The sequence below is a fragment of the Diceros bicornis genome, chromosome 8 (genome assembly GCF_020826845.1).
Source record: "Diceros bicornis minor isolate mBicDic1 chromosome 8, mDicBic1.mat.cur, whole genome shotgun sequence".
Lineage (NCBI taxonomy): Eukaryota > Metazoa > Chordata > Mammalia > Perissodactyla > Rhinocerotidae > Diceros > Diceros bicornis.
In genome coordinates, this window is record NC_080747.1 from 27,954,054 (window position 1) to 28,098,232 (window position 144,179).

At 34.7% G+C, this 144,179-nt stretch overlaps 1 long non-coding RNA gene, 1 other non-coding gene and 1 pseudogene across 2 annotated transcripts; 1 reads left to right on the forward strand and 2 right to left on the reverse strand.

Annotated features, from left to right (window-relative positions):
- Nucleotides 1–10,288: 10,288 nt before the first annotated feature.
- On the forward strand, nucleotides 10,289–34,848 carry LOC131409216 (uncharacterized; annotated as a pseudogene).
- Nucleotides 34,849–62,144: 27,296 nt separating this feature from the next.
- On the reverse strand, nucleotides 62,145–99,447 carry LOC131409530 (uncharacterized). The gene is made up of 4 exons (XR_009220955.1): nucleotides 99,381–99,447; nucleotides 77,774–77,842; nucleotides 75,609–75,708; nucleotides 62,145–64,047 (listed from the first exon to the last, which is right to left on the reverse strand). It is a non-coding gene; the product is annotated as an uncharacterized LOC131409530 (long non-coding RNA).
- Nucleotides 82,699–82,788, reverse strand: LOC131409879 (small nucleolar RNA SNORA1). The gene has a single exon (XR_009221066.1). It is a non-coding gene; the product is annotated as a small nucleolar RNA SNORA1 (small nucleolar RNA).
- Nucleotides 99,448–144,179: the final 44,732 nt, after the last annotated feature.

Below are 144,179 nucleotides of genomic sequence, written 5' to 3' on the forward strand. Positions count from 1 at the left end.
GCTGACAGCACCATTTAACTATCTTGACTTTCTTCTTCTGTTAACAGATTCTACATATTAATATCTATTAGTTCACTTTTCCTATTTGCACCAGAAAACTTGAAACCGAAAATGGGCAAAATTAATTTAGAATAATCATTTGATCTGAACGAAAAGTCATGCATAACAGAGTCATATATAAACACAGCTTAAACTTTGAGAGGTGATGTACAGCTTTTTACTTGTCAATCATATCTTAATAGTTTTTTAAAAACATACAACTTTTGAAGCTAGACTTGTTTATAATCTTTGTTTTCAAACTACTAACTTTTGAAATATTGCCTGTGTTTCTTCAACAGATACACATATTCCTATTTTTATGTTGTCAGCAATATCATTACAGTTGCTATAGTAGATGGTAAATTATTGACAAATACTTGCTTAATTGACATATTTATTACACAGTTAATTGGGAAGAGAAATTCAGTCTTAAATTTTTCATTAAATGTGCTTTGTCATTATTTTGAGCTAATTGCCCCTAAAAGTATTTATTACAAAATTTAAAAAGTGTTACCAAATGAGTGTTACCAAAGGAGTATTACCAAAACACTTGGTAATATTTCCAAATGACAATGACAATGACAATCTTGTATATTTATAACATTTCATAAATGACAAACTTCTGCAGCAGAAATAGTTAACTTCCTATAAAACACAGGACTGACTGATCTCAATTGCAACACAAATTTTCTGGATGGCTAAAATATCTCCTACCTTGTCATCTCTAGAAATTGCTTAAATTTAGATGTTATATACTTCAGTGTCTAACTCTTGATCATAATTTTTCATATTTTCTCCATTCCAACCCACTTTTCTGGATAATCTCTGACTACAGACAAAATTAAAATTTCTTTTTTCTTATTTTTCCTTGGAAAAAATGAATCATTTTATTCTCCTCCTTCTTTATCCCATCTACTCATTTCCATCATTTAAGCTATAACTATAACCTGAATGTTTACGTCCCCCCAAATTCATACATTAAATTCTAATGCCCAAAGTGATGGTATTTGAAGATGGGGTCTCTGGGATGTGTTTAAATCATGAAGGTGGAACACTTCATGGGATTGTGCACTTATAAAAAAGACCCCAGAGATCTCCCTCACCTCTTTCCCATCTGAAGACACAATAAGAAGATGGTTGTCCATGAACCAGCAGATGGGACCTCATCAGATACCATATCTGCAGATGCCTTGATCTTGGACCTCCCAGCATCCAGACTGTGAAAAGTAAATTTGTGTTGTTTATAAGTCACCCAGTTTATGGTGTTCTGTTATAACAGCCTGGACAGACTAAGACATCATACTTTCTCTGTTATTATTTCTCTGTAGAAAAACATGAACCTGAATTCAACACTACTATTGACTTCACTTTTGCACACAAAAGGCTGAGTACTACTATTAAAAAACACACAAAAATACGCTTTGAACTGCAATGAGATCTCAATGCCGCCTTGAAATTTTCAGGTATTCTTAATAAATTTCCTTTTCCCACAGCAACTATTTCTAGCTTTCATCCTCATCCTTATAATTCAACTCTAACACATCTCTCACAACATATATCCATGTTCAATTTCTCTTGGAAATTAGCATATTGAGAAACTACATGTCACTTCCCTGTACACCGTAAAATGCTAAGTCTATAGCCGTGTTTCCTTGCTTAGAGTCCAGTGAAAGCAGAAATCCTCCTCTTATTGAAGGCCTGTTAATGTACTTATTCTCTGACTCTATTGGCTTCTATTGCCTCAAAGAGTTTCTTCACCCTCTATCTTATCTTCTCAGTTGGACAAGATATAGTAATAGCTATAATAAAAGCCATAATGAATACCTATACTTCATTAACTCTGGTTTCAATATCTAGCTATTATCCGTATGAATCTTCGTTTTTGAGCTGAGCTTCCAAATCAGTGTATTTACTAACTTATCTCTCACTTACCTATTCTAGCGGTTCCCTGAAACTAAGCTGCATTGTTCAACAATGGCATATTTTTAGCCAAATCTTTCAGTCATTATTTGGCATTTGTAGCCACTCTAACTGCTGACCTTTCACGACTTGAAACGTTCTCTTTCCTTGGGTGGCTTCATTCTCTTTGATGACTCACTATTAATTGCCTCTGAAAAATCTTTTTCATTTTCATTTCCAGTGGTGAAGATTCTGAGAATTTCAAAATATCTTGGATGATAAAGTAGGATAAGAGATTTAAAATGTTCATTGGATTTGTTATAAAGATGATGTTAATGTCTTGACAGCTGCATTTTTATTAGTGGTGAGTGGAAATTACACTGAAATCATTTGAGGGGTGAATACAAGATAAGAATATATGGATATATTTCATGAAATTGACTATTAATTGGAGAAGGTAAATAGGACTGTACACAATGGATATTTAGGGTGAAAGGAAGTTTTTTTTTTTAATTTTTATTTTCATATATGTTTTTGTGTGTTGGTACTTACCGTTTTATGATTGGATCAATTTGGAATGCTTAAATACCTGAAAGGAGAAATGAGCTAGACATTCCAATTCAGAAGGACATGAACTTCCTACTTTCCTTTACTATCCACCACCTTTTGGTTTCTAATACCAATCAATGGCTAAAATCTTACTACTTGCTTATACACTTAGTACTTTATTATCTAAAACATAAAACTAACCAACTTGTAAAATCTGTCACTAAGTCCTCATTGACTTTAGAATAAAATTCAAATTCCTTATCATGAAATAAAAAATACTTCACTAATGAGCCCCTTACTAACACTTCAAAGCTTAATTTTACCATCTTGCCTTCAGGCAGCCTTCTGGACTCTATCTGTAGACGATTATAGATGATTATATGTGTAGGCTTCAGGAACATTGATATAAGCTCTTTATTCTACCTGAAACACCTTTTCTTCCCAAATCACCAGGTGAATTAATTCTTGAGAATTCAGATCATTCATTTATTCAACAAATAATTGTGAAAGTATGAAGCACCGTAATTCGTGTTGGTGACACAAAGAAGAAAGATATAGGTTATATAGATATAACTATATTTATTTATATTATATTTAATCATATTTATTTTATAATTATTGGTTTAATATGTTTATTTTACTAGATATCAGCAAGAAGAAGGGACTAGAACAAGGAGGCATATATCCCTCCTTATTGCTGATATTCTACTAACGTCAACATTTATAAACCAATAATTATAAAATAAATATAAAAATACAACAAGAATTAATAAACTGAAGGAAAATTACAGGATACCATAAAAATGTATAGCAAAGTGCCTTAGCTCTTTGGGAAGGTTCATAAAAGTCATCTAGGAATAAATAGTAGTTAATATGAAACTTGATGATTGAGAAGCAGAATCAAAGTGGGAAGCATTTAGAAAAAGCACTTCAAGAGAAGAAACTATACACTTCAAAAATGAGATTAGACCTTTGAACATTAGAGAAATGTAATGAAGGCCTGAGATCTTAGAAAGAAACTTAATAGGGAGAAAGACTAGCATGAACTTAGACTAGAGACAGAAACCAGGACAGAATTATGCAGGAGTTTATAAGTCATGATAAAAAATAAAATAAGGTTGTTATTTAAGATCAGAGGAAAATTTTCTATATACTTTTAAGCAAATGTGTGACATGATCAGATATAAATTTTTAAAATATAATTTGAGATGTTGCCTGGAGACACATAGATAGACTGCAGATATGCAAGAATGTGTAGAGGGAGACTGATTAGGAGGTTATTATGGACTTCAGATAAGAAATGATGATGAGTAGAACTAAGATATTGGGAGTGGAAATAGAAAGATGGGGCTGGCTGAATATTTTAATAGAATCTTATATTTTATTTGATAGAGGAGATAAGAGAGAGGAAATCAAATGTTATTTCCTCCAGAACATTTACTGGATCCCTCTAGTCTAGGTTGGTGATCATTTATATACGTTCTGGGTTTACCTCAGACTTAGGAGTGGCCGAATTTTATTGTCAGTATTCATTTTTCTTTTTCTGAGCATATAAGCTATTGAGAGCAAAAATGTATCCTTCTTTCATCCATGTATTTTCAATGTCAAATACAGTGTCTAAACTATTTTTTGTTAGATAAATGTAAACAATTTTGGGGGGAGAAAGGCATTTCAGAAACTCCAGGTGACCTTTGACTTTCTGGGTGCTCCTAAAACTCGCCTTCTCCCTTGTTTTTCCTGTTTGCCAGAACAAATCTGTGTGTGAGTGCACAGGAAATGAGAACCTATGATTTTATGTAGCCATATGAATAGCTGAAGTCAAATTGACTTAGGAAATCATGACTCTTGAAAGCTCATGTTTGGAGAGAGTTTGAGTCAAATAATAATAATGGTAACGGTTAACAGAAATATCTTTAGATAACAAGGTTGTGGTATATTGGAAAAAACATTATATGTATAATCAGTAAACCTTGGTCTGATACTGACTAGTTGTGAGTATTGAACAAAATGAAGAGACTGCTTGACATTTGCATAGAAAATTGCCCCTTTCCTTGTACTTCTCCATACATATGTAAGTGTTCTGCCTCTCTTGTTACCTCTCCTACGCAATTCCTACGGCTACATTCCACAGAGAGTCGCTAGCACCTCCCAGACATAAATAAGAGAATCAATTTCCATAAATGATGCAGACCAAAGAGTAAATTAGAAGATTTGGAAAGCAGCCAGTTCTCTAGGTTTACAGCAATGATTCCTGCATCGCAAATCTGCTGTGCTGGGGGCATGTGAAGAAGTGAGACAACAGGCCCCTTAGTCATTTGCAGACTGCAGGGCTGTGGTGAGCCCTCCACAGGAAGAATAGCTAGAGGACGTGCTTTAAAAGGCTCTGATCTACTTCAGACCATATGGTGTAGCTGTGGAATGCTGGGAAACAGGAGCAGCAGCACAGCTACCTGTTGCGTCCCAGTTAGAAACCCTGTGACTTCTGCGTTATCTAAAAGGCCCAGAATAAACAATATTAGGCTAAGAAAAAAAAATAGTTGCTATTTATTGTTACTAGTTACATTAACTTTCATTTCTCATTTGTTTTTATTTAAGTTAACTCTTCCTGTGTTGAAGTCTGTCAACTAAATAGTCGTCTTTTTTATATTGAATACATGGAGGAAGAAAAAACAGCTGTCAAATCTACCATAGGCAATTTATGATAGGAAATAAATGCCATTGTAAATATGGCAGAGGAACCATCTAGCATAAGTGCTATATGTTTAACAGATTAGAATTTGTCTTATTTCAGGCTGCTATAACAAAATGCCATAGATTGGGTGGCTTATACAGAACAGAAATGTATTCCTTATAGTTCTGGAGGCGGGGAAGTCCAAGATCAAGGCACTGGCAGGTTTGGTGTCTAGTGAGAGCCTGCCTTCTGGTTCATAGATAGTTGCCTTTTTTTGCTGTAAACTCACATGGCAGAAGGGACAAGGTTTTCTCTGGAGCCTCTTTTATAAGGGCACTAATTCCATTTGTGAAGGCTCTACCCTCATGACCTAATCATCTCCCAAAGGCCCCACCTCCAAATACCATCATCTTGGGGGTCATGATTTCAACACGTGAATTTTGAGGGGACACAAACAGTCACTCTGTAACAGAATTTACATACTGATGTTACCATTGTCGCTTTTAATGACTGAAAATGACAAAATAACAAAAGACTATTTACAATTATTTATTTTGAAGGATGTTTATTTTGGTCTTTTAATTTTCTTTTGTTTTATTTTTAATTTTATTTTATTTTAATTAAGTCTTCCTACAACTTAATTAGCTTGCCCATTCGCAAGAACTGAGGTTATGTCTTAGAGTAATGGAAAAGAGGAATTCAAACTTTTTTTTATACCACTTGTGTTTATACTGTCTCAAAAGCTAAGCTTAACATCTGATTTAGTTCTAGGACTCATTCAAGGACTCTGGTTGATGATACATCATAGCACTTTTTTCAGTAGGAACCCTGTAATACGGTTTCTGCAAAGAAATTATGAATTCATCAAACACTCATCCAAGAGATGTAATAAATACTTATATAGTCACATATTTTTAAAAAATATTTGATTGGATCAACATTAAGGCCAGATTTTGTACTCTTTCATACATGTAGTTCACCAATTTCTACTGTTGAAGAGTATTCTCTTTATTTATTTATTTATTTATTTTGTGAGGAAGATCAGCCCTGAGCTAACATCCATGCCAATCCTCCTCTTTTTGCTGAGGAAGACCATCCCTGAGCTAACATCTATTGCCAATCTTCCTCCTTTTTTCTCTTTTTCTCCCCAAAGCCCCAGCAGATAGTTGTATGTCATAGTTGCACATCCTTCTAGTTGCTGTATGTGGGACGCTGCCTCAGCACGGCCCGACAAATGGTGTCGTCCGTGCGTGCCCGGGGTTCCGAACCCGGGCCGCCAGCAGCAGAGCATGCACACTTAACTGCTAAGCCACTGGGCTGGCCCCAAGAGTATTCTCTTTAATGAATATACTATAATTTGCATATCCATTTTCATGTTTATGGACATTTGAGTGCTTTGTAGTATTTTTAATTTTTTTTTATTATGAAAACAACCAGGATGTCAGTAATTTTTAATTGAGGTGTAATTTATATATTATAAAATTCAACCTGTAAAGAGTACAGTTGTTACTTACATTAGATATATAAGACATATAGAACAGTTCCATCACCCCTCAAAATGCTAAAAAAATTTTACCTAATCCAAAGTCATAGATATTTTCTTCTAGAATTTTCACAGTTTCAATTTTACATTTAGGTCTGTGATCCATTTTGAGTTAACTGCTGATTATGATTTGAGATGTAGATCAAGATTCATTTTTCTTTTCTTATACATATCCAGTTGTCTCAGCATCATTTCTTCCAGCACCAATTTTTCCAGCATGACTTATTATTTCTTTATTGAATTGCTTTTTTGCCTTTATTAAAAATCAATTGAAGATACATGCATGCATCCATTTCTTGATTCTCTAATCTCTTCCACTGATTTTTGTGTCTATATTTTTTCCAGTACCACACTCTCTTGATTATTGCAGTTACACAGCAAGTCTTGAAAATAGAAGGTGTGAATCTTTAACTTTTATTCTTCTTTTTTCAAAATTAGTTTGACCATTATAGACCCTGTTTCCTTCTATATAAATTTTAGAATAAGCCTATAAATTTCTACAAAAAATTCTGCATTCAGTCTTTCAACATTAAGCACTCTTTTTCACTAGCAACCACAAGAGAAGTTATGGATTTCACGCCTGCTGTTATCTTTCCTACCTAATAAGACTCTTGAAGAAGCAGATGGAATACAAACTCATGAGAAAGAATGAGTTATGGAGAGGAGGAAAGGCAATTTGTCAGTGAGAAAGGCACAAAGGATAAAGCAATGAGTGCAGATCCCGGATTAATTTTAAGATTATCTTAAAATGTGTGCAATATTAATAATTTAATATTGTGTGGTAAGAATGAGTTTTACTTCTCGCAAGAACCCTGTATATTTGTAATGTTCACTGTACCACTGAAACAAAAGTTATTACATTAGCTTCAGCCCATGGAAAATGTTATTAATAGCAAATTTGGAATTTAAAGTAATATTAGTAAATATTACAGAACATATTTTTACTATTAAATTTTATTTTTAAGTTATTTCCCAAGTTTTTTCAACATACTTGTACATACATGACAAATAATATTTATTTATTCATTCCGGGGTCAATATTGATAAAATCTTTTGGTAGCCTTAGAGAAGCATCACTATTCAAAGAACACTGCAATGACAACCGTGGAAGTGGTTTGGCTGCTGACACGTTTGGGTGGTGACAGCCGATGTACAACTGAAGAAGCAATACAGCAAGGCCTGGTACCCTCTTATTCCTTCAGACATAATATTGTATAGAGGCCTTTGAGTTCTCCTCAGTTTCCAGTACTCCAGTCCCCAGCTTGTGGCACTCCATACAGGTGGTTGCAAAAATGAAAGCCCAGGAGCTGAGTGAGGAGACAAGGTAGAATTTGCAAGACACTGATAAGAAAGTAACTTTTATTTGACCCAGACAATGGAACTGATGCTCCTGCAATCCAATTCATGGAGTCAAGGAAATATGATTTATGTACTATAGATACCCACAGTAAATATGTACTTAGACTATTTTAACTTCAGGAAATATACATTCTATATATTTCCCATTTAGTAATAACTTAATTACAGCATTTATATATGTAACTAGTTATAATATGTGCAATTGGGATATATGCATAAAATTTACTTTGATTTTCCATTTTTATTCCTTTTTTCTATTAAAAAATGAAATATTATTTATCCTCACAACAACTTGCAAGATAAGTATTTTAATCCATTGATAACTCTATCTACTCACTAAAAAGCTAATTTAAAAGTTAATCTATACATTTTTTGTTGAGCACAACCTATGTTCATGATAATGTTATGTTCTGTACAACTAATAAAGGTAAAGAAAATATAAGATCTATTTCAAATGACTTATGGTCTAAACAAAACAAAACAAAAACAAAAACAAAATAAAGAACTCAGGGACATCAAGGGAGAAATGGAGTTGCATTTTGGTGGAAATTTGTATCTATAGACAACAAAAGACAGTATCTCATAAATTGAAAATTACTTTTGGAAATCTGTTAGAAGGGCATCACTTTGGGCATTGCAATCATAATTCTTAATTAAATCAACACAGCCACTTTTTCTATTTTTCTAGTTGAACACTAAATGAAGCAGTTGGCTTGCCTGTATTTGAGGACCAAGGGGTAAGAAGAAGATACATTACCTTCAAACACCACTCGTCAGTGTTGATAGTGGAAATTGAGTACTGAAACTGACTGAAGGAATAAGCAGGTGAACTTTTACCATATCATGTTCATTAGGAGATATCTACTCGCTGAGCAGAATGGCAAGTCGCCATTAAATTCCTGTTTCCTGCTCACTGGCTCTGTCTCTTTCTCTTCCTCTGCACTTTCTCTGTCTTTTAATCCATTCACAATTGACTTCCAACAGATGAAAAATAAATGCATGTTGCTTCTTCAGTGTTATTTAAAAAATAGATCTAAGACTTTCATGCAGAGTAAATAAACCTACATACATTGGTTTTAAGTGGTTAATACACAAATGGTATTTAGAGAGAAGGCACTTGACTTTCAACAATCTCTGCAAAATTCAAACCAGCAAGGCTTCGCATCAAATTTCACTAAACAATTTCTCTTACTCTTAGTACACATAAATCATTAATACTGATCTGATAGATGATTTCTAAGATAAGAACAACAGGAGGCTTTGGTAACAATAAATATTGAACAAAGAGATCTTAAAAGGGATTAATGTATCTTCAAAACATAATATAAAAAGATACTCTTCTTTTTACTTGACAGTTACTCTCTTCACATATTTTCTGACATGGTGCCACAGCATTTCAGGACCGATAGTGACTTGTGAAGGTCATCTCTTCAATCCCCTTCTGTTAGGAGGACTCCTAGTTCAGACAAGGATATCGCAATACAAAGATACAGTATAACAACGAAGGCAAAGTAGTAGAGAGGTGACAAAGCAAGAAGGGGAGTTGTAGGAGAGAAAAACGGACAAGAAGCAATGGAGACTCAGAGTTCATTGTCCTTTCAAAACATCGGCTGACTCCATTCATTCTACTTACAGAAGATTTTACACATCCTGTCGTCTGAAATTTGTTGGAAGAAGAGGAAAAGGAAGAGAAAGAGATAAAAGAGATAAAATATGCTTGGGATCCCTTACCCACGCATATTACGAAGTATATTACAGTGCCAGTGCCACTTGAATTCATTATTCTGCTCTCAATTCTCCACAATAGACCCTATATTGCTTCAGAAACACGAAATATTGATGAGAGAGAGAGAGAGGCTGTTGTTATAAATTAAACAGAATTTATCTGTTTGGCCCAAATAGAAAGCAGGTTAAGACTCAAGAAAGGCAATATGACCAGTCCACCCGCTCTTGGGAAAATAGTGATCTCCATAACTGCAACTGGGTTCAGCCTCAAGCAGAAAACTCACCCTTCGCCCCCCAAAAAGAGAAGAAAATTCACTGCGTTATAAACCACAAAAATGTATACAGTCGTCCGTCAGTATCCTTGGGGAATTGGTTCCAGGAACCCCTGCGGATACCAAAATCGGCGGACGCTCAAGTCTCTTAGCTCGCCCTCCGTATCCGCGGATTCGACCAACCCAGGACAGTCAACTTAGTACACGATCCACAGCTGGTTGAATCCGCAGATGCGCAACTTGCAGATACGGAGGACCGACTGTACGTATGATGGGACATTCACTACATGAGTAAAAGCTCTCAATGGTTTCCGAGCTAAGCTGCTGGGGCTAGATAACTAATAATTAAAGCCTAAGTGAAGATGATGCTGTTAAGTTTAATTCTGGTACATTCATCCAAAACTTTCCCACCTTTAGTTAATACAAGCCTATTTTATTTAAAACTTTAATCACAGAAAAATATATACCTAAATATAAGTGGTTCAAAATTTTAATCTCATATGAAAATATTTCTAGGTATAAAAACACAACTGTATTATAGTTTAAGAAACCATGGTCTTTACAATTAAATAGAACATGGTTAATCAAACAAGAATGGATTTAAAATTTTATGGCTATTAGTAGAATATTCTTTTGGTGGTATAAAAAAAATCCAAGATCAAGGATCAGAGAAGTCGTTTCATGTTTTGAATATAACACTTATAAGGAGTTGAACCTTAGGGTAGTCACTGTCAGTCTATTTTAATAGTGTTAGTTTCCTTTTCATTAAATGGGACATAGCACAGAGATGTTATCAAGACGGTGATCAAATGTGAATGTAAGTGGAGAAAGAATTAGATGTTATTGAGATGATAAGTATTGTTCATAATGTTTTTAAAATGTAATGCAAAATCCGGGTAAATATATGATGATCAGTGAAATACCAAGCTGTAATGATGTATACAATATTCTTCTGTTTCCAAAATGGGGTAGGATAGCTTTGAGTTTGCAGTCATAGTAACCTAAGAGCCTTGGGAATATTGAAGATTGTTGGTAACAAATTTGGGTAGTAATTCCTTTTGTTTGCTTAGAATCTGATGTATGTGATTCAGTAAGTTAGGCCTGACATTACAAGTACAGAAGCCTATTCTGCTGGTAAAGCATTGAGTATTCTGTACCTATTCAGTTGTTTGGTATACAGTCGTTCAGAGTTTAGTTTTCAATATTGTAATGAGATAATTAAATAAATAAATCCATTGTTTGATTATTTTTAAGCAAAATCATTTTTGCTAAATTTCAATTTTAATATTCTCAATGTATCAATTAAATAAAAAATAAGCAAACCTTTGTGGACCCAAATCATCAGATTATTCTTTGGGATATCTCTCCATCAAAAAAATCTGATTATAGCCATCTGCTCTTCAATTTATTTTGTAGCATGAAAAGCGTTTCCATTTCCAACATCTTTTTAGATAAAGTAGGGTGTTAAATTTGGGAGGTCCAGAAATTTTAAGTCCCTAGGATACAATTTAGCACATCCAAGTGGCAGCATTTATAATGTAACAAGTAGAACATTTTTGTAACTGCTTGCTGATGAAAGACACAATTGCCTTATAATTAAAAGAACATTCCAAGGCATGATTCTATTTCATAGAAATTTTAAGAAACTCCTTGCAAATGCCTAGGACTGAACATCATCTTTTTTTATCACTTTACTCTGCACTTGAACTGTATCAATAATATAGTCAAAAATGACTTGAAAGGACCTCTTCGAGTATGCAACTTATACTCAGTGTGGTGAGAAATGGTATTATGTTGTAAATTCTTCAAATTCTTCTTGGAATTAATTTAACTCCACCCTGTTTGGGAAACACCACACACACACACACACGCACACACACACACACACACACACACGATATATTATTTCTATTGGCTGAAAATAAGTAAAGCCAGAGAGAATTTAGCATCTTCTCCATAAGAGGATTAAAAACTATTTCCGTACAGCATGGATATGCATAAACGATCCCTATGTTATATTCTGAATTTAAAAATCCAGGTTATTTGTAATGTCAAATTAACATAAATACACATATATATAAATATACACACATACATATTTATATGAAATATTCTGTAAGCATACTGTCTACTGAATTTTTAATTTTATTATTTAATGATCCAAATATTTTTAGAAATTTATTAAATCTAATACGTACATGCAAGTATTTACAGCAGTAAAAAGATGAACTGTTTTTTAGAAAGCGCCTACTATGTAACAGGTATTATTTTATTATCAAAGTTCAGATCTAATATATTCCCTACACAACTAAAGTGCAATAATAAAAAAATGTATTCCATTTTGAGTTTTCAGTTTAAATGTAAGAGGAAGAGTGAAAAGATATAATTTCTTTCTTAAGACTTATCTTATCAGTGAGTTTAGTTATTTTTAAAAATATTAATATTACATAGGTTTCACTTTATTTTTACATACAAAACAAAAGACTTACTAACTACAACAAAACTTAGGTAATGTCTCTTTTGAGAAAAGTAGTAGTGTGATACTTTTGACAGTTCCTTGATTTCCTTTTGAGTGACCCTGACTTGATAATGGTATCTTATGTTTAAGAAGGATCATCAATCTTGGAGCATCTCAGTGACAATCTCAGTGTCAATTTCTTTATCACATTGGATGTATATCTGAAATGCTTGTGCCGATGCTGAATTAAAAGATCCTGGTGTGTTACATAAATAACCACTAGTATAGAAGAAAGTCATTTATTCTTTAAAGAAATAGACATAATTTATCTCAATCTATATAAAAAAGTGATTGAAACTAGTGGGAAAATCATGAAACCAAGGTGATGATACATTTCATTTTGTGTCATAAAGAGTTGGAATATTTGTTAATCTATAGCCTAATCATCTCTCAAATGACATTATAATTTCCATAACTACCAGAACCATTATTTCTACCAACATGTCAAATTTTAAATTGTGTATTGCTAAATCTTAATCACAGTATTAAAGAAAAAATCTGTAGATTATGATATTACTACATAGTTTATAAAACTACGCATTATGAATTTATCCCTAAGTATTTCCATAAGTTTGGATTCAGAAGTTTGAAGAACATAATCTCTGATAAGAATTCAGATTATTTTGTATAATATTTTTAAAGTCAACTTCAGTGATTAGTTGAAATATCTTTTTAAAAATCTTAGGAGTATTATTTTCTATTTTTCTTAGGATAGCATAGAGTATATGCTCAAACCTTATTTTAACTTTTATTCCATTTTTTAAAAGTGTGCTATCTCCCAAAATTATATCTCTGACTAGACTTCTAGACTTCATAGACTTCTATGAATCCCAAACCTTTCGTGTGACTGGGTGTTAATGTCTCTCCTCTCTCTTGCCTCAATCAAAATTTTCTTAAATCTGATTATTGTCTAGTGTTACCTCAAGTAAATGGGATGTCCATCCCTCCCATTGCAGAAGCCAAATAGTTGGGAGCCATTTCCTTTTACTCATCCTCAATATCTAAGACATCACCAACACTTTATCAGTTTTAGCTTCCAGAAATTTCCCAAATATGTAACCTATGGTCATGAATCTCCAGGATACAGCACCATCCCTTATGGTTTTACTACAACCATGGCTTTTTAAATAACCTCCTTCCATAACTTTTAATATGTATTTTACTAATTATTTACCTTGAGTTTGGCATCTTTTTCCTGCCAGGAGTCTGATTAACACAATAATAGTATTTACTTCATAAGATTTTTTTGAAGAGTAAATGCATCAAGATGTATACAGTACTGAGAATAGTGCTTATGCTTATGAGACTTGCCTAGTACAGCCACAAGACAAGTAGATCTCCGTACCTGCCCACCACAATCTTACAAGTTTATATAGAGGCCTTAACTGGGTTCAGTCACCTGTATATAGACATCCAGATGGTCTCAACACTGCCTACTCTCGCAAGACTGTGTCTCAAGACTGTTAAAAGTCCTCAATAAAGATTAGCCATTTTTACCAAATATTTTAATTGCAGGTATGTATTTATATCATAAAACTTTAGGCCTATGCTTTTCCAAAAACATCAAAATATCTTTATGTTACTTTTGCAATAAGACTGCTTTATTTACATTCATATTCATAAAAGCATATAGATATATATGCAGACATATAATGCAGACCCTCCAAGTTTCCTGAACAGTGACACTCCTGTTGGAGGAGGTCATCTAGAGGACGTCACCACTGATTGACCCTTGAGCTGGACCCAGGCGATTGGAGGCTCTTTACCCCATCCCCTGTCCTTGGAATATACGTTCTGCCCACTATTCCTACACTAGAAGCTGCTTCAAGGACACAGTCTTGAGAGAGTAGGCGTTGTTGAGACCATCTGGATGGTATAGGTGACTGAACCCAGTTAAGGCCTCTATATAAACTTGTAAGATTCTGGTGGGCAGGTACAGAGATCTACTTGTCTTGTGGCTGTACTAGGCAAGTCTCATAAGTAAGTTCTCTTGCTTATTAAACCTGCCATCTACCAATCTGGAGTGGTCTGCCATTTTCTTTGGTCTCTCTTAGCCTTCTCTGTAAGGGGCCAATTTGTGAACCCACAATTCCCTATATGTTCCCTATAAATTTGACTTAATATGTAATATGTTTCCTATAAATTTGACTTAATTGTGTAAGTTGCAACAGGCTATCATAGTAAAATTAGGAAAATTAATGAGATATATTCAATGTAGTAAACCTCATGATATAAGTGATATAGTTATAGCACTGATATTATAAATGTTAGCAACATGTTGCTATTTTGGCTATTTTGTCTCCAATATGCTTTTCTGATTTCTTTCTTATTTAGTGATTTATTTTTTAACTGAAGAGTTGAGTCATAAATAAAATCTTTGAAGAACATCTGATTTAGACCAGTGATCCTAGACCATTTTTGAACAATGGAATATTTTGATTTTTTTTTTTCAGTCAGGGAAAAAAAGATGGACCCTCTCCAACTAAAAGTACATTGCATATTGCCTTAATTCTAAGGCAATATGCGATGCAGGACCCTTAAGATACATTGACCAAGAGAGGATCAGATGGTAGGAGATCATTGTGATGTTCTGTGGTATGTTCGAGTGGTTCAGATCTCTTTAGGCTATATCATCACAGATGTTATTGGAGTTAATATGACTTGAAGCAAAACTGGAAATTAATATTCCTGTCCATTCTTATATGAATATAAACTATTTCTGATCCTCTTTTTTATTGGAATGGAGAAGAAAGTATTTCCTATTAAATTGATCCATAACACGTAAAACATCTGGCACAGTAGCTGCAATTATGGCTTCAGAAAAACTGGAGAAACAGTTTTTCTCCAGGAGTCATCTGAGTTTTTCAGGAGTCAGACTAGTAAAATAAATGAAAATATGATAGATAGAATCAACTCTGCAATTATTAGGATTTTAATGGTGGCACTAATCAATGCCATCATCCATTGAATGAAATATGATTTTTTATTGGCTAGAGGAAGGCAGCACATGTCAGAGGTTTCTGTTTGGTGTTCCCCACTATGATAGATCATTCCAAAGAGCCAATGCTCAGGTTACTTCAATATCTCAGTATATCAGTTGCATTATAAACTTTGGATGGGCTTAAAGACCAGAGATTCCACTTTTGGAACCTGACTTTAACCAGAAATCCATTTATTAATCTGGCCCTTCTTGTCACCATTCTAATAGAAGACACGATGATACTGTGAGTCTCAGGTTATCAGTGTCAGCTCTGACCCTGTATACATAGTCCTTGAAATGTCTGGGTGTTTCCCTCTCCTTTATGTTCAACTTTACTGGAGCAGATGGATGAAGTCATTTTCAGTATATAATTGTTATGGTGTTGCAGGCTCCTTCCCTCAAGAGATCCAACCACTTCTTCAATGTTTGAATTCCAGATCTGAAAAATAGCTTGAGTCCAAGTACTGAGCAAAGGATTGTGGGTTTTTCTTGGGGCAACTGATTCAGCCTCCTTTTTCTCCATTCTCAACTTTATTTGATTGCGTGTTAGGTGGCACCCTTGATGACTGCCAATCTATTTTTGTCTCTAGGGATGGCATACTCTATTAACATCTCCACAACCCCTCATGAGTTATGTCTCTTCATTATTCCTCCAATTTGACTGGTGGTTTCAGTAATTATAGCCTCTAGTCTTCTGGAGATTAAGTGTTGTCACCTGGCCTTTGTTAATTCAGGCCCAACACTCACAATGGATATTAATTAGCTTCATTTTGTGACTGTATTTCTCACCTTCATACCTGACCTGCAGATGGCAGTCACCACTGAAATTCTGTTTTTTTTTTATTTATTTATTTTTTCCCCCAAAGCCCCAGTAGATAGCTGTATGTCATAGTTGCACATCCTTCTAGTTGCTGTATGCAGGACACGGCCTCAGCATGGCCGGAGAAGCAGTATATTGGTGCGCACCTGGGATCCGAACCCGGGCCGCCAACAGCGGAGTGCACGCACTTAACCGCTAAGCCACCGGGCCGGCCCACCACTGAAATTCTTAGTGATGCTGTTACCCTTCTTTAAGTACCTTGCTGATGACTCTAGTGAAGTGCCTATCTTGTAAAACATAATCATCTGATGCCTCTTCTGGCCTTACATTATATACCATTTCAGCGTGTTCACTTCCTTTGGCCTCTTTATTCCTACTTTGCTTGTCTGCCAGAACATCTTGGACAACCCGACTTCACTCAGCCTCTCTAACTGACGCCTGGTATTGAATTTGTGCCAGCATCTGGAGTTCTTGCTTTGATAAAGTACCTCAAAATCAACTAATTCTTTTTTATTCAGTTTTACATTCTGGTCCCCTTGATCAAACACTAAAAATCCAAGCCCAGAATAATTGCCTTGGCCCCTGCCATTACTTGTTAAGTAATTCCTACATCTCATCTCCTTTTGTTTATAATCTCTTCCCTCCCTTATTAGGTTCAGCATGCCCTGAGACAGGTTATATTGAAATTAACTCTAGTTTTCGTAGGTGTAGCTTCTGAGGGAGGCAACAGTTTCCTAGTGGTAGAGAGAGCTCTTCAGCACAGTGTACTGTTAAGGCTTACTGGTGAGTGATGGGGTACTTCTGCAAGCTCTGAAGGTTCAAAGGAATTTGCAATATCCTCAGGGGCTCCGTGCAAATATCCCGATCCCCTGTATTAGGGCCCGGACTTTAACACAACAGATCTGCTTTGGATGAGCATTAAAATACTTCTGGATATCTGTGATGCTATCAGATTTTTAACCTGAAGCTAGAAGTTTCTGCTCTTAACCAAAGAGACTCTTTCGCTCTTACAATCAGCCTTTACCTGCTTGTTAACCACCATCAGTTTCTCATTATCCCTCTTCAGTGAGTTAATTCAACTTAGTAACCAACCAATATTGCTATTTTGTTAGGTCTTATCACCCCCGCAATTATTTAAAATGCCTGAGTCTTCATTTTGCCATCTGTTTTCTCAAATATCTTAGTACCATTTGTATTAGTTTAGGACCACCAAGGGGTAAATACCAAGAAAGAATTAGATATTTAAGACATTTACTGTAAGAGTGTATATCATAAACCGCAGACCATAACACTGGTCTGACCCCTGTGGCAGGAGAGAAGGAGGGAAGGAGGATTGGGGAGAAAGATTCTTGGGTGCAGCATGGTTCCAACAAAAGTTTGTCCAAACTAAAACGAAATACTTGAACCGTAGTCTCCTGTTGGGAAACTCCTATATCTCATTGTAATAAGTTTGCCTAAGTATCCATGTTGTGACCAGTCATTGTCTCAGGGAAGCCTGGGGGAAGCATAACCTCAGTGGGAATGCAGTGGTGGATCCAGAGGTGCAGCCCTTGGAAGCTTTGGTAAAGTCAAATCCCCTCAGCAGATCCCCACAGACATTTCCACAGCTGTCACATACGTGCTTTCACGTTTTGTATTTAATTTCATGGACTCCCCATGCGTCTCTGCTTGAGGCTATCCAGTGACTTGCATGGTAAGATTGAGGCAGGAGAAAGCTGTGAGGGTTATAGATCAGGAAATGAAAACATGCAGGGCTGCTGGGGAAGAGCTTAAGAAGGAGAGGCAAGAATTTCTCTCAAACAGATTTCAAGCACACCACAATATTTCCTAGAATCAACCTTGCCTATATCTGAAAGTCATATACCTAATTAAAATGTTACTCAGAGGAGCAATTTGTCACCCTGAAATATTCTATGTGAGAATTGGGAGAGAAAGACAACACACAGTATTAAAAAGTCATTGAATTCAATCTCAGTGTGAAAGAGAATATATGCATTATTCACTTAGGAGTCATGGAGCCTTCAGTCTTTTTTACTTTAACTTTGCTTGTCTTATTTCATTCTTCCAATGTCTCCCATTTATTTTAACTCTCTATTAGCTTCCTTTTTCCTCTTTTCATTTTTTCCCCCCTGAAACCTACCTTCCTATTTTCTACATCTCTTTGGAGTATTAACAAGAATAGTGCCATATATTAATGCTGGCAAATGGAAGCATAAGATTCAGGAACTTTGAAATGTGTCCTGATGTTGATAAAATGCTAAGCTATGACTGAGTAACGACCTTTGGGATTGTGTCTGTGTTCGTATATTCAGTATATATATGGTTGTGGGAATCAATCTTTTCAGACTAGGTTTTATATTCCACATGAAAAAGAAAAAAAATATCCTGGCACCAGACATTGCATAATGCAAATATTCTTCTGATTCTCACATTGAAAAGTGAAAGTTGCTTTGTCGAGGATAATTTCTGACTTTGGAGCAAAACAAATTTTCAGTCTTGTCACTGGCTGGAGTTAAGAGAAATACATTACCTAAGTCAAAATTCTTATATATATAAAATTGTATTTAATTGAGGATAAAATTGTACCTCTCTATAGAGAACACAGAGTTTTAGTGTGTGAAATTTAAAATCAACTTTTTCTTTCCAAGAAAGATGTAGTGAACTTCATTGGTAGGAGTAAAAAGCAATAGCAAAAATCCTAGTTATCATACATAGCGTGCTAGAGGCAGTAGCTCAGGTCACAGAATCATAGAATGTTAGAGTTCGCGGCTGTATTATAACTACCTTTCCCTGCAAATAAGCTTGCTCTGAGGTTGGATGTACTGGTGGACTGGACTGCTCTCTAGCTGGTATATTCAGTCCAAAGGTGCAGGTGAGAATAGAGTTATCTGAAACCTAAGGTGCAGAGAACAGTATTGAAAACACCGAGGACACTTTTGGCATCAGAAGGGAAAGGATTGTAAATGAAAACAGGCAAAATGATGGATCAGGATTGGTAATGGGAGTCTGAATCATTGAGGCCCAAAGAACATCTGAACAGAGAGTTTACCATAGTTTTCTCGTGTAGTTCCGCAAATTGGAAGCCTGAGGGGTTACTAAAAAGAGGCTAGAGATACAGGCATTCCCATCAGAGATTTGACACCGAGCTTGAAAACTTTTCCTTGTTTGCTGTGGCCACCCCGTGTTAGCTGTGCTTTTTGTCTTTCACATTCCCCTCATTAGAAGGAAGCTGTAGTGATGCTTACTAAAGGCTCCTTTCTAGGGCATCCTGAAACCAAGATAATATACCCTAAGCAACACGTGTAGTGTGGTTGTCAGAAGTGCTGGAGGGATGCAGAATTTGACTCATTTGTAACATACTGGTATTTTAGTCTAAACTTTAGTCCATTTAAAAACTCTAAATAGATTTCTTCTGGAATGTCTTCCACTTCCCATGCCAAGAAATTCTTTCAAATGCAGCAAAGACGCATCATTGATTCCTTCTACTTATTCTAGTCTGATTTTATAAAAATTAACATGACCAAAGTATAAGCCCTAATTATGTTTCTCTAATCAAATTTATTTTTTCCCTGATCTTTCCTGTTCTGGAAATGGTACCATCACATGTCCAGGTGATCAAGCCTTTATTTCTTATCACCACATATATTGTAATGAGAAAGTCCTGTGGCTCTACTGTCAAAATAAATTTTAAAATCCTCACTCCACCACTATCATCCTATTTTTAACATCATCCCTCACTTGTACTACAGAAGTAGCATCCTAGCTAATCTTTGCGCTTCTGGTCTTTCCCTCTTGCAATCCCTTCTCCAAATGGCAGCCAGCTATCTGTTTAAAATGCTGATCAGTCCTTCCTTAATTAAATACCTCTAAGTGTTTCCCATTACTCTTAGAATTCCAAAACTTTATTATGGTCAACATGATCCTGACTGATATGCTTCTCACTAAGCTTCTGCCTCTCTGATCTTTCAACTCTTCCTGTTAAATTTACAGATTATTAATTTTGGGGGAACAATTTGTCACTCTGTTTATTTGGAATACTTTGGCCCAGATCTTCTAATGGCTCATTCCTCCTCAAAAGGTAGCATTCTTCCCATATGTCACTCAGAAAGACCATCCTTGACTACCTCATCCCGAATAAATCCCACCCAATACAGTCACTGCTTATCCCTTTTGTTATGCCTTATTCTCTTCTTGATACGTAATACTATTTGAAATGCTACCAAGTTCGTTTGCTCCTGAGTTTATCATTCATCCGGCCATGCTGAAACTAATCCACTGAGGCTATTATTTTGTTTTAATTGTCTTAAATCAGTCAGGGTCCTGGGAGATAGATGGCACATTCTAAATGAACAATTTAAAAAAAAAATTGTGTTTCAGGAAACCAACAAAGGATAGTGAAGTGTACCAGGACTAGTCCTAGCTGGAGCACTGATCACCTCTGAGTCTGAAGGTGCAAAGAATAGAGTAGAAATGATCATCATAACAGAAGTGGTAGGTGTTCAGAATGACCATATGAGAGCACTTTTGGCTTTGGGTCAATAGACTCAACAACCAAGGTGGATTCGCAGTGAGAAAGTGATAAACATTGCAACTTTACTTCTTTCTGTATTTCCTTTCATTTTCAGAGTAGAATTTAAACTCATAATTGTTTATTTAAAAAAAATTAAAGCATTTTCTACTACCAAGCTAACTGAGATTTTCTACATTGACCAATCAATTCCCCTGGAATAACTTTTGCCAGAATATCAAACACTTCTGTGTTGCCAAATCTAATGGTTGTTTCTCTGTTGCCATCCTCAACCTCTCAGCAGCATTTGTTGTAGGACAAGAGAGGAAGAACAGAGATCTGGTAGAAATGCATTGTAAAAGTCTGGTCAAGCATTGATAGTCTCTTCGACAAATGGTCTTGGGAAAACTGGACAGCCACATGCACAAGAATAAAAGTGGACCACTCTCTTACACCATACACAAAAATCAACTCAAAATGGATTAAAGATTTGAATGTAAGACTGGAAACCGTAAAACTCCCTGAAGAAAACATAGGTGGTAACCTCCTTGATGTCAGTCTTGGTGATGATTTTTTAGATTTGACACCAAAAACAAAGTCAACAAAAGCAAAAATGAACAAACTAAAAAGCTTTTGCTTAGCAAAGGAAACCATCAACAAAATGAAAAGGCTACTTACCAAATGGAAGAAAATATTTGAAAACCATAAATCTGATAAGGGTTTAACATCCAAAATATATGAAGAACTCATACAAATCAATAGCAAAAAACCAAACAATCCAATTTAAAAAGGGGCGGAGGATCCGAATAACCATTTTTCCAAAGAAAACTTACAGATGGCCAAGGGGTAATGAAAAGGTGCTCTACGTCACTAATCATCAGGGAAATGCGAATCAAGGCCACGATGAGATGTCAACTCACACCTGTTAGAATGGCTATTATCAAAATACAGGAAATAACTAGTATCGGTGAGAATGTGGAGAAAGAAAACGCTTGTGCACTGTTTGTGGGAATGTAAATTGATACAGTCACCATGGAAAACAGTATGGAGGTTCTACAAATAATTAAAAATAGAACTACCATATGATCCAGCAATTCCACTTCTGGGAATTTATCTGAAGGAAATGAAAACACAAACTCAAAAAGATATCTCACCCCTATGTTCATTGCAACATTATTTACGATAGCCAAGACATGGAAGCAACCTGAATGTATGTAGGAGATTCAACCACAAATGGAATATTCAGCCATAAAAAAGAATGTAATCTTGCCATTTTCAACAACATAGATAGACTTTAAGGGCACCATGCTAAGTGAAATAAGTCAGACAGAGAAAGACAAATACCATATGATATCACTTATATGTGGAATCTAAAAAAACAAGAAAAAAAAAACCCCAAACTCATAGATACAGAGAACAAATTGGTAGTTGCCAGAGGCAGGGGGTGTGGGTTAGGCAAAGTGGGTGAAAGTGACCAAAAGGTACTAACTTCCAGTTATAAAATAAATAAGTCCTGGGGATGTAATGTACAGCATAGAGACTATAGTTATTGGCCCTGTATTGTAGATTTGAAAATTGCTAAGAGAATAGGTTTTAAAAGTTCTCATCACAAGAAAAAAATTTTGTAACTGTATGGTGATGGATATTAGCTGGACTTATTGTGGTGATCATTTCACAATGCATAAATATAAGATCATTATGTTGTATATCTGAAACCAATGTTATATGTCAGTATATCTCAATAAAAAAAGAAATACAACTAATTTTTGCATGTTGATTTTGTATCCAGAAACTTTACTGATTACTTCTAATAGTTTTTTAGTGGAGTCTTTAGGATTTTCTAGATGTAAGATCGTGTCATTTGCAAATAGAGATAACTTTATTTCTTCCTTTCTGATTTGGACCCCTTGTATTTCTTTTTCTTTCCTAACTGCTCTGGCCAGGACTTTGGATACTATGTTGAATAGAAATGGTAAGAATAGGCATCCTTGTCTTGCTCCTGATCTTAGAGAAAGGGCTTTTAACTTCTTACCATTGAGTATGATATGAGCTTGCTGTTGGCTTGATTTACATGGCCTTTATTATGTTGAGATACATTGCTTCTATACCTAATTTATTCAGAGTTTTTATCATGAGAGGATCCTGTATTTTGTCAAATGTTTTTTTCTGCTTCTATGGAGATGATCATACGATTTTTTATCCTTCATTCTATGAAATGAAGGATAATGTGGTATATCACATTGATTGATTTGCGTTATGTTGAACCATCATCAAAAAAGACTGAGGCTCAGTAACACCCAACTACCTATAACGATTTATCTCAAGAGACACATAATTTTAAAATGAGAGTTAAAATTAAGGGAACCAATTTAATTTACTGTGTTGAGAATACTTCTCATTTTTGGAAAATATCTTAGAAGATATCTCCCATTTTTGTCTCTTTAGAGTAGCATTGCATACATCTGCTCTAACCCATAATTTATTGATGTTAAAATTTAACTCAATTAGGCATTCTTATTTCCAAGCTATTTGTGGTTACCTTTACTAACCTTCGCCCTTTGGTACATACTAACCTATAGTATGTTGATGAAATGCTTGGGCTTTGAAATTAAATAAATCTAAAAATAGAAACTAGACAAACTTTTTATGTAAACAGCAGTTTACTTTTCTCATCTTCAGTTTTTTCATTTGATAAGAATAATAGTATCTTTAAATGAGTATTTTTAAATTAAGTACAATGTTAACTTTTTGAATTATTAGTTTAAATAAAAGCCTATAATCGCAACTCAAATAATGGTACTATAATTATTATTAATGAAAAATAATTGACATGTATTTTTATTGCTTAAGACTAATTAATTAGATGTTTTGAGTAAGAAACAGAGAATCTAAGGCTATTATGATAATGGATGTCAGAACTAAGTATAAATCAATTTGAGATGTTTCAGAATCAATGAGGAATGATACATCACATTAAACAATGGCTTGAAGATGTTAGCTTACCTAAACTACTTTATTAGAATTTAAATTTTCACTGTCTATTTTAATTAAATGATTATTGTTACTTCATATACTTAAGTGATTCTTGCATGTAAGTTCTTGTTTCCTATTAGTTTTAATCCATTCTTCCTTGGCCATGCCTCTTATCATTAGAGGCGAAGTGATTCGACTAGTCTCATCCTGGTTGCCTTGCAACTATTAATTTAGAAAGATTTGAATCATTCTGCTCTCTTTAAAGTCACTTCCAACGTGCTAAGTGATCACTACTTTCTCTTAATCCCCACAATACTTATAGCAAATATCTCAAAGTTTAATGTTTAATTGTTCAATAATTACTTCATATAAGATGGTTTTATCTCTCCTTATGTAGATGTACTTTCCTTCAGTTATCTCAAAGTCATATACTCCTACCAGAGTGTCTAATACATTGCTATTTGTATCATCATTATTGTATATGTGATTTGAATAAGAATACGTTAAATATACTGTAATTTTAAGCTCTTGCTTCCTAGTTATTATGGAATTAGAAAGAAAAAGTCCTTATTGTTAAAGTCACATAAATATATTATTAAATTATAATTCTTACTGAAATCAATGTGTGGAATACAATTTTGTAAAACAGTAATTCTCAGTTGGGAGATGAAGAAGCGAGATAGCATACCCCAATAGAGAGATATCTTACACTGAGTTCCTGGAGAGCAGAGTCTGAGGCAAAAGCTTGTGAGCTAATACTGTAACAAAAGTACAATTCCGGGAACTAACAGTCAAAGCAGAAAGGAAGTGAGGCATGGAGATAGGGAGAGCAAATACAAGGGAGTTACAGAGCCCATCACAAGTTTGCAACAAATATAATTGGGGGCTGTGTCAGGTGGGATGTCTCTAGTGATGTCAATAGCACACTGATCCATCTGCAGACCTTCCCTAGGGGCAGGGAGGACAAACAACTTATCTGACAGCTTTTGCTTGACTTGTGTTTTTTCTTGGTTAAAGACTACCCAATGAGGCAATAACTCACATTTCTAGATTGTGTTACCTGTTTCTCTGGGCACCACTGGGAAGCCACAGTTCCAGCAGGTACAATATTGCCGTTGTGCAGGGTTAGCAGTCTTTGTTGCAAGTTTTTTGGAGTATAGAACTTCTTAAATTTGTACAGAAGGTGGCCTGGACTTTACGAAGAGGAGACAGTTGCTGTGAGAGTGTGATCCATCACTAGGATCACCCCAGCCACTCCAGGAAGCCAGAAAGGCTCTGAGGCCTAGGGAGCTGGTAGAACTGAGCAAATCTGGGGAGGTATAAATCTTGGTTCCAATACAGTGAATATGTTTATTGTCTCTGGGAACGTCTATACTTTGAAAATGATTTTCCAATATAACTGTTTACTAAATAAAAGCTACCGAAATTAATATTCAACTAAATCTTACCTAAAAAACAATGTAGAAAATGAGAAAAAAATAAAATGGGGAAATTTATGTACAAAATTATCTGATTTAATTGGTATTAAGTATTTTATGTTTTAATCATTTCCTATATCTGGAAATTAAAAAGATATGTGATAGTCATAAAACATTTTAAATCACACATTAGATCTCTCTAACTTGTATATAGAGTTTTATGTATTCAATAATTTTTAAATCATAACAAAAAAAATTTAGAAGTACCATATAGATGAAGATTCGGTCCACTATTCTTAAAGAGAAATTTAAATACACAAATCCAAGGGCATTTAATTAGATAATCATGTCCTGTTTTATGTTTTTGCAATATTTTTGAATGTACTATTCTGATAAATATTGGTATATAATAAATAAATATTTATGTACATACCATATAAAAATGCTTAGCAAAATTCATTGTACTCTGGTTACTGGTACACTCTTATTTAGATGAACTTCATTTAGGCTGTTGTTGGCAGTCTACCAACATGAGCTATAACACAGGGCAAGCAACCTTATTGACTTAGTCTGTTGACATCAGTGACCTGTAGCTTGTATTTTTTTTTTTTTATTATGAGGAAGATCAGCCCTGAGCTAACATCCATGCCAATCCTCCTCTTTTTGCTGAGGAAGACCAGCCCTGAAGCTTGTATATTTTGACAATAGAGTTTAAACAAAATTGTATCTTTCTCTGATGCAGCTTAAATTTTCCTTCTCCAATGAAGTTTTACTGCATTAAAAAATATAATTATAAAATTTAGTCATTAATCGAGATAACTTGATTGAGAAGAAGGAAGGCACAGATAAATAATCCATCAGTTATGTAAGACTTGTTAACTTACCTTATCTTCAAAAACACAGCAATATCAACTAATGCGAGGTTTTCTTTCTTTTTTTTGCACTTTCTTCATTCTGAAGATGATGATGATTTGTAAAATAGCCCAAAGTTAAGAAGCTATGGGATAAAGCATTGAATCATAAATTATAAATATTTTGCAAGCCAAATAATGTATCATTATAGAATTTCCATTTAAATAATGAAGAAACATTGCACAAAAGTATTTGGCTTTTTTAGTGTGAAATTAATTAATCATTTAGTTTTTAATTCAATTAAACATTTAGGTATATTTTCTTAAAGGAAATCCAGAATCTCTCATTTCTTAATTTTCTCAGGTACATGATTAAGTTGGGCTGCTTCATCACGGACTTTTTCAGAGGATTCTGTGATGGTTAACTTTATGTGTCAACTTGACCAGAAGAAGAGGTGCCCAGATATTTGGCTAAACATTCTTTCTGGGAATGTTTGTGTGGATGTTTACAGATGAAATTAGCATTTGAATTGGTAGACTGAGTAAAGCAGATTGCCCTTCTCAACACGTCTAGGCATCATCCAATCTGTTGAGGTTCTGAATAGAACAAAACGTGAAGGAAGAAAGAATTTGCTCTCTTTTTGACTGGTTGAGCTGGGACATCAGTCTTCTGAACTTGGATTGGGACTTATACCTTCAGCTCCCTTGGTTCTTGGGCTTTTGGACTTTGTCTGGGACTTAAATCAGTCATCACCCCTCAATTAATTCCTAGACTTGAGCTGATTTAGAGACTCGAAACCCCTTAAATGAAAGGAAGGCTGGGTTCCCTTGAGGAAGGACCCTGATACACTTCTGAAATTTTACACTGTTAATCCTTCCCCCAGCTTTCCCCAAAGGGACCTATGACCTTTAGCCAGAGTAATTGTTCATTGAGGAAAAGGAAATAATCAGATCTTTCAGGGACTACAGAACACTGGCTCTGAACTGACACCAATTCCAGGAGACCCAAAATGCCACTGTCTCCACAGTCAGAATAGGGACTTATGGAAGTCAGGTGATGAATGGAATTTTTGCTCAAGTCTCTCTCACAGTGGGTCCAATGATTTCCTGAACCTATCCTATTGTAATTTCCCCAGTTTTAGAAAGCATAATTGGAATAGACTCACTCAGTACCTAATAAAATCCCCACATTGGTCCCCTGACCTGTGGAGTGAGGGAGATTATGGTGGAAAAGGCCAAGTGGAAACCATCAGAACTGCTTCTACCTAGGAAAATAGTAAACCAGAAGCAACACCACATTCCTGAAGGGATTACAAAAATTACTACCACCATCAAGGACTTGAAAGATGCAGGAATGTAACTCTCATCACATACTCATTGAACTTGCCTATTTGGCCTGTGTAGAAGATGGCTGATTTTGGAGGACGACAGTGGATTATCACCAGCTTAACCAGGTAGTGATTCCAATTGCAGCTGCTATAACGGATGTAGTTTTATTGATGAGTGAATTAACACATCCCCTGGTAACTGGTATGCAGCTATTGATCTTGCGATTGCCTTTTTTTCCATGCCTGTCAATAAGATCCACCAGAAGCAGTTTGCTTTCAGCTGGCAAGGCCAACAATATAATTTCACTGTGCTACCTCAGAGGTATATTCACTCTTCAGCCCTATGTCATAATTCAGTTTTCAGGGATTTTGATCATCTTTCACTTCCACAAGAAATCACATTGGTCCACTACATTCATGACATTATCATGATTAGACCAAATGAGCAAGAAGCAGTACTTACTCTAGACTTATTGGTAAGACATTTACATGCCAGAATGTAAGAAATAAATATGAGTAAATCAAGGGCCTTCTACCTCGGTGATATTTCCAGGTGTCAAATAGTATGGGTCATGTTGAGATACCCTTCTAAGATAAAGGATAATTTATTGCATCTGGCCCCTTAAACAACCGAAAAAGAGGTGTAACACCTACTGGGCCTCTTTGGATTTTAGAGGCAACATATTCTTCACTTAAGTGTGTTACTCTAGCCCATTCACAGGCTGATTTGAAAAACTGCTAAATTTGAGTGGGGTCATGAGCAAGAGAAGGCTCTGCAATAGGGTCAGTCTGCTGTGTAAGCTCCTCTGCCACTTGATCCACATTATCCAGCAGATGCAATAGTGCTTGAAGTGTCCGTGGCAGGCAAAGATTCTCTTTGGAGACTTTTGCAGGATCATATACATGAATTACAGCATGGGCAAAATTCTGCGCTCCTCCACAGATAACTACTCTCCTTTTGAGAAAAAGCTCTGGGCCTGCTTCTATGCCTTAGTAGAGACTGAATGCTTAACCATGAGCCACCAAGTGACCATGCACCCTGAGTGGCCCATCACGGGTGTTATCTGACCCATCAAGCCATAAAGTTGGGCGTACACAGCAACACTCCATCATCAAATGGAAGTGGTATATCCATGCTTGGGCCCAAACAGCTCCTGAAGGCACAAGCAAGTTATCTGAAGGAGTGGCCCAAAGGCTCATGGTCCCCAGTCCTGCTACACTGCTTTCTCTCTCCCAGCCTGTGCCTATGTCCTCAAGGGGAGTTCTCTATGATCAAGTGACAGAGGAAGAGAAGACTAAAGTCTAGTTTACAGAAGTTCTGCACAATATGTAGACATTACCTGAAAGTGGACAGATACAGCGTTACAGCTCCTCTCTAGGACATCCTTGAAGGACAATAATGAAGGAAAACCTTCCCAGAGGCAGAAGTTCTAGCAGTATTTCTGATTATTCACTTTGCTTGAAAGGTGAAATAGACAGACATAAGATTATATATTGATTAATGGGCTGTGGCTAAGAGTTTGACTGGATAGTCAGAGACTTGCAAGCAACATGATTAGAAAATTGGTGACAATGAAGTTTGGGTAAGAAGTATATGGATAGATCTCTGAATGAACAAAGAACATGAATAAATTTGTGTCCCATATAAGAGCTCATAAAAAGGTGACCTCAGCAGAGGTGTATTTTAATAATCGAATGGATAGAATGACCTGTTCTGTGGATGCTAGTCACCCTCTTTCCCCAGCCACCCCTGTCATTGTCCAATTAGCTCATAAACAAAGTGGTCACAGTGGCAGAGAAAGAGCTTATGCATGGGCTCGGCAACATGGACTTTCACTCACCAAGGCTGACCTGGCTACATCCACTGCTGAGTGTCCAATCTGCCAGGGTCAGAGCCCAACACTGAGCCCCCAATATGGCACCATTCCTAGGACGATCAGCCAGCTACCTGCTAGCAGATAGAATACATTAGATTGCTTCCATCACGGAAAGGACAGCATTTTGTTCTTACTGGAATAGACAATCTGGATACGCATTTTCCTCCCCTGCACAAAATGCTTCTCTCAAAACTTCACAGTGAAAGAAGTGCAGCAATGGGCCCATGCTCAAGGAATTCGCTGGTCTTAATCATTTTCTCCACTATTCAGAGCCAGCAGTTTGGATAGGACAATTGAATGGCTTTTTTTTTTTCCATTTATTATATTCCTATTTATTTATTTATTTTTATTTTTATTATTATTTTTTAATTTTTTGTTTATTGCAGTAACATTGGTTTATAACATTGTATAAATTTCAGGTGTACATCATTATACTTCTATTTCTGCATAGATTACATCATGTTCACCACTCAAATACTAATTACAACCCATCACCACACACATGTGCCTAATTATCCCTTTTGCCCATCTCCCTCCCTCCTTCCCCTCTGGTAACCACCAATCCAATCTCTGTCTCTATGTGTTTGTTTGTTGTTGTTATTAACTACTACTTAATGAGTGAGATCATATGGTATTTGACCTTGTCCCTCTGACTTATTTCACTTTGTATGATACCCTCAATGTCCATCCATGTTGTCACAAATGGCTGGATTTCATCGTTTCTTATGGCTGAGCAGTATTCCATTGTGTATATATACCACATCTTCCTTATCCACTCGTCCCTTGATGGGCACTTAGGTTGCTTCCGAGTCTTGGCTATTGTGAATAACGCTGCAATGAACACAAGGGTGCATGGATCTTTACGCATTGGTGTTTTCAAGTTCTTTGGATAAATACCCAGCAGTGGAATAGCTGGATCATATGGTAGTTCTATCTTTAATTTTTTGAGGAATCTCCATACCGTTTTCCATAGTGGCTGCACCAGTTTGCACTCCCACCAGCAGTGAATGAGAGTTCCCTTCTCTCCACATCCTCTCCAACACATGTTGTTTCCTATCTTGTTAATTATAGCCATTCTGACAGGCGTGAGGTGATATCTCATTGTATTTTTGCTTTGCATTTCCCTGATAGTTAATGATTTTGAACATCTTTTCATGTGCTTGTTGGCCATCTGTATATCTTCTTTGGAAAAATGTCTGTTCAGGTCTTTTGCCCATTTTTTAATTGGGTTGTTAGTTTTTTTGTTGTTGAGATGCATGAGTTCTTTATATATTTTGGAGATTAACACCTTATCAGATGTATGGTTTGCAAATATCTTCTCCCAATTGTTAGGTTGTCTTTTCTTTTGTTGATGGTTTCCTTTGCTGTGCAGAAGTTTTTAGCTTGATGTAGTCCCATTTGTTTATTTTTTCTATTGTTTCTCTTGCCCAGTCAGACATGGTGCTTGAAAATATGTTGCTAAGACCGATGTCAAAGAGCGTACTGCCTATGTTTTCTTCTAGAAGTTTCATAGTTTCAGAAATCACATTCAAGTCTTTAAGCCATTTTGAGTTAATTTTTGTGTATGGTGTAAGGTAAGGGTCTACTTTCATTTTTTGCATGTGGCTATCCAGTTTTCCCAACACAATTGGTTGAAGAGACTTTCTTTTCTCCATTGTATGTTCTTGGCTCCTTTGTTGAAGATTAGCTGTCCATAGATGTGTGGGTTTATTTCTGGGCTTTCGATTCTATTCCATTGATCTGTGTGTCTGTTTTTGTGCCAGTACCATGCTGTTTTGGTTACTATAGCCTTGTAGTATATTTTGAAGTCAGGCAGTGTGATACCTCCAGCTTTGTTCTTTTTTCTCAAGATTCCTTTAGCTATTTGGGGTCTTTTGTTGTTCCATATAAATTTTAGGATTCTTTGTTCTATTTCTGTGAAAAATGTTGTGGGACCTTTGATAGAGATTGCATTGAATCTATAGATTGCTTTAGGAAGTATGGACATCTTAACTATGTTAATTCTTCCAATCCAAGAGCACGGAATATCTTTCCATTTCTTTGTGTCTTCTTCAATTTCTTTCAGTAATGTTTTATAGTTTTCAGTGGACAGATCTTTCACCTCTTTGGTTAAGTTTATTCCTAGGTATTTTATTCTTTTTGCTGCAATTGTAAATGGGATTGTATTCTTAATTTCTCTTTCTGCTACTTTGTTGTTAGTGTATAGAAATGCAACTGATTTTTGTATGTTGATTTTGTATCCTGCAACTTTACTGTATTCGTTTATTACTTCTAAAACTTTTCTGGTGGATTCTTTAGGGTTTTCTATATATAAAATCATGTCATCTGCAAATAGTGAGAGTTTCATTTCTTCCTTTCCAATTTGGATCCCTTTTATTTCTTTTTCTTGCTTGATTGCTCTGGCTAGGACTTCCAGTACTGTGTTAAATAGGAGTGGTGAGAGTGGGCATCCTTGTCTGGTTCTTGTTCTTAGAGGGATAGCTTTCAGTTTTTCACCATTGAAGATGATATTAGCTGTGGGTTTGTCATATATGGCCTTCATTATGTTGAGGTACTTTCCTTCTATACCCATTTTATTCAGTGTTTTTATCATAAATGGATGCTGTATCTTGTCAAATGCTTTCTCTGCATCTCTTGAGATGATTATGTGATTTTTATTCTTCATTTTATTAATGTGGTGTATGACCTTGATTGATTTGCGAATGTTGAACCATCCCTGCATACCTGGAATAAATACCACTTGATCATGGTGTATAATATTTTTAATGTATTGTTGTATGCGATTTGCTAGTATTTTGTTGAGGATTTTTGCATTGAGGTTCATCAGTGATGTTGGCCTGTAATTTTCTTTTTTTTGTGTTGTCCTTGTCTGGTTTTGGTATCAGGGTAATGTCGGCTTAGTAGAATGAGTTAGGGAGCTTCTCCCCCTCCTCAATTTTTTGGAAGAGTTCGAGAAGGATAGGTATTAAGTCTTCTTTGAATGTTTGGTAGAATTCACCAGGGAAGCCATCTGTTCCTGCACTTTTATTTTTGGGGAGGTTTTTGATTACTGTTTCTATCTCCTTACTGGTGACTGGTCTATTCAAATTCTCTACTTCTTCTTGGTCCAGTTTTGGAAGCTTGTATGATTCTAAGAATTTATCCATTTCTTCCAGATTGTCGAATTTGTTGGCATATAGCTTTTCATAGTATTCTCTTATAATCTTTTGTATTTCTGAGGTATCTGTTGTAATTTCTCCTCTTTCATTTCTGATTTTACTTATTTGAGCCATCTCTCTTTTTTTCTTGGAGAGTCTAGCTAAAGGTTTGTCAATTTTGTTTATCTTTTCAAAGAACCAGCTGTTGGTTTTATTAATTTTTTCTATTTTTTTTCAGTCTCCATTTCATTTATTTCTGCTCTGATTTTTATTACTTCCCTTCTTCTACTGATTTTGGGCTTGGTTTGTTCTTTTTCCAGTTCCTTTAGGTGCATTGTTAGATTGTTTATTTGAGATTTCTCTTGTTTGTTGAGATAGGCCTCTATTGCTATAAAATTCCCTCTTAGAACCGCTTTTGCTGTATCCCATAAATTCTGGCATGTCATATTTTCATTTTCATATGTCTTCAGGTACTTTTTGATTTATCCTTTGATTTCTTCATTGACCGAATCATTGTTCAGTAGAATTTTGTTTAATCTCCATGTATTTGTGGCTTTTCTGATTTTCTTCCTATAGTTGATTTCTATTTTCATACCATTGTGGTCAGAAAAGATGCTTGGTATTATTTCAATCTTCTTAAATTTATGGAGACTTGTTTTATGGCCTAATATGTGATCAATCCTGGAGAATGTTCCATGTGCATTTGAAAAGAATGTGTATTCTTCGGTTTTTGGATGGAATGCTCTGTATATATCTACTAGGTTCATCTGTTCTAGTGCGTCATAAGACCAATGTTTCCTTATTGATCTTCTGTTTGGATGATCTATCCGTTGGTGTCAGTGGAGTGTTAAAGTCCCTTATTATTATTGTGTTACTGTCTATTTCTCTTTTTATGTCTGTTAATAATTGCTTTATATATTTAAGTACTCCTACATTGAGTGTGTAGATATTTACAAGTGTTATATCCTCTTGTTGGATTGTTCCCTTGATCGTTATGTAATGCCCTTCTTTGTCTCTTTTTACAGTTTTTGTTTTAAAGTCTATTTTGTCTGACATGAGTATTGCTACCCCAGCTTTCTTTTCACTGTCATTTGCGTGGAGTATCTTTTTCCATCCCCTCACTTTCAGTTTGTGAGTGTCTTTAGGCCTGAAGTATGTCCCTTGTATGCAGCATATATATGGGTCTTGTTGTTTTAGCCAATCAGCCACCCTTTGCCTTTTAATTGGAGCATTTAGTCCATTGATGTTTAAAGTAGCTACTGATAAATATGTACTTACTGACATTTTTTAACTTTTTTTCTCAGTGTTTTAGTAGTCCTTCCCTGTTCCTTTCTCCTTCTATACAGAATTGATAGTCTCTTTAGTTTGACCTCTGTCTGAAAGCTCTACTCTTTAACTCCCCTCCTCCCTCATTTTATGGTTTTGATATCATATCTAACCTCTTTTTTGTGCATTTGTATCCATTACCCTCTTATAATGTAAATAGATAATTTTTCCTATTTGTGCTCTTCTCTTTTCACCTTAAATCAGTCCCTTTAACATTTCTTGTATCACTGGTTTCTTGGTGACAAACTCCTTTAATTTTTGCTTGTCTGGGAAACTTTTGATCTCTCCTTCCATTTGGAATGATAACCTTTGAATGGCTTTTTGAAGACTCAGTTACAGTGTCAACGAGGTGGCAATACCTTGCAGGGCTGGGGCAAGTTTCTCCAGAAAACTGTATACGTTCTGAACAAGTGTCTAATATATGGTACTATTTCTCCAATAGCCAGGATTCACAGGTGCAGGAATCAAGAGGTGGAAGTGGGAGTGGCACCAGTCGCTATTACCCTTACAGATCCACTAGCAAAATTTTTGTTTCCTGTTCCTGCTACCTTATCATCCACTGGCCTAGATGTCTTACTTCCAGTGGGAGGAATGCTTACACCAGGAGACAGAACAATGATTCCATTGAACTGTAAGTTACGGCTGCTACCTGGTCACGTTGGAGTCTTCATGCCTCTGAATCAACAGGAAAAGAAGGGCATTGTAGTGTTGGTTGGGGTGATTGATCCTGAATACTGAGGAGAAATTGGACTACTACTTTACAATGTAGGTAAGGAAGAGTATGTCTAGAATACAGAAGATACCTTGAAGTGTCTCTTAATATTACCATGCCCTAAGATTAAGGTCAATGAAAAACTACAACAACCCAATCCAGGCACCACTACTAATGACCCAGACTCTACAGGAATGAAGGTTTGGGTAGCTCCACCAGGTAAAAATTCACGACCAACTGAGGTGTGTGTTGAAGACAAAGGTAACACAGAATGGGGAGTGGAAGAATGTACTTATAAATACTAGCTGTGACCACATGACCAGTTACAGAAACAAAGACAGTAATTGTCATGACTATTTTCTCCTTGTTTTGCTATGAATATGTTTGTGCACGCACGTGTGTGGGTATAGCAAATACTATTTTCTTTTCTCTTTTTCCCTTATCATGTAATAAAGATGTATTTACTTTATATTTAGTATTTAAGTATAGTTAATTTTACATCATAGTGTTTAAGCTACAGGATATCCAGAAGTATAAACATCTTTTGTGAAATTTACCTCCTTTACTGAGGAAACATTAGTACAATTTTGATTCTATGCAGGATAGTTGTATTGTATTTGGTAGAATTGTGACTTTGTTTTATAACAGTAATGATTTTATTACATAATTAAACACGAGTCTGATTTGAGGAAAAAGCTCTCCCTTATTTCCGTGTAAAGATACATATTGCAACTGTATAAACTGTATAAAAAAGTAAATGTTTTATTACATAACAATACACCGTGGAAAAATTATGAAACTGAGATAAGCCAAATTAAAAAAAAAAAAAAACTTCATTCATAACCCCTATGAGGGTTTTGACTTTGACTTAGGAGGTGCTCTTCTCTGAGAATTCTGCCTTATTTGAAGTTGTGCCCACCACACTTACAGTTAAGTCTTCACTCCTGCCTGTCTGTTGAAGATGAGTGCCTCCTTAAATATTGCCTAAGAGGCTCTCTGTCTCTTGCACTTCCCTAATTAACAGATAGCTTCATACATCAATGTTACCTGGCAAGAGCCACCCAATTTTATAGTCCTTTTCGTGACTATTTCCCTTTAACTCTCAAATGCTAACAACAATATACCAGACTATACATTACTTCCCTCTACTTCCCCTCTCCATTCACCACAGGGAAAAATTTTAGATGTCCCACTGCTACAACTTAGAAGTCCTAGGACTATCGATAATCCACCTACCGTCAATGATGGGGTCTTCATTGCCATGTGGTCACTGAGTGGTCCCCTTCCAGAATCCCATTGCTCAAGTCTGCTTTCTAAGACTATTCTGGTCCCAGATGTCTGAAGTTAAGTTCCCAAATGCAGAGCTTAAGACATGAGTTCTTGGAGGAAGTGATTTGATGAGGAAATTCTCTCATAAAAAGGAGATTAAGGGAAGCAGGACAGGACAAGGGACAAAAGCTAAGGTAGTAAGTGATCTTGGCTGGAGACTAGCTTCAGCCTCGTTTCATGGGAAGCTCTGCTACACAAACTGCGCTACACAGTAAGCCTCACCTTAAAGCAAGAGAGCTGAACTTTTTTACTAACCCCCAGTTTGGTCAGTCATTGGCCTGACTGTCTCAGAAAGAGGTTAATGATAATGTCCGGGTGAAGCAGCTCCTGTTTGCTGCATTCTCCAGAGAAGGTGGTCGTTATGAATCTTTAGCAGCCAATATTCTTAGCAGCTGGGGAATGTGTGCATCTGACAATCTGTTGATGAGAGTCCGTGCAGGGCACCCATAACATCACTAATGAAGCAAGGATTTAGAGAAATGACAATTTTTTTGCAATTACAGCAGGAAATGGTACAACATTTCTGGAGGGACATTTGGAAATATGCTAGAAAAGACACTAAAGCATCACGTGCTTTGATGTAGATGCAACTAACTCTGTTCACAATGGAGAACTCAATTCTCTTTGACAAAGCAAATCTACTGTGGTGAAATGTCCCTATGAAAATATGTATATGAGCGTGTGAATGTATCTATACAGGATGTTCATAAAACAATGATCAGAAGAGCAAAATTTTTGAAAAAATTAAAATTTCAAGAATGGGGGATTGGTTAAATAATTCTATACAAAGTGATATTATGATAGAAATATTAATAAATCTCTATGTTATTTATATATCTGTATGTTATTTACACGAAAGAAAAAACAAGTTGTTAAATTTTTTATAATATTTGTTGTTTTATATCCCTTAGAATCTCCCTGTATAAAAAAAGAAACATATTTGAGGGCTTTTAACATATTCTAAAACAGTGTAAGAATCAAAATAACATAAAATCTACGAGTCTCATAAGGTTTGCTCCTGAAGTTTAAAAGCAACTATGCCTGGAGAATGATATTTTGGACACAGCTGACTCTAGCCAGATCACACTGGTATGATGTTATTTATAGACTGTGTCCATTATGATTGACAGGATCCATACTCTACAAGATGTTAATCATTTAGACTATTATTCATGATTCTAGGGTTTTTTTAATTTAATTTTTAAACTTAATTTTTTAAATTTAATTTTTATCTCAGTTTCATAATTTTTCCACAATATATTATGTATTAAAAATTATATTTTTATTTACAGCTGCAATACATATCTTTACATGGAATTAAGGGGAGCTTTTTCCTCAAATCAGATTCACTTGTTTAATTACTTAAGGAAATCTTTATTATTATAAAAATATGTTAAATGTCTTCAATATGCTTAATTTTATGCATCAATTATAATTGATATAGATTCCTTGATCTCAAGAATCTTTTCAGTGTATTCTAATGAAATAACTTCCAGTGTTTGAACTCACAAGGGAAAGCAGAAAATTGAATGCTGACACAGAATTTTATTCTTCAGAAATACATAACATACTTCATTTATTTATTTTTTTGTGAGGACGATCAGCCCTGAGCTAACATCCATGCTAATCCTCCTCTTTTTGCTGAGGAAGACCGGCTCTGAGCTAACATCTATTGCCAATCCTCCTCCTTTTTTTTCCCCCAAAGCCCCAGTAGATAGTTGTATGTCACATTTGCACATCCTTCTAGTTGCCGTATGTGGGACGTGGCCTCAGCATGGCCAGAGAAGTGGTGCGTCAGTGCGCGCCCGGGATCCGAACACTGGTCGCCAGTAGCGGAGCACGCGCACTTAACCGCTAAGCCATGGGGCCGGCCCATAACATACCTTACTTAATTTGGCATAAAAATGCAGATGTGTAAAATGGATAGAAGAATATAGGCCAATATGCATATGAAGGATAGCCACTATTCACCTAGAAAAACAACCTTCTTGCCACCCATGGGTGTCGGTGGATGGATGGGTGCTCTAATGAAAAAAAAAGATTATTCTTCTGTTGGCTTTAGAGTTAACAAATTTCATTGCTCTAGCATCTGAGATGACAGCACATTATTGCTATCTGTACTTGCAGACATGTCAAATATTCAGTAGATAGATATAGGTCAAAATTTGATGTGAAATGGTTCTTCAAAAAGGTTTTTATTCTCTAAATGATTGGATCCCCATCCATTTATTCTCCTTTTCATAAAAATGGATCAGAAAACAATACTTAACTGTACATATCTCAGTAATCGTCAAAACCAAGATATGCTTGATAATATAACATGGGCTTTAAATTACAAAAATAGATATATAATCAAGATTTCACAAATGTTTGAGCAAAGAGAATGCCATGGAAAGGAAAAATTAGTAGTTGGCCTTGTTTACTTCATGGCCAAAAGCCCCCATTCCTCCCTTTAATAGCACATCACTTTTCCTTTTGAGATGACATATGCAAGTGTGTACTTTCAAATATGTTAGAAAATGGGACAGATTCTTGTTCTTGCCTCCTCAGTTCTCCTGGTAGTTCACTGTATAACTTAAACTCAACCAAAACAACACACTTTTATGGGACTCTGAATTTTGAGTGAGGCTTGCAAGAATAGAAATAATAGCATGATTAGGTTAATGCCACACTCAGAATTTTGAACAATGCTGAGAAGGTGATTCCTGTCACATCCACCTTTAACTCTCTAATTTGTCCAATGCAAATAAATGGCAGATGGAGGAGTAAATACAGTAAGAATAACTTGCTGTTATTCCAAATATGGTCTCTTTATTATAGTCAATCAATTCGGTTTATGACAATTGGAATGGGGATAGTGAATAGGAAAATAATTTTTCCTCCTATATTTAGCTAAACTGAAAATATTCTAAATAGTTGTGTTTTCGTCTGGCAGAGATAGTTATACCTTAAATATGTTGCCTTAGACATATGTGAACTCTCTAACTCTCTGCTATAATTTAGTCCAGAAGGACCATAAATATTTCTCAATTTCAAAAGATATCATACTGGTCCACTGAATTGATGACACAGTGCTTAATATTGGATATGGAAAGTATGAAATAGCAGGCACACTACTTGTCATAGTAAGACACATGGCAGCCAATTGAAAATTAATCCCACAAAAAGTTCAGGAGCTACCAGTGAAATTTCTGAGTAAATGTTTGATTGTTTTGAAATCATTTTTGCTGCTGATCCAGTTAAGAATAAGCTTGAGTGATGTAGTCATACAGTTAAGATTCTGAGAGCTTAATTAGCTAAAGTAACATCGGGAGAAAATTTGACTCTTTTTATTAAGGCAGAAGTAAAATTGTCTTTGTTTGCAGAAGATATGATCTTATATATAAAAAATCCTAAAGATTCCACCAAACAACTGTTAGAACTAATCAACAAATTCAATAAAGTTGCAGGATACAAATCAACATACAGAAATCAGTTGCATTTCTATACTCTAACAATGAAATAATCTGAAAAACAAATAAAGAAAAGGATCCCATTCACAACAGCATGAAAAACAATAAAATACTTAGGAGTGAATTTAACCAAGGAAGTGAAAGATCTGCACACTGAAAACTATAAGACTTTGATGAAAGAAAGTGAGAAGATACACAGAAGTGGAAAGATATCTTATGTTCATAGATTGGAAGAATTAATATTGTTAAAACATATTGTTATTGTTATCCCATGCTACCTAAAGCCAACTATAGATTCAATGCTATCTCTATCAAAATTCCAATGGCATTTTGCACAGAAATAGAAAAGACAATCCTAAAATTTATATGGAACACAAAAGACCCCCAAAAGCCAAAACAATCATGAATTAGAAGAACAAAGCTGGAGGCATCACACTTCTTGATTTCAAACTGTACTACAAAGCCATAGTTATCAAAATAGTATGGGATTGGCAAAAAAAATAGGCAAATAGAATAACGAAACAGAATAAAGAACCCAAAAATAAACCCCTCACATATATTGTCAACTGATATTTGATAAGGGAATCAAGCATATTCAATGGGAGAAGGATATTCCCTTCAATAAATGTTGAAACTGGATAATCACATTCAGAAGAATGAAATTGGACCCTTAACTTATACCTCTCAAACAAATTTACTTAAAATGGATTAAAGACTTAAACCTAAGTCCTGAAACCATAAAACTCATAGGAGAAAACATAGGGAAAAACTCTTTGACATTGGTATTGACAATGATTTTTTGGATATGACAAAAATCACAACCCACAAAACAAAAAATCAGTAAGTGGAACTATGTGAAATCAACAACAACAACAAAAAATCAAAAGAAACAATCAACAAAGTGAAAAGGGAACCTACAGAATGTTAGAAAATATGTGCAAACCATATACTCAATAAGGGGTTAATATCCAAAATATATAAAGAACACATACAACTCAATAATGAAAAAAAAAAACAATCTGGTTAAAAAATGGACAGAGGAACTGAATAAATATTTTTCCAAAGAAGACATACAAATGCCAACAAGTACATGAAGAGATGTTCAGCATCACTAATCATCAGGGAAATGCAAATCAAAACCACCACAGATATCACCTCACACCTGTTAGAATAGGTATTATCAAGAAGACAAGAAATAACAACCATTGGCGAGGATATGGAGAAGTGAGAACGCTTATGCACTGTCGGTGGGAATGTAAATTTGTGCAGCCATAATGGAAAACAATATGGAGTTTCCTAAAAGAATTAAAATAGAACTACCATATAATCCAACAATCCCACCTCTGGGTATATGTTTAAAGGAGATGAAAACAGGATATTGAAAAGATATGTTCATTCCCATGTTTATTGCAACATTATTCACAATAGCCAAAATATGGAAACAACCTAAGTGTCCACCAGTGGATGATTGGATAAAGAAGATATGGCATATATATACAATGGAATATTATTCAGCCATGAGAAAGAAGGAAATCCTGCCATTTGGGAAAACATGGACGGACCTTGAATGTGTCATGCTAGGTGAAATAAGTCAGAGAAAGGTGGACAAATACCATATGGTCTCACTTATATGTGGGACCTAAAAAAGCTGAACTCATAGAAACAGAGAGTAAGAATGATGGTTGCTAGGGACTTGAGGGCTGGAGGAAGTGGGGAGATGTTAGACAAAGGGTACAAGCCACCAGTTGTAAGATGAATAGGTTTTGGGCATTTAACGTACAGCGTGGTGAATATAGTTAACTGTACTGTATTATATACTTGAATTTTGCTAGGAGTGTACGTCTTAAATGTTCTCACCATGTAATTGTAATCACATAAGGTGATGGAGGTGTTTAATGCTACTGTGGTAATCATTTTGCCATACATAAATGTGTCAAATCAACACATTGTACACCTTAAATTTACACAATTGTGTATGTCAATTATAATCTCAATAAGGTTGGGAAAAAAATAAAATACATATACTCTTTGCCCCAGTGATTCTGTATTGTGATATATACTTTGGAGAAACATTATATATGTTAACAAGGAAGTTCATACAAGGACACTATGAAATACTAGTTGTACTAATAATAACAACAAAAAGTAAAAATGAAACAAAGCAAAAATATAAAGAAAGATCCTAAATGCCATCAATAATGAAATGGACAAATAACTTATATGATATCCACATTATAGCATATTATACAGCAGTTAAGGAAAATAAGTATGCTTTCAATTGACTAATATAGAAAAATTTAGAAGACATAGTTTTAATGGAAAAATCAAGTTATAAACAAAGTGTACAATTTTGGTGATGAACATGATGTAATCTATGCAGAAATAGAAGTATAATGATGTACACCTGAAATTTTTACAATGTTATAAACCAATGTTACTGCAATAAACAAAAAATTAAAAAAAAAAACTAAGTGTACAGTAACATACCCTCTGTAAAGTAAAGCATGCAATGCTATTATGCATTTGTATATATGCATACATATCTTATCTGTATCTATATCAATATCCATCTATCTATCCACTTATATTTATCTGGATGGATATAAACTAAAGTAATTACTGTGGCTAATTCTGGGAAGAAACTGAAATTGAGGGTGGTTGTCAAAGGAAAATTTAGCTTCATATACAGACTGTCTCCAACTTAACGATTGTTCGAGTTAACGATTTTTCAGCTTCAGTGTAGTGCGAAAGCAATAAGCATTCAGTAGAAACCATATTTTCCATTTCGATCTTTTCCTGGGCTAATGATATGCGGTACGATACTCTTTTTTGGTGCTGAGCAGCGGCAGCAGCTCCCAGTCAGCCATGCGATCATGAGGATAAATGACCGATGTACTTACAACCATTCTGTTTTTCACTTTCAGTACATTATTCAATAAACTTCATGAGATACCTAACACTTTATTATAATACAGGGTCTGCGTTAGATGATTTTGCCCAACTGTAGACTAATACAAGTGTTCTGAGCATATGTAAAGTAGGCAAGGCTAAGCTATGATGTTTGGTAGGTTAGGTGTATTAAATACATTTTCAACTTAATGATATTTTCAACTCATGATATTTTAACACCCAACTTTATTAGGATGTAACCTCATTGTAAGTCAAGGAAGATCTATATAATACTTGAATTTTCTCTTTTTAAGAGGATAACATGTTCTTGTACGATTCATATAATCCAAATTAATTTTTAAATAAGAGAAAATTTAAGTGAATTGCCCAAGGTGAAAAAGCTAATTAGTGCCCAAGTCAAGATTAAAACCTAGGAATTCTGACACTTATGTTGTTCACTAATTTTCTTATGCTACATTCTATCAAATGACCAATTTTCATTAAGCATTTCAATAAGAAAAAAATTAAATATTAATTACATCCAAGTTAAAATGAGGTGAAAACACAGTCTTCCATCTATGCCATATTTTGTATTAATTAAATGGTTTTGCTATCATTAAAGCTGGTTTTCAGAAGAAGGCTAATGAGGCATTCCCAGAAATTTGTAACGAGCACAGGACAGGTAATTTCAATCTTCCTCTAGACCAGAGGTTTTCAAAAGTTAATACAGTCACATGTTGCTTATGGACAAGAATAGGTTTTGAGAAATGCGTCATTAGGCGATTTTGTTGCTGTGTGAACATCATGGAGTGTATTTACACAAACCTAGAGGGTACATACAACCTACTACACACCTAGGCTATGTGGTGCTAATATTATGTGACCACTGTTGTATATGCAATCCATCGTTGACCAGAAGATCATTATGCAATGCATGACCGTAGGCATAAAATCATTGAAGCATTTGTTAAAATGAGAGATTCTCAAGTCTAGTTCAAATAAAGACTGAAGTAGTTCATCTAGGCAGTTCCAAGGAGACCACAAGATTACTAAACAGTCCAAGTGATTCTGATATGACTTATTAAGGGCCCTACTCCCAGATATGTCCAGAACTCACAATTGCTGCCTCATAATGAAAGAGAAATGATGGCTTTCCAGTAGAAACCAAACAGTATTAAAGAAGTAGAAGGCTTGAGTGCGGCACAGAGTGAGATTTCTCAGGAAGAGTTGAGTCCTACGGACTCAAAACTATTTTTCAGGGATTATTACCTCTAGCATGTTCCCTTTTTATGTGATCAGATTTATATTGGGACATTCTCACATTATCAGATAGAAAAAAATATTTTGCAGAGGCACTCAAGTGTCTTTTTTTCCTTTTTCTTTTGAATTTTTCTCCTTTTTGATGATACACATTTTAAAAGACTCTTTTATTTATCAATTTATAAACACCTTAAAGAAGAAAATTAAATAAAATGAAACAGTAAGAGCTACACATTATTAGGACTCTAACATGACCTGCCCCATCCCACTCCTTTAAAACACAAATATTCGAACCAAGAAATCTTACAAAGGGACATTTCGCTCCCCGTTCATTATGTTCAGTGATCATTTCTTCCAAAGGTAGACTCTGAAGAACTTCTGTTTACTCTCACTTTCTCCTTGTGCTTTTCTGATTGAAATTATTTTATTTCAGATAACTTTTTTTAGATAAAGATTGATTTCAACTGTTCGTCCTTTGAAAGTGTACTTAGACTGAAAGAGACAAAAAGACATAATAAGCTTTTCCTAATTTATTTGAAGATGGACCATAGAAGAAAGTGTTTCCTTGATTTTTGCATGGTAACTGTCACTTTTTCATGAGCCATCTTAATTCTATATACATCTTCTACTCGTTTTGTGCAATGGAACTTTAGCCATTTTTTGTAAATCCATTTAAAATCAATCATCTGGATGAATATGTTTTATAATAGCACAGATTACCATATTTCTCCCACAGAATTATTGATTTCCCCCTCTCAAAAAAAAAAAAAAAGTCTACTGAATTTTACAAAGCACCTGGCTATAGTAACAGCAATGCTGACTTAATTATATGCAGTAAAGTTCTATTGGCCACAACCTGTTGCTGGCTTTTTGTAAGTGCTTCATGTGTTTGTCTGGAAGGCAAATGCCAAAGATCCATTTTTTATCACTGTCTGATTATGTTGGCATTATATGTAGCTAAAGTTACCACAGTAATCTAGACCAAAACAATACAAAAACATACAATGGATTTAAATAAGATATGAAATTTATGAGACAATCGAGCAAGAGATCAAACTAATGCAGCTATGTATTTAGAAATATAAATACCAAAATATTCAAATACACTTTTCAGCATTAATGTATATATGTTAAGTATTACAGAAGTATGGCATTTATAAAGCTTTTCATATTGGTTGTTCTCTTAAAGGCTGTTAGTTCCTTGAGGTTCTGTATCTTAATGTCACGCCTAATCCTTCATCTGAAATGTATCACTGTATTTCCAATTTAAGACAGACTTTCTTCTTTTATTGTTCTTCAGCATATATAAAACACACACATATATAAATATATATGTGGAATATAGAATATATACACTGAATATTTATATGAATAGATGTAAATATATAGGTTTGTGTTGGTACATATACACGCACATGCACGTACACACACACACACATATATGCATATACATATAAATGCACATATGTAGCGAGTGGTGGGCTGGGTCTGACTGACCTCCAGTTGATAGTTTAAAACTGTCAATGTTAAGAGTATTTACATTACAGAAATTAGCAAACATTAAAAATCAGAGTTCTGTGGGGCTTTTGATTTTTTTCTTTTTTTTCTCAGAGAGCTGGTAGTTAAACATTACCAGCATGCCCCTGTACATATTGAATTATGTGTGTTTGAACTCATTTGAAATGAATATGTATATTTCTGATCATGTAATTTACATGTTGCATAAAATGATTAGGGAATTTGGTACGTTTCTGACTTCAAACATCAAGCAAGTAGTGGCTCCAGGATGTGGGCTCAAATCTTGCATGTGGCGGGTAGTAGGCAGCACAACTTCGCTTATGCTGAGTTGCCTCCTGTTGTATAGTAACATTAACCATCCCCAACCCACTTGTCAGGGGATATTGGTCTTTCGTCAGGCGTTCTTTCAGAGGAGTTCATTGTGTGTCGGCAGAGTTCAAATACCACAGAAATTATTCCAGGCATTAACTCTCTTTTTCTCATTAGGATATTTGGGTCCTCATAAGGTTATTCCTGGTACACACAATTACTTTTTTTTTCATGTTTTTGGTGTTTTTTTTTTTTTTTCAGGAAAAATTACTCTACTGAATGCACAGAGCAGTTTTAACCATGGATAGGATCTTTCCAGATCAATGGTGCAGAGAAAATCTAGAGAACTGCCACTGTTATCGTTTCTACCTATTTTTTTTCCTCAGTCTCATAAGAATGGTTCAATTTGAAATTGCTGATCACACAATTTAGTTAGAGGGATAAAAATATCAACTTTTCTGCCTGAAGAAGATCACAATCTATTGCAGATGTAGATATCAGATAGAATCAGATAGAATGTGGTATTAGATAGAATTGATCTTTTTTTTTTTTTTTTTTTTTTTGCAATATGGGGAGAAGGGCTATTGTAACGGAGAAAGCTCCAGCTTACCTGCAGATCTGCAGGAGTATCAAAGGTGAGGCAGAAAAAAGCTTTTATTTTATGAGGAGGAGTAAGCCAAGCTATAAAGAACTAGATGTGGAGTAGTGGGAGTGGAGTGGCATGATTGGACAGCTTACTGGGGAATATTTTTTTCTGCTGTCAGCAGATTCTCAGGAGGGCACCTTCGAGTAAGGGTTGTTCGCATGCCACCACAAGAATTTTGTCCAGATCACTTGGTGGAGTCAAACAGTTCAGTTAATCATTTATTAGATGCCAAATGAATATTTGGAGGGTCTGTATCTGGCCTTATCACAGGTAAACAAAGGAAGTCATTCAGGAATGTCTTATCTAAGTCATATAGAGAGGGTGATTCTTTGCAGTAAAAATTTCTGTAGTGAAAAACCATTGGGGAGGGGCAAATTTAGTGACTATATCTGTTTGACAGGAGCACGGGGCTCAGGTAAAATTCAACATTGTCAATTGCATTTTTGCTAATTTTAAGTAAAGTCAAAATTTTTGTTGTTGATTTACAGAGTTTGATACCCCAAACTTGATATAAAACGTCTCACATATCTCACATTTTTTACACGTCAACCAGGTCGGTGGTGGACTCTTCAAGAAAAGGATAAGAGATGAGCAGATTCTCGAAGAGAACGCTGAGATTTAATGCACAGATGGTGGAAGTGAAAACAACTTTTGAATTTATTTCTATGGCTTTATTTGCATATCTTGCAGAAAATTAACAACTATTATTTTCTCCTTTCAATTATTCTGGTTATCTGTTGCTGAAAAACAAACGTCCTCAATGTTTAGTGGCTTAAAACAACAGCAATTAATTATTTTGCTCACAAATCTGCAATTTGGACACAACATGGGGGAAGGGCTTGTCTATTCCTCGCAGTGTCAGCTGAGGCAATTTGACTGAGGATTGGAAGATCCACTTCCAAGATGGCTTACTCACAGGGCTAGCAACTTGCTCTTGGCTATTATCTGGGATCTCAGATGGGGCTGAAGGACTGGGGCTTTGGTTCCAATCCACGTACCTTGGTCTTCTTTGGAGTACAATGGCTGTATTCCAGAGGCAATTATCCCAAGGGAGAGAAAGACTGGGAACTCTATTGACTTTAATGACCTAGCCTTGGAAGTTATATATCTTCACTTCTGTCAGACTCTTATTGGGATAATCACAAACGTCAGCTCAGGTTCAAGGGAAGGAACATATGCTCCAGCTCTTGATTATGGAATGGCAAGTTTCCAAAAGATCATATGAAACCAAAAACATTTTTATGACTAATTTTATAAATAATAAATCAAGCATAAATAAACATAATTGGGTTCCAAAAAATTTGATAGGAGATTTTATGGTTAAAAACTTAGAGATCCCATAATAAAAATAAACTTAGATGTGAAAGACATGAGGTAGATGTGGGAACATCTTTACAAATATAGTTTCTCAGCATATAGTTTACTTTTGCTTCTGGAGAATAATATTCATAAATCCTCTGTGCTTGAGTATTCAATCTATATATTCCATACCACGTTGACTTAAATTAATTAACTTAGAGTTACACACAAGTCATAGTTTGTTGTTCCAAAATACACAAAGTTGTTAAAAAGATTATATATATATATATATATATATATATATATATATATATATATATATATATATATGAAGCTACAGGGATCCACACATCCCTGAACATCATGGTTAGAGGATAGTTATTGAAATAATTTCAATAATTTCAAGTTAGTAGTATGCATGAAGAAGATTATTGTTGAATACCTTTGTTACTGTTTCTATCTTAAGATTCCATTCCATCAGGGGTAAAACAAATTTTCTTTATCATTATCTTTAGAGAGCAGGAGAAAAATGTTTCCTATCCTTAAGTTGGAGCTTTTACTTGCTTTCTACTTATCTCATCATCTTCCCTACAATTTCATAAGCTGAAAAATGAAACCCTGCCAGAAATAAAACACAGCTGTGATGATTGCATTCAGAAAGTCCAAAATAGACATTACCACATTTATTTACTGTAAAAACTCAGTAATGTTTCCAAGAAAGCTGTGAGTAGGAGAAGAGAAAAGGGAACTAGTGTTAAAATGATGAAAAGTCTGAATTACAGAATATATTTTACAAAAATGATTAACATATATGCATTAATAAGACAAAATTCTAATAATGTGTTTCTGGCTCTATATTAAGTTAAAGATAAGAAGAATGAGATAATGAATGTTACTGAGATAATTATCGATTAAACTCCTAATTTATTGCATTAATTTATTACTGAGCACCTATTACATGTCAGTCAGGGCTGAGTTGGCTTCTCTGAATAAAAATTTAGAAGATATTTTTAAACTACTACAGATACGCTTAAAAGATAACAAAAAAGACCATTTAAAGGCACATGAGTACTTTCAAACCTTAAGGAAAAGATATTTTTCTGGGCTTTTTGAACAGAAAAACGACAGCTTTTCTACTTACCAAGTTGGTATAACTCTGATTTCAAAACTTTCTAAAAACAAAGAAAAAAAAAGGATACTATGGACCAATAAAAAGCACGAGATAAATGGTATTTTTCTCTTTCTTCTTTCACTCTTTCTGGACCGTGTAATACTTGTTGGTTTTAAATAATATAGCAGTTTTATAACCAGAAAAACAAATATAAAGTCACCTACAATTTGAGAATGAACAAATAAATCAGAACTAGCACGAGAAAATTTGGAGTCCTTCAAAATTTTAATAATAAAGGGAATAGTGACTCTTAAGTCAATTGGCAATTTTACAATGCAATATGGAGAAATTTAAAATATATTATTTTGTATATTTATTTTATTAAAACCCATATATAAAGCTTTAATTGTTATCTTCTCAGCAGTTAAACTTGGTAATTATATTATCCTAAGTTTTAGTAACATTTTCTCAAATTTGCAATTCAAAAATATTATGTTTTTAATTTAATTTGCAATAAATTTAAAAAGTGTTTTTCTTAAAGCTAGGAAATAAACAAAAAATGTAGCCTAAATCCATGTGAAAGGGCCTTTAATTTAAAATCATACATGCTATATAACAAAAAGTTTATGGGGCTAGAAATAATTGGTATACAATAGGAAACTAGAATTAATTAATTGGAATTTATTTTTCTGTGGATGATGAGTGAATATAATAAAATTAACTTGGTGTAAACTCATAAGTTTACACTATTTAAAAATATATCCCTTACATTAAAAATTAGAAATAAGGAATAAATAAATTAATACCAGTTTACATTGAATTCATTGTTCTTACATAAACAATATAAAGGGGAAAGAACTTTAAATGATAATAGGACTTTAAAGATCATATATGTATCAGTGTGTACTAACTGAACTTCAGCACTGGGATTTAGAGAATTTTAATATATTTTCCAACACTTGAACTGATAATACCTTGAAACATCTGATGATAGAATCATGAAACAATATGTTCAACTAATAGCTTACAATCTCTTTTTCAACTAATACGTTCACTTATACTGATGCCAAGAAAATAGATAAAAACAAGATACATGAACTCTTTCCTCTGGTAGGAGAGTAGGAAAATAAACCCATTAAAATATAATAAATGCTATTTCTGGCCATGATGGAATAGTTTGTATCAGACGTATCCTACATAAACACTTGTAACAATGGGCAAAATATACAAAGCAACTATTTTTAGGCATTGGACAATGGACTTGAAAAATGAGTAGAGGAAATAGTTGAATCAGAATAAATATTTGAAGAGATAATGGTCATTTAGCCATTTTTTCCAAATTAATGAAAGATATAATCCCACAGATTCAAGAGGCTCATTATAGTCCAAGAAGGATAAACATGGAGATCCAAGTAGGGCACACAGTTAAATTGCTAAAACATAAAGAAACAATCTTCTAAGAAAACTCTTCCCCTAAAATTCATATTATATTCAAGGGAAAAAGTGTTATGAACAATAACTCTCACCTCATCAAAAACAGTGGAGGCCGGAAGACAATAAATAGCATCTTTAAAGTGACAAAAGAAAAAAGTAAGTCAACTTAGAAATTCTTATTTTGTCAAAATTTCCTTCAAAATTTAAGTAGAAATAAATATATATTTTTGATCAATAAGAGTTGAGGCAGTAGTTAAATTTTTAAAAAGTATAGAAAAAATTTTAGGTTTAAGAGTTAAAGGAAAATGATCAATGTGAAAGTTGAGATCTCAAGAAAAAAAATGAAGAGAACTCCAAATAGTAAATATGTGAGTAAATATAAAATCCTATTACAATTTTTTTCTTTAAAATAGTATTAAATATTTTAAAATATAATAGCAATGCAATCTTGTGTATGTAATATACATAGAAGTAAAGTATATAAAAACAATAGCACAGGATGTGGGAAGGGGTACTGTAAAATAATCAAAGGCAGTCCTGATGTTGCAAGCTGAAACTGTACAAAGTGGTCTTAAAAATCAATGGGAAAAATTACACTTGTTCTGTGACCTTTAAATATTTTGTCAAAACATTAAAACTCTCTGTTAGCTATAAATATATTAAAGAAATGAAAAAAAATAAAGCCAATTTTTATTTAGTACACTGTGATTTAAAACAATATTTTATTATTTTGTAAAAAAATATAAATATAGTTTGGACAACTGTTCAAACTCTTGCCATGTTCTTGTCATGTGACTTAAAATATGGAGTGAGCAACTTTTTCTGTCTTGGCGAATTGTTATAATCCTTTCTAAGCATGAATCAGTTTTCTACATTTTAACTTTGTACTTCCAATGTCATGAAATATCTCCAAGAGTTCCTTTAAAGTAAAGTTTCTTGCCACAGTCATTTAACTCTGGGACAGCTTCATCCTTTTTGTCATAACACTTTACTCATTTATGTCAACAATTCATCGTTGTTAAGTTTCTCTGCATGTTGAGCATCTCTCAAATGGCAGCAGTGTCAATATTTCCATGGTCAGTTGTTTCTTCTACAACTTTATTTTTGTTTTATTCAAATTTAATTGCAACATTATAACTTTTTATTTTTTGCTGCACTTCAATATTATTAGTCAATTCCCTCCTTCAGTCATCCGTGTTGTAAAATGACACATGGGTTTATCACTGGAAGACAAGAAAGTAACACAACTAGGTGCTTTCCTGTCTGTGCGTCAACTGTAAAGCAGATGTGCAGTGGTTACTGATCATGAAACACATCTGTTATTTACATAGCGCTTTGTGGACTGAAAAGGTAGCTAACTTGATTGTTTACTGAAGTTAATATACTGTGGTATCTGAAATTTAAACTGTGAATTTGGATCTCATGTTATTTAAATCATAGTAACAGAAATTCTTTAGAAATCAGAGTAGTGCAAAGCAAAGACTGCCTGTATGCTCTTATTTCTTATATTGCCATGTCTTATAAGATTCTTATGTTGTACATAGAGTGAAATAATATGCGTTTATGATAGATTGTGATAAGTTAAGAATCTGTGCTTGTAATCCATTCAGCAACCACTAAAAATGTAATACAAAGATGTATAGCTAAAAGTCTCATATAAGAGTTAAAATGGAATATAAAAAAAATAAACACATAAATACTTGGTTAATCCATGTGAAGACTGGAAAAGATAAAAGTGTAAAGGGTACATATAGGAAATAAATTGCAAAATGATAGACTTAATACCAATCACATCACTAACTAAATTAAATTCAAGTGCAGTAAACATTACCTTTAAAAAGACAGAGATTGCCAGAATGGATATAAAGACAACATCCAACTGTATGACGTTTACAAGAGACAAAATTTAATTATAAGGACACAGAGAAATTGAAAGTTAAAGGATGAGAAATGATGTGCATACAAACAATAATGATATTGGCCTAACTCACATTAATATCCAATAAGGTAGATATTCTCAAAGATAGAGATATTTTACAACAACAAAAGGGTCAATTCATCAGGAAGACAATAGTCCTAAATGTGTATGCATCCCATAGCATAACTTTAAAATACATGTAACAAAAATTAAATGAGCTAAAAGAAAAAGAAATAACCAAATTGAATATTTTAACACTAATTTCTCAGTAATTTATTGAATAAGTAAACAAAAATTGTTAAGGATGTAGAAGATTTAAACTATGTAATTTGACCTAATTGATATTTATGGAGCACCATATTCAACAAGTGCAGAATGTGCCTTCTTTTAAAGCACATACAGAATATTCACCAAACTGAACTACAGTCTGGACCATAAAATGAGTTTCAATAAGTTTCAAATAATTAAAATCATATAGAGATTGTAATCTGAATCCAATGGACACTAATTAGAAAGCTATAACAAATAACTAGAAGTTTCACAGATACTCAAAAATAAACAACTCTCTTCTAAACACCTGTGGGGCAAAAAAGAAATCAGCGAAAATTAGAAAATATTTTATGCTGAATGTTAGTGAAAACAAAACCTAACAAAATTTTTGAATGCAATTAAAGCAGTGCTTATAAGGAATTTTTATATCTCAAAGTGTATAGATCAGGGAGAAAAAAGAGACAATTTTAAAATCAATTATCTCTGTCTCTGCCACAAGAAGCTGGAAAAAGAGAAGCAAAAGAAAAGAAATAAAGTAGAAAGATGAACATGAGAAGAGAAATCAATAAAAAAAAAAATAACAGAATAGTAGATTAAAAAACACAGAGCCAAGAGATTGCATTTGAAAAGATTATTAAACTTAATAAGGCCATAATACGATCAACCAAGAAAATGAGACAGCATATATAAATGACTAATTCCAGGAATACAAAAGAGGATATTACTCCAGATCCTACAAAATTTGATAAGACAACAAGGCAATATAGTAATAAATTTATACAAATAAGTCGACAAATTAAAGAAAACGGACACATTTTATGAAAAATGTAGCCTTCTATATTTGACACAAGAAATAAAAAATATAAATAGCCCTATGTTTGTTAAAGAAATTGAATTCATCAAAAGGTTTTTTCACAATTACAGCCCTGATTGTTTTACAGGTGAAATTTAATATATATTTAAAGAAATGTGTCAATTTTATATGAACTATTTCAAGGAATAGAAGAATATAAATTTTATGAGACCATAACTCTTTGTTATGTACTGAATTGCATCCTCCCAAATTCATAGGTTGAAGCCCTAACCCCCAATGTGGCTATTTTTGGAAATAGGGCCTTTAAGGAGGAAGTAACGTTCAATAAGGTCATAAGGGTGGGGCCCTAACCCAATACAACTAGTGTCCTTATAAGAAGAGGAAGGGGCACCAGGAGTGTGTACAGAGGGAGGAAAGATCCTGTAAAGATACAGGGAGAAGGCAGTTGTCTGCAAGCCAAGGAGAGAAGATCCATGAGAATGTTTTAACCCAGTCTCAAAAGGACAAAAGAGAAGAACATCTGCTAGGATATCAGTTAAATTCTAGGTTCCAGTCATGAAAACTTTATTAGACAAGCAGGATCAGGGATGACTAAGTCCAAGCAATATTCTAAATGAAGCTGCCCGTAGATATTCCTGCTGACGCTTTGATTTTGAATTTCCAGCCTCCAGAACTGTGAGGAAATAAATTTCTGTTGTTTAAGCTGCCCAGTCTGTAGTATTCTGTTTTGGCAGCCCTAGCAGATTACTATACTCTTATATTAAAATCTAATGAGAATATAATAATAAGAGAAAATTTTAGATCGCTTTTCATCATAACATAGACAGAAAAATCCCCAGAAGAAAAAATCAGCAAGTCATTTACAGAAATATATAAAAAGTATAGCACATCATGACCACATGAGATTTATTTCAGTAATTGTAGATTGGTCTAATAGTCAAAATATTACAATTCACCATATTAACAAAATAAATAAAATATATAATAATTTCAATTGATGAAGAAGCAGCATTAGATAAAATTTAATATTCATTTATAAGAAAAACTCTCAGAACCTAGAAATAGAAGGGCACATCCTTTATCTGTTATAGGATACCCACATAATTTCTCTTGGTAAATCATATTACATGACAAAATAATGTTTTCCCCTAATTTTCATATTAAAGCAAAATATTTCCTCTCCCCATTTCTACACAACCCTGTACTGGACATCCTAGCTAGTGCAATAAAAAAAGAAAAAAATATACAGGACATAAAAATTGGAAAAGAAGTTAAAATGTTTTATTGACTATTTAGCATGTGTAAACAGTAACATAAACAATAAAAAAAATGCCCTAATGAAATAGTAGACGAATTTAGTAGGATACAAGGTAAACTTTTAAAAACCAATTGCATTTTTACATACTGTCAAAAACAGCTAGAAAAAATAATTTTGTATAGCATAAAATACATGAAATCGCCAGAAAAAAATATAATTGAAAGAAGTATAATGCCTTTGCAAAAAATCTAAAATCATTGCTGAGCTAAATTAAAGAAGATGTAGACAAATGCTCATGGATAGGAATACTCAATACCTTCAATCTGTAAATTTTTTCTAAATTAAACTATAGAGTTAACATATTCCTGCTCAAAGTCAAAATTTGTTGTAGTAATTGACAACTTGAATCGAAAATTTATATAAAAATACCAATCATGATGAATTATCTTCAATATTTGCTACAAAACTACAGTAATTCAGACTGTGTGGCATTTAAATAAGAATAGACAAATGGATTCAATGGGACCAAATAGAGGCCAGAGTTGAACCGTATATTGATGGGCAATAAACATTTAATGAAAGTCAAGCCAATTCAATAGGAAAAGAACACCTTTGCAAAATGTTATGCTTAACTAAGTGGATACATGCATTAAAAAGAAAATAATCTTGTCCCTGCCCCATGTCACTGTGTGCAGAAATTTTAACCTGATACAGATAATAGACATAATTTTAAAAACTAAATCTACATCAGTTAACGGTAGAATATATAAAGTAAGAACTTTATTATCTTCATTTGCAAAGATTTATTAGATGGGACTCAAAAGGAAAAAAATCTTAATTTGGATTTTGACAAAATTAAAACCTTTTATTCGCTGAAAACATCAAGGCAGTGAAAAGTCACATAATAGACTGGAAAAACACATTAGTAATAGCTATTCTATCAAAGGACTCATAAAAAGAACACTTCCACATCAGTATTAAAATGACAAATATTTTCATTAAAATTTGTATAGAATGCTTGAACAGGAATGTCATAAAAGAAGAAAGCTGAATGGTGGGAAATATATGGAAATGTGGTAAACACATAGTTTTTAACAAAAAGCCAATAAAAATCTCAAGTACGGGTGCAAAACCACACATGACTAAAACTAAAAAGGCTAACGATAGTAAGGATTAGGAAGAATGTAGAGCAATCAGAACTCTTAGACATTGCTGGTGGAAGAAAGAAATGAGATAATTACTTTGGAAATCTCTTTGGCGTTTTCTAATAAAGTTATAAAAATATCAATCTTTACCCGTAGCACTTCCGCTCCTAGTTACATACTCAAGAAAAGAAAAGTTGTGTGTCCACAAAAAGGCATGAAATATGTCCATAGCAGCTTTATTCACAATAACCAGACACTGGAATAAAATACAAGTATCCATAAAAGAGTGAATGAACAGACTGTGGTACATCCATACAATGAAATACTTCTTAGCAGTAAAAACAAGAACTCCTGAGGCACACAATGACATACATGAATTTCAAAAGCATTACACTGAGAAAAAGTCAAATACAAAAGAGTATGTACTGTGTGATTCCAATTATATGAAATTAAAGAATAGACAAAATTGATCCATGGTGATAGAAATCAGATATGCAGATGCCTATGGTGGTGAAGATTTCTTAGAAGGGGCACAAGAAACTTTCTAGGGTCATGGAAATGTTATCTTGATATTTGTGATTCTTACATGTGCTTTTACATTTCTCAAAGTTAAGCAAAGCATATCCTCGAGATTTGTGCTTTTTTTTTCATAGTACATCTTGTATTTATTCACTTTTTTTTTAAGGTTTAGTCTGAGATACAATTGATATATAACATTGTGTAGGTTTAAGGTGTACAATGTGTTGATTTGATGCATTTATATACTGCAATATGATTACCACCATGATGTTAGTTAATATATCTATCATGTCTCATAATTATTTCTTTTTGTGGAGGGAATGGTTAAGATCTAATCTCTTAGCAACTTTGGAGTTTACAATACAGTATTGTCTATAATCTCTATGCTGTGCATCAGATCTCCAGGACTTATTTATCTATTAGTTTCAAGTTTGTACCCTTAAACAACTTATCCCCACATATGTAAATTACACTTCAATAAAATAATATTAGGTTTAAGATAAAAAAATAAATAAGAAAAGTTCAAATAATTATAAGTCATAGGAAGAAAACTGAATTGGAAGATATGATAAAGAGTGAATTGGAAGGGTGGAGTTAGTCAAGGGAGGTTTCTCTCAGGAGATGGCATATGATTTAAGAACTAGGGAGTGGGAAAGGAGACAGCAGGAAAAAAAATATGGAGGCGGATCATTCTAGATAATTAGAACAACAGATGCAAAAGTCTAATGGAACACACAAGAAAACCAACTGGTGAAGCAAGAAGAGGCACTCAAGGTGTGTGGGCATGCACACTTATTCTTGCATACCTGTGCTCTCTAGAACATATGGTAGAGATCTGCTGCCCCTTCAGTATGGGCCCCAGAACGGGCATGTGGAAGACCTTTCAACTAGGTCTGAAGCCTGGCACCAAGCTCAGCTGACCCATATCTTGAAACAAATTTGTACACCAATAAGCAATAAATAATGTAGTTTTGTTTTCGTAAGTCACTGAGATTGGGGGTAGTTTGTTACATGGATTACTGCAGCAATAATTCTCTAATACAAATGACGACTATGCATGGTAGTGATTTGTAACGAAGAGTAGAAATTTAATTATAGTTACATAATATCAGATGATAGTGGAATATACTATGGTATAGAGAGGGGTCTTAGACTTGAACGAACATGAGAATCTCCTTGAAAACTTACTAAAATCTACATTTAATGGACTATTCCCCTAGAGAATATGATTTATTTGATCTGGCTTGGGGATTAGTAATCTATTTATTTAAAATATTACCCTCATCAATCCCAGTAAAATTGTTTAGCTAAACACATTCATACTAAGTCAGCAAAATATAAAAATGCATTTAAAAATCATACCATTTGTCTTCATAGTCTTGAAACATTTTATTTGTTGGGCAAATATATATTTGAGGTGAATGTGCACTTGGTTTACCTTTTATTTTTGTTTGAGTAAGCATTTGGTTTCACAAAAGTGAACCTAGTATATTTTGATTAATTTGGAACATCTAAGGGCAGCTTCACTTAAAATATTGCTTGAAGGGCCAGCCCAGTGGCATAGCAGTTAAGTGTGTGTGCTCAGCTTTGGTGGCCCAGGGTTTGCAGGTTCAGATCTCAGTTGTGCGCCGATGCACTGCTTGTCGAGCCATGCTGTGGCGGCGTCCCATATAAAGTAGAGGAAGATGGGCATGGATGTTAGCCCAGGGCCAGTCTTCCTCAGCAAAAAGAGGACGATTGGCATCGGATGTTAGCTCAGGGCTGTTCTTCCTCACAAAAAAGAAAAAAAAATAAATATTGCTTGGAGTTAAGTCATCCCTGATCCTACTTGTCTAATAAAATTTTCTTGACTGGAATCTAGACTTTAACTGATATCCTGGCAGATGTTCTTCTCTTTTGTCCTTTTGAGACTGGATTAAAATAGGTGATCAACGTTATTTATCCCATGGTTTGAAAGTGTTACCATTTATTCTCATGTTATCTGTATCCTTAATTACGGAAGGAGATTTTTGCCCAAAACGAGTTCTTGAAAGTTTACAGGGTACTATATGGAAATGCAGAAATCTGCTACTTCTTTTTTCTTTTCATATAAAAAGCCTCTAATTTTTTGTGATGACTTTTTAGAAACATTCCCATTCTTCCATTTTCTAGCAGTGGAAGATTGGTTGCTAAATTTTTGAAAGAAAAACCCTTGACTTTCAAATTTGAATTTCAGAAAATTAGTTGCTGCTAGCAAGCTTTTTGCTTTCTTTGTCTTTTTATTCTTTATACTATTTCAAAATACGGGGATGCATATTTGACAAGTTATGTATTAAACAACATCCACAACTATACTGCAGCTTGGTTTCATTGACTTTCACTATTTGCAATATTTAATAATTCTGAGTCACAATAAGCCAATAGCATACCAATATTATACACCAGTAATAAGTGGAAAACCTGAGACAGGAATAACAGTTTGCTTTACAATCCTTGTGCTTTGCTTTGCTATTTGACAGTTCATTGACTAAAGCGTTAATCACACCCCTCTTTCTGTCCTCCTTGGCAGTGGTTGAGGACAATAAAGAAGTATCAAATGAGGGTTAGTCATTTGAATCCACAATGTGAAATATACCAAAGTATTCTGGGTAATAAAATGTGATTATCAAATTTTTGTGATAAGCATAGCCCTCTGACAGAAGTGTATTATGTTAGTGTATACAGACCATTGTCACAGATATAAAGAGACATGAGGATATATGCACCTGGGGAAATCAGTATCCATTTTAATGGACTATTCCTCTAAACTCAATTTTCTCCAATAATGACTGCCTAGATCTTTATACTAATATATGGTTCTGCTCATCATGGTCTTCTTGAAAAGTCTGATTGAATATACTTTCAGTTCTTTTTTCTAAACGAAGTCCCCTTTGGAGTCTGACTTCCAGAGAGCAATGCAGTTCCCACATATACATCTGTTTGTTACTTTAATAGATTCTACTTTCCCAAACATTTTGTCAGTACTAAAATTGAGGATATGCTCATCAGTAAAGGTAGGAGAAAACTCTTCTTTGTTAATATCCTTAAGGCAAAAAAGGAAGAAAGAAAGAGAGAGAGAGAGAAAGAGGGACTTTCTTTACATTATTTAGCAAGTTTAATTAATGTAACTAGCAAAATAGATTAATTCAAATAGTTTAAATCACTACACATTAGTCTAAAATAATGTGTGTTGATAATTTATACTTATTATACCAGTGTCTTACACTTATTGAAGACTTATTATGTGCTGGGAAATATTGTATGGCAGTAGTCCATGGTATTTGAACTCCTGAAATTTAGCTGGGCACAGAAGCGACCAGACAAGGATCACACTGGCTAGCTTCCTTGCAGACAAGTGTACCATGCGACCAAATTTTGGTCAATGGGATATAGTTGGGCAGAAGTCACAAGAACCTTTAGGAATCTTTCTTAAAAGACAGCAATTGTGAACCCTTTGTTCCCGTTCTTCATCTTACTTCCTCCTGTAAACTGATATGCAGACACAATTGTAGGCAGATGTGTTGGATCATGATTCGTTCTTGAGAGAAAGCCTGGGTGTACAAGTACTTTCTGAAGCAGTACTGCCACATCAACACTGGACTGCCTGATTCCAAACTTCTACATGAAAGATAAATGAGCATCATTGTGTGTTTGCTTGTTAAGTTACTGTTAATCTGGATTTCTATCACGTTCTGCTGAACACAGTCCCAGCTTATATTATACATATAGTATCTCATTTAATACTCAAAACATAGCTATGAAGTAGGAAGCATTAGAATATCTATCCTACTGTTGAAGAAACTGAAATAGAGGGGATTAATTACCTTTTCTAATATCTTACACATAGTAAATAGAACAGCCAGGTCTTTATGTCCAGGCAGTTTGACTCCAGAGACTATATTCTTAACGAGTATAAAAGATTGTCTTCCTGATTCAACCACTCACCTATCTGTACTCTGAAGTTGTAGCCTCATTCTTTGTTGTTCTTGCACATCACTATTTCAATTTTCAGAAATGTCAACACCTAATGCAGAAAGTAAAGATATTTCCACTGTGATGTATCTGAGGAATTTCCCTTCAGATGCTCCAGGTTTTTGTAGCTGTATCAATAGCTTCATGGCTGTCAACTTCAGCTTTAAAGAAAGGATGTTGTTTAAATTCCTGTTTTTCCATCTGGGCTGGGAAATGACGTTTAGTATCTGACCCTCTGTTAATAATTATTAGCCTTTTCAAAACTCTGAATCTTCAAGAACAACAACAAGCAATCAAATAAGGTGCTTGAGATTCTGAAATACAAATGCCATTTTTTAAATAATGATTTTATTGCTTAGTTTTTCTTATCACTACTCTAACATGTGGCCATATAGAATATTGTTATATGGATGAGCAATATTAACTCATATTAAGGAAAAATATATTTTATCAATGGGTTTAGACTGCATTTCCCCACCATCTCACCCTAATTATTGCTTATCCCTGGGAGATTTGTGTGTGTTTGCTTTAGTATCTTTAAGATAAAAGAACTTTTTTTACTATTGTGCTTGAATCTCACGCTGGGAGTACTGAAAAGGAAATCTGACTTGAAAGAACCATAACTATACAGAAGGAGAAATCTATAGTGCTAGAACTCTTCTCCAGCAATGATTACACTAGACTTGGCATCAATTACTATCACTGTTGAGAACCCCCGACATTAATTCAGACTGAACGCTTTAGACCCTGAATGCTTAAACAAACATCTCTGCCATGTCTATAATAGTAATGTTTCCCTTGGAGATTAGGAAGAACATACACCTAAGAACAAGGAAAGCAAGTTAAAAATTTAGTGTGACCAAGGAAGGATCTCTTGAAAGGCGACTAACTAATTAGTAACCATCCACATAGGAAGAGAGGAGGAAGCAAAAGCTCAAATTATATATACTGAAAATGTTGAACTTCTAATTTATAATTTCCTCCTGAAATTTCCCAATTCCTATATTAAAAGTATTCCTTTTACTTGCGCAATATGATGGTATAGCCACAGGATTAATTAAAAGTCAATGTGAAGAAGACGAATAGTATTTTACCACCCCCAAATTCTTGTAATTCGAATATGAAATTGCATCATCTAACAGAATAGGTTGCTATAGAGAGAAACAGTACAAAGCATAATATCCAAGAACAATCGTCATCCTTGATATTTTACCTCCCTTAACCACCGAATAGAAATCCAATAGACAACCTAAACATCATGAAAAAATGAGCAAAACCTGTATTATCTGTATTCATAACATTATAGGTGTGAATTAGGAGTTCTTCACTCCTTTCTGTACTGGTCCTTCTGCACTGGAGAAATTGTTGCCAACATATCCAGCCATATTTCCTGTGGATGCCAGGGGATAGATTTGGATTTCAATAGTTAGGTGGAGTGTATCCTGAAGTTGGTGACATTCCAAAACTCACGTCCAGTCCAATCTAAGTAAATTCTAAGAAAATTCTCATTAATTCCCAATAATCTCAAGCAATTCTGTTATTTGTTCTGAACTTAGATGAAGTACTTGTGTCCCAAGCTTCAGGCTATCAGGTTCCACAAGCAAAGAGTCTAGACATACTGACAGTAGTGATTTGCTGTCTTGAATATTCTCCAAGTAAACTGCCATGTGGGCAGGTTTATCCTTTGGATGGAATGCACACAGATCTCACACTTGGACTGGACATCTCTGCCATTCTAGGCCATAAAAACTAGGTTCAGTTTGTACTAAGATCTATTCTTTCTCCACTGACCAAAGACTTTCTTGAAAATGCCAATTATCTCTGCTCTCCTTGAACTGGGCATTGCCAGTCCTCAGTACTGCACCTCATGCATGAAACATAATTTCCTACAGATTCACAGCAAAATATGGCTCACTTAAACATAAGGAATCTTGGTTCTTCCCCTTGTCATCACAGGCTTATCGCCTGATCATTATGCTTCTATTGAGGGAAGGAAATGTACACTCCATGAGGTAAATTATTGCAGGAACTCTTCCATATATACTCTACTCTAATCCCTTAGTTACTCCTTCCAAGAAGAATAGAAGTGAATTTTCACCCTGGTGAGTTTGGGAGAATAAACAGAGCATGCTCAATTCAGTATCTCTGAGCACTCTCATTCAGAGTCCATCTACCTTTAAGACAAATACATTTTGGTATTCCATATAAATACCGCCACTGGTGAGGAACCTGTATCTTCAATCTGTTTCAAAATTCAAAGGGAATTAAAAGGATATTTTTTACTGATATCCTAAAATTCCAACATTGATATCTGGAATTTCCCTTTAAATGACTCAAACTAGTAGAAAATATTCTTCTACATGCAGGAAATTAAAGGAATTTAACAGAATCAGCAAAGGCTAAATCAAGAGTTTGCAATTAGACAATTTATCAATGCTTCAAACACTAATCACAGATTTCTCCCCAGTTATTACACACAAAAATTTTAATTCTCAAAAATAGGTGCCAATAGACAAAAGAAGTTTATTTTCATGTGCCTAAAATATAACATCACAGATTGCAAAACCTTGTCCTTCTAAACCGATGATGCTGAAGGCTTTAAGGGGTCATTGATTTGTCCTCCAGGATTCTGAAGAAAGAATTTGTAATCAAAATAGAAGTATACTTCCAAGTTCTTCATGTTTTCAGTTACTGTATTATTACAAAGAGAGTATGATCGATATACCAAATTTTGGAACTAGATTTAATAAAATTTCTCTGTTATTAAGTATCTCATTGACTTCTGTAAGTTAGACTTGGGCAAGTTTCCTCAACTGTAAAATAGTGATGATAATAATGGTTTTTTTTATCTCACTGACTTCTTGTGACTATTAAATGCATTAATATATGGAAAGCTCTAATAACTGCCTGGAACACAGTATTTGCTCAATAAATGTTAATGGTTATTATCATCCACTAAAAGATTATCTGGATCCCAATGCTGGACACGCTTTCAGATGAATGAAAACCCACAGGGCATGTGAAGGCAGTTAACACTTTTCCACATCAACCGTAGATAGGTTTTTCATAATATTCATTCTGTAACTCAATACTGAAAAAAATATTTTTCAAACAGTTCAAGGTATGTTGAACTGAGGGCACATGGTACCTATCTATTTTAATTCAGCTATTTAGAATGTGAGAATTCAAATTCATCCCTATTTTCCCAGAGTTCGTTCATGTTTCTTTGATAAGGGGAACTAAAAGTTTTATCATTTATTAGTAATTCTTCAGTAAGTTGTCCCAATATTTTAATTTGAGAAAATGCAATTTTCCTAGAATCTTCCAAGAAAAGGTAGGAACCATATGGTTAATTGTATAATGTTCAAAAAGAGTCATATCCAGTTATCATATACTGGGAGGAAAGTAATGACTCTTGGTCTTAAATTTCCCACCTCATTTCTTTTTCCACTACTTTGCTATTAAAGAATCTCCAAAATCAAAGTTCTCACATTTTAATTTGGAGGACTGCATGGTGAACTCTTTTTTTTTTTTAACAGAAGAAATCAGAGGAGATATATGGACTTCTATTCCATTTGTACCTTTTTGTAATTAATGACTCTATATTTGAGATGTCTAGTACCTGCCTGATGGAAACATTAGTACTTTGAAAAGGTGATTATTCTTTCCAACCACTGCTGACATTCCTGGTGCATTTCTAGGACGTGGATATTTCAACATCATACTTATCTACTTAATGATAGAGTATCAATTTATTGCCTCTCAGCCCTAAATCTGTCCTTTATTGCCTGATCTGCAATAATCGAGCTGAATCTGTAAAACATTATCAGGTGGCATAATGTTAAACTGTCAATAGAGGGCGCTGGAGGGACACTGTGGATGAAAGGGTCTAGTCTTCCTGGCTCTAGCGTCCTCTGGGCATGCCACTGCAGTGCAGAGCAGCCAACAGTATGTGGTGGTGAGCATTGTAAGGCTGCCCAAAATAAATGGCACCTCCCTGTAGACAGTTTCTCCCAGTACCCTAGAGGGAACCTTCTAAGTTATTTCCACTGTGTATCATCTAAACGAGCTTCTCTATACTCTGGTAAGCCATAGTTAAACATTCTACAAGAAGGTCTGCATATCCTTTCTGGGCAGGTAGGGAAGTCTTCCAGATCTCTTCCTTCTTTAGATGCTCTGCTTCAACCCTAAAGGATGTGGTTGCTCATTCCATATGCTATTCTTGAATTCTTTAGAGACCTCTTTTCCCCATAATAGCTGAGACCTTATTGGAGTTTATAAACTTTCCTTGTTCAAGTTAGTATGTGGTTTTCTGTCTCTTGATTGGATGTTGACTGATACAGAAGCGCTATGAGGAAGTGAGGTGATCCTCAGAGATAGATCTGAAAAGACAGAATTTGGAAATTAGTTTAGTCATACCCTTGGGCTTGAGCATATTGGGGAGACTCTCACCAAAAGGAAACAAGATACTAGTAATCTGTGGCATGTAGTGGCATAACAATTAGTCAAGTTATCTTCTGTATGTTTGTGATAAAGTGACAACTGAGTCAAGTCCCTTAGGAACACATTGGCTGCTACGCTTCAATGTATGTCAATAATAGTGACTATAAAGACTGTGCCAGAATTTCTGGAGTGCTTTGGAGAGCTTACAGAAAGAAATGACAAACTCAGGAACTTTAACTCAAGTCATAGTCTAGGAACCAGAGAGCTTCCGTGACAGCTCTAAAATTACATCTTATTTCTTAGAGCCACAAAATCAAAACTCCAAAATCAAATGCAAGATTAATTATAAAGGTTGCTGAATTCCAAACACTACGTTATCACCATCCCTGAAGGTCAGATTATAAACGTTGACTATGAACTAGTGTTCAGTTGTAGAAATAAGGATTGGTCTATCTACTTTATATTTTTCCTGTTTTATTTCTATATACTTATAAACATTATTCAATTTCCCTTTATCTCTCCCCTTTTTCTACTCTTTTACAGAGAATGTTGATGACAATTAAAATGGTAATTCATTCCATAGATTACATAAGGTCAAGAAGGGATTGTAACTGAAGAGGAAAGAACATCACCCAGAAATGGATGCAGTACTTGAGAGTTTTGTTCCTTGCTTTTAAGAGAAGATGAGCGTGTTGTTTCTATTAGAAAAGCTGTGCTGTGTTAGAAAGGAGAATTTTTGTTCTTTTGCCATTGTTGTTTGGAAGTTTAAGTATGGAAAAAAAAAGTATGTGAGTGATGATATATTTAGGTTGGCTTGCTCAACATCTATTTCAAACTGCTTATTGTATGCTTTCTTATATTGCAGAGGCTAAATATCTAAAACAAAACAAAATAAAAACAGTTTTCCAGATTCCCTTGAAGTATTTGGATGCAATTTTGGTTTGTCAAGTCCATTTCACTTCTGAGAAATATTAGTTGCTTCAGACGAAAGCAGAGATAGTAGGTTCTGGATCTGGCCAGAGTTGCAGTAGCTTTCTGGTTGGGCAGGTGATTTCCCGATCGTGGCAGAAGCAGTGCTCCCGTAAGGGCCCAGATGTATAATGTGGGCTTTGGAAGTCATTACTAAAAGCTCAGCTTAAGGTCTGTTGCTCAGCCATCTCAAATATTTTGAAAGCTTATGAATATCTTATAATAAATCCCCATCTGCTTAACCATTCTAGGATGGGGTCAGAATCTGTTCTTGAGAGCAATAGATGTGACTTGTGAATATACGCTCAAGTATATAACTTGAGTCCCCCATCATCCTCTAAGGCATTCTTAGTATATTCTTGGCAGCTTTTTGATGCTTTCTCTGCTTGTCTTTTCCCTCCACATCAATCCTCCTCTAATTCCTAACCCTCCTCATGCCTAATTTAATTCTTCTTTCATCTGTATTGCTTGGAGGTTAGGTCTATAAGCCTTGTCAAATACTTTGGGCACTATAAACTCTATGCTATATTACTTTGGAGGACTTCTGATTCTTAAGAACCATTCTCTCTATCATCAAACCTTGGTATTTTCAAATCAGAATGTTTGCTTTCACAACTATTGTTTATGATGTGGGCTTTGAGGTTCTGTTTGAATTCAACAATATATAATAAAATGCAAGACACGTTAAACAAGTCCCTCTGAAATTCTTGAGGTTTTCAGCTAGGGCAATGGAATGGCTGCTACAGGCTGGTCAGGATAAAAGGAAGGAGAGAAACTGACTGAAGCACCAACCCTGGGAGCAGAGCGAGAGAGAAAAGGGAACTCGCCAACAATTCTACAAGCTGACATCAAGGCTGGACATCACAAAGGAATATCCAGAATCTTCCTCATGCTCATGCCCCAAGCTCTGCTGGAGGGGAAGTCCCAATCCCATCTTAATAATATTTTTCAAAAATCCAAAGAGAAAAGAGTTGGAAATAATATGAAAGGTCTCTCAGATTTTCTGCTTGCACTCAGTGAAGACCCAGATGCCTTGTAGGAGTGTCTCTGAGCTTTCTTGCCTTGCTCCAGTCTTTAGCAGCCACCTTAAAATCAAAGACCAGAATTCCTCAAAAGAATTTCTCTCATCCCTCCTGCCCTTCACTCAGCCTTCGGCAAACATTACCCTGCGCTCAGTCAAAGGCTATCGCGCCTGAGAAAGCCTTCCTCAGCACTAATGCCCCAATCTCAGCATTTTGCAGCAGCTGCCTTGCGTCCTTTAAAGGTTCCATTACCGTGGAGGGATTTCTCTTCTCTGCTCCCTGGCCCCTAGGATTTCAGTGGGCTACTATCTTCCACTTGGGGAGACCATGTAACCTCAACAACCTTTCCCTAACTCTAAACTTCTGCACACTACACCCACACACCCGTGAAGGCCAGGCCCATGGGAAACAGTCTGCAGGGGTGGGTCATGTAGACTCTCCGTGACTGGGCCCCTTGGGTTTCCAAGCCATCACATCTGTCCACACAAAACTGCTAAAGGTTTGTGAAGAGTTTGGTTGGTTTCTTCATCACCTGTTTAGATTGGGTTTCTTCTTCTTCCACTACTTGGCCAGGAATGGAAGCGGCTATGGCTATTCTCTCTCCTAGTAAGCACATGTCACTCTCTGGACTTATTTTCATTTAGGTTTTATTTTATTTTTGTTATTGATATAACATCTTCTGCTCCGTTTTTGGTTAAATATCAAAAACTATGACTTTGTACTTTATTCAGCTTATTGTTTTTAGGGGTGTGGTAGGATTATAAATGGCTTCTTGTGACTTCCTACACTCCAACCAGAAGCAGGTATCTCTTTATATATCATTTTAATTTTTGTGTTGTAGTTCAACAGTATTTCGGAACATGTAACTTCAAGGGTAAAAAGAGTGGCATCTCTCAATTTTTTCCCCTATTCTGAATTAAAATAATTTTCTTCTGTAAGCTCTTGCTCTTTTTTCATTATTCTTCTTTAGTCGAGATTTCATCTTGAACTTTTTGAGAAATATTCCACCCCTGACCTTTCCTATGCTCTCTTACAAAAACAAAATGGATACTATTAGTAATTTTCTTTTTCTTGTCTCTTTCCTTAAGATGCCTGTGATAAGAATAGGACTAATCGAGTGTTATTTAAAGTAACCTAAGAACTTAGCAAAAAAAACTTTAGTTACCTATTCTCAGGACTGGTCTAAGTGCCCTAATCTACTGGATTCCTGCTCCTGCTAGAAAACTGTTATCATTGAATCTCTTAAATGAGATTTATTATTATTTAAATATAATTGAAAATATCATTGATAATAGCTTTATTATCACCGAATATCATTAAATGTACTTATATAAATAAAGCTTGAAACTTCTGGCATAATAAGTTTGCCAGAAGTTTTTGCTTTATCTATATAAACTCATTCAATTCTCACAAACATGTTATGAGAGAGATACTATTAATATTTCAATTTTACAAATGAGGAACTTCAGGCACAGGATATTAACTAATTTGACCAAGGTTTCAGGATAAGTTCCAATCAGGACTGGACCAAGGCTATCTGGTGTTAGGATCCACAATTTTAAACCCTATATTTATTTGCCTTATTTATTAATAATATACCCTTATACTTTCAAAAGTGAATTTATAATTAACTCATTGTCAAAAATAATGACTTACCTCAGTGCTCATTCAACTTCACTTCTCTAGTCCGTTTGACCGTACACAAGTCTTTCCTTGTTGTTCTTCGCGTATCTTATTTTGTATGTGAACAAAACCAAGTTTACCACACCTTCCTTTATTCCAGAGTTGGCAATACATTTCTGTAAAGGTCAACATTTTAGGCTTTGTGGGCTATGTGATCCTGTCATCAGTACTCAAGTCAGCCACTGCAGGGAGAAAGCAGCCATAGGCAATATGTAAATGAATGGACTGTCTGTGATCCAACAATACTTTATTTACAAAAATAGACTCTGGCCAGATTTCACACACAGGCTGCAGTTTGCCTATCCTTGCTTTACTACCAGTTCATTTTAAAAAGACACATCAGAGGGGCCAGCCTGGTGGCGCAGCAGTTAAGTGTGTGTGCTCCACTTCGGCAGCCCCCGGTTCGCAGGCCCGGATCCCGGGTGCACGCCTATGCACTGCATGTCAAGCCAGGCTGTAGCGGTGTCCCATATAAAGTACAGGAATATGGGCAAGGATTTTAGCCCAGGACCAATCTTCCTCAGAAAAAAAGAGGAGGATTGGCATGGATGTTAGCTCAGGGCTGATCTTCCTCACACACACACACACAAAAGGCACATTAGATTCAGTCTTTTGGAATTATTTTTGTGTGTGTGTGTGTGTGTGTGTGTGAGGAAGATCAGCCCTGAGCTAACATCCATGCCAATCCTCCTCTTTTTTTGCTGAGGAAGACTGGCCCTGGGCTAACATCCGTGCCCATCTTCCTCCACTTTATATGGGACGCTGCTACAGCATTGCCTGACAAGCGGTGCATCAGTGCACGCCTGGGAACCAAACCCGGGCCGCCAGCAGTGGAGCACCCACACTTAACCACTACGCCACGGGCCGGCCCCCCTGGAATTCTTTATTCTTCTATGCTTTTCATATCCATTTACCCTGTCTCATGGATTCTGTATATAAATGTCTCTTAACTATAATATTTTCTCAATCACTGAATGAATTTTATGGACCTCTCATATAATTCTTGTAGCACAGTCATAAAGAAAGTGTCACTTGTCAGACAAATCACAAGTGGAGGATCCAGGACTTGACCCCATACATATGTGTCACCAAAATCTACACTCTTAAATATTACACTATATTACCTATCTGACTTTTGCTTCCTTATTTATCATGCCATACTAAATTTCAGGTTGAGTATTTAACATATCTTTAAGAGGCAAGGAATTCTTTTACTTATTTATATGGATATAGGGTATATAAAGTGAAATGAACACCATGGAAAATAAAATAAAAATAATAAAAATAATTAATAATAATAATAAACATTTATCAAGTTCTTACTATTTTACTGTTAAATATTTCCTGTATTATCTCAATTAACAATAACAAGTATTTGCTCTTGTTTTCCTTATTTTTCAAAGAAGGAGCACGACTTTGAGAAGCCAAGTAATTTGAACAATGTAACTTAGATAACAAGTGATACAGCTGGTATTGCAACTTCGACAATGTTATCCTAGATCCCATGATCTGAGTATTTTTTCTATGTTAAAAAAAATAGCAGTTTTGTAAAACTGCTGAGATTATTAGTGGTATTAAGGGGGTTATGTTTGGAAAAGAAGGTGCATAATGTACTGAGTGAGATTATCCATGAGATTCTTAGTTTCTCTCATGCCTATCACCTTTTTTGTGGGAAGCAGCCATAGACGTTAATGGGTGTAAATTATAAATAATTTTAAAAACCACAGTTGTTTGCATTCAGGCCACATCTGGAGCTATCCCTTATTCAATATTCAGCAGAGTATAAATAAATTAATGTGGCAGGCATAAGAATTCTGCACAAAAGTGACATTAAATAGTGCTAGAACTTCCAGATCCTTACTCAGGGGTCTTTAAAGAAGAAATCACAGAGAGGACAATAATAGCAAGCAGTAGAAAGAGTACTATTAAAGAAGGTTAGAGAGAGACGCTAAGTCATAAACATGGATAGGTAGCATTAGATGCTGCTTCTGAAAGAATAGCACGTTAACAATGCCACTAATCTGGCAATAAGTTCAAAGAATGTTGGATATCCTACATAAGTTGATATTAAACCCAGACACTTATTGAGATGGTCCAGTTCACCATGAGGCCTGATTGTGTGGCTGCTGAGAATGTCTCATGTGCCTACTTAGTTTCTCAGTTGAATATCAGTTAAATGATCTCTAACATTTTTGTAAATTCTAACATTCCATTATTGCATTTCTTCATCCTCCTTTATTTAAACCTGTTTTCCTTTAACCACTAGAATGTAACATGGCTGAAAGCTAAAGGCATATGATCTAGAGTCTAGAATTTTAAAAATCAGATCACAAAAGCTATACAGATATATATATTAATTAAGCTGCATAAAGCCATACAAGTATTTTCTGTTCTTTACAAAGTTAGAAATTGCAATGAAATGAAAATGACCAAAGAATACATATCATTCTTACATCTCATTCCTTTAGTATTTATATATTTAAAACATGTAAATTTATATACAAATTTATTATATGTTAACATTTATGTGATTCTCAAGTTAGGTATATTAATAAAAGTCTATTAAATTTGCATTCAGGTCATTTAAATAAAATCATTCAACTCTTTTACTCATGTCTCTTACTGGACTTATTGACTTCACTGCAGAAAATTTTCCAAAGCTCTCTAAACAATTGTTGTGGTGCATCCACTTATGTGTGATTAAAAGTTGCTTTATAAAAACAAAAATGTTGAATACAAGTGTTAAATCTGCAGGAAATTAGTGAATACTCTTTGGTTTATAAATCATGACCTCTTAAAGATTATTTAAGGGGCTGGCCACGTGGCTTAGTGGTTAAGTGTGTGCACTCCACTACTGGCGGCCTGGGTTCGGATCCCAGGCACACACCGACACACCACTTGTCCAGCCATGCTGAGGGAGCATCCCACATACAGCAACTAGAAAGATGTTCAGCTATGACATACAACTATCTACTGGGGCTTTGGGGAGAAAAAGGGGAAAAAAGGAGGAGGATTGGGAATAGATGTTAGCTCAGGACTGGTCTTTCTCAGCAAAAAGAGGAGGATTTTCATGGATGTTAGCTCAGGGCTGATCTTCCTTAAAAAAAAGATTAAGTGCTGATATTATTATATTAGCATATAAGCTAATATCACTTTCCCAAAGACATAAATATTTGTACAACTTATCCAAGTTTATATAATACCAATAGCAGTTAAATATATTGCAGTTTACTGTCTCCCAGGCACTGTTTCAAGCATGTTCTGTGAATTAACCCTCAGAACAACCCTACCTGCCAGGTCCTATTATTTCCATTTTACCGATGAGAGAACTGGGGAACAGAGCATTAAGCAATTTGTGTAAGATCAGATAGCTACTGTGTGGTGGGTCCAGGACATAAACACCATTAGTGTGATCCAGGGTTTTGCTCTGAGTCATTCTGCTACCTATTGTTTATGTGTGTTTAGTGTAAGCTACATACATGGTTGCTCTTTTTATGACACTTAGGTTTCTTTAATGTAAAATATGGATGAAAGCAAGTAACATGAAGACATTTTAGCATTTTTTGTGTTTTATTTTATGGTATGATATCATAGTTATTATAACTAATAATTAAAGGAATTATTATCCTCTAATAATACTGGCAATAACAAAAGGAAATATGACTACGTTTTGTAGAAATATGTCATTTGAAAGGTAGTACTATTAACAATAATTATAACAGTACTAAAAATTGATTAAAAGGAATAGCTACCTTGAAGTAGCAATTAGTATGTATATTAATTTTGAATATCAAGTTATTTTGTTGTTTAGAAACCACCTTAGATGCACTACTTCCAGGGATACGGGATGGTGTGCCAAGACACACACAGACCCCTTGGAAGATCATGCTACTTATTCCCGGGGAACTAATGTTCCTTTAATACATAAGGACTTGGTGTTGTGTACAACTGGAATCACATTGTGTTTAAAGGAATCCCAGAAAATCAGGAGGGAGAAGCCAGATTTAAATTAATTTTAATGTAAAGGACACAAGATAACAAATATTCTTTACATCTTGGGAGGCGATCATGGATCCACATTCACATCATCAATTTCACTTCACTTGCAAAAATGCTATATCATCCCATTGATTTTAGGGGAAAGTTTGGAGGTAACTAAGAAAAAGCATTTTTGTATATTGTGAATTGTTCAAGGTTCAGAGGATACAAGGGATCCATAAGGATATAAAGGATATATAGGTATTTGCTGGTTACCAGGGCATGTTGTAGCACAGCCAGCACTAGTATTCAACAATCGTTTTTTTTTTTATTCTGATACTCTTTCTACCTTACTATTTGAGCTCCTATTAATGCATCTATTCAGGGGAGTAGTCCTGGGTGTTCAATTCCTTCACTCATTGGCTGGAATCTAAAGCTCAGGAAACTACTGTTGTCATTACTATCACTGTCCCTGCTATCCCTTCTCCCTCAAAACTGCTGACACACCGTGACACACCGATCCCTACAAATGTTCACGCAAGTGGAAATCTGCTCATTAACCATCATTGCTATGGCAAAAATGGTCAACCTCCTTTGTGCTTTGTAAGTGAATCTCTTTGGTTAATCCCATCTTGCATCGAAAAACCTAGCCCCAAGGATGTTAGGGAAACGTCCTTTTTATCTTTCAAATCCTGCAACATGGGAGGCAACATACAAAGAATAAAAATGGCTGTCACATGGACATTATCCAGCATGGCAATACTAAGAAATAATATCAAAAATACCTTAAAAATAGTCTAATCTAGCCCTGGGATTAACAATAAAAATAGATTTTGGAGCAAGTACAATTTTGTACACCATATTATCAGGAATATGCTAAAAGTACCTTTGAGCAATAATATAAGCACGATATGTATACAAAAACACTGTGTAAATGGTAGTAAGGGTTTTGATTATCTAGCAACAGACTATGGGATAAACTGTGGAATAAGGTGGAGAAAATTCCATATGATATCAAAAGAGTTGGTTAAACATAAATGATATGAAACAGCTAAACCAGAGTTTTTCTCTTAGTCACATAGTTTAAGGGTTATTACTACTTTCTCCTGAGAGGTAGTATGTATGCATAATCTAGAATATATAGTGTTTTTCATAACAAAAGTTTGTTTTGTAACAAGTTAAATAATTACTACAAATACAACATGGGGAGTAAGAGGACACTGGTGATTCACCACTAGAGTTTTTGTGTTAGAAGTGTGCAAACTCACAAAACATCTATCACAATATTTTGCTAGTAAAATCATTTGTGAACTTATTTTTGACAATTTCAAAAAACTGTCAACTCACTTTCTTTAGTGGTACAGAGAGCTACAGATGAGGTGCTTCACTGTTTATCTAGAACTTAAGGTATACAGCCTGGGCATTGTGTGATTTTAATGAAAAATATTGTGTAAATAGACGTAAGTTAAATTGAGGCAAAATTGTATTTGGATGTTATTTACTGGATTATGTTCTCTCTCTGAGCAACAGAATACTAATCCAACAATCATGGAGGAAAGTCTCAGAGCCCGTGTCTATATTTAATGAAAATTAGTATAAAGATTTGCTTTAACTACTGATTTGTACCATTTGTTATTGTTGAGAGAAAAAATACAGAAATAAGAGCTATTCTATGTATCTATCTACCTATCTACCTGTCTATCTATCTATCTATCTAGACTTATCTAAACTTAGTAAGGCATATTTTCAGGGCTTTCACCCCAGATGATATCCACCAGCTCTTCTGTTGTAAAGAGAAACCATTCTTCTCTGCTTTGGGAGAGCTTAAATCAATCTCCCTTCAGATAACTCACTAGAACAACTATGAAATGATACCCTTTTATGTCATTAAGTGAACACACACACACAGATGGACTAAAAAAACAGGAGGAAAGAAAATAATAAAAATTATGGAGGTTGAAAATAGAGAGATAGGCAATACTGACCTAGCATACCTGAACAATTTTGAAACATAAGCCCTCTGAATAGGAAACCAAGATGCAATGTGATTTCTTATATAGAAACATACAGTTTCAAAGTTTTGTAGTGCTAAATTCACATCGCTTATATAAATTCCTTGGTAACAGATGAGTTTCAAAATTCAAAACTTACTTATTAGAAAGGTAATGTGGTGCATATACTATATAATATGTAATATACACCTTAATATTGCAATGAAACATATAAGTAATCACAGAATAAAAAAAACATCATACATAGTCTGGTACGGTCATATTTTGCACCAAACTAATTACAAAAGGAAACAAACAAATGAAAAATCTGCACCTTTTGGATCAGCAGATGAGGCGTGGTGAACTTTTGTCTCTGACAGTAGAGAAGTGCAGTGCTCAGAACAGAAAGGCCAGCCAAAGCAGTGTAAAAGCATTAGAATGCCAAACTTCCTTCCCCATTCTCTTCAGCTACACGACTGATCTTCTCCACTGTGAAGGAGACAGAACACTCATCTTTCAGAGAGGATAAATTAGAGGCATTTTGTTTTGGGAACACTAGAAACACCTGAGTTTGGGGGAATCATATTGATAACAGAAACTAAGTAAGAAGTTGAAAGACAAGCAATGCGTTCAAAACTCAAAAGGGAAATTATTTCCAACCTAAAACATATACCCGTGTAGGCTATCAATGAAATACAGGTAGAATAAAGGCATTTTCAGACATGTAAGATATCAAAACATTTTCTGTTTTCAGGAAGTTACAGGAGAATATGTGCAACAAAATGAGAAATTATAAAAGGAAGCCACATGGGTTATAGAATCAGGGGATGAAATATAAGAGACAAACAGAAGCAATCCCCAAGTTGATGGTAAAGGGAGTTAGGAGAATGAGAACTGTAAAACAAACCTAGAGAGCAACCTGTCCAGCAGGTCAGAAGTTTCTAGAAATATCTACAAGGTTATAGAGGTAGTAATTCTTGATTTTTGAATATGTTGTTTATAGTTACATTGAACTAATTTGTGTTACTTGTGGAAGAAAAGAAACGTTCTCTTAATGTAGTACATGCCTCTGCTGTAAACTTTCACAATATAGAGAATATGTGTATAATCATAAATTACGTATAGCTATTTTTGTGGAAATGGGTGACTAGAAGTATGTTGAATAATGATGGGAGTGGAATAAGGGTTGTGAAGGAGTGCTAAATCATTATTTTTACAGGTATAAAAGTGAAAAAATAATAATCATGTTATTCTACAATAGAGACATAACATACAAGAAAAAAACTAAAAACTATTCAAAGTGGCTGCTTCTGGAGAGCAGGAAATGGGGAGGATTACAGGAGATTGCTTTTTCCCATTAAATCTTTGTAGAATTATTTGATTCTTTAAATTGTATGCATCTATAATGTTGTTAAAAATGTATCCTACATTTTTTTAAGAAAGGAAATGAAAAGAAAACAGGGCATAAAGATATGTAAGGGACTGGTCAAGGGCTGTGTTTCTAGGCAGACACAGGGTTTATGAAAGGAATAATGAGGACAAAACCTAGGAAGACAGTTTGGGGCCTTGTTGTGTGAAATGCGTGTCGATGTTAGAAAAGTTGGTTTTAAATTCCACAGGCAATGGGTATCATTGAAGGACTTTACGTGGAATATATTTTAACTTCCCAGGCCTCCCATACTGCACTCCCTGAAGAGATGGAGCACTGTTCTCTCATGATAGCTAGTACTGATTAAGCAGGCATGATTTTCTGTTCATATATTAAGATCTTTCTGGTTACTAGTAATTTTAGGGGATGAGGGATAGGGGGAGTAAAACAATATTATAAAAGAATATTAGATTGACCAAAATATTTACCTTAAAGCTTTGGAGATTTTTTTGTGAAGCCCCACATACCCTTGTGCCGTGGTGTCTCCATTCAATTCTTTAGTCTTTGATTATGCAAGTGCTTAAAGTACTGTAAGTACAGAATCAATTATCAGTCTTTGTTAACTCGAATGTGTTCTGCAAATTACAGCTGCCTACTTAAATTAAACCCCCTCTCTGGACCTGCAAAAAAAATGGCTGAATGATGCCCTGAATATTCTCTTTAACAAGAGGTTCTCAAACATTAAAGCACATAAGAATCAATTGGGGATCTTATTTAAAATGCAAATTGCAGAGTCCCATCTCAAGAGATTCTGATTCAGTAATTCTGCTCCCATAACTCAGGAATCAATCGGTATCTCGCTCATTCCCTCTCTCAACAAGCCACTATATTTTTTCAGGTGGATTGAAGACAACATGTTTTGGGAACAAACAAACAAACGAACTGGATCTCTGTTATGCTTTTGTACTTTTTTTGGCAGCTGCATTCTCTCTGGCAAATTCTTTATTCTCTTGCAGTGATAATACGAGGAATATTATTAACATCTTTTGGCAGATAGATACTCTAATTTGATTCTGAACTAAAGCTGGATACCCTATTGAGGAGAACAATGTCTAAAATAACACTTTATGTGTTATACTGTTAAACAACCCCAAAGAAGCAGCAGCAAATGGACCACACAGTTCAATGACTCCCTGCCCAATATCATCTGGGTTACAATTACACGTCAATGTCCTTTCTTTGAAGACAAACCCGTAAAATAGATACAAATTTCTCAGCAGAGCTAGGTTCTGAAACATCCTAAACCATAGTATTCCTTCATATTATAAAATCCTTACCGTATAATTCAGTTAGAGAATTTATAATTTATGAGATTATTTGTATAGTTTGAACAATCTCAATAATCCCACCACCGTCAAAGAAAAATTTCACGTGAACAGGTTCTTTCCCTCACACAAAATAACTGACACTTGCAAAGATAATATTAGAATCTTTTTGAGATATTTTTAGCAGAAAATTAAACTTGAGAAGAGATTAAGAGAATGTAGGAAACGAATCTACAGGGAGCAAAAATAAAAGGGTTTGAAAAGTGCTTCTTTGCAAATACGATGAGACATTTCCTTAATTAAAAAAAAAGCCAAAAAAAAAGACAGTCATCAAACAATGTAGAGTACTCTAGATAATTTTAGGTCAGCTAATTAGTTTGCTGTAGTAACTTCTTAGCAAATTTCAGTCCCACCTTGGCTTTATTTCTTACCAGTTGACCAACTAGTATCCCAGAAATGACCCACAAGGTAGTGCATAACTGTGGGAAATCTGTCTATAATTTCTCTTTGTAGTCATGTGGCTAACTGAGCAAAGGAGATGTGGCTAGTCCAAACTGAGATGTGCTCCAAGTATATAATACACACAGGCTTTGGAAGACTAATTAAAAAAAAAAAAAAAAGACTATACAGCATGTCATTAATCATTTTTAATACATGCTGTAAAGATAATATTTGTGGATATATTGGATTAAGTAAAATACATTTTTAAAATTTTGTGTGTGTGTGTGAGGAAGATAGCCTTGAGCTAACATCCGTTGCCATCCCTCCTCTTTTTGCTGGGGAAGACTTGCCCCGGGCTAACATCTGTGCCCATCTTCCTCTACTCGATGGGACACCACCACAGCATGGCTTAATAAGCGGTGAGTCTGTGTGCGCCCAGGATCCCAACCCACAAACCCCCGGCCACTGAAGTGGAGCACACAAACTTAACCACTAGGCCACTGGGCCGGCCCCTTTAAAATTATTTTATTCTGTTTCTTTTATTTTTTTTAAATATGGCCACTAGACAACATAAAGTTCCATATGTGGCTTGCATTACATTTCTATTGATCAGTGACTTTATAAGAATCATGCAGAAATTAGTCCCCTTTATGTTATAACTTGAAATGATAGTAACAGCACCTCCAGTCATGTTTCTTCCTTCTTCCTATCCTTTTATCCCTGATCATGAGGTTTTTAAAAGAAGACAGAAGCTGCAGGAGAGACGCAGGTAGCAGCAGCTACTTCCTGTGGTTCCCTCTGTCTATTTGGCTCCTCTGCTATGGGTCAGTCCCCTGCTCTGCCCTTGCCCTTGAGAGCTGGCCTCTTCTTTGCCTTGGAAGCGATACCTCTGTCCTGGTTTCTGTCCTTGAAACGACTGTTCTTTCTGGATGTTCTGCAACAACTGCTTCTGCAACCTTCAAGAAAAAAAATTTGATAAACTCAACTTTTACTTTTTACCCTGAGCAAACTTCAAATAAAAAGGCAGGAAAAATATCAGCTATTCTTAATCATAATTGCAACAAATCGATATTTAGTTTGCATCTCTTTATTTGTCTAATATATCAGTGTACCAGTTTATTAACTGAATTGGCAGAATATCTGGGACTCCTAGTTACAAGGATAAGGAGTGTGAAAGACTGAGAAGAGACTTTTTTCCTTAGGAAGAAATAGTTTGCTAAGCAAATTAATAATACAAAAGTTTTTCAGAGCTAATTACAATTCTTTCTTAGTTGATCATTAAAGTAGTTTCCCTCGGCTAGGCAATATTTTGTTAACCTAGTTTAGCCATAGTGTGCAGTAATAAAACTGAATTTTTAAAAATATGGCCTATTATTCTGTCACTGTTTTTCTACTCTGGATGAACCTTGCTAAAATTATAAAAAATAAATTAGAATTTAAAAAATTACCTGACTTTTTGCAAAATGCTATTTCTTTTTAAAACAACTCAGAATAAAATTGCAAGTTGTAAGTTTTGTGGCGTACTTAAAAATTTGAATGTCTTGTCTTGGGGTATTGCCTCAGGTTTGAGCAAAATGTGACTTCAAGATACATACCTGGTCTGAATAATTAAGATTTAAATGTAGTTTTACCTAAATAGATAATATAAAGAAATGTAACTCTGGACTAACATGCATTTTCCTAGATCTTCTTTTCAGCTATAATCCAGACCAATCTGCAAAACATATATAAAAATATAAAGTCATCACATTTCAATGCACACAATAATTTCTTTTCTGCCATCATAGTTGCTGATCCTGCAACAATCTTGGCAGCCAGAAAGAATCTTGCTAGAGTCTTCCAAAAGTGTGCAGAATACAGTGATTTGATAATAGAGAGCTACAGAGAAGCATACGAAACCGATCTGAGCATGAAATTCCTGACATGACTCAAATCAGGCTGGTAATTTAGCAGTGAAGGCTGGCCTGGAGCTGAAGGAAGACGCTGTCACGCCAGGTGGTGTATGCAAAGCAGGCTGCCACTGGGGGTGTCACAATTTCCAGTGCACTGTGTTACAAGGGCATGTGAACTTGTCAAACCAATTATTATAGAGCTCGGCAGCACGATGATCAAAGTCCCGAGGGTGGTGGCACTCTGAGCCTGAGGAGTCAGTCCATTCAGAGTTGGAAAGCTCTCTATTGCAAATCTGGAAAATAGGATTCGGTCCCCAAGGAGAACCGGTTGGCAAATACCGAGCAGGCAAGTTTTTGAGTCCTGACAATGTTCACAATTGTCCGTTCCTTAGCCACTGACTTGGCTTGATCAAACTTTAGTCAGGCCTCTCTTCTCCTCACAGGCCTCTGAACTTTGGCTAACCTCCAAACGTTGGCTTTGAAGCAAGCCTAAGGTGCAGCACATGCTCATTCCAAGGATGGGCTGAGCACAGAGACATTGCCTGTTGAGCTGCCGCAGTCAGGCTGTCTGCTGGCCCCTGCCCACTTGCCCAATTTCCTCTCAAAGTTCCTGGTATCCTTGTTCATCCTTCCCTATAAAGGAAAAGTCTTTCTGTTTTTTTTTTGAGATGCTTGCAGATGCTGAGATTGTAGCATTCTCCCCATTGCAATAGTCTTTTGGAAGAAAGCCTCTCCTTACCTTAGTCTAGATTTATTTCTCTTTGACGGTCCCAACGGTGGGTCTGCCTCATCTTTCCTTCTCCCTACTCTTGTGTCACTTGCCTGCTTGTGCTATTCCGTAGCCACTCTAAATGAGTGGCAAATCCAGGAATAAAATTATTTCTCTTAGATCTGGCCTATTATTGCACATTCCGTAACTCTGCCTGGAAAGCTCTCAAATTCATATCTCCTTTTTTCCTAGAAAATTCATCCTACACCAAATCTCAGCTTATATACTCCAGAAAGAGTCCTCTGATGCATGAGATTGAATTAGATATCCCGTTTTTTGTTTTCATTGTTCCCAAAGCTTTGTATGCATAGCCCTACTGTGGTTATTCCCACACTGCAATGCAAATGCCCATTTCCTTCCATCTGCCCTCCTCATCTCCTTAAGGGCCAGGTCATTGGCTTGTTCATCATTATCTCCCAGCACCTAGCACAGAGCATACAGCAGAGTAGTTGCTCATCCATATTTGCTTAACAAATTACCAAATAAATAATATAATGAATGCTTAGGACCCCCCATTCACTAGGGAACAGGCATGTCCATTAACCAAAGCAGAAGACAAATTGTATAAGAAAAACTTGTTTTTCGGTGGCCAGGGAATGCCCCAAAAATAACCCACTGCAGTGCTTAAAGGTCCACAGCAGCAAGACTGTGTTGAGATAAACGCTATAATGTGATTTGCTGAGGCCATGTGAGTAGTCACTGCCCAGGTTAATCTCGGCTTAGAAACTAAGCAGAGCTTTAATTCCGCAAGTCAGGGTGGTAATAGGAGATGAGCAAGTCAGAGGAAGGCACAGAGACCAGAAAGTTCAGTCCTGCTTACATTCATTAGTGACTTAACATTGTGTTTCCTGCCGCTTTCACCAACCTGAATCCCACTCTAATGCTCTTTGATACCTGTTCATTTTAATTTTCTATTTCCTTCTCTCTAGTTTTCCATTTATCTTTGATCGATTCAAAAATTTGTGAACAGTTCTCAATCCTTATTGTATTTATTTTTTCCTACTTCAATGGAATCCTCATACGGTGCCTTCGTCTGTTCTAAATTAGTTTAACAGAGATCTAGTGCTGGGAAACATTCTGAAATTTTAACCTCCTGAATAAAAACTTGTAATCTTTTAATGGACTTCACCACCCAAAAGACTGCTTTTATTACAATATCAAAACAATGCAGATTGCAAAGCTACATAATGGTAAGATTGGCAAAAGGTTTTGGATGAGTTCTTTAAACTGATTTAACTGGGCCACCTGTCTTACCAAGTTCATTAACATCGGTGTGTGTTTCATCTATTTAGTCAGCTAACAATTGCCTCATTTAATTGCCTCAGTACGTGATTCTTCTGACGAGGACAAATAGGATATGATTTCAGAAAGGAAAAAATCTCAAAAGGTTTCTTTATTTCATTGAAAAATAATACATATAAAGTGTTAATATAATGAACTTTAAAAGTTTTTTCAAAAGAATGACTGTAGATATGTGCTCACTGTTATATTTAATTAACTGTAATTTATTTTGTGGAAATTAACATTAAAATATTATTAAAAAATAAATACAAACTATAGAGCAATAATGAAATTCTAAAAGAAAGAGTAATTTTAAAATAGACTTATGAATATTGTCAGAAGTTAAATTCTTACCATAAGCTTTGTTTTGTTCTAACAGGCTTTTGCTATATTTTTGTTGTTGTTACTGTTATCTTGGGATAAAACAATCTTCTCACAAAAAAATGTGATTGTTTGTGTTTAGTATGAAATATTTTTATGATCTGGGTTTACCATAATGCATCATGTTATAAACACTAATTATTGGTATTATTAATATTTTTTTCTTTCTTTCCTCCTAACCTATATATCAGCCTATTGGTTCACAAACTGGCCCCCATACGTGCAGGGCAAGGAGAGACCAAAGAAAGAGGCACATCACTTCAGATGGTAGGTGTCAGGTTTAACAAGCAAGAGAACTTACATCCAAGGCTTGTCTTGGATGGCCCCAAGATGAGTAGATCTCCGTCCCTGCCCGCCAGAATCTTAAAAGTTTATACAGAATGCTTAACTGGGTTCAGTCACATTTACCATCCAGATGGTCTGAACAACACATTACTGTCTAAAGGCTGTGTCCTTGGGGCAGCTTCTAGTGTGGGAAAGGCATGTGGTGTGCACATTTCAAGGACAAGGGAGGGGATGAGGAGCCTCCAATTGCCGGGGTCCAGCTCTAGGGTCAGCTGGTGGTCACATCCTCTCAATTACCTTGTCCAACACAGTCATGTCCAGATTTTATTTAAAAAAAAAATCCTGCATAATATCTGCTTTGCTCGTTTGAAAATACCTCAGAGTAAAATAGTGTGTGATGGGATGTGGAGGGGATAAAAACTATACACAGTTCTGTCTGATTCTTTCCTTAGCTTGTGTCTGGCAGTCAAAGCTAATCTTCAAGCACAACCTGGGCTAGATGATGAGAACTAGTGTGCCAAGGGAAGTACTGCAGGGGAGGGGTAGAGGGGATACTGCTGAAGAGAGATAAGCACTATTGACCATGCTTTCTACTCTGTTGCTCATTACTCTAGCAAGAACAAAACAGAAGGATGATGTAGTCTCTGTCCCTTATTATATTTATTTAACCAATGCATACTGAGTTCCAAATGTAGAGGAAGCATAGGTTTAAGCACTAGGAATATACCAAAAAAAAAAAAAAAAAAGAAAAATCACTCTGTCTCATAAAGATTAGATTTTCCCATCAGCACAACTAAAGCTTTTTTTTTTTTTAAAGTCAATAAATTTTTATTTAAGTAATTTCACACGTTGTGATTCTTTCCACTGCCAGTCCCCTTAGTTCCTCCAAAGTTTTGAGTCTTCAAGATAGCCCTTTTAAAAAGAAATTTTGCTCAATCCACGGTTGTCATGTCAGTCAGTTCATGATTCTTTTAGTTCGGCTTCTTTTATTTCCACTTGAATATGAACATTCTTTAAAAATTCCCCACCTGTAATCTTTGTGATCCAATTTCTTCAACCAATTTACTTTTTAGGGCCCTAGGAGTTAAATTGTAGGCGTACACGTTGCTATTTTGGCAAGTGATCTAAAAGTATTTTACTCCTTAATCATTTCTAATATTAAAAAATCTTTTTACATCCAATTTTTACTCATGAGCCTAACAAAAAATGTTACAGGTCTCATTGTCACCACTGCAATAAACTTACTGTGATGGAAGCATAACCTATGTCTCAATATAGCCACACGACTAAAGCTTTTTTAAGCAGCATTTCTCCCTAATCTAGCCCAAAAGCTGGACTCTTATGGAAACAGTGAATACATAGCTTCACTCCGTGAGCCATTATAAGTTTGCGTTGTGGTTCTACATCATGATGAGCAGTTCCTCCATGGCCAATTAGCATATTTTATATATCTATAATATATTATGAACGTTCATGCTACATATTCTCTCTTTATAATTCCAAATTATACATTATGGTAAAATGACCTGATTTCTAGTCATACTTCTAGCAGTTGCTATAAGCTGCTTGATGTCATTGTTTTTTAATTCCTGCATCTATAAAATGTGAATGGTAATACAGTAAAATTCAACTTTTACTGAGTGGGTCAAGATGAAGATGATTCTATAAAAATGGATCTTCCCCAGGGGTAACGATATATGAGCCATTTAACCTAATAATTGTATAGGAGAGGAGGTGGAGAAAGTTAGTTCTCCACTCTACTTTAACAATGAAGGGGACAATATGTATGTGTACTTTTCTTATTTATTTTACCTTTTATGAATGAATTATCATGCAAAACAACTCAATTAAAAATAAGTACGTTAAAGGTCCATAGTACTCTTAAGTTTTGCTGTCTTATCACATGTATTGTCAAGCTGTTATTTCCATTATGAGAACTGAGAGACATATAAGGACCAGTCCTAGTCTTTCTCCCGTCTCTTCCTCTTTCCTCCACTGGTATTCTACTTTCTATTAATACCACTGGCTCTTGAGAAACATCAGGCTTACTGAGCCAAGTTTCATGAGACATCTGTGAAAGGTTTCTCCCTCACATCTCTCAGAAAGGGAAAAAGCCCACAGACCATATTCTGTTGTGATTCAACTGTATCTGACACATGGAAAGATTTAAAAATATTAGCTTTTAAAATGAATAAAAAAATCAAATTAATGAATATATAAAGAGGCTTTTCTGTAGAAGAATATTATTTTATCAAAGTCAAGGCTAATGCATCTTCAGTTTTAATTAATGACCTACCCAAGAAGAAGATGTTTTTCACTCGAGTCTCTAATCAAAATTGATTTCCTAAATTTGCTAAAACACCAGGATTTTTGAGGAAGCTGCTTTCTTTGGATTCTGGACCTAGCGTTTAATGGGAAACTGAAAAGTAGGAAGAGGAAAACAGACCAGATTGCCATGACAGAGTTGGCATGTTAGGATATAAAGAACACCACACACACACACAAACACACACAATCAGAAAGTCATTATGTGGAGATCAAGAAGAGAAGGTCATTCTAAGCATGCTGGTGAATATCAATAGTAAAGAAAGGTAATCTGATGACAGAACTGACAATTCAGGTAAAAAAAAAGTGAATATGCGTATGCTTCTGTAATGCATATGCAAGTGACAGATATAAAAATACCTACAAAATTAGAAAGGTAAATGAAATATTGGTCTTCAGCTCTTCTGCTAAGGGAGGGGAGAGACCTTAAGCATGCTGAAAGATTAGAAATTCCGTGGTCTTAATTGCTTCTTGTGATAATAAATCTTACTTTATAAACATTTGTATATGTATAAGTGACTTGGAAATAAGGGTATTTTCATAATTTATTCCAGTTGGTTTCTTAGATCTACCATTCAGATATGGGCAGTGTAAACACAATAAAATTTGATTTGAAGATTCTGTTGACATTCTGGTCTTGAAGAGGTAAAAAGTTACAGCTTGCAATATCACAATTTATTCTATGTGTAATTATCACAATGAATATATGTGAGTAGAGCTAGTGTTAATAAGAACTTGTGTTTTTTACTCTTTGATAACATTATAGATGTCATCTCTAAAGCTATATTGGGGGTCCTATAAAATACAAAATATTTATCCATTCGTAAAGTAAGAGATTGACTAAGGAACATTTTGTTGTCTTAATTTTTGTTTTTGGTGCTTAAATAGTTGTCCAGGGCACTACATCAGGAAAGGAAAATTTGGCTTTGAATAAACTATAACGCAAAATATTTAAATATTAACGTGCTTAAAATTGTGTTAGCAGAATCTTAGATGTACTTTTATTTTAGTTTCTATAAAAATGTCAACTTAAGGTTAGTTAATATTTCTGTTGAGTTTTTAAAAATGAATTTTTTTAGTACTGTCTCTACTGTGTTTAGATAACTAAAGGAAAAAAACTACTTTTGTGTTTCAAAACTTGAATTAAAGGAAGAAAATCCAGAACTGTTTAGAATTGTTTCCTCCTGCTTGATTCACATGTATGTGTGTGTTTTGGGTGTCTTTCTATAAGGTTATAAGCACTTTTCGAGAAGGAAGTTTGTCTTCATTCCTCATGGACTTAATGAAGAACCTAGGACTGATCTGTTTCCATTGCAATCATTTAACCAACATAGATGCACTGGACTTTTCAAAAGACCCTGAGCTTTTTGTTCAAAACTGTGGACATTGTGAGAAAGTGTAGTACAGTTGTAAATAAATTTTATCAAAGCAAGTCACACAGTTCATTTCAAGGATGAGCTCTTTACTTTTTATTTTTTTGTGAGGAAGATCGGCCCTGAGCTAACATCAGCCAATCCTCCTCTCTTTGCTGAGGAAGACTGTCCCTGGGCTAACATCCGTGCCCATCTTCCTCTACTTTATATGGGACGCCGCTACAGCATGGCCCGACAAGTGGTGCTCCAGTGCGCGCCTGGGATCCGAACTGGCGACCCCTGGGCCACAGCAGCGGAGCGCGTGCACTTAACCACTTGCGCCACTGGGCCACCCGCAAGATTATACTTTTTAGAGGGGTGGGTGGCAATCTGGTCTATTTTAGTCTTCATACTTTTCAATTTCCCCTTAAATGCTAGGTCAAGAATCCAAAGAGAACAGCCTTCCTCAATCAAGAAAGCCTACTTAATCCCATGCATACATTCATTCCTATACAACATTAAAAAATTGAAATCTAACTTCTTGCTATACATAAATACATATGAATATGTGTATGTGCATATATGTATATATACATACATTATATGTGTATGTGCATATATGTATATATACATGCATATACATACATTATATGTGTACATGCATATATACATATATATTAAACATATGTATATGTTAAATATTACTCTGTTTTCTTTAAGATGTGCTTTTTCTTTATTTTAATGAAAGAACAATTTCAAGTAGTCCAAAATACTCATTTTTATAACTTCGTTGAAATTCTACTGTTTCTTATTACTCTCATTTCTCTATGCTGAAGAACATGTTTAATTAAGGTTATATGCATCCAGAGTCATTAATAATCTGCCGACTAATTGCCATCACATGATTGTAAGATGGCTACTTTGGAAAGGTTATAAATTATGTTTAAATTCTAAATGGTAGGCCATTCAAACTGAATAAAAAAACAGTGGGAGCTGATTAGCTGAGAAAATGGAGGGAATGTGAAGGCAAGAAAATAAACAGTTAAAAAAGCAATGTTATTTAAAGGATGCTAGGTTAATTATTCCATTTTACCTATTTTGGTGAACTTATAATTATGAAAAACTTACTAGATATAAAAGTAATGGGTCAACTCAGTTGTCTTTAGAAATGTCTATATATGTGCATAGAGGTACCGTCGTGGTGTTTTATTCTAATTTTTTCGTGAAGTCTTATAGCTTACAAACTATGTTACTATCTTAAATTTAAGAATCAATGACAGTCATGCTCCACAGCTGCAAAACGACGTTTTGGTCAACGATGGACCACATATATGACAGCGGCCCCACAAGATTAGTATCATATAGCTTAGGTGTGTACTAGGCTATATCATCTAGGTTTAAGTACCCTCTATGATGTTTTGCACAATGATGAAATTGCCTAACGATGCATTTCTCAGAACATAGTCCCTTCATTATACAAGAAATAGATGTAATTTCATATTTTTTATACCATGTGTGTATAACAGAAAATAGTCAGCATTTGTTAATTAATTAGAGTCTCTTCATAAATCATAACTTGTTAAATCAAGCTTCTCTAAATGTTACCTTCTTTTTCTACCAGGTACACAATGTTAATTTTGCAATTTTGTTATAAACAATCTGTTTTAACACTTCTAGTACTAACTTCCATATTCTAAGATTAGCTTTATTTGAATACTATTAGTATGCATATCTGAAATTTACTACTTGTGAGCCTTGATCAGAAGATCTGGTGTCTACATGGTCACAGAAGTTATACATAGAATTTCAAAGCAATGGTGACTGGATATGTTTTCTTTTTTGTATGTCCTTCTATTTCCATATAACTTCTAATTAAAGAAAAAGAATGTGATTATATACAAGCATAAAATAAAAACACAGAGCAGAAATATTTCACCTAAGAAGGCTAAAGCATCTTATCTACAAAGTTTATAAGGAACAGTGTTAAGGATAGGAATTAATATTAAAGTGCAAGTAACTAAGTCAGTTAAATGTAAAGTTCTATTTTATATACAAATACACACCGAAGGAACAAAGGGGTGTATAGATTAAAAGCACAAAAATAAAATAGGCCATTTTTTATTTTTTTGAATAATTGTAACAGAATGACATATTGACGTTATAGTTTTATTGGGATATATTTTGCTTACCATAAAATTTACCTGATAAAGGGTGCAGACAGATGAATGGTTTTTAGTATATTCACAGAAGTGTGCAACTATCACCACAATCTAATTTTAGAATATTTCAACTCCCTCAGAAGAAATCTTATACATATTAGCGGTGATTCCCCATTCTCATTCTCCACTCCAACACCTCCTCCCACCCACCACCAGCTCCAGGCAAACAACAACCGACTTTTTATCTCTATGCATTTACCTATCCTGGAAATTTCACACCAATGGCATAACACAGTATGTGATCATTTGTGATTAGCTTCTTTCACTTAGTAGAATGTTTTCAAGGTTCATCTATGAAGTAGCTTTTATTGATACTTTACTCTTTTCTATGGCCAAATAAAATTCTCTTATATGCATATACTAAATTTTGTTTATCCATTGATCAGTTGATAGCCATTTAGATTGTCTCTATTTTTGTCTATTTTGAATAATGCTGTTATAAATATCTGTGTACAAGTTTTTGAGTAGACATATGTTTTTATGTCTCTTGGGTACATACCTAGTAACTGAATTGCTGGGTCATATAGTAACCCCACGTTTAGCATTTTGAGGAACTGTTGAACTGTTTCGCAAAGTGGCTAAACCATTTTAAATTCCCAATAGTAATTTATAAGGTCACCAATAATTTATAATGTTTCCCAAACTTTTTATTGTCTGTATTTTTATTATAACCCTCTTAGTGAGTGTAGTATCTCATTGGGGTTTAGATTTGCATTTATCTGACTAATGATGTTGAACATCTGTTCATGAGCTTATTGGCCATTTATATATATATAATACATATATAATATATCTTCTCTGGAGAAAAATTCTATTTAAATAATTTCCTCATTTTTTAGTTGGGTTATTTGTCTGTCTTTGTTGTGTTGTCAGTGTTTTTTATAAATTCTCAATATAAGTCCTTTGTTAGATAGATGATTTGCAAATATTTTCTCCTACTCTGTGGAATTTTTTTCACTTTTTTGATGGTGGCATTTTGTGCACTAAAGTTTTTAACTTCTGCGAAGTCCAAATTATCTATTTTTTTATTGCTTGTTGTTTTGGTATCATATCCAAGAAACCATTGCGTAACCCAAGGTCAGGAAGACATATTCCTATGGTTTCTTCTAGATATTTCATTGTTTTAGCACTTATATTTAGGCTTATGATCCATTTTGAGTTAATTTTTGTGGATAATGTAAAGAAGGAGTCCAACTCTATTGTTTTGCTTGTCTCAGCACTATTTGTTAAAGAGACTGTTCCTTCCTCATTGAATAGTCTTGGCGCCCTTATTGAAAGTCAACTCACCATAAACGTGAAGGTTAATTTCTTGACTCTCAATTCTAATCCATTTACCTATGTGTTCATCTTTACACAAGTACTACGCTGTCTTGATTATTGTATCTGTGTAGTAAGATCTGGAATCAGGAACTGTGAGTCTTTCAATTTCCTTCTTCCTTTTCAAGATTGTTTTGGCTATTCTGGATCCAGAATGACATTTTAATTATAATTCTGTTACTGAATATCTGCATATTCTTTATTAAGGACTATACTTTCTTGATCCTCATTTTCGTCATCAATAAAAATGGGAAAATATGTACTCTGGCTGCATCACAGAACATATGTGGCGATTAACTGAAATAAGGTAGGTGAAAGAAATTTTGAAATCATAGAGTACTAGATAAATATAATTGGTTTTGGCTAATATTGCTAATAATGATATATCACCATTTTTCCAAAATCTTCTAGAGCTATTATCAAATGAATGTAAACAAAAGAAAAGGCATTGAAAAATAATTGCCAGGAAGGAAGACCACATACTATTATACCAAATGAATTTCTTAATCTTTCCAGATTTTGAAGTTACCTATAAGAATATCCCAAGAATTTACTGGAGGAAAATAAAATCCAGGGATATAATATTTGTCATATTAAATTTTCATTATATGGAAAACAGGATTTTTTCCAAAGTAGACAAGTAACTATCATGTCTCTGCTAACTGTAATAAAACTTAGAGTCATGATCACCAATATTTTTAGGTTTTCTCACAAATTAATTGGTTATCATTTGGTTGATTCAAGTCATTGCTACTATTTACCTCTAATTTTCAGATATAGTTACATGATAGATTCAGTGAACATTTACAGATCCAGACCACATGTCTTTTCTGAAATCTGATAAATTCTTAGTTATAACAAAACAAGCTATGCACATCTACAAATAGAAATCCATTCAGAAGGCATTGATAGAAAAATGTATCCATTGCTGACATATCAAGTCTGAGTGTCATTGCAATCAATTTCTGTGATATATAGAAACACAAATATCATCACCTCTACATCAATTTGAATGTAAAAAGTATAGTATGAATATCAGTACCAATAAATATGTCAGTAATATTGTACTATTATTATGTACCAAGACTAGGAACATGTTTTATTATCCTCAACCACCATATGAAGGGACAACATGATTATCTTCACTTTAAATATTAGAAAGCTGAAGTTAGAGAATATATATAATTCATCTGAAATTCACCTGACTCTAAAGTGAAGGCACTTTATTGTTATGCCAAGCCTTGTTTTAAAAGTGATAAAATAACATTTCCTAATTAATTTCCCTTTTCTCTAGACATAAATTTGTCTCCTTTATCAACCCCACCATCAGTTTTTGCCTGGACTCTGCTACCACATTTAACTATCTTATCTCTTTTGTCAATACAAAGTTTCTATTTACAATAATATATAGCAAACTCTAATATATAGTAAACTCTATTCTAATTCTTTGAAATCTTAGTTTGTCACATCTCTACATAAGGAACAATCAAGAGGGTCATTTCTTAATTATGAAACCAAATGGAAATTTTTCCAGGTTCCCTAAGCTTTGGTATCTTTATGCATGTGCCAGAGCTGTATATTGTAAATTTGGTTAGCCTGGAACTCTCTTTCCCGGAATTCTCCTCCCTGAATAGTTCCTGGTGAACATTAGTCTACAGAGATACTTGTAAGAGACTTGGAAAATAGAAATGAAGCAGTAGCCATTGCCTCATAAAGGTGTAGACAGATAGTTGTAGACAGACAGACAGAGAGCACATCCACTCCACATCCAGCTCTTCTCCTGATTGCTGACCCTAATGACTGACAGTGGCTCCAACCAAGCACTGGACTCTGGACCCATGGACTGCTCCTATAGATTTATCTAGAAGTTTTGTGGCTCCACTTTTGTGGTGGTCATAGTTGGCTTCTCAGAATGAGTGGTTGTTGATTCTTTTAATCCTCCAACTTCCCTTCCGGGGCATTGCTTCTCCCTCTCTCATGATTGTGCAGAATCTAATTCGTATTTTTTTTTAAAAAAATAGTCAGCCTGGTGGCGTAGTGGTTAAGTTCGGGAGCTCCACTTCAGCAGCCCAGGGTTCGCAGGTTCAGATCCCAGGCACAGACGCGCACATCAGTTGTCATGCCATATGCCGCGGCAGGCATCCCGCATATAAGGTAGAGGAGGGTGGGCAAGGATGCTAGCCCAAGCCCAATCTTTAAAAAAAAAAAAAAGAGAGAGAGAGAAAAAAATCCCTTACAAAATTACTCATAGAGGTTCTGCTTCCTTAATCGAGCCCTTTGACATACAGCATTTGACAGTGTTAACTGTCAATCAATATGTTAATTAGATAATCTCTATCCTTGGCCTATGTAACACTAAACTGTACTGTTTTCCTTTTTGATTTTTTTCTTTGGTATCCTCTTTAACAACTTTTACTCTCATTAATTGCCTATATCTCTTCCTCTTTATTCCCTCTGAGTGTAATGAATCTTTGGCTCGTTGTTCATTTTTATATTTTCTTCCTCAAAGTACTCATCGATTCCCCTGGTGTCAAGTTTCAATTTTGTGTTGATGATTTTCAAATCGAAATGAGCTCCAGTTTCATATTTCAAACTCTCTTCTAAGCATTATCTCTTGGATGTCCCACAATTCTAACACAATACTATGAAAGGAAGCAAATTAGCATCCTCTCTCCTTCATTAGCACAACACTCCTTCTACCTTTTTTTTTCAATTCAAGATGTCAACTGTATCCATCAATGTATTCCATTCATCGTCTTTACTCCCCTTGCTAAGAATACTATAATAAACTCAGTTTCCTTGATTCTATTTCTTCCTTTTTCTAAGCAACTCTGTATAATTTTTTAGAATATGTTCCGATAAACAAAAATTTATTTTACATCCTTGCTCCGAAATCTTCTTTTCTATCTTCTTTCTTAATATATTTTATACCTACAGCTTTCCAAGTTTATATAGCAGTACTCCCAAGAACGGATCTTGGACATGGACATTGCAATGTCCTTCCTGAACTTGACATTCATTCCTACCTTTCAATATTTACTCATGCTGCTTCCCTCTACTAAAATTCCTTTATTTTTCTCTATTAGTATTTCATTCTTTCTTCATTCGCCACAATTTTTTCTACTATAGCTTTACCATTGCAGAATTTTAAAAAATATTTTATTTTCTTATTTTTTTCATATTTGACTAGATTTAATTGGCAAATACTGCTTTTTGGTGTCGTTTAAAGAAGAGCTTATAGATTTTTCATTCCTGAGTGTTTTCAAATTTGAGAATGTCTGTCTTTTCATTTGAATGATAATTTTTAAGGCCTAGCTTTCTTGGACTTTTTGTGTCTTTAGAAATTTGTTGTCTCTTCTATTGTTTTTTGTAATTGGGTTTCTACAAAGAAACCTGGAGAAATCAAGTGTCTAGCTTACTTTTTTTCTTTCTTTCTTTTTTCCCTCTGGATGTCTGTCAATTTTTTTGTTTGTGTTTGGTAAAATCTTAACAATCATATATTCTGGTGTTTAGAACTTTGCTTTGAATTTTGGAAATGCAGGAAGAGCTCTCTATTGTCACCTACAGTACACTCTTCATTATATTATCAATGATTTGCTTTCGATTTTGAGGATTTGTTACATACTTTAGGCCAAGGAGATATTTACTTAGTTAGGACTGTGTGTATCCTGTTCCAACATGCATTTCTTGTCTCTGGATTTATAATGTAAGTCAATGAAGGGTACTGGAGCTTTGACTTACAGGAGAGTTGTCCCACTCATTCACTTTCCATGTTGCACCAGTTTCTTCCACACAGCTGTTTCTTCAACTGCCTGAGGATATCCATGAAGATTATTGATTTTCAGATTTGAGGCTCTTGATGAGAATTTTGTTCTACACACCAATGTAGCTTCTAGCTATGGGAATATGATTAGGGGCCTTTTCGCAGTGTTAATACTGTCCCATTTCATTTCTCTCTCTCTCTATCTCTCAGTTACCATCACTAGCTAAAGTTGATGTGACCCTTTCTTTGTTTAGGTACTAGTGGTGAAAAAATGTGTGTGTGTGTATGTGCACATGCACATGTGTGTATGTGTTTTAGTTCATTAAGTTTCAAATTAGTGCAACTTGATTCTGTAGTTTTATTCTTTTATCTTAAATAAGAATATTCATACATAATGTTAATCATTATTGGCTGTATTTTAAAGTGTTTTCCCAGTATGCATGAGTATACAGTATTTTAATTAGCTCATTTGTTGATGCCAGTCATACACAATTACCTAAAGAGATGTAGCTGTTATACTTTAGGTTTTCATGCAACATTTAATTGAGTTTGAAATGGTTTATTCTTTCTCTCAGAAGAGGCTATGTTATATTTTGGTAACAAGAAACACCAGAACCTCAGTGGTTTTACAACCAAAGTTTCTTTCTTGCTCATGCTATGCCATGTCAAGTTTGAGTGACTCTCCAGGAAAGCTGACTTCCATTTTACGGCAGCTCTGGACTGCTTTAACCTTGTGGCCACTTGCTATCAAGATGTTCTACCATGACCAGCACAAAAGGGAGAGAGGGAAGGCTGTAACTTGTAGGCAGATTCCACTGACCAAAGGAAAATATGTGGCAATACTTACTTCCAGAGCATCGGAACATGTAATACTGCCTTGTGCCCAGGAGGAGAGGGGGATGTGAATTATTGGTATGTGGCATTAAATACAGCATATATGAAATAACTAAATTTTAAAATGTATTCACATTATTTTCATCTTATAACTGGGACAACAAAGAAAATGCAATAGGATTATAAAACTTTTGAATATACACCATTTCTCCAAAGAGAGAGAATGAGGCCATTCAGACTTCTTTCCAAAACATTTTCTTTGTAAACATGGAAGTTTAAAGTATTGACTTTATTATTTTGTTACCCCTAAAAATGATAACACACTGTTCTCAAATGAAAACTGACCAGAAGAAGCTACCTTATTAAAAAACTGACTAATATTGTTTCATTAAATATTTTCTCAAATTTGCTTTATTTAGGATAATGAAGGTCAATGGATGCTATAGATATAATTGTTTTTTCCAGTTTCGAAAAGTTAGCCTGCTCTTAGTTAATAAATCACAAAAGAAAGTATAAGGCATGTTTTAGAAAGTGTTTAAGTGCTGAGCAAAACCTTAAAGATCTATAATTTGGCTTTCTATTAATTATAAAAGAAAAAACCTGAGAAAATCTGTCAAAATTATAAGTAAATTGAATAAAAAAAAATAAACAGTAATTTGTCAAGGAGAAATGCATGTTTTATTAAAAAATTGTAAATTTGTGTATGTGTATGTCCTTTGGGTTTAATGACATGGTGCTCAAACATAAATTGATGGTTTAAGCACCACATTAAGAAAGAGACTAGAAGTAGAAAGATAAGAGGAAGAGGAGGGAAAAAAGAAAAGCGAAGATAATCTCTGAGGTTGCAGGGTATGCGAGATGTCATTTTCAGTGCTGTCTTTGAACACTATATCATGTTTGGTTTTCTTTGTTTTAGAAAATGTCATGTACCATGAGCTGCAGCTTTGCTCTGGTTTTACTGCCTGTCATAGTCACAGTTGACACAGCCAGTCTTTTTACCACCATTCTGAGTTCAACTATACTGCTGACTTCCTCACAGAGTGTGGAAAATTTATTGCAAGGCAAGGCACACTTTATGCTTACAGCTTTTGCAGCAATGCTGGTAATAATATACTGACATAACCCCAAGCAACTGCTATACGTGACAGAGGAGAGTAAATTCCTAAAGCGCAATATGTCCCATATTGTATGTGAGAATGGGGTTTCGTAAACAGCCCTCTATTGCTATTGTAAAATCCTCCTTTTGCAACCATAATTTCCAATGCTTATGTTATTTATCATTTATTCATTTTAACAAGGAATCAAACAAAAATTTTGTGTATGTATAGTTTAGAATGTATATCCAGATGTTAAGACATAATTAGAGTAAAAAGGTCTTCCAAGGTGTGGGACTCACACGGTAAATGGAAATGTATATTTCAGTTTTCAATTTTAAGAAAAAAAACTTTTACTTGAATAGAAGGGAGTGAAACTTCTTTTTTAATTTTAATATGTTTGAGTCTTTTATTAACAAAGACAAAGGTAGTTTAAAGTTTCTTCCACATGCAGCGAGGGGTGGTATTCAAAAGTACAAGGTTTTCAATCAGACTCGTTACGTTTAAATCCCATCTCTAAAATTTACTACCTGTATAACCTTGAGCCAGTTCCTCATCAGCTTTGTACTAAATTCTTTAATCAGTAAAATGGAAAAAATAATAATACCTATTCCCTAGAGTTGTGGCAAGAATTAAAAGAATTATTATGCATAAGATAATTGAATGCATGTCATGTAGTAAATGCCAACTAAGCTTAGCTATTATTATTAGAAGAGTTTGTCTAATCTCTTCTTTTAATACCCTGTAAAGTCCAACCCTATATTTCCTATTCAAAGGCGTTTGAGTCAAAGTCCCTCATTCTGGCACTTAACATCCTCTGTGACTTGAAAACTATTAGTTCTTGACCATTAAAGAATTGAACTACTTTTGGGATGTTTGAGATCAGTCCCAAACTCATCTGCTATGTTGTACTCCACCTCACTAAGAAAAGGAAAGCATCATCTCCCTTTCTTCCATTTACGATTCAGTATCTTAATCTCACCATCTGACTGTCATGATCTATTCAGCCCCGGCTCATCGACCACTGATGCTCATTCCTATCTCTTCTGCTATGACATCTGGAAACTTAATGACATTATTAATAAAGTAGTCTAAACCTTCAACAATTTTGCAGAAGGCATTCTCCACTTTATGGATGTAACTGAAACTTAATCACCTGAAAACTGACTATTCACATATCCCTCTTCTATGTTGGCTTCTCCTTCTCCAGCAGATCCTAACCTAAATTCACTCCTTAATCTGGCACATGGAGATATCAGTGGTATGCTCCCTATCTTCCTCTCCAACCTCATCCTTACCAAAACCTGCCTGATGAATTATGTGTTATCATCAAAACATGGCTTCAACTTTTCTGCAGAAGCTATCACTTCATTCAATTATTCACCCATCTATGCAGGACCTCATTCATCACACATTAGTTGAATATCCATGTTGTAGTTGGTAGTAAGGAAGATGTCAGCTATTTTGCCATAAACAAAGACAGATTCTTACCCTGAACTCATGTTGCTCTTAAGGAGTGCTGTTTCAAACTTCAATTCCTTATGCTGTCTTCTTTCGCAGAGAAAAATTATAAATGTCTTTCAAAATTTAGCTGAGAAAATAATTCAATCAGGAAACTTTTTCTCACACTTTTCTACCCATAACCTGTGATAGATACCCCTACTCTTTATGGGAAGATCATGTTCCCCTATATGCCTATTACTATATTTATCAAATTATATTGAATTATTTACTTCCAGAGTAAAGATTTCTTGCAGGTAAGGATCGTATTCATATTCATATTTCCAACTCTTAGCATAATGGCTGATATGCAGTAGAAACTCAATAATTGATTGAGACCAAATTGTATATATCACTTAAGGAGAGATCTAATGCTCCTTTTGTCGTAAAGATCCATTTAGACTGAAGAATCTCATATTTGACTCCCTTCTGCATCTATCACACCATCAAATTCTGTAGTTCAATACTCAATGAGTCTTGAATAAGTAAATATTAGTCTTATTTTTCAAGCACAATTAAAAGCTTATAACAGAAGATCAGTATAAGATAGAGATTTGTCATTATTTGGTATTCCCTAATGGCCTATATGCGTTCTGGAAACAAAATAGGTACTGCATAAATATTTGATATCTCTCTGTATAAAAATATAAAATGCAAGGCCTTACATCTGATGCTTTGCAAATTTCAAATTAAAAATATTTGAAGGTACTTTTATTAAAGATGACTATTGATAGCCATAAGGGAAACTGGCTTGTTTGACTAAGGTAAAATACAAAGTTAAGGTTCAGAGTACCTAAAGTTTTTTCAATTTGACAATGTACGGTTCTGATCTAAAATTATCATCTGAAATCTGAAAATTAAAATAAAATCATGGTTTAATTTAGAGTTAAATCTTACTCGGATATGGAACAACATGTTAGTTTGTCTTTGAGATTCCTATGTAAGTGATAGCTATGTTAGGGTCTTTCTATAATGTTATGTTACCATTTCTTTTAATTATAAATCTTTATTTTCAAAATTTATGAAAGCTTTAGTTTCTGTCCTTTGGTGAAATATGTGCCTACAGTGTTTTCTTGACAAACAAATGGTTTTATAGTGAGAGGTTCACTGTAGTGTGTCTTTATATTTCACATCCGTTCATAAACATAGCCACTCTAGTAATAAAGAAGAGAGGATAGTGCTGAAGTTGACACAGGCAGGGTGAGCAAAAGATAATTTGGGAGCTTATAAAGGGAAGCTATTTTAGGAGATGGTCACAAAATATGGAGAAAATTAGAATGATATAAAATGTTAATAGTTCTTTAATCGAATATGCGATTATATGATTATTTCCATTTGTTGACTTTTTTATTTGTCCAATCCATCAGACAAGAAAAGTGCTTAGTTTTTTATTTAAACACACCACAAGAAGATCAGACCAAGAGGGCCTTACAGTTCCCCTCAGCTTGACTAAACTTTTGGCAGGATTTGTCTTGACTATCAGCCCCTGATCTTGCTTTTCATAGAGCAATTGCTTTAGAAAACTTGTGACTATAAATTCTTTCTCTGTCCTTTTGAGATGTAAATCTTCTGCAATCCATAAATGTCTTTCTCAAGGACCTGGGAAATGTAATTATCAAGAAAGCCAGGGTGTAGTATATACAGATGTCAAATTACAGTGTTGTACACCTGAAACTTATATAATGTTATAAACCAATTTTACTTCAATAAAAAGGAGAGAAAGACAGGGTCCGCATCTCCCAGGTTCTGTGGGACGGTAGGAGCCTAACTTCAAAAAGTGACAATCAGCAAACATAGATGGCCTAAGCACATTGACTACCCTCCACCTAATTATCCTTCAGTACACTTCCATTATCTCACTCCACATTTTAAAAATCACTCCAGGGCTGACCCAGGGGCATAGCAGCTAATTTTGCGTGCTCTGCTTTGGCGGCCCTGGGTTTGCCAGTTAAAATCCAGCACAGTTCATCAAGCCATGCTGAGGTGACATCCCACATAGAGCAACTAGAAGGATGTACAACTATGACATAAAACTATCTACTGGGGCTTTGGGGAGAACAAAGGAAAAAAGGAGGAAGATTAGCAACAGATGTTACCTCAGGGCCAATCTTCCTCAAAATAAATAAATAAGTAAGTAAATTGCTTCAGTTCTTTAAAAAATTAAAATAAAATAAAAAATAAACATCACTTCACCTTTTGTTCAGTGGAGATAGATTAAATCTCTCTCCCTGATTGTGATAGTCTTGAATAAGGTCTTCCTTGCCTGTTTAACTAGTCTGATGTAATCTTTCTTTTAGAGGTTTTATGAGGCGCAGAAGTCCAAGAAATGTATAAAATTCTGTCGCCATTCCTGCTCTTTTTCTTGCTTCTATTATCTTACTTTATATTTTCCTAATTTGGGATGATTAGTATTCATATTGTCTAATTTCAGTTTCAAGTAAAATATATGGAACAATTTTTTTTTTTTACCTCATCATTATTTTAAACCAAGTTCTTTTTTAAAAAAAAATTTTTTTGATCTTTAAATAAGGTTATGGGAAGTGTAAGTTTATCAGGAAACACATATGAGTACCTGCCTGAAGGCAGTTTAAATGAGGAAAGCAATTTGAGTTCCTCAGACTTGACCTAAAATGTGTTGCATAAAATACAAAATAGTTAACCCACTTAGAAATGAACTCACTCAAATGCTGAATCTGAGAGGTCTGAGCCTGGAAGTGTACTTAAGGTGAGGCCTGGCCCCAGAGACAGATCTTGGACAGAGAGTTGCCAACCAAACCCAAGGTCTGCTCTAGGCTAAATTGTGAAGTGACGGAGGTAGACTTCAGGCTCTCTTATTTCAAAATTATTCCCTTACCTCCTCCTGTGATTCCTGACTGCAGCCTTTATGTCCGGATCTCTCACACAAACACCCTAACTGAATTTACCTCCTCATGAAGTCACCACTCTGTATTCACCAAGCCTCATTACTCTAGACCAAGACTTTCCTATTCTATATTCCATTCCTTCCTGATTCTGCTCACTGAGGTGTCAATCTGATGAGTTACATGAACAAGTGAGCAAATTAAGTTGCTGTTACTGGTACCGTATTTGTGTTTTAATAGGAACCTCTGGAGAGAGAGACTTAATCCTTAGGTAACCATACCTTACATATTGATTTTCTGAGTATCGTTAATAGTCCCAATTATGCCAGTATAATTATTCATAATATGCGTTTGTACTCTCAAAAATGCCCCAGTTTGGACATAAATGTAAACGGTCACCTTATGTACTCCAAAAAATATCTCTAAAGATGGAAGTTTCAGATATAAAGGCAAATTGTTGTGAGAAGCAAGACTGCCAGATTCTGGAGCCTTAAAAATCATAACATGAGGGGAATTTTCTAGGGTTGCTCACATCTACATGATTTATGGTCCTGGTGAATCCAATATTTAGGCGGTTAATTGTCTTAAAGTTATCAGGCACTAGGCAGCATTACTTATTACCTGAGATGGCTGTCCAGGCAGCAGATTTGAGAGACTTGCCACGAATACTCAGAAATTCCAAATATGTTGAGGAAGATAAAAGTTAAAATCTGGACAAGCAAGCAGAAAAACTTCACTAAATAATAATTGTAATTTTATTTTTATAATTCCAGGCATTGTTCTAAATATGTTACTAATATTAACTCATTTAATCACAGCAACAACTCTATGAGTTTGATATTACTATTCTACCCATTTTATAGGTGAGAAAACTGAAGCAAAGAGAGATTATATACTTACCCAAGTAACTGAGAAACAGTGAAACTGGAATACAAACAGATAATTTTTTTCTTCTAAATTTGCATGATCTAAAACATAATTCTGGACTTCCTCTCAGGAAAGGAAGAGGGATATGGAGAAAGACAGAGAGAGGGAGAGGGAGAGAGAGAGAGACTCTTCTGCTGATTCAGATATTGGGCCTGTGCATGACTCTGTATCTCCTGAAATCCATTTGGTTTATGTGCTGCCTCTCTTCCACCACTAAGATCTATCAGTCTATTCTACTCTTGAACTGTCTTCTCCCATACCCCACTCAACTCGAGTTTCCATCTTATCTTGTTCTCAGCCTTCAGAGAAGGATGTCAGACTGTCAATTCTTTCATGTTCTACTGTTGGATGAGACACACTGATTCAAGATCCTAAGGAGGAAGGAAGAGAGAGGAGGTCATCATAAGGCTATGGTCTCATAGAAGACTACTAGATGGTGATGAGTGCATGCCAGTTATCACTACTTCTATACATTATTTTAATAAGAATTCTGTCAGCTTCTCTGCTATGAGTCGCATTTTCAAAGCCCTTTTCTATATATCTATCTTGAGAATCTGGAGGCTTTGGGGAAGGAATGATGTTTGCATGGGGCTGGGGGCTGGTATGTAAGAATCCATATGATGAGAGGCAAAGACACTCAGAGTAACCATTTGCCAAATGCAAACCATTAGAAACCACCTCACGAATTCAACTGTTTCTGTTGAGTCAAGATTTAGTAATCTGTATCTTCCTATAGAACGAGTGATCTTGTCTCATGTAGCCATCCCTCTTTGGTCCTTCTATTATATTTTTTAGTGTATATTAATAATCCATTCTATTAGTATACTACCAGGATATATCTGGATCTGTATAAGATAATGCAAATGCTGTATGAACAAACAAATGCAAATGTTCTATGAACAAACTGAAATCAAGGAAAATTCAAGGTACAATATTCCTAAGAATATATTTCTATAAATCACACATTAGTGGCCTATATTTCTCTAATTTGACATAGTTATAAAAATAGATATGTCACATCATTTATTGGCATCCTTGCTCTTTAACCTACCAAAACGCAAACTGTAAAGGCAGAGAATTTTTGCCCTCTTGCATCTAATTACATCTGACACCAAATTTCCAGCCAAATGAATCATCACTGGCACGGCATGTAACTGCTTCTAAAGTTGTCAGGTTCTCCAAGATGCCATGGTGCTGCCGAGAAAGTTTCAGGGCAAGGCCCATTAGAGGGAGGGTCACCTACTGAAGGATGAAAGTGATTTGAAGTCTCTCTAATCTTAAAAAGTAGAAAAATGATGAGATCTAGAACAATGAGGTTAAAAATATAAATAGTCCAAGAAATCCATAAGGAAACAACATTAAGCCACAAGGAAAGGAATTATAAATATATAGACCAAAAACAAACATAAAAATCCTTTTGATGACGTTTTTGACAACTTTCTATATTTTAAAAAATATTTGTGTTAAAAAAATTAGACTGTAGAAATATAATCTAATCCAATAGCAATATAGTTTTATTGATCAGTGAATAACAAAAAGAAATTAATTAGAAATTGAATTTTTTAGCCTTTGAATTTTAAGCTCATCGTAAAAAAATTTTGAATGGGGTTCAGGGCAGAGACAGTAAAGTAGAGTTAGAAATTCAGGCTCTGAAAATGTGACAGACTGGGGTTTGAATTCTAGTTCCTTCACTTACTAGCTAGTTAAACACTAATTTTTGCATTTTTAGACTAGAGTGAATAATAAGTCCTCTTTCACACGGTCTTTGCAAGGGTTAAATAACATACTACACGCAAACAAGAGCGATATAGGTAATATTGTTCTTCTTATTATAATACAGCATTTGTTTTAATGAATAATTTTAAAGTATTAACCAAGTAATATTGTTGTTGCTATAAAAATATTTAGGCTTAAAGAACATTGTCATTCACTCAGCCTCAAAAGAGTAATTTGTTCTTTGTGTTCTCATCAATTTTTCCTGCCTCTCTTGGATACATCGTATCTGTATCACACTGTCGTAGTTTCATATTGATTTTATATTAGTCCTCACCAAAACTTTATAAATAATTTTTAAACCTGTCTCCCTGACCAACCCCCATGCCCATCTTTCATCACTAACAATTTATCCTGCATTTTCCTAAAATGATAATTGTATTGCTTTTGACTAACAGATATCTTTGGTTTACGACTGTGTAAATTGTGCTAGCATTTACTATACAACTATTAGTGGCATATACCCAACTTTTTGGTAGATATTAAATATGTTATCTCAATTTCATTCTCAGAACAACCTGATGAGTTTCATAATGTCCTCTCCAATTACAGATGATAATACTCAATTTGCAGGTGAGACCACGGCAACGAGGGCCACCGAAATCTGTTTCAACCACTGATTATTCCAGATCTTCTTGCCACTGATTCCTTCCTTCTTTTTTCCCCAAAGAAAGTACTTGCTCTAGCCGTATCTTGCATCTCCTAGAATCTCTTATGGTCTTTCACATTTTTGTGTCTTTGAACATCAGATTCCTTCTGCTCAGAGTGGCCATCTCTAATATCTCTCTTTGGAAGATTTCACCTTGCGTTAGAAGAGCCAGAAGAGTTCTCAATTCATTGTGTAATGTACATATCTTTACTGTAGCATATATGCAGTGTGTGTGTGTGTGTGTGTGTCTATATCTGTGTGCAGTCTGTTTGTTTTTTATTTTTCTAGTCCACTAGACTAAAATTTCTTCAAATATAGTCATATAGTTAAGGGTCTTTATTTTCACCTATTTTTTATTTTTTGTTCACAGTTCCTAGCACAGTCTCAGGCACACTATAGGTGCTCAAAAATGCCTGCTTTAATCAGTGAGCAAACGCATAACACTTTGTATGATGTTGATGTTTGGTATTATGAAGTCAAAATACTACGCAAATTATTGCCGCTGGAAAAGATCAGTGTATTTGCGTCTAGCCATTGTTATGTAGTAACTGCAGTTCTTATTTGATATTTTAAATATTATGTTTACATGATCTGACCTGTAACAATAAAGAGAATAATTCAGAACTGTGTTTTCTGAATTGATATTTTAAATTTGACTTTAACCACAAACAAATAACAAATCTTAAAATAAAAGTTTTTTGTAATAGATTCCAAGTCTCTTTTTCATAACATTACATTTTTGGCAGCTGATCTTTATGAAATAAAAATGATGTGAATCTAATAATAAAATGTAAGCTAGCCAACTCTATTTCCTACAGAATACTCTATAAAATAAATTATCATAAACCAAACTCTTCTAGACAGTAATGATGGATAGTTCCAATTTATCTTATTTCATGAATAAAAATATACCCATCATAAATCCTTCCTTTTAACATAAATGACTACTGTTAAATTTCTGATGATGCTACCTCCCACAAATTATCACCTGAGAATCCATAAAAAGAAGCTGAAATATATTATAGATGATTTCATTCTTAGCATTCATATTAATCCATACACTGCATCTGACTTATTGAAATCATTTGTCCTTCTAAGACATATTTTATTCAATGATCATGATACTTCATATTAATTCATCATCATATTGCAAATGCCAAGTACATTTAAATATAAAAGAATTTAATTCGTCCTTAAGCAATAAACATCTATTGGTCTTACTAGTACAGAAAATGTATGCTCAAAATATAAAGAGCAAGAAAAACTTATTTTAGTTGACATAGAAATCAATAATATATTTCTCCCCATTTTCTTTATTTTTTCTCTGTTTTACCATTTTGTATTCTGTATTCCTAAAATTTCTGGTCATTTGTATCATTTCCTTTGTTGCCATTAGTAGAGGTATATAAGATAGAAGAAAAGATAAGAGAACTCACTTTTTTTCAGTATTTAATGTATGAAAGGCACTGTACTTGGCAATTTACTTACATTGTTCCATTTTTAAGATGAGTGTTATTTCCCTCATTTTTTCAGATGAGGAAATAGAGATACAATAACATGTGCACAGTGCACTATGTGATACCAACAGATGGTATAGTAACTCAAAGGAACAGCCATTGTAAAAGGCTGACCTGAGTCAGAGACGGCTTCACGAAAGAAGCAGAATGATGGAAAAGGTATGATATGTTAGAATTTGTATAAGGTGATACCTAGTGGAGAATTTGCTTAAGGGAAAATGGTGATAAACTGGAATTAATTATATTATGGGTCGTGAAGAGTATCAAATGCCAGATGAGAATATGAAATTTATTTTATTATAAATGGGATATTTTCTATGGTCTTACATGATGGTTTAACTAGTGTTAAACTGTGTTTTAAGAATGTTATCCTGACAACCATAGAGAATCTATTGGAACAAGAAAAGATGGGTGGCAAATTGACCAGTTGGAAAATTTTGCAATAGTCCACAAAAGAGAGTTATTGAAGGGATGAACTGTGGCTGTGACTTTGAGACAAAAAGAAAAATATAAGTAAGTCTGAGAAGATGAGAAGAATTAAAAATGATAGATTGTATACAAAAGTTATCTAGAAATGGGAGGAGAAGCGGGTGGGGTCAGAGATTACTTCAAGTTTCAGAAACAGAGGATAGGAAGAATGACAGGATCTTTGGCCTATCTAGGAAAACAAGGTTTATGTAGGAAGATGGAGAATTCGGTTTCAGCATGGTGGATTTCAGATGAGAAAGCAATCAGGATCAGATTCTTGGTGGTTGATCAGAGATGCTCAGAATCTATCTAAGATTTCTCTCTATAGGGGAGAGAATCAAGGCTATCAGACTACCTGAGCTCTCTGAGAAAGAAAGAGCAAAATGTGATACCTAGTCCCTCTCACCACATCCTCATTTAGAGAGAAGATAATGACAAGAAAGGAAAGAAAATAAAGATGCATTCAAGATATGGATCCAGAGGCAAGCAATGTATCATTACAGAAACCAAAGGGGGCCAGATTTTTTTTTTAACAATTCTTTTTTTTTTGAGAATTCTTTTTTTAAAAAAACTATTTTATTGAGATATCTATGACATACAACAATTATATATATTTAAGGTGTACAACTTGATGTTTGTATATGTATACATTATGAAAAGATCACCATAATTAAGCTAAATAACTCATCCATCACCTCTACAGAGTTACCTTTTTGTGTGTGTGTATGTGTGTGCACTGGTGAGAAGATTTAGTTTAAAATCTATCGTTTTAGCAAATTCCAAGTACATAATACAGTATTAACTGTCACCACCATGGTGTACATTAGATTTTCAGAACTCATTCATCTTGCATAACTGAAACTTTGTATCCTTTGACTAACACCTCCTCATTCTCCCACCTCTCCTGCCCCTGGCAACCACCACTCTACTCTCTGCTTCTATGTGTTTGACTATTTTAGATTTCATGTATAAGTAAGATCATACACTATTTGTCTTTCTGTGCCTGGCTTATTTCACTTAACGTAGTATCTTCAAGGCTCATTCATTTTGTCACAAATGGTAGAATTTTCTTTTTTTTAAAGGCTGAATAATATTCCATTTTATTTATTTGTTGGTCCATCAACAGGCATTTAGCTTGTTTCCCTATCTTGGCTATTGTGAATAGCCAAGAATAGAATAATGCAGGATCTCTTTGAGATCCAGATTTCATTTCCTCTGGATATAAACCCAGAAGTGGGATTCTTGGCATGGACTTTTATATGCATTATAGTTATTTAATGCAACAAAACCTCATGGGGTAAATAGTATTTATTATTATCTCCATTTTAGTTAGAGGAAACTGAGACCTAGACCAAAGGAAAAAGAAAAGTTAGTTATGATAGTGCTAACTTCTAAATTCATATCTGCCTGATTCTAGTTATTGCTCAGAATGATTCTGATATTAGATTGATCTTCATGGTGTAGGTACAGATATAACTAAAATTTCTGGCTTGTCTTCTCACTACTTACCTTTAATCCTTGCATCCCGAGGAGAGATGGGTACATTAGCTTGGGAGAGGCAACTGTGCATGCTCAGTCCTTTCCTCTGCTTGTCTGTTTAGCACAAAAGACTACGTTAACTCTTTAGTTTTGTATAATAATATTGTCCAAGGAGATTGAGACCATCTAGACATCCTGCAGAACATTAAAATGACCCATTACATCAATGACATCATGCTAATTGGGTTACAAGAGCAAGAAATGGCTAGCATATTAGAGGCCTTGGTTGATACATCCAACTCTAAAGGAAGGAAGATGAGCCCTATGAAAATCACTACATCACATTACCACTTCAGTTACCTTTTTAGAGTTCTATGGTTAGGAGCATCTTGGCATATGACATCTAAAATGAAAGAAATTACTGCATCTTTACCCATAATTACAAAGAAGGAAGTATAATGCCTCCTAGGACTTTCACATTGTAAAGGCAGTATATTTCACATCTAAGAATATTGTTCAAGCCCATGTTTTAAGTGACATTAAAGTTGTCAATTTTCGAGTGGGACACAGACCAAGAAAGAGCTCTGAGGAGGTCCAGGTTGTGATGCAAGCAGCCCTGCCACGTGGACTTGTGATCTGCCAAAATCTGTTAGAGTAAATATATCAGTAGTGGAAAAAGATGGGTGGCATTTATGGCAAGACCTAGTGACAGAACAATAAGGTAGGGCACCAGAGATCTGGAGTAAAGCCATATCATCTTTTGAAAAACAACCCTTGGCATGTTCTGGGTGTTGGTATAGATGAAACACACAAACATAAGGCATAGAATTTTGGAATTCTAATGATAAGCTGAATTCTTTCTGTTCAGCCAGTCATTAAGTTTGGGCAGGAAAAGCAATTGTCCATTATAGGATGTAATCAGTACATCTGGGATAGCACAAGCAAGACCAGAGAGCAAAAGCAGTCTGCATGAGCAAGTTGCCCTGACCCCATTATCATCCACCATATTGCACCAGCTCCTCTCCTTTAGCTCACGTTCATGGCTCTCTGAAAATCATTTACGACCAACTAAAGAGGAAGAAAACGCCAAGTGTTGTTTATACAGGTTAGCATGGGTTATCTGTGTCAGCTGAAAATAGACAGCAGCTGCATTACATCCTCATTCAGGCAGAGGCTTGAAAGACATTGATGGAAGAATATTTTCTGAAAAGGGTTTGGGAACTGCTTTAGCGGTGCACTTGATCATCTACTTTGTGTATAAAAGAGTATGACAAAGGTTTGAACATATATAGGAATCATAAAGCATTCTGTAAAGAACCATAAAGTTCTCAAAGGAGAAATGCTTGTGCCTGAGAACCAAGCAGGAGTTCCATTGAACTATAAGCTCTGGCTGCCACCTGGTCACTACAGGTGCTTTATGTACAGAGACCAGCAAGCATGAAAAGAAGTTGTTGTGGCAGGAGTAATGGGCCTGATAACAGGAGGAGGGAAGGGCTGCTGTTACAGGATGGAGAGCAGGGAAGTATATGCTGACATGCAAATATAATCCCATTGGGTTCCTCTTTTCATTTTTTTTTTTTTATGAGGAAGATCAGCCCTGAGCTAACATCCACACCAATCCTCCTCTTTTTGCTGAGGAAGATCGGCCCTGGGCTAACATCTATTGCCAATCTTCCTCCTTTTTTTTTTCCCCTTTTCTCTCTAAAGCCCCATTAGATAGTTGTACGTCATAGTTGCACATCCCTGTATGTGGGACACCGCCTCAGCATGGCCAGAGAAGCGGTGCTTCGGTGCGCGCCCAGGATCCCAACTCGGGCCGCCAGTAGTGGAGCGCATGCACTTAATGGCTAAGTCACGGGGCCGGCCCTCCATTGGGTTCCTCTTGATACTTCCTTACCTGATGATGATGGTAAATGTTTAAGTGAAGCAACGTTAAGAATATAGTGACAAAAGGCTCAGACACCTTGAGGATGATTTCCCTGTCATCCCCACAGGTAAGCTAAGACTAACAGAGGTGTTAGCAGATGGTGAGGGGAATCTAGAATGGATAGCAGAGGGAAGAGGTGAGTGGTAAATTTAAGTTGTAGTCTAAAGATCAGCTACAGAGCTGTAGTTCATCCTTCTACTTTTCCTTTTCTAAGTTTCTCCTAGAAGAAAGACTTAGCAGAATCCTGGAAGAGTTGCTTTCTGAACAAAGAAGTTGATCTGAGTGGCACAAGAGGTTGATGGATGGGCCAGGAGATTCCCATTCAATGACGAACTTGTTGCCTCAATTGCTGTTTGTGCTGCAGCAGACAGCTTCAGCTCTTAGCCTTTTCAGAGATGCTTCAACATAAAAATCTGCCTCTCTCACAGCAACATCTTTCTGGGTTGCCCTATAGAGGGAACAGGGAGACAAAATATCTGGACATTTTAGCTCAATGTGGGGCTACTCTGAGGTACTATTTAACACCAGTTGACTGAGTCTTTTGGTCTATATTGCAACTCAACTTCTCTCCCTGCCCACTTTTGCTTCCTTCCTTCCTGTCTGTTGTGTATTCTAGTAAACTGCTTGCCCGTTACACTTAGTCTCAGACTCCTTCTTTGAGAACCCAGATTGCTACAACTGCTGTCATATAAGCCATGTAACTTATCAGAAGTATGACCATTGCACAAAACAAGCATGCTATAGAAAGCAATATTTACCTTGTCTCACGAATGTCACTATTTTGTATAGTATTTCTAAATCACAGTTCTTGATGTCATTTCTTTACTTAGTGTTTTTGAGTAACCATCCCTCCTAATCACTGCCTCTCGACACTGCTTATTACAAAAAACTAGCGGGGTAGGTAGCCACTTTTACTGCAACCTGCCATCAGCTAACTGATATACCACGAATGAGTTACCCAATCTCTCTGGATTCAGTTTTGTTATCTAAGAAGTAAGGAACCAATGACATAAAGTTAAATCCAGAGAACCCTTGTTCCATCAGTACACATTGCAATCTTGTGCCGAAATCAATGGTAATAGAAGATCTACAAGACTGATGAAGAAATTTTTAACTCAAGTCTGTGATTTGGATAAGGCACTGGGGTTGGATGTCTTAATTTTGAAGTGAGGTTTTTCAAGATGAGAAATTTTTATCCGATATTCTCTAATAATGAGGGAATTCAGTCACTGACAGTATTAGATAAAAGAAAGGCACTGCAATTAGCCATATTTATACGTATTTGTAAAACTAAATTAAATCTTTTCTTTATCCTTACTAGAACGCTCTTTCTCTGTTCAATTTAAGTTTGGAAAACCTCCATTTTATCATTGCAGTCTGCAAAGGGTGATTGTACCTTCTAAAAATTAAATGAGGTTGAGATTATTTAAAGATCTTTTATGTGAAGTTTAGAAGCTTAAAATACTGTGTGCTGTGAAGAAATCGCATCATAAGATGCCTTTGAAAGCCCTTATTTGTGTTTCACTCTGCCTTGATATGTCTTTAGTTTCTTTAATCAATGAACACAACTGTTCCACACAGACCCTAAGGCAGATGTTGCCATAAATAGTCAGTTTTCAGTGTAGGAAAAAAGCAAACTGGAAACCATGTTCCAGAACGTGTTTACTAGTATCTCAGACAAAAGTTTTCAATCACCCTACAGCCTACAGCTGCCACATATTGTGAATGGCAAATGCATCTTGGCAATAGAATCAGTGTCCTCCATATCCTCTGGTAATTATATTTTGGTGTCAATTTTAAAAAAAGAATGACTGATGTATTTTTTTAAAATATTTGATTGGTTAGGCAAGAATGATAACAAAACTCCTAATAAAGGAGAGGTTAAAAATGAGTCCCAATTTGTATAGATTTTCTCTATCTACTGCTTAAATAATAAAACAAATAATTGAATAAATTTCCAGTGTCTTTAACTTATCAAACAAAATCTAGGAAGGCTAGAGGAGGAGCTTAGTATAGAAGACATAATCATAGACTGGAGAGTAATTCTCCACGTGGCAACGAATTCTTGGCATTATAGTATCTAATTTAAGAATATAGGTTTTTTTTTAATTAGGCAGCTCCGGGTAATGTCTGAGTTCTACCATTCACTAATTATGTAACTTGATTAATGACTAAATGCTGCTAACTTCAGTAATCTTTTTCATAAAATGGGGATGTTAACAATACTTACCTCTTAAGGTTGTTTATAAAAAGAAAATGCTCATAAAAGAAATAGCACAAAGGTTATATGTAATACATTTTAGTACCTCTCCTCCTCCTCCTTCTTGATATCAGGATTTTATGATGAAACTAGGAATCTGAAATGTAGCAACTCTTTTTTAAAATCTCCCTGGACCTTTGCTCTTATCCTCAAGTAACACCTTCCTGAAGGAACCTTCCTGTACTACCAATGTAAATTAGTCCCAACAAGTAATTCTATCTCTATACGCTATTTTATCTTTTCCCAAGCACTTAAAATCATCATCTTATTTATTTATCTATTTACTATTTTATAATTAATTTTCTGTTCCAATGTCTGTCAGAGAGAGGACAGACTTTGTCTTGTCACCCCTTTCCTGGCATCTAGAAGGCACACTGTAAATATTATCGAATTAAGGAAGGAACACCCTTCCTCTTCCTATTTTTTCATCAGAAGTGTTAGCTGTTTACTCTGAAAAACACCACCAGAAAAATCTGTGGATGAAACATAACGTGGTTTATGTGACTTATTGCAGCAATGGAGAACAATACCTTGATAAAGGTCTTATTAGTATGTCAAAACGGAAAATTGAGATATGGTATAGTTAGGGTTTTAGGACGTGAGTTGAGTGAGTTTGAGGTGAGTCTTACAGGGTTAGACAGTAGATGGATTACTGTGATGACGTAATTGTTTTGAATTGATGGGCACAGCAAGATGAGAGACTTGAGATGAGTCACGATAAGTAAGCTGTTTAGTTGTTTTGCTAAGGAATTGCTATTTCCTGCAGTAAGCAGCTGAGTTATTTTTGCTTGAGATTAGTATTGCTTAGCAAAGAAGAGGAAATTGTGATTCTTCCAAGAATTGTTTAACTCAGGGACCAAGAAGTATTACTGGACCCAATACTGTTTAAAACAGAGATAGAAAATTATTGTTTTTTGGTTATTAAAGCTTTATTTGCTTTCGACACATGATTCCTTTCTTACTTTTACACTATCATTACTTTTGTATATTACAGCTTGACTCAATTTTGATTCAAGTTTTCATTTGTGTTTTTGCATTACATTGTTCTAGAGCTCCTCTCACCTGCGCTTTTTCTATCTCCTTTCGGAATAAACTTATGTTGTTCCCACATGTTCAACGCATATCAAACTTCAGTGCTAGGCTTTCTTGCAAGTTGTAGGCTGCCCTTATTCATTCAGATACACCACCCATTGCCACATCTTCAAACATAATCTGTTTGCAGTTGACTCTTAAATATTAAATTTTTATTGCAAACTTTCTCCTAAATTTCAATCCACTCTCACATACAAACTAGTCCCCATTTATAAGGTATTGTTCCATCTTCACATTCTTGTCTGTATAGCCAAATATAGACTAGTGGGCATCCTCTTATAGTGTTTTGAAAAAGTTCCATTGGGGATTCTATTATTTCGTTGGGCTTCATGCTTTAGAAATTAATTTAACTCTATTCTTTCTGGTGACTCCTCACCCCCATCCTGTTATAGTTTTTAGTTGGTATTAGTAACAATAGTCGCAGTGTCTCCCATAATTACCTTTCTGTTTTGTTCTCATGGCCAAGAATATAATTTACTCTCTTATCAATTGATGTCTGATTTTTATAAATAACTTTTCTGTGGTTTCTTAACTGTTCTCTTCAAACTCACATTCACATAGTAGCCAGATTAAATTTCTTAAAAATCTGCTTTGACCTTGTTATTTAAAAAAACCTTCAGTGACATGAAATTGCAGATAATTTAACATCTTGTCACCTTAACTTAATATTTATTTTTACTTACAATAAGTCGAGGTACCATTTGTGTATATCACTGAATAGCCATGCTAGCCCACTTGCTGTGCCTTGAATATGCCATGCATTTTTCTCAATTCCTGATCAATATTCTCCTTGTTTATAATATCTGCTCATTTTTTAATTCCCACTTCAAATTCCTTTTCCATGAAACTTTCCCAAAGCAGTATAATCTACAGGGTTAGCTAAATCTTGAAAGGTAACAGATTCAGTGGCAATGTTTATTTGTAATACACAATAAATATTGTCCTGACATTGACTGTCATTTCACTGTTTTTATTTGTGTTTGCTTTTTCTCTCCATATTAGACACGCAAAATCTCATGATTAGAGATCACACACTCTTTTAGATACTCTGAAGACTCTACTTTGCAGATAAATAGTTTAAAACAAATATCTTGGTTGTTGAGTATCATCGTTTTAGAGATTTGACATTCAGTAAGGCAAGGGCATAGTTCATAGAAAGCTCTCTGAAGAGCTAGGGCCATGAGGTAGAAATGCAACGTGATTTGGTTCACTGGGAGTTAACAGGCAGATGAATGAAATAAACAAGCTAGAGCATCAGAGAATTGTTCTGAGATGAAAAGTACCTTCAGGCTGTTCAAGCAGCACTGAAAATATCCGTATTCAATAGGCTATTGTACTGCTCATCCTTCTCTTACATAATGTATTGTCGTTATTTCTATCCTATTAAATGTGTGAAATATATTGAAGTCAATTTGTTTCTAGTCTCTTCATAAGAAAATATATCTAGTTTATCATCTTCTAGGACTCTTCAAAGTTATAAAAGACAAAGAAACTACATTTTCAAATATTTTGTACATAAAACTATACCCAAAGTAAAACTCAGAATATTTTCCATTAGCAACCAAGCTTCCTTTAGGGAAGATATAAATATGTCTATTGCTTTATGTCTTCAATTGTTGCTTTTTGAATAGATGCAACTTAAGAATAGAAAATAGCACATAGTCAGTCTTTAAGACGCCCATATTCATTGAATTTAAAGGTACAGGGTAATCAAATTCAGTTTCTTTTGTGTATTTTTTACTTCTTACTTACTGTTTAGTTAACTGAATAGAATCTTCTTTTTCCTAGTATCCTATTGACTCCCTTTCCAGAAAATAAAACTCTTAGGGAATTTCTGGAAGATGCTTACTTCATATCTGCATACTGACTAAAATGACATTTCCCATGCATCTATTAATTAATTTTGAAAAAGTATTTCCCATGTGTTCTGAGGAATCCTAGTCTCAGGAGATTATAAGATGCAATGTAGGAAAAAAAAATCTGTGCTCAAATGCATTGGGGAAAACTGTCTGCTTCACCTTCATCTGGAGAGCCACACTGCACATTTCAATTTTAAGGGCTCTGAGGAGTCCTGCAGAAAATAAATTTGTTTTTTTTAATATTCAACTGCGAGTTTCCACAGCATTTTAAATAGTGTTTTTTAGAGCAGTACTTTTCAAAATATCTCTGTTAAAGAACAGGTTTTTTTTTTTTTTCTCTAAACCATCATGGTATAATACTTGAATAAAATACTATAAAAATGTGTCATTATAAACATGAATTAAAAAAATATAAGCTGAGATTTTCATTTTTAGCTTCAATAGAGATAAAATAATACTTTCACGGTTCTAGAAAATTCAAAATATGCTTAATTTCTCTTTGTAAACTAAGCCTGGTTTATAGATCATAATTTGATTAGTATAGTTATAGACAACATTGGTTTCCAGTGTTCTAGAAGATTCTTTGGATTAATTTAGATTAAAGAATAATTGATAATGTAAAATTTAAATTATTAACTTTAAATGTTTTCCATAAACTCCACCAACTTGGGATATATCATATGCATTATTTTCCATATTTAGAGGAAAATAATCCTGGTCTACCTGGTTTCATACCCTTTCTCCAGTCCACTTTCCTTTAGATTGGCTTTTTCTACCTATAAGTTTATTTGTGCAAAGTAACAGAGCACATGCTTTTGTTGTTGTAGTTGTTCCTGCTGCAACTTATAGATAGACCTTCTTGCATTGCAGTTTATTAATCTTCTTTGGTCTAATTCATTATTGAAATGTCAATTGGCTTTGGGCATGAAGGATTAAGGATTTGACAGGAGAGAGCAGAGGTTCAGGGATCACTTAAGGTGAAGGGTAGAATAGTGACTATAATAATAATGTCTTGAGCATCTTTTTCAAGGACTTCTGATGTTCACTTAAAAATTCATCGCATGCTGACTCTGTTAAAAGATAGTGATACCGAGATCTTAATACTGAGCTCACTTACTGTCAAAATCCTCAGTGTCTGGCCAGAATTTGATTTGGACATAGGAATCATCTACTTCTAGCAGCCAGTCCTTTGCCTTGGCCGGTTCCTTTGCCATGAACCAGAGGAGTTAGGTGTTCCGCCTCAGTGGTTCCTAAATTCTGGATGGCAGCATGCGACCTGGCTGACTTTTTGAGGGAGATTTCCCTCAGGCCTCACACTAAAACATCCTAGTTCAGGTATCTGAGGTAGAGCTGAGTTTTGTGTCACTACAAATCCCCAATGCTATTCTGATGTGCAGCCAGTTTGGGAAACTAATTCACCATGGGATAAGCCTTTTGATAAGGAGGATTATGTGGCACAGGGCACCATCTTTTTCAATCTAGCTCTTATACTCTCTAAGAGGGTTTAGGAGGTGAGAAACTTTTGGGAGGCCCAGATCTAGCAAAAGTAGTGGCATTTTAGCCATTACAAGAATAGTAAATGCTTCTGTCAGTATGTAAATGACTTCTCAAAGTTTGAGCAACCACAGGCATGAGTGTGGCCCATAGAGTTCCTCCAAAGAACATAGAGATTTTAGTGGTAGCTACTATTATTTAAACATAAAAATCAGTCCAAGGATGTGTGCAGATTATCAAATGCTTCTACATATAACTTTCAGTCTTCTAGTTCCACTTTTGTCTCTGCTTAATCTACTACCTGTAAACTGCTTTCAATTTTTTTTCTTGCTCTTAATCTTTGCCTCTTAGCTGTCTGCCTCTGATTTATTGAGTTATTGGTAACTTTTCTAATCAAAACTGACTTCTGAAGCCAGTCACCATGCTGACCCTGGTCTAGCCTTTGCCACAAACTGCCCTCTGGCCTGCCGAGATTCTCTAACGTGCTCTCAGAGTTGCTATCAATTGACTGTAGCTTTCCTAAAGCTGTATCTATCTATAGAACAATGAGGGATTCCTGAAGAAAAATGTAACACTTTCTTACTATCTGGACTCACTAAGAAGGCCTTAAGTTTCCCCTCAGCTTGACTGTAGAGAGCCTTCTTCCTGTCTCTAGACCTCTGACCTCCCTTTCCTTAGAGTACTTACTTTGGAAAACTTGTAACTGCCAAGTTCTTCTCTGCCCATTTGAGATTTAAAACTTTTTAAAAGCCTCTTGGCAGTTTTACAACCCAGGACAGTCTTTCTCAAGGACCCCTGAGCCATCCTCTTTGAAATGTAACCAAGGAAGATGGCACCCTATCTCCCAGTCTCTGTGGGAGGGCAGGAGCTCAACTTCACTGGTGCCTTGGTCCAAGTTGTAAAATGACTTCCAGTCAAGAAGACACAAGAACATTCATTTTTCCTTTGAGTAAGGCTAATTAGCAAACACAGCTGGCCTTTGCTCCCCCGCCCTCCATTACAATAGCCTTGAATAAAGTCTCCCTTCCTTGTTTAACTTTGTCCTGCCTGCACAATTTTCGCTTTCACAGGACTAATATCTTTATCACATATTAATCTAAATAGAGACTACTAGAATAATCCACTAGTAATTTAAAAATTATTAAATAAATGTGAAGATATTATTTTCTTTAAAATCATAGTTCATTTTATAGCGTTATTACATTATTTTGTATCTGATAACATCAGGCCCTTTTGCATCACTTAAACAAATATAAACATAGTCCTTATAATTTATATCAAACTATAGAATTTTATTTTATAACATTAAACCATTCTTATTTATGCACAAGACAAATATAATGAAATTATATGCCAATTAAACAATATTCTAGGTATTTTCTAAGCACCTATTCTCCCTTTTAAGTGCTCATATGTCTAGCGTAATAGAGCATGTCTTGATTTTTTTCATTTCCTTTTTGCTATGTTATATTACATTAGTTTTTGCCACATGATTCATCCAAAATGATGATCATCATTATTCTCTTATGTGCTGTAATTTTATAAACATATTCGGCTATCAATTTTTAATAGTCTTGGCTCAATTTATAAAAATCTATCTCTCTGAATGTCCTTTTGGAATTTTAACTTGCTATCATAATATTTCCTAAGCTGAGAATTGAAGAAAACAATCAGTCATATATTTTACACAGTTCTTGTTGACATTCTTTTTCTTTGTCAAAGTTTATCATTTTCATTGGTTTTATTTTTCAAAAAGAGTATCCATTGTAAAATAAAATAAAATTATATAATGATTTATGGACTCTTCAAAAACCACCTAGTGAATGATAAGAGCTTTTTATAATATTCAAGAAAAATTATAATTGTTTATCAGTCATCCTGGCATATTCTTACTGATGTGCCACCAGAATGTTTTAAGGATTATCTCTTACTTTTAATTCAAAATAGTAAGATTTAAAATGTTATATTTTAAAGCATTAAAAATATATTATTTAATGTAATTTTCTGGACTTTGTTTTGGTTTTTTATTCATATTCACCAACTAGCTGTAGTTGGATCCGTGGCTGTTAACTCTTGTAGATGCATCTTTACAAAGCTCATCACAAATAAAACCTTGGAGATGAGGATTTTTAACTGTATTTTTTCATGAAAGATAATTCTATTGAGTTTGACTTTTAGAGTGAAGAAATAGGAGCACAGAGAGGTTAAGTAATTTGCCCAAAGTTGCATTGTTAGAAGTCGGCGAAACAAGGATCTAACTCATCGTGTCTATGCACCAAGGTCCAAGCTTATAACCACTAGGGAAACCTTCCTCTTTAGTAGACTGCCAGGAAGTGAGTGTACATTTCCCTTCTACACTCCCTAGAGCATTATTTGGCACATCCTGGTGATTCAAGGTCCAATTTGCTCTATCCTTTTGATCATTTTTCACTACTAAAATCCAGTGATCTTTGGAAAATCATCTTGTCTGATAGAAAATTCTATAACTAAATGTGAAATATCACAATTCAGTTGTCTGTAATCAAAATCAGATAATTAGTTTTACATTTAAAAGTCTTGATGTGCTCGGAGGTGAATACATGCCTGGATTTTGAAGAAATGGACTTCATGTATTTTGAAAACTGTTTTTCTCTACTCCCAATTTCCCTTTAATTTTACATTGCTTGATGTGCTTTCTGCAGCCTTCTCACCCCATCTCAACATAGAGTGGAGAGTAGGCGTCTCCTGGAGCTAGGCGTATTCCCATTCTTTAAATTAGCTGATTATGGGCTGAGGTAGATGTCATTCCCTCTGAGGTGTGGAACTTCTCTCTCTCAGATGACCAATCTCTACAGACCAATTAAGCAAAAGAATGCTGAACCGGCTTCCGACAGGTAAAGCCCTCAAAACACACAGCAACTGTCAGCCTATGTACCTCTAAGCAATTTCTGTGAGAGAATTTTCTGAAAGGTTGAGCTAATGGGTTTGAGTACAGCTGTGCACAATGTTTTGCAGAGCCAGCAAAACTAAGGAAATGTAAGTTTTTGCCAGTTTCCTAAACAGTGGTTCTCTGCTTTCACAAACAAGGGAAAGAGATGCAAAGGATTCCTTTACTACTAAAGACTGCTTTACATTTGGGGTAAGCAGCAGTTTTGAACTCAGACCACCCTGTGGCCTTCAGCTGCTTAAACATAAAAGGGCAAGTTAAGTTTTATTCAGTAGATATGGCTAAGCTTGTACTTTCATCCTTTTCCCTAAGCTTTTATCTTCTTTGCAGGGGAATTTCTCAGCAGCCTTTTCTGCATAATGATATCTGAAATGTTGTCACCACTAATTGATCTCAGACTTTTTTGAAGGAGTATCATATGTTACTGGAGAATCAAATTGCATACATTTTCTTTATTTAACATTAACTTTATTGCAGTATAGTAAATGGAATGAACCTAGGCTTCAGAATCCAACAGACTTGGATTAGAACCCTGAGTTCAACCACGTAACAGTTGACAGTTTGTGGGCAATTTAGTTAGCCCCTTCCTGTTAGCCTTATTACTCTCAATTGTCACCTCCCAGATTGTGGTAACTACATCTGCTCACCACCTGCAATGTATCTGAAAAGTGCCTGGCACATTGCGCATGCTCAATGAGTGAGTATCCCTTATCCATACTCCGATACTTCTAAGAACAAAATCAATCTTAAATTTTTTTTAAAAAATTAATATTTTTGTTATAAGGCTCTACTGAGTTTTCCAACCATACTTCCTGTGTGCATCATGATGATTTTCTCACTCAGGAAAAAGCAGTGTTTTGGACCAATCTGATTCATGAACTACTTTTCTATAGTCCCCAAGCTGAGAATTATTTTTACATTTTTAAATGTAGGGTTAAAAAAGAGGAGAATAATATTTCGTGATATATGAAAATTATATTAAATTGAAATTGCAGTGTCCATAAATAAAATTTAATTGGAACACAGATATGCTTGTATGTTTATTGTACACGGCTCCTTTAGGGTCACAATGGCCCATATGAGTAGATGCAACAGAAACTAGTTAGCCTTCCAAGCATAAATCATCTGGCCCTTTACAGATAAACTTTGCAGACCCATGGTCTAGAATACTGGGTATCATCACGTCAGTACTGACTTCACTGAGGAGATCACTGCTCAAAAAATATCAACCCAGGGGCTGGCCTGGTGGCATAGTGGTTAAGTTCACATGCTCCGCTTTGGTGGCCCGGGATTCACGGGCCCAGATCCTGGATGTGGACCTACACACCACTCATCAAGCTATGCTGTGGCAGAGTCCCTCCTACAAAATAGAGGAATATTGGCACAGATGTTAGCTCAGGGACAATCTTCCTCACCAAAAAATATATATGTATATCAACCCAGATATTCAAATTTGATATGGAACCAAACAAAATGTTCACATGGACTTTGTTTATTGTTGCTTATTGTTTGTTTGTCTTGTGGGATGCGAATCATATAGATGAAGGAATGAAGTCTAACCGTGTAGTTTATGCCAAAGAACACATTCCGGAGTCAGGAGGCTCTAAAACCATAGTTTTGCCAGTAAAATTCTCTTATGATTTTTGTAACTCATTTTCTAGCCTTGGAAGACAAGTTTCCTCTTTGTGATCAAATAACCACTAGCTTTCAGTCATATCTGAAATTCTAAAATTTAAATTGAGTAGGTTCTTACTACCCTTTATCAAAAGTTCCCTTATCACTCTTGAACTTAGTATTTTATTTAATGCCAAAAGAAAAAGGACGTTAATATCTATATAAATAATTTTTTGAAAAGCCTACCTTTGAACTCTTTAAAGTGAATTTTATGGCTTTTAAATTCAGTTGGCCAGAGTTTGCTTTAGGAAATAACGGACAACATTATGCATTAATTTTTTTGACACTGTGGCCTTCTGGACTAGAAAATGATTAAAAAGCACATTCTTTTGTTCTTTGTACTTCAGAATTTCCTTTAATATTCTAAATATTTCTAAAGATAACTGTACTTCATTTGAAAGCTCTATAAATTTAGTACATTTCATTTAAATAATAAAATTGGAGAAATGTTGAGGAAAAAAAGGAGAGGAAAGGGACACATTATCTTATATTTTCTTGTGTCCTTGTAACCATTTCATGTTCCTTTCAAATTTTGATGCCAAAATACATTTGTCCGTGCACCTTTACATTCAAATGAAAAGATGGATGAAGGGCAAAAGGATTCAGATCCACAGAAACAGGACAGTAAAATAAGCTGTTAAAAATTAGGGCAGCATGATAGTCAGGAAACAATTAGGGCACTGCAAGTCAGAGATAGGGAGAAGTGGAGGGCAAGGAATAACGTAATATGACAGGTGAAGAATGAACTGGGGCTTTGCATTCTAAAGGAGAAAGATGGAGCACTAGGATAGAGAGGGAAAATCAAATGAACATTTGCTGATTCAAAATAAGGTGTCAACACTCCAGAGGTGAGATATGAAAGTAAACAGGAAAAGCAGTAGTTAAAGGGCTCCAGATTGCTGATGAGAAATTAAAGAGATTCCACGGAGATGAAAGCAATTTATCTGCTCCTGTAAGCGAAGACATATTTTGTCTTTGGGCGCTCCTTCTTCAATATGTATCCAAGGTGCTAATTTATTCGGTAAATTTTTAATAGATTTTAAAAATCTTACTATAGTGTACACAATGGATTTGATTTTTAAATGCCATAATTGAAATCACTCTTCTATTTTACATAATTATTATTCAAAAAGAAGTTCCCATGGTATCTGATATGCCTGATTACTTTAAAACATAAATAACTCGTTGATATTCTGCCACATAATTAAATATTAACGGTAAAATAGTACAAGCTTATTCATATAAGAAATTAAAATGTAAGGTCCATAATTAATATTTGTATTATTCCAATTTCACTTCTGATTTGTTTTCGTAAAACTCATATTTCAAAACGTGTTCAAATAAGCAAACAACAATCACCCTCCTCCACAAAACAACAATCACCCTCCTCCACGAAAGAACAAGAACAAGAACAGGAAAAAGAACAGTAACAACAACCACCATGAAAAGAAGGGCCAGATGCGCTGGATGATGTAGGATGTTTTTTAACAGCAATTTCCGTCTAAATGATATGAGCACTACATGAGGAACAGGAGTCTGAAATAATGTAACTTTGCTCAGTGTAAGACCAACATCATTTACCAAAACCTAACTGACTTCATAGCTCTTGAGGAGAAAGCCAAGAAACCAGCAAATGCTATCCGGTGCCATATCCTGTATCAACACTGTGTGCCCTGAATGCTCTTATTTACTTAGAAATAGCTTGTGCCGATAGCTCTGTGAGCTCCCCGATGGTAGCAGTAAGGTAGTGCTTTTTCTCACTAATTCAGAGAGGACGCAATTTCTTTCTAATTTCTGGAGGCATTTTGGCAGAGTTTAAATGTGCAAGCTGGCTCCAAATATTTAGACTCAATTACCCATGTGTGGAGAGGCACTTTTAAAAAAGAACTAATGACAATCACAAGGATATTATGCAGCTAAGATCAAAGAATAATTTACTGTGATATGAAAAAAAAGGAAATAACAAGGAGATTTTGTAGTGTCTCTTGTGGGAATGGAAATTTACTCCTTTTTTGTTGTTCAAGGATAAGCCCAGAGGGAAATTCACCAGTTTTATATCCTCAGGTGAATCTATCAAATATATTCTGTAAGTAGTAAAAGTAGGTTTGTATTTAAAGTTTCTTAACTACCATTTGTATCTATTGTTTAATGCAAGCCCTTTTCCCCACTCCTGCCACGATTCGTCTCTTTAATTCTGTCAGAACTTCTCTTTCTGTACTCACTTCTTTGACACAATTTATCATTAAAATCCATTCTTAATTGCTTGCTTGTCAGAGGACCAAAAATCTCAAGACAATACCAACATTCTGTAACAGTTTGTAACCATTGGAGAGTTATGGTGTTTTTTCTGTACTTGAAACTCCCCGTAGACTTAGAAAGTTGAACTTATTGGAGGTAAATGCAGGTAATTTTATCATGAATCACCAAACTCATACACATATTTATAAAGAAAACAAAGAGATTATATTGTAAGAAAATTAATTCTAATTTTCTCTGGAACTTGAAATGCATTTTAAACCAGATATTCTGTTTACTATTTATGATTAGTCATAATTAGGTTATAGATACAAAATGACAATGTATAATTGCCTTTAAAAAAGAACATAACCTGTCACAATGATAAATAAGCACTTACATTTTTTGGTGGCTAAATTTTATGCAATCTCTCCTAAGGGTATTTAAGTCTTAAACCCCAGGATCCCAGCTGTATTCTAAACCGAGTACCAAAGCCACCTACACAAACCACCTGCTCATTACTAGATCCCCAGGCTCAGCAGTATCCTCCTTTCCTTGCCAGAAGCTATACTCCATCTCTTCCTTTGATCAAGATTTCATATTTATTGTTACCATCACGAACACACATTTCTTCTGGCTCCTGAACAAGGTATCAAAGAACAGATTAAGCAAAATGATGATATTCCCGAATCTATTTCCAATTCAGAATCACCACTTGAGGCAACAAAAAGACCTTTGATGCTGCTCCCAGGAACACAGACATACTGACGTGTATCTTCCAGAAACATTATGCTTGCCTTTGGTGTCTGATGCCTTAATGATTCCTGGGTTGGGATTTCAGGTCTGATGTCATTCATTCATTTCTTCATTTGGTTACTTGTTCAATTAAGAAAACCTTTTTCGGTGCCACTATGTGCTAAACACACTCATGGTCCTGGGAATAATAATAGTAGCAGCCAGCTTATATGAGTGCTTACTATAGGCACTGAGCTAAAAGCTTGACACTTATTTGTCATAATATAGCTTGCAAAATCATGTGAGGTAAGTGCTAATATCATGCCCACTGTAGAAGAAAGCAAATTGAGGGTTAAATAAGTAAAATAATCTACCTAAGTAGAGTTCGACACCTATCAGGAACAGAGTACAGTTTTAATTCAAGCACTAGAACTCCAGAGACTACATTGTTTATCACTAAATAATAAGGTTTCTGGTGTGAGAATTCTCATAGTCTAGTGGTAGAAGTCAGGAATAAGCAGCTGATTGCACCATAATTAGACTAACATGGAACTATGCATATGCTGTTAGGGTAAGATACAGAAGGTGCAACAGCACATTTAGAGGGAAAATATTTTTGAATTAGTCACCTTATTCATTACTTTGTTGCTTCCAGTGCCTTTACATAGGTTGTTACACAAGATAATAAATGGACAGTGTTCAGTGTATCCTGTAACTGATATATGTGAAGTGACATTTGTTTTGTCTTTTCCGTGTCTATCTATATTCATGGCTGGCATTTCCCACTAGCTATGTACTTCTCAGTTCCCTTTTTATAACAAAGTAGAGGAATTTAATGTCATTTATTAATTAACATTGATTAAATAGAATTAACTTCTTCCAGGTTTATGTGACTTAAAATGTGTAATTAATTTGAAACTAAGACATAATTCCTATTAACTTACAACATATTCTATATATAAAGATACATATATAGATAGATACACATATATAACATGTTTTTTATATATGTTATATATATATAAATATATATGTATAATCTCTTTACTCTATATCTGCCTTCAAATACTGCCCCATTTTTGTCATTTTTTATACAGAAACTCGAATAGTTTGCTATTTCATAGCAATAGAATCCATTTCAACTTTCTGAATTTCTTTTCTTTGCTGAATTTCTGCCCCAGCATTCCAGTGAAGCTGTTTATGTCTATATCACCACTGACCTCTCTATTACAAAGAACAACATCCTAAGTGTCTCCTCATATTGCATGTTCTCTCAGAAGCATTCAAAAAAATTGAATGACTTCTTCTTCAAACACTATATTCCCTTGACTTCTGTGATACTATCACCTCCTGGTTTTCCTCCTCCTTTACTGATGTGTCCTTCTGAGTTCAATTTTTTTGGGTTCTACTCCTTTTCTCAAATATAGTTTGCCTCAGAGATTAATTATTGCTAGGCTCATTTTTTGTAATTTGGTACTTTTCACATTCTGTGTCCTGGTAATCTCATCCTAGATGTAAATATGAATCTATCTATATACTTGTGACTCATATATGTGTCTCTAGCCCTAAATGCTACCCTGGATTTCAGTCATGTATCCACGTTCTCTTGATCGATCAATTAATTCATTCATTCATTTTATCAATCTTTCAGCAAACAATCCTGTTTTTAAATGTTTAAAGCACTTTTGTAGATGCAGGAAATTTAATTTTGAGCAAACCAGGCAAAATCTCTATTCACACAGTGTTTTTTCTGGAATATTTGTGAGAGGATGGATCTTGCCTTTGATTATTAGGGCATTTTGACTGTAATATGAAGCTTCAGTCATTAGAGCATACCAGACTCTCTGAAGGACACATCTAATGCAATGTTGCTGTATTCTTTCTTGAGGAAAATGTTTAAAATACTGCATATAAAAAAACTCTGGTAATTTAATTATCATTTTACTCAAAGATACTTCTTTCTAGGATGTATTTTTATTGTTTTATTGTCTGTGTATTTAAAAATATATATCTTTTGATAGTAAAATTCTGAGTGTAATCGAGTCAATAAACTTAATAAATAAGAGGACCAATAGTGACTAACCTATTTAATACTCACATGACTTTTAGATTTCACTCATTCTTAAAAACATACTTGAGTGCCTGCGACACTGTCCAGTATATTAATATCTATTCTACTTTATGCAGCATAGAATCGGCTAAATTTTCATCATTCCAATAATTAGCTATAATACTCCATGATAAATGAGGCCACATCTTACCTTTATATCCTTATGTTCTTATCTCCTGCATGTCGGTTGATAATCAATTCACACATTTATACTTACTCAAAGTGACAATAAAGCAGCCCCCTTTTCATGGATAAAATCAGTGGCAAGAGAAGTAGGGTTTAGATTTCACGTTTCCCTTCAGAGCTAATGCACAAATGGATGTCTAGGTCTGCTCCAGACTTCAGACTTTAGAGTAGCTTTTCTCACTCCTGATAGTACATAGAGAAACTTTAAAAATATATCCATGTACAAGCCCCACTACTAAAGTTTCTGATTTAATTGGTCTGGGAGTAAGGCTCGTAATTTTTTTTAATATATATTTTAAAATCTGTATTATTTCAATGTTTCCCAAATGTTTCAAATGGCAGTCATGTTTAGGAATCACCTATCCAAGTGTGGTTGTATCAGTCAAGATACCGATGGGAAAGGGACGGCACATTTAAAGGTTTAATAGAAAAGATCTTTTAACAGATATGGGCAGAATTCAGAGAACCAAAAGTGAGGGGAATGGCAATATCAGGAAGTTGTTAGCCCCCAAGTTTGTAGGGGCAAAAGGAAGGAGTGGTGTTAGTAGTCCCTGGCAAGTACTGTAGCCAGTGGAGAGGGACTTCAGACGAGGAACCTTGGCCATGGATAAAGAAAACAGCCACACCAAAAAGTAAGGCCACGAGGGAAGGGAAGACATGGTGAGTATGTGAAGGCAGAGTGAGATAAACAATCTCTTCTCTCCCCTCTGCTGCTTTGCAATCTCTGGCCAGCACCTCCCTTCAGTAGAATCTACCTGAGAATCCAAGGGAGAGCAAATTTAAGAATTTGGTTTTAGTGGTCAGTTGGATACAAAGTAAGCTGTGAGAACATGATGTGAAAAATAACCAGCACATTGAAGGACTCTCCAATTCAGTATTTATATTTTTTAGTTTAATTTTTCCTTTTTTTTTGGTCATGATTCCATATCTGTATTATGTCACTTTATTTTCAAGTCCTGAATTCAAACTTGCACTTAATATGATCTGTGTCTTTATACAATGCTTTTTTAAGTATGTAAAGTCAAAATGTGAAACATTTATTGATTTAAAAAATTACTGCACTAATTATCTTAACTCAAAACTGAAAAAAGTAGTATTACAAATTCTGTGATAATCTGATAAGTAATAGCAATAAAGTTCCAAGCATCCCATACCTTGGTCCTGAAAGGGGTGATAAGATTCAAACATACTTTAATATTTTTTATACAAAAATATTACCAGTCACTTAAAAAAATAACATGATAATAAGTAATTATAAAACCCTTTCTTTCACGTTATTCAATTGACCCCTTAAACAGTTTTGTCAGTTAGCTCCTAAAATCACTTAAATTCCAATTAACAATTGAACAAAAGCACAATAATTAATAAGATATTTCACAGAAGAGAAAAAACAAATGGCCCATTAATATTTGAAAATTCACTCAAAACTTACTAATAATCAGAAAATGCAAACTAAATCTACAAGGAGATGCCATTTCACATCTGTAAAATAGGTAAATATTATAATTTCCAAAAATGTCAGAAGATGCATAGGATATAGAGTAACTATAAATTGAATCCATATTTTGGCAATAACTAGTAAATTTGAAAATGTTGAATCCTATAATCCAACAATTACATTCCTAGGTTGTTTTTTCACTATATAACAGAAGACAGCAACCTTGTTCAGAAAAAAGTGGAAAAAAATCCAAATGTTTGTGGACAGTAAAATGGATAAAAGTATTGTGTATGCATGCATAATAAAATAAAATACAATGGTTAAAATAAATGAACTCTAGCTATATTCATTAATATGGATGAATCTCATAAATGGGAAAGACATAGAATTTATATCTAGTAGTTTCCACTTGCATAAAGAGTAAAATTAAACACTCTATATGAGATGGATTCATAAGTGATAACATCCAAAAACTGAAAGTTAATAATTAATAAAATTCAGTATACTTGTTTCTTTTGGGAGAAGGAAGTCATACGCGATCAAGGAGGGTCACACAGTGGGGTAGAAGTACTAACATTGTTCAGTACAGAAGTGTTTGTTTTACTATTACTCTTTAAACTCTCTTTTAATATATTTTTCACAATAATTTTAAAAGAAATATGCATTCCAAAGGGTGGGACCAAAACTCCTTCAAAATTCATAGACGCTCCCCTTATTGAAGTTTCTGGGAATCCAGTGGTCTGGGGCACATTGTGACATCCCTTCCAAAACGAAAGTAATGAAAGTTTTCTAAACTTTGAATCCAATGTACTGGGTAAAAGGTAAAAATATGTTGAGTCTTTGAGATTTTGAAAGAAATATTTTGGCACATGTAGAAATTACTTCCCCAACCTACTTATTGTAGAAAACTGTGAGACTGCCTGGTTTAATCAGTAGCAAGGCTTAATTGGATAATTACACTGAAGACTTCCATGGTTTTGGAGCGCAAATGCCCTTTTTGTCTAATGACTATTCTCGCTTTGAAGATCACTGTCTCCCTCTTTGAGGTCCTCCATAAGGGCTAAAACCCTGAGCTGCTCTTCATAAACTGCATTTCTTTGGACTCTTCAAGCTATAAAGTTATGTGTGCCCATCAACATTTCATTATCAAGTAGAAGCGGTACACGTACATATGGGGTAAGTCTCCTAGAGCACCTGAATGCACAAGTACTTTGCCTGAGCTGACAATTCATAGTTCCAGTGACCTTACTTCTGCCGTATTGCACCTCCCTCTCAGCTGATGTGCATAGCTTTGTTCATACTTCCCAGTGAACAATTTGAATGAATAGGAAAATCTCAAGCTTGGTTGGCTCTGCAGGATATGTTGGCACCCACCCAAACTGCTGCAGTAGAGAGCTCCCTCAGAGGTAGCCTGAAGGAGAGGCAGAAAAGGAAATCCTTTCAATTGCTACAACTTCAAGCATTGTATATGCCTGGAAGGAGAGATGAGAGGTGTGGATATATGTCAATGTATGGGCAGTGACTAAGCATTTGGCTGGATGATCAGGGATTTCCATATTTAAAAAAAAAATGGAAGATTGGTGACAAGGAGTTCCACAGAGCATATTTTGTAATAGAGTACTCTAAAAAGGTCTACAATCTGAGAATTTTTTTTAATACTGTTTGTTTGTTTCCATTTGCATGCTTATTCAAAGATCTCTGTGAAGAAAAGAGAAAATAAAATAGAAGTCATCCAGCCTCTTTCTACAACAATCCTATTGTTTTCCATTGAGCTCCTGGGAAAAACAAAAGTGGCCATGAAATCATAGAGGGGGTTATTTTGGTGCTCATTCATATAGATATCCCCTCATTAAGGCTGAATTGTCTGACCAGTGCATACACCTTTTAGAACTCACTGAAATGTTTTCAGGAAAGCAAAAAATAAATAAATAAGAAACGGAAAAACCAAAACACGTGCAAAAATAAAACAACAAAAAAAACCCCAAAGCAAACTGCTGTTTGATACAAGATTGAAAGTAGATCTCTGGCAACAAACTAGGTTCCAGGAAAAGATAGCTTCACTCAAGTTGCAAGAGCCTGGAGAAATTTAAAAAACTCAAAGCATAAAAAAGTCTGGGAGAGAAAGACAAACTGGCTTATACACATGGATTCTCAGGAGACTGTTCCACCCATTAGGTCCTAAAATATTTGAGTCCTTAGTTAATTCTCAGGTGCTTCAGCTCTCATTTGTAGAGTTATTAAGAAAAATTTTTGAACTTTATGAGCTAAGAGACAGAGATGGCCTTAACTACTGCGTTAGTCAAGGTTTTCCAGAGAAACAGAACAAATATGTATGTGCGTGTGTGTGTGTATATATATATATATATATGATTCAGTATGTATATATGGAGATAAAAATATATAAAAGTATATATATAAAGATAAAGGTTATATATAAAGATAAGATATACATATAGATAGAAGGATATATAGACATATATACATAGAGAGAGAGATTTTATTATGAAGAATTGGCTCACGTGATCATGGAGTTGACTATAGAGGCTGAGAAGTCCCATGATCTGCCATCTGCAAGCTGGGAACGCAGGAAAGCTGGTGGTGTAATTCTAGTCTAAGTCAGGAGGTCTGAGAACCAGGGAAGCCAATGATATAAATCCCAGTACAAAGGCAGGCGCAGACCAATGTCCTAGCTCAAGCAGACAGGCAGGAAGGAGGAGAATCTTCCTTTCCTTCCCTTTTCGTTTTATTCAGGTTCTCAAGGAATTGGATGATACTCACTCATATTGCGGACGACAAATTACTTTACTGAGTCCACTGATTCAAATGCTAATCTGGAAGCATTTGGAAACACCCTTACAGACACACCCAGAAATAATGTTTAATCTGGGCACCATGTGACCCAGTTGAGTTTATATAAAGTTAATCGTCGCAACTACTATATTGTTAACCTAGCTTCTGATTATTTTCTAGACTTTACTGGTCCACTTCCACATGGTTAGGTACATATGATGTGCAGAAGGGACAATGTTAGGTTGAGGAAAGAGATTGGTACTGGGTTGGCTTGAGTAAATTGCTTAAATTAAGAGGAAATTTTATTTGTTTGATTTGTTCATATGTAACGTGTGTTAATAAAATTGCTCAAATAACACAATTATTTGTCCAATTTGTGTGTAATTTGTAAAATAATATACAAATAAGAGATATTATTATAGACACATTTTATAGCATTGCATTTTAATTATAAACTTGTATTTTATTTGTATTTGAATTATAATGTTTATTTTTGGGGAAACCATTTTACTACGGTGGGTAAATTAAAAAAAAAATGGCCACATAGGTCCTTGCTTCCCTGTTATGTATGCCCCTTTGCAAAGTGAGCTTACAGTTCCTTCCATTAATGATGTAGAGTCTATTTCTTCACTTCTTGAACCTAGGCTGGTCAAGCGGCTTGCTTTGTCCAACACGACTTGAGCAAACATAATGATAGCACAGAATTCAAAAGTTCTCTTGCTGAGGCAAGCCCTGAGACCATCACTCTGTGAACAAATCCAGCTAGCCATTTTAAGTACACAATTAGTGGCATTTAGTAAATTCACAGAATTGTGCAACCACCACTTCTATCTAGTTCCAAAACTTTTTTATTACCTCCAAAGAAAACTCATACCCATTAAGACGTCACTCCTTATTCCTTTTTTCTTGAGCCCCTGGGAACAACTAATCAGCTTTCTGTCTCTGTGGATTTACCTATTTTAGATATTCATATAAATGAAATAATACAATATTCTTCCTTTTATGTCCGGCTGTTTTTGAGATTAGCAAAATGTTTTCAAGGTTCGTGTACGTTGTTGCATGTGTTAGTGCTTCATTCCTTTTTATGCTGGATAATATTCCATTGTAGGCATATACCACATTTTCTTTACCCATTCATCTGCTGATGAAGATTTAGATTGTTTCCATCTTTCGGCTACAGAGAATAGCGCTGCTATGAACGTTTGTGCACAAGTATTTGTTTGAGTACCCGTTTTTAATTCTTTTGGTATATACTTAGATGTGGAATTGCAGGGTTAGATGGTAACATTATGTTTAACTTTTTGAGGAACCGCTAAACTGTTTCAACAGTGCCTGTACCATTTTACACTGGTACGTTCCCTCCAGCAATGCATCAGTGTTCCAATCAGTCTCTCCACATCCTTGCCAACATTTGTAATTTTCCAATTCTATTATTACTATTATTATTGCTACTCAAGTGGATGTGAAGTGGTATGTCATTGTCATTTTTATTTGCATTTCACTAATGACTAAGGATGGTAGACATTTTTTCAAAGATAGACAAACTGAGAATTTTTTCATGTTCTTTTCAGCTATTTGTCTATCTTTGAAAAAATGTCTACACAAGTCCTCTGCCCACTTTTTAATTGGCTTATTTGTCTTTTTTTGTTGAATTGTAAGAGTTCTTTATATATTTTGGATACTAGGTCATTATCAAATATGTGATTTGCAAATGTTTTCTGCCAATATGTACGTTGTCTTTTCACTTTCTTGAATATGAGGCAACTAGTACTCTCATGCATTGCTGTTTGGAATGTAAAATTGTACAACCATTTTGAAAGTAGTTTGGCAGAGGCTTTTCATGGTAAAAAATTACTTATTTTATAGCTCAGCATTCTCACTGAGGACATTTTCCAAGAGAAATGAAAATCTATTTCAAGACAAAGACTTTTACATGAATACTCGTAGAAGCATTATTAATAATTATAAAGAACTGGAATTAATGCAATGTTCATCAAATACTGATGGATAAACAAAACAAATTGTACTATATGCATATTATGGAATATTTCTCAGCAATATAAATGAATAAACTATTGATACAGCAACAATATTTCTGAATGTCAACAATATTATGCTATGTGAAAGCGGTCAATCCCAAAAACTACATACTATTTTATTCCATTTATATGGAATTTATTAAATTTAGTAAGAGATAAAAGAGAGGGGATTCATGGAAAATCACCAAAAGGAAAATTTTATGCCATTTTGGTGGAGGTTACACAATTTTATATGATTGCTAAAATTTATCAAACAATATTCTTAAAATGAGTGAATTTTATTTTACATAGGTCATACATTAATAAGTTTGGGGAAAATAAATATCTAACTTATTTGAATCAAAAAAATTGAAGAGTTAATTAAATATATGCACTGGTTATACCGGTGAAATATTTTATCTCTGGTAACTGTTAGAGAGAAGATGCTGATTAGTTTTAAATATAAATTGCTAGGTGCTAATTATGACATTTTTTGGAGGATTCTCATAAATCATTTTTTTGTTTTTACATTTTCAAATTCCAGTGTTTAGCTATGGTTAAGTAGCTATTTTTACTTTAGGGAAAGACACCAGAGAGAACGCTTACACCAGTCAGATTTACATTATTAGCCCAATAATTAGGAATAAACCAAACAGTGAGAAAATAATTTATTTTATTATTTCAAATTCTGTAACCTTGTAAACTTCAAGAAACACTGTAATTCTGTGTCTTCTTCTGAAGACGACAATCAACTGAATTACCCAGAAAATGAAAAAGCCTTATTCACTGAGCATTAGGAATGATACTTTTATGTTTCTTATTTCTCAAGTTCTCATTTATTCTGTAACTAATTACAATCAAGTATCTTCATCATGGATGTTCTCCACGTATATTTTTCTGGCTAATAATCTCCTATACACCTATATATATAGACAGACATACATGACACACGGTAAATAAGAACTGCTTTTTCTTTTTCTTTTTCTTTTTTTTTTGGTGAGGAAGATTAGCCCTGAGCTAACATCTATGCCCATCTTCCTCTATTTTGTATATGGGATGCCGCCACAGCATGACTTAATGAGCAGTGGGTAGGTCCGCGCCCAGGATCTAAACCTGCTAACACAGGCTGCCGAACCGGAGTGAACAAGCTTCACTACGCCACCGTCCCAGCCACCAAGAATGGCTTTTAAGACACCTTTTTGTCCATTACCAGATTGGTTTTTAAGGTCATATGTTATTACTATAATTAATAACCCATCTCTATGATGTAAAATTGGAGCAATTCAGTGCAATCAATAATTAAAACTGGTTAGCAACTCAGAAATTACTTACACTGGTTTTATAATATATGACATATCTTTTTAATATACATCTGAATATTCTTCACTTATCAGTAAGTGAAAAGTTATAGTTTTGTGGGTATGTATCAGATTTTCATTCTTCCGGCTCTCCCTCTGCATTCAGGTAGGACAAAGTTTCTCTTTCTTAACCTTTCACGTTGAGAGACTTTTCAGATTTAAAAAAAAGTTTACATGTGAAATCAGAGTAGCTAAAGTTTGTAAGATATCAACATATTCAGTATTTATTTATAGTAAGGGCTACCTATCCTATTATTATTTTATTTTTATGTTTGAAAGAAAGCTCATATACTAAAGCAATTGCTTATAAAATGATGACATTTTATCATGTAATCCTTAATACTATCTTCCAAAATGGCATTACAATTTATCTTGCATTTGGAAATATTAAGCTAAATTTGCAGAATTTTAGACTCATATATCAATTATGGTGATTTAAGTCATTTATTTTATTTTATACTTTTATTTTTTGGTTATCCCAAGTATTGAGTCTGGCCTGGAAAATGCCCCATATGATTAATAAAGACTGTTTTTCGCCTTTACTTTCTGGTCACTTCATTTATTTCCTGCCATCTAACTCTTCTGCTCACTCCCTATTACAGTGTTCCATTGGAAGAAAGAGGTAGGATTTCTTGGGAGGCTATTAATGAATGAAAGCACTAGAAAATTTACTGTAAAACATGGTAAGAATTCTAACTCATAATTGCTAGTTTGATTGTGACCAAAGGCTATTTTCACTAGGCTCTGTTACCTACTCACTTAATTGAGATTATTCCATACTTTGTAAGTCAAACTAAAATTGCTTCATTAAAATCAGTGATGTCAATATGATCTGACACATAATGCTTAGTTTAAACACACACACACACACACACACACACAAACACACCCAACAAAAACTAAACGCCTCTGGTTAGTCAAACATCACAGCTCAAAAGACACTCTATTAGTAAATTAACAGTTCATTTTTTTGTTTTATATAAAGCCCAATAATCATCACTTTTGATGGTTTCTAGGCTGGGCCCACAAGATTTAGATGTGCCTTACTAACAGACTTTTAGAAGAATGAAAAAATATTTTGACTCTGTGAAATAAGCAATAAGAAGGGATAAGACGTTTAGATACATTGTACTTTTTCAATATCTGTACAAAGAAAGGGAGAACATTTGCATTTATTTTATATGTTTAATAAAGTTATCAATGTTCTGATTCTTTTTTTGAATTCTTATTAACTTCTAGAAAACATGCCAGGAGTGTGACATGCAATCGTGTATACCATGCAATAATAAGCACCATCTGGAAATATCCAGGACACAAAAACATAATTATCTAGATACTATTGACTCACTGGGTCTGACTCACTTAATTTCAGAAATATTTAGGTGAGCCAACTCAGACAACTCTTGCAAGGTAACTAGGACATAATTTCTAAATCATAATTTTTAAATTTATATTTCATAAATCATTTTGTTAAACAACAAAGTTTCTATTATTCCTTATTTGAGTCTTTACTTCTTATGCTTTTCTGAACAATTCAATGACATAGTATAAAAAATTACAGGGAAATGAAGCAAATACAGTATAATTTATTTTATCTTCAGCTTATTCCCTGAAAGAAAAAAGTGGTTTGGTATATTTTAAGCATTTCAAAAGCAGCCAAGCTACTATCAAAAAAATGCATATAGTCTTAAAAAGGAAATTTTGTGCCATACTGTCACTTATGTAGTCATAGATGTCTTACTTTAACTTTCTGATTTCTGACAATACTTTTCTAAGAAAACATTTTAATGACAAATTATGAGCACTGGAGTCAGCATTTTCAAACTGTCACTGACAAAAAGATGATAAATCTAATCATAACACTTTTATAAGAAGAAAAATCTATTTGTGAGTCAATCAAAAAATTAAATAAGAAAATAATTATGGTAGTGGATTATTCATCTGCAGTAGTTACATTAGGTTAAAGTTATCTTTACGGAAAATATTTTCCAGGACCAAATCACTTAAACTTATATTTTAAATAAAACTAATTTAATGATAATAACAAATATTTCTATACTGCTTACTCCACTCCATACGCTATTGTATTTGTTTTATAAATATTAATGCAATCTATAAACACCCCTATGTCAAAAGTACTATTATTGCTCCCATTTTAGAGGCAAGGAAATGGAGATACAAGAACCTAATTTGCAGATTCTTATCCAAAGAACACTTGGTGCAACTTAGATTCAAATCTAAGGGGTCTAATTCAGAGACTGTTGCTTTTTTTTTTAAAGAACTCTACTGTACTGCCTCTCTTAAGATTAAAACATTAACTTTAATAACAAATAGCCTAGCTGTGCTTCCAGTATTATGTCTGTGAGGAAATTCCACTTGCAGAAGAAACTCTCCTTGAGTCATCCTTGATCTCACAAATGAAGAAGATGTTGCCAAGGTTGTGCTCTCTCTTAAAATATAAGCTTGAACTATTGCAGTGGGAGCCAAGTTTAGTTCAGACGAGTTCCCTTAAAGTGAGCTGCCAAGAGCAGCACTGCCCTGAGGGCACAGCCTAAGGCCAGCAGCAAGGTGAAGGATTTTGAGCACGTCCACATGAAGTTAGGGACCTCAATCTGAGCTAAGGGGCTCTTGGGAGGAGCACAGCAGCAATTCTGAAGTATTTTTCTTATTTCTTTGCCGGTATGACACATATACTGCATACTAAATTAGGGATAATTCATCATATTGAATGTCTCTGATTTGTGTATTTTCTCCCAATAACTTTTGGTTTTTTACTCCATTAAAAAAGAAAAAAAGTGGGGCTGGTCAGGTGGTGTAGTGGTTAAGTTCGTGTGCTCTGCTTTGGCAGCCCAGGGTTCGCGGGTTCAGATCCCGGATGTGGACCTACACACTGCTCATCAAGTCATGCTGTGGCAGGCGTCCCACATATAAAGTAGAGGAAGATGGGCATGCCTGTCAGCCCAGGGCCAATCTTCCTCAGCAAAAAGAGGAGGATTGGCAACAGATGTTAGCTCAGGGCTAATCTTCCTCACCAAAAAAAGAAAAAAGGGGGACCGGCCACGTGGAGCAGTGGTGAAGTTCAGGGGCTCCGCTTTGGTGGCCCGAGTTAGCAGGTTCAGATCCTGGGCATGGACCTACACCACTTGTCAGCCGTGCTGTGGCAGCAACCCACATATAAAGTGGAGGAAGATTGGCACAGGTGTTAGTCCAAGGCTAGTCTTCCTCAAGGAAAAAACGAGGAAGATTGGCAACAGATGTTAGCTCATGGCTAATCTTCCTCAGCAAAACGAAAAGAGAGAGGGAGAGAGAGAGAAAGAAAGGAATGAAGAGAGTAAGAAAGAAGGGAAATATGTAAAAAGACACAAAAAGAGAAATTTATAAGAGAGGAGTTTAAAAAGTAAAAAATGGTACTTTGAAGACAAAGTATTCAATACTTTAAAAGATTGATAAAGAGAAAAATAGAGAGTGGCAAAACTGTACACAACATAGCTGGAATAAAAATATGCTGGTTTCAAACGTTATTTAGTAAATTACAGTACTACAAACTCTATACAAATAATTCTTTCAAAAATCTGGAAAAAATTTCAAATCCTAAATAAAATATAAACTATTAAGTGACTCAAGAAAATAGAAAACCTGAACAATTTCTTAAGTATTAAAAAAATTCCAATACAAATATAATCTATATTTCTAAAACAATAGTCCACAGTTTAAAAATTGTATTTTAAATAACACAAGTAACAATAGCAATAAAATTTAAGTTATTGAGAATGAATCTGACAACATAGATGTAAGACCTCTGTGCAGAAATCTGTAAAACTTTATGGAAAACATTAAATAAGGACTGAATAAATGGAGAAATATCCCATGTTCATTCATAGGAAATATCAGTATCATGCAGGTATCCTTTTCAAATTGATCTATAGATTTATTATAATTTCAAACAAAATTTCAATACGGTTATATGAGAATCACGAAAAGCTGAAACTAGTACTAAATAAGGAGGGATAATTTTTCCAGCATACAATCAAATCTTATATAAAAAGGTAATAAATTTATATGATATAAGCATAAGGATAGAAAAAAAATTGACCAATAGAAACGTATAGAGAGCCCAGAGACAGACCCTTAGATAATTTAAAATGCTGTGTATGTGGCAGAGATGAAATTGAAAACCTGTGGAGGAAAGCAAAATATTAAATAAATGAAAGTGAGAAAATTATGTTCATAAATAAGATAACAGGAAAGAATGATCCTTATAACTTATAAAAACAAATTTCAGATAAATATTTAAATATTTAAAAATATTTTAAACTAAAAGGATATTAATATTTCAACATTAGATGAGGAAAAAGTTTCTTAAGCGAGCTCCCAAAACCACTATTTGTAAAGAAAAAAAATGATACATTTCACAACATGAAAATTAAGAACATATGTTAATTTAAAAAAACACCATAACAAAAGTGAAAAGACAAGTCTCTTGGCTGAAGATAATTGGATTACAAAAAACTGAGGGTGGATTAGTATATAGATTTATTCTTAAAAATTAAAAAAATAAAAGGAACAAAAATAGAAAATGTAATGAGATGCACAGAAATTTCCCAGAGGATTAAATACATATGGGTAACTAATACAGAAAAGTGTGTTCTGTTTCAGAAGGGATCAGGAAAAGAAAAATTAAGAACAAAATCAAAAACATTTTACCAATCAGTTGGCAGAAATGTTGGATAGGATGTGGATGAAATGAAACTACTATACTATACATTGCTGATGGTAGTGTCCATTGACAAAATGAAGTTGGAAAACCATTTGGTATTGTCTCAAAGACTGAACAATTAAAATCCTCTGTGATCTAGCCATTCGTCTTCTCTGTATAATCTCTCGAGAAACTTTGAACTCGAGTGCAAGAATGTACAAGAATGTTCATAGCAGTTTTATCTGTTTTAAATTTTTAAAAATGGGCACAAATTGTCTATCTGCATGACAATGGATAAATAAGTTGTGATAAATTCTCCGTGTTGTGTAGCAGGGTAAATGAAAGAATTATAACTACATTCAACAACATGGAGGGACTTGAAAAATTATAATGTTGGAAGTTTCCAGACACTACTTGTATGTTGTTACCATTTTTATGAAACTCAAAAATAAGCAAAACAAAATAATATGTTTTATAACTTGCATATTTTCATATATTCTTCACTTTGTATGAAATATTACTTTAAAAAGATAAAACAATGCAAGTAATTTGATTGCATTTTTATTTACATACTATTTAAAAAGTGAATCCAGAAAGTATTTGCTCTTTTCAAGTCTGACCATTCTGTCTTAACACTTCTCATTGCTGACACCCCACTTCAACTGAACATATCTAAATTACATCCTCTAAAGCTAATCTGTTTTTCTTTTATAATAGTAATTAAAGTTTATCCTTTTAGACTGAATAAAGCATGTTTTTGTAGTTTGAACATACTTTAGTTAAAAACCATATCTAAATTTTTGTGACTAAAATATAAATGTAAATACAAATATATTTAATACTGATAAATATGAATATATAATATAAATATAATGATAGACTTTGATTTTAATTTCTGAAACATATTCAAGGTAGACATACTTAAGGTAAACATATCTAAGGTAGAAATATAGATTATTCTAGACTAATTCATGTGCATTTAAATAAAAATAAAACAACTAGCTTAAAAAAAAGGAATCTATTGTTTCAGGTCTGAATCCTTCTGGGTTGGCATCATTTTTAGGTAAATATATCCATACAGTATATACGATCTCCATAAGCAGATCCAAAATTACATGGTCTTCACATCTGTTATTGTGGAAATAAAGATTTTTTTAAAAGACTACCATATTCTTTCAATCTGCACGCTCATGGTTGAAACAGCTTTCTGATGTATTTTAAAGACAGTCTCAGAACTGCCTTTGAATTTTTTTTTTTTTCCTCTGGATAAGGTCTTGGTTGGAAAGAGATATCATGGAAAATAAGAGAGTCTGGGCAGTAGTATCTGGGGTGAATGGGGGCTGTGCATATGTACAGCCAAGGAGGAGTGAAGGGTATCCTCAAAGGTCATCTCAGAGAAATAGATGCCTTTGCTCTATCCCCATGGATACGTCGTGTGATCACAGTCTTTGGCCCCAGCAGGATGTTGCTGAATTATAAAGACTAATTTCTTTAGAGGTATGAAATTGAAATCAGATTCTTTGTAGACCTAAGAGTGCATAGGAGGAAGTAAGGACATAGAGGAAGCAGTAGAGACCATTCTTCAAGGGAAGTGAGAGAGAAGAGAAGTAAAGAGTTAAGTTTAGAGGTGCATATGACGTTAAAGACATTATTGAAAAAAATAGGGGGCAGTTCAGAGTTCACACTGGAAGTGATATATTTGTTGAGCTATCAAACTACCAAGTTCTGTGGCTATATCCAGGGTTTTTTAGTCAGTTAGAAATTAAGAGAGAGAACTGGATACAGAAAATTGATTTTAGGTTGGGGTCAGCAAGGTGTAAATGACAAAAAAAAAAAAAAAGAAAATTAAGCAGACAATGAATTTAAGCATTTTGTCCAGAGAAGTCAAAGTTATGGATGTCCAGTACTTGGTTTAGGTGCTCAACAAAGAGAGAAAGTAAAAATTGAGATACTGAAAGACAATATAAAGTTTAGGAGATGTTATAGTGATTATACAAGAGTGAGTATTCTAGAACAGACATTTCTTTTTTATTTAATTACTAGGTCATGGGAAAAGTGTCTTAGGTGAATGGCACAATCCTCAAAGAAGGAAGAAGTCATGATAAGTAATTAATTGTAGAATGGTTGAAAGATAAATAACCAATTAGTAAATGAGAGAGCTTCCTTTCCCTTGAGTTGCCTTTTTCCCCTTCTAATAGAACCTGAGAAAATGAGTAGCCTACAGATAACAAAGCTGCAGGTAAATAGTATCCTCAAAGGGAGTTATATGAAGTTACAAAGATGTGGGTTGGGGAGGGAGGAGTTGCTTTTTCTTCTGATATTTATTCTCTGATATTTTCCCAGCATTCTATCCTAGGTTATCTTCTCACTTTTTCCATCATCTCTGTAGATATCTTTTCCTCCAGTGGCAATACTTGTAATCTATATATTACAACTCTCAGAGAATTGTCTCAGCCAGATTAGTCTCTTGAAGTCCAGGCCTATGTTTCCAAATATCTTCTTGGTATTTGTACAGATCACATTTATTTGGACAGGTCACTGAAACTTGACCAATGCAACACTGAATTCATAATATTGTATTTTTCCTAAACTTTCCTCCTCTCTTTTATCATAATCGTGGTGATTGGTACCATAATCCTTCACTTTGAGTAAATTAGGTATGTGTCCCTGACATCTCCATTTTCCTTACACCTGCTTCCTGTCTCCAAAACTTATCAATTCTATATGATTAATATATTATAAATCATATATTGTCCTCCCATCTCCATTGGCATTGGCTTTGCTAAAGTCAGGATTTTTCACCTAATTTATGATACAGTATGATGGTTAGTGGGTCTTTCTGCTTCCTCTTTCTCTTGGTCTGTGGTCTATCTCTATACTGAAGTTAAAACAATATTGCAAAAACTCAATTGTGATTAAATACCTTCAATCTAAAATCCTACAATGACTTTTGATTATCCTCAAGATAAATCCAAGACTGTAGCATGGCAAAAGAGGAATTCCATTTCTGTTCTCTGCTTCCTTCAATTCTTGAAATTTTCATTCTCATACATTTCATACTCAAGATGCTAGCTGTATTATACAAATTGAGTTCTCAGAATATTTCTTACCTTCAGCTGTTTATACATTCTGTTCCATCTGCCAGAATCCCCTGCAAGCATTTATTCATCATCATAATTCTGATTTCCATATCATAGTATTTCACACTCTACTTTTGCACTCATATTCTTTGTGTGTTCATACATATAGAATATATATTACCACTTAATTATAAACTCTTAAAAAAAAAGTGAGAAGGGCCTGCCTGGTGGTGTAGTGGTTAAGTTCACGTGCTCCACTTTGGTGGCCCAGAGTTCGTGGGTTCGGATCCCGGGCATGGACTTACACACCACTTATCAAGCCATGCTGTGGCAACATCCTACATACAAAATAGAGGAAGATTGGTGCATATGTTAGCTCAGCGACAATCTTCCTCAAGCAAAAAAGGAAGATTGGCAACAGATGTTAGCTCAAGGCCAATCTTCCTCAGCAAAAAAAGAAGGAAAAAAAAAAAAACCTGAGAATGTCCTTTGTATTCTCAATGTTTAAGATTTGAAGATTTATTGGCATTTATTTATAGTGGACCTAGATTTTCAAAAAACGAGTGGAAATGTTTAGGATGGGAGGAAAACCAGTAAAGAAGCACAAAGATGTATCAGAATGAGATTATAGATAAAGGGAGAAGATCGGAGACTCTCCAGTCTTGTAATTAAGCCATCATTTAATATACATACCTGGTTTTGTTTCTTGTTTTGTTTCCTGACAGAATCTGAGAAACAAGTCTGATGAAGCCAGGAATTTATACAATCTTTATTTAATATTCAAAAAATAAATTTTGTAAATTTTATGGATTTTCATTAAAAATCACACGTCCAGAGTGTTGGAGAGATAGTATTAATAAGCTAGTGATGAAGATATTGACCTCTTAAAGGAAATATACAGCTCAAGTGATAAATATCAAGATTGCCAAGTGAGGAGATAAACTAAGATGAAATGACAAGATTTCCATTTTGAATAACTGGGTGGATGGTGGTGCTGGGGCATAGAGGAAGAGAAGGAGGAGGAGGTGGAGAAAATTTCCAAATGAAAACAGAGTTGAGTGCTATAAAATTGACTTTGAACTGGAAAGTGTGACAAGTATACAGGAGACTATTGAAAATGCAGGGATTTGTCAGAACAAGCCATTACTGAGGATTTATATTTGAAAATCACTTGTTTAAAACGACTGTTGACATCAAGGGACTGTAAAAATTTACTGAAGGAAATTTATAGGTTTCATCTTTCACTTTCATTTAAAAAAAAGTACATAATGGTAGCTTTTCAAATTCTCTTTGGAAGTAGGTAATTCTAGTGCACACTCTTTCTTGTAATAATTCTAAATATTGTTAGATATAAATGAAATAATTGTATGCACAAAATTTTATCATTATAATATATTTTGATATACGCCATGTGTAGGGCAGGCACTCATTACTTTATATATTTTACCCTCTTTAATCTTTGCAAGTCACAACAATCCTATAGGGTATATAGGCACAGAGAAATTAACTAAACATATGTCCACTGACGTGAAGGTAAGGAGCTGAAAGTGATAATGTGAACTTGGGTAAACTGACTCTCGAGTCACTGAAGTAACCACACAGACAGTGAAATGCCGCTTTTGGACTCCCTGTCTACTACATCCAGGTACATTGCTTCCACTGGACCTTATACCATGAATAATAGGGAACCATAATAATGAAAGCAATGGTATACCCTCTTAGATACTAAGTGTCTGGGAGAAGAATTACCTTGGAGATATAGAACATATTTAATTCAAAGAAATGACAGGAATTCCTGTAGAAGAAAATATTTTAACAGCTAGTAAAACAAATGGTTTCAATTTTTAAGTGCTCTATTAAAATAGAGCACTTAAATATTCTAAAATATTCTAAAATTCTAAAATAGAATTGTGTTATTGACTAAGATCCTCAGGAGGAATAGGATGGATCCTTAAAAGCTTTATTAAAAATAATATTTATCAGATCTGGAGCAAAGTAAACCCAGGGAATGGGTTTTAAAATAATTTCACTGAAACACACACATAGAAATATAGATGTATCTTTTTTTTTTTTTTACCTCAAATAATCAATGACAGACTCGGGACACTCATATTACTTCCATTAGATGCCCATTTTTCTTAAAAGAATGATTGATTAGGTAGGAATATCTCTATAATAGCATTTATCACACTGCTTCAAAATTTCTATTTTTAGTTGTAGGGCTGTCCAAATTAGTTATAAACTTTTTGAGGCTAATCTGTGTCTTTTTCGGATTTAGATCACAAACTTAACACAACTGATAGGCCATATGTTTGTAAATAGGTCTTAATTGGATAAAAAAGGAAGCTACTTTTGCTTGAATATAATTTGTTGGCTAATTCAGGTTGGTGAGGGTTTGACCCCGCATTGCTTGTAATTGCACATTCTTTATTTGCAATTCTTAGAAGTTACTAGTTTCATAAAAGTTTTTGTAATTGAATATTTTATAAATTTAATATTTTCCTTACTAGACCTTCTAGTATATTATTTATGATACAGTGTGCTAAGCTTTGCTAATTTTTCTTCTTTTCCCTTGGTGATACGCAAACTGAACACAATTTTTTTGTTACACTCTTTCTTTAAATCTTATAAAGTACAGTAACACTTCCCGACACAAAAATAGAAATTGTAACAAAAAGTAGCCCTTTTTCAAATGTAGAAAGTGTAATGAAAAGTTAATTTCATTCATAATTCAACCCTAATAATAAATCATAAAATATCTTAGAATAAACCTTAGAAAGAATGCACAAGAGATAATAAAGCCAACAGAAAAATTTTACTGAAAGATGTTTAAAAAATAGCCCAACAAATAGATGATATTCACCATTTTCCTGAACGAAGTAGCTAACAAATATTTCCTAAATAAATGTTTGTTTCATAAATGAATATTAATAATGAAATTAACATCTATTTCTCAAGAGGAAGAAATCACTATCTTGTTCTGATTCTTGGCAGCCTCCTATGGCAGGATCTGAATTCCCTTGTGAACAGGTATGTACACCAGAGAACAGAACTAGGATCTGGGTAGTCCAATATATCAATATACATAATCCAATATATTGATAAGAAAAGGTTTACCACAGGGATAGTCTATGGTATATTATTGATTGACCATTTCATATTTTTCTGCTGTTTTGGGTGTTTGACTTAGGGCATGTCTCCAGGCTTTGACAGATTATGGAGATAGAGATATCAATGTATTTTTACACATTTTTACACATTTTAGGCATAGACATAGATACAAGTAGACAACCAATGTCTCTCTCTTTATCTATACCTCTCTTTATATATATTAGAATGCTTGTCACAAAGATTACTTGTGGAGATTAAGTTATACCACGCACAAATTACTTGTTATATTTCCTATCACGTAGTAAAGTCATGATAAATATTGTTGTTATTGTTAATATTTTAAATTGTGCCTATGTTTGTCACATTGCAACTTCGGATCTGAAAGCCATTAATTTTGCCAACATCTGAAGTCCTTGGTTTGAGTCTAGGCCTCTCCACATGCAGGTGTTATGGCACTGGCAAAGCACTAATGTCCCTAAGCTTCAGTTTACTCATTCTAAATGGGGAAAAGTTTTTTTTTTTTTTTTCCCCTCAGTATTATTAGAAATGCATTTTAATCTAGAAAACAGTATAAAAGAGTTAAAGCAGCATCATTATTTTATCATCACCACCATTTTTCTAGTAGGGATTCCAGTGAAAGTTAATAGGAGTACTCTTGTCCAGGGTCTGACGCTTCTTAAGTCACACCTGTACGTTCTCAGTAAAGTGAGCACGGGTTTGAAGTAACATGGTGAGAATAAACGCATTTTCCCAATGGTCTTAGAAATCACTTAATTCCTTTTAAAAGTTCAAGAAGAAATGTGTCTAGATTTTGTGTACTCTCCCTGGATCATCTCTAACAATACTGTTCAGTAATGCCAAATCATGTAAGGTCCTATTACAAAAATTTGTATTATAAAACGTTTTTCAATATTCTACCATCACAGGAATATCTAAAGTTTGTCTGTAGTCCTCTGTAGTTTCAGTTGTGTGGAAGTTGCTGTGATTAAGAATAGTTCATACCAATACTGGTTCCTGGTTTGCATTGTATAAGTCCTATGCACATGTGTGAATGGTAGTATTTGATGATACTCATAACCTCACCATTGCTCAAATGTCCCTCGTTACCACAAAATAAGAGGAGGAGAAGTTGCTTCATCCTTACTGGTAACAGTCTTAATTTAGGGGAAATATGTAATAATTTTCATTGGTTTTGGATGCTTTGTTTGAATCAAAAATTCAATTATAGACATGGATTTGGAGACCAAGAAAAAGATGAACATGATCTTCCCTGCCAATGCTTCTTTACCCTGGGTCCTCAAAACTCAAGTGAAATATTGATATTAAAATCATATTGCAAAGTCCTACCAAAATTTTCCTCTAATAAAAGTGAGAATGAACTCAATTGCATAAACTTTCCTTTAGGAAACACTCTAAAACTTAATTTATTATGATTGAATGAACATTTCTATCATCTATAAAATTATTAGAAATCTTTTATTATTATAATATGTGTAATTTCCCCCAATCTGCCAATCATCCTTACTTAAAAAATTGTTTGTGAGAATATTGTTAAGACAAAAACACAACTTGGAACAAATTCAATGACATCTTCACTGATCAGAAAACTCCTATTATT